At 41.0% G+C, this 144,179-nt stretch overlaps 2 protein-coding genes across 2 annotated transcripts; one reads left to right on the plus strand and one right to left on the minus strand.

Annotated features, from left to right (window-relative positions):
• Nucleotides 1-7,790: 7,790 nt before the first annotated feature.
• CDPF1 (cysteine rich DPF motif domain containing 1) lies at nucleotides 7,791-15,611 on the plus strand (the record flags this gene model as incomplete). Its single annotated transcript, XM_084205472.1, has 3 exons — nucleotides 7,791-7,903; nucleotides 10,017-10,128; nucleotides 15,459-15,611. The coding sequence occupies 3 exons, from the start codon at nucleotides 7,791-7,793 to the stop codon at nucleotides 15,609-15,611; spliced, it is 378 nt and encodes a 125-aa protein (XP_084061598.1).
• A 2,891-nt stretch (nucleotides 15,612-18,502) lies between these two features.
• On the minus strand, nucleotides 18,503-51,770 carry PPARA (peroxisome proliferator activated receptor alpha). The gene is made up of 8 exons (XM_084206901.1): nucleotides 51,502-51,770; nucleotides 49,075-49,197; nucleotides 34,925-35,169; nucleotides 32,921-33,081; nucleotides 31,839-31,977; nucleotides 29,195-29,397; nucleotides 25,936-26,383; nucleotides 18,503-25,757 (listed from the first exon to the last, which is right to left on the minus strand). The coding sequence occupies exons 3-8, from the start codon at nucleotides 35,130-35,132 to the stop codon at nucleotides 25,510-25,512; spliced, it is 1,407 nt and encodes a 468-aa protein (XP_084063027.1). The 5' UTR covers nucleotides 35,133-35,169; nucleotides 49,075-49,197; nucleotides 51,502-51,770; the 3' UTR covers nucleotides 18,503-25,509.
• Nucleotides 51,771-144,179: the final 92,409 nt, after the last annotated feature.

Consider the following 144,179-nt stretch of genomic DNA (forward strand, 5'->3'; position numbering starts at 1 on the left):
CTCATTAACTGTGCTTGCAGCCATGTGTATGTGCAGAAGGGAAGCACACATTTAAATCTGGCATGAAACATCACAGTGTTTTTAGGCCTTATCTATCTAGACCTATAGCCAGTTCTTTGAAAAACTTTGAAAAACATGGGCAACATACAATTTCTGTCAAGACCCCATCAGCTTTGCTGCTTAATCAGCTCTACTTTGAGCCCACAGTTTCTTTTTGGACCTCAGTGAAATCTTAGACTTGTCTGTGTGTACTGGACAGATGGAGATCTAAAGCCAAATAAAAGTTTACTAAATATCTGTGACATGTTGAGGATGCTGCCAATTCTTAGTGGATTTTGAGCTGCTTGGGTAAAAAGTCAGAACTGTGAAAATTTTATGTGTCTGCCTTCCTAGCATGTGACCCAGGAGGAGCAGTCCGCTCTGGTTATAGTGAATTCTAGGATCCACACATCTCCAGCCATGATTACATTTGTCATATGAGAAAAAGCCCTTTTTCTTCTGTTTTACCTGTGATGAACAGAGAAGTAAATTTGTCCAAGAGAACTTCTGGAAGGAAAGAACATAAGTATAGACCCTCTGGAGAACAGACTGTGCAGGGTACAGAGCATGCACAAAAGGAATAGCCTGGCAGTCAGTGAAGACCTATAAAATAGGTCTTCAGCTGTCTAAGAACGCATATTTCTCTGTGTCCTACAGAAAATTGTGGAAGTGATTCTTGTATATGTGCCTTGATACCTGTTTGATGCATCAGGTGGTGAAAGAAGTGCAGTCTCAGTACCTGCATATTTTTTAGGCACAGTAATCCAAGTAGTAGTCGGGAAGCCAAGGCTTTCTGACAGGGGTGAAGAGAGTAACCTCAAAACATTGCTAAAAATTCAGGAAGTCTTGTGCCTGCCTGAATTTACCTTGTTCCATATTGCTACTTGGCTAGAAGACAGGAATTTGACATAGGTGTATGTCAGGAGGTTTGGAAGCTGCTAACCCCTGACTAAAAGACTTAATAATCTCCACTGTAAACTGTAACCAATGAAGTGACCTTGGTATGAAGGTGTGAAACAAGGAAATGTGCAAATGTTTGTGACAATTCCCAGCAAGTGCCCTGGAAAAGAACTTTTTAAGGGTTAGGTGACAGTGGGCTTTGCTCCATCAGATGCGCTGCCAGAGGATCTCTCTGCTGCTTTTCTGTGCTTACTGTTCACACCAGATGGGATAGCAAACCTCCAGGAGCATGTCCCAGAGGAAATGAGCGTGGCTGCAGAAGGTGTGCTGGGCAATGTACATGCAGAAGTTTTAGGCAGGAACACGCCTGTCTTTATTCCCAGGCTTTCTTGAAGCTGGCACTCTTCACCCCATACCCCTCACCCCTCTGGTAGTTTTCTGGTAGTTTTGTTTGCTTTTCCTTCTGGTTAGTTTTTTTTACTTCATTCTGCAGTCTCCAACTTGAGCTCAGTCCTAACAAACTGAGAGCTGCAGTCACGCTTTATTGGAAGAAATTCCATTTCCCAGGTATGTTAATGTTCAACATCTTCCTGGTCACAGGAGAAAGTGGGCACCCACTCCACAGCATGGACACTATCACATGCAACCCCTTGTCATGGGGCTGAGTCTTTCTTAGTCTTTCCTTATAGTCTCAGCTTTGCTTTCTGTAGGGAGATTATTCACTGGAACTGTATTTCTTCCTTTCAGGATTATGTCAAATGGCAGTGTCTTATTTCCTGAAATACTGTGTTAGCCTCTCCTCCTGTATTTCCACAGCATCTTGGTGTTCCTATTTTTAGACTCTGTTGGAAAGTATTGCACTAAGTTTAGGTTGTGCTTAACCAAGCTGATACTTTCAGTGGTACATGTGTGGCCCTGCACTTAACTTTTTTAAGGACAACTTAAAAAGCAATGGTCATCACTTATATATTAATAGAGCAACTTGCTCTTCCCCACTATGGCTGTTAGTGTAACAAATTTCTAATAGGGAGCTGCAGTGTGGAAGGGAGACAAAATGAGTTTAGAACAGAGGGTTACTATTGCTGTAGGTTGATTTTTTTATTGTGGTTGAACCAGAAGGAGATTGAATGAAATCTGACCTCAGGTCTGGGTTTTCCATTTTGGCAAAGAATAACAGGTCTGTGATCCAGAATTGATGATCACTTCAGCAACACTTCAGTGTTTGGATCTCTTATGTTATGGGTAGCTGATGCCTTGTGCAGCCTTCCTGTGTGAACCTTTACCTTCCCACCTAATTTAGGATTCTTACTAAATGCTGCCTAATTTAGAGCAGGCATCTCTGAGTAAGGAGCACTTGGGCTTAGTTTTTGTCGAGTGTTGGCTTCTCAGCTTTGTGAAATCATGGATATTAGGTATAGATGACTTTTTGAGATTCATCATGTGTTTGGGAAGCCTTTTTACCTAAGGAAGGGGTTTGTATTGCCTGTGTGTGTTACTCCTCTGTCCCTACAACTGTTCAGAAAACACTGGCTTTCACATCTGTGACCACCTAGACTTTATCCTGCTGCTGCCATGGGGAATCCATGGAAGCTGTTGTTCAGGAGCGGGGCTTGGGCCCTGCTCTGTGACCTGTGGCTAGAAGGGAGCCTGCAGGGATCTCTGTTCCTTCCAAGCAGAGAAAGCCAGCACAAACCCCCAGCCTGGGGGAAAAGGGTGCTGCAACAAATCAAGGTTTAATTAAATCAAGTAATCTTTGGGAGAGTGAGTAAGGATGAATGTTCTGATTGTTCATGCCTTGTGAAATTGCAGTCCTGGGCTAAGTCAAGCTGAACCCAAGGAAAGTCACCTCAAAGGAAGAGCAGGGAGGCAGCCACAGGTGACTTAAACATGCCTTCAGGGCTGTAGCATGAAGGAACAGGAGGAAGAAAGTTGTTCACCTGGGGATTAACTAGCAAGTCAGAAGGTTCTGCTGTTTTATCTACTGCTTGATTAATTAGGTAGCAGATTGCTTTTCTGAAGAAGGCAAGTTGCTGGTGCTGAAGTGTGTTTAAATATCTGTCACACCAAACACTGGCACATGCCAGGGTATGAACTGCCCTTCTACTAGAGAGCACTCCTACCTGTAGAAAAACGAGTTGTGGATAGTTTAATAGATTATTGTCATCAACAGTGAATACTCCAGGAAAATCCTGGTAGGTAAAAGAAACAAGGGTTTTGTAGGAGAGGATTAAGGGTGTGTCAATGTTGGTTTTATCTGACAGCCTTTCAAATCAAAGTCTGCATCTGTTTATAGGTACTTTGTTTCTGGTATGGTTTCTCTAGTTTATCAGTGACTCAGAAATACAGGAGTCTCCTGTGGAGTATTAAGAGGGGCTTAACCTATGCATTGTAAATACTTGTGCTAATGAGGTTTGAAGCAAAGAAAATCAGATTACTTATCTGTGCTACTACTTTGCCACTGACCCTGACAATTTAAGGGTGATTTATGATTTCTGGCATGCCTTCCAGGCCTCTTAGCAGAGTGTTCCAATCAGAATTGCCCTTAAGTCTTTAGGAGTCTCCAGAGAACTGGACTGAGAGCCATTTCCCCATGTCTGTATCAGGTATCAGTTGCAGACAGCGCAGAGAAACACTCTTTCTACCTGACCTGTGCCTTTCTTTTACTGCAGTTATTTCCTTGCTATGGCACTGAAATCTGTGTGCTTCACCTTTTGCCAGGATAAGTGAGCTAACCTCACACACGTCCTGCAGCACTCTAGGCTTGATCTAGCAGGCTTCTGTCTAGCGTGTTAGTTCAGTGGTTACCCAAGCATGTGGATATCTGTGTTCTTTCCAGAAGAGCTGGGCATGTGTGACAAGTAAAGATGTGTTAAAATACCTTGTGGCTTTCAGTCAGAGTGGAAAATGCTCAGGCAGAATTCAGTTCTTGTCAAAGACCTGTTCAGCATGTGTCAGCCAGACAGACATGTGATGTGTTACTGGGAAATGGTGCTGTTTCAAAATATTCCAAGGTAAAAAAAAAAAATAAAATAGTGGTAGCACCTGGTGATGATTTGGGCAGCTTGTGGCCACAAGTTTGTCTGTCATTATTAAGAAGGGATCAGTGTCCTAGACATTCTCCTCAAGAGGTCCTTTATCCTGCTGCTGGTTTGTTAGAGAGAAATGAATTCTCACTCTGCTGCTTCATGTGTCTGGAGGGCAGAGAAACACTGTCACATCCTGCTAAGATGGCGTGTAGTGCCAAACCAATGAGCTGACCAATGTGATAACCTTTGCTGGCTCAGCTGGGTTTATGGCATAAAGCCATGCTTATTCAAAGCAAATGGACTTTTTGGCAGCCACTCTTTGTGAAAAGTGCATCTCAGGACTTGTCTGCTTGGCAGTTTAGACTAAAGGTGTGAAGCACATGCATAAACTTGACATTAAATATCTTTCTTCAGAAGGAAATGGCTTTACTTTGTTCTACAGCAAACTCTACTTCTGAATGGGAGCATTCACTCTGAAATCTGTGCATTCATTGACCTTACACCTTTAGTCAGGAACCTTAACTTTCCCAAGTGCTGATGTGTAGACAAGCTCTGAGGACAAATGATGTTCCCAGTGAAATAAAACTTGGTACAGCTGCTACCAGTGACTTGTAAGCTGGGAGTAAGATGGAAACATCATAAATTCATCTGTGCCTTGCAGGCAGGATCATATGCTTTTCAACTGGCATAGCCAAAAATGTGTTTGTACATAGATATCATTCCTTCCCAGTGGTAGGCATTGAACAGATTCTGTTCTACATGCCATGGTCTGTGAGAGAGCAGGTGTTTCTATATCTAATGTACTTCAGCTCTGAACCCAGGGCTGTTATTTTAACTTGGGATCAAGACATATTCATTCCAAAGTCTATGACCCTCACTGCCATAAATACTTCTTTTTTGTTGTTGTGGTTCTTGGTGTTTTGCACTATTTTAAAAAAAAAGTCAGCATTAGTCTTCTCGATTTGATTCAAGTGACTTTCCATACTCTACTTCTTTGGGTTTAATGATTTCTCCTTTTTAAGGAAGACAGATTACAAAAAGTTGCATACAAGTGTTGATCTGAATCTCATTCAGTCAAGTGGGTGTGTTGGTATTGCTGCTGGGTACCTGCAGAAAAAGTAAAGTTAGGTATGTCAGGGAGACCTAGCTGGCAATCCTAAATGCAGGGTTCAAAAAGTAGACTTCTTAGCTGAGTTAGCTCATAGTGTGAAGAATCTGAATTACAATATACAGGGAAAAAGGGTTAGCATGAACATGCCATACAACTAACTGACAAATCTGAAAGCGCTTGAGTTAATTAAATGCTCTCAATCATCCCTGTGAGATAGGGAAAACACATAATAGCCAAGGGTCATATAATTTGTGAAAAAATAGCTTCCTATGGTGTTCTCAAGGTGAATTTATTTATAAATCCAGTGTCCAGCCCCATTTGTGTTACATCTGAAGAACTCTGTGCTACTGAAATGCCAGGAATGGCTGTGCAAAGGCTGGTGGTAAAGGAGTGATGAGGTAAGGGAGATTATTTCCAAAATTAGGTTTCAGGGCTTAGTAGGCTAGGACTTTCTGAATTGGATGTCTGTCATAAAACCTCTGTAGCCTCTGAGGACCTCCCTGTTCTTCTGGAACATTAGATGACAAGTAGTGGTAGCTCTGCTTCACCTTGCCCCTAGTTCACCTTGTCAGCAGATGTCTCTGAGGATTCAGTTTCACCCTGTCGGGCAAGCAGAAATAGCAGCTTTCTGTCACCAAAGGAGGGATGTGCAGGTCCCTCATCTCAGCCCTGCCTTTCTGCTGGTGCTGCAGTTCTGCCTCTTACCTTGTGCTGCTCTTAGCAGCTGTTGGATTCCTCTGAAAGCCAATTTAGTTCATTAAAAGCAATAAGGAAAAAATATTGGAAGAAGAAAGTTGAGGAAGTTGAAAAGTTTGGGGTTTTTTTGTTTGTGGGGTTTTTTTTTTGTTGGTGGTTTTTTTTTTTTTTTTTTTTTTTTTGTTTTGTTTTGTTTTTTTTTTTTGTTACTCCATTAGTAACTAGTGTGATTTAGTAAAACAGAAACCATGGACCAAGGTGTTGAGTGTTGGATACCAGCTGCCCATTCTCTGTATTCTGGGATGTTTACATCACCTCTGGTGCCAGCCTGTAGGTGCATGGCCACCAGCTGGGCATTCAGGTTGGAGTGTGTTAGGTGCTTCTGGATGCGCTTCTGGAGCACAACTTTTGGATTATTTTTTCTGAAACCCTCTGGTCTGTGTGCCATGAGACTGCTCTGTGGTGCAAACCTGTGTGATAAGGAGGGACATGTCAGGTAATTTGTTCCCAAAGAAAACCCCTGAGCTGAATCATAATTAGGGACAGGCTTTAGTGAACTGAATCAACTCTGCAGGGAAAGGGTCTGGCTGCAGAGCTGGAAGACTGGGAATGCCCTGCTGTCCTTTGGCAGGCTGTAGATGGTGTCAGCTGGGAGCACATCCACACAACCTGCCTGCTGAGATACCACCCAAACCCAGGTTCCTGGCGCTCACCTCTTCTGACACCAGCCCTGCTTCTCTTCCAAAAGCTGACTGGTTTGCAGCAGAACACTTGACCATGAAAAGCATGAGGGTTTTTAGCTAAAAGCTGTAGTTTATAATTGCAAGGTGAATTGTCTGTACAAAAAAAAAAATGGGGCAGGTGAGCAAAGATACCCAGTTTGCAAACAAGCAACCACATTTCTTTCATGGATTGGTGCAATTTTTGGGCATGCACATGGTTAGCTGTGCTTGATAGGATTGTTGATACAGACTAAAACTAATCCTAAAAGCCTATTTGCCACACCATACTTTTGGAAAAGCTGAGGGTGTGACTCTCACCTAGTATTAGTGGTGTCAGTGAAGAGTGAGCTCCCAAAATGTAAATCAATGGCCAGGATTTTAAACAAGTAATCTGTTAGCACCAAAGCTGATGCAACATGACTTCCTATGTGTTGTATCTTGGCACTCATGACCATTCTTTGTAGTGAGGCCTGAAGTCTGTCAGAAGGATGGACAATAACTTTCCTATGTGCAGATTCTCCTATTTATAGAAATATATGGGTATTGTCCATGAGGATAAAGCAGAGTCTTTCCCTTCTGCCTACTTTCATCAAAGTTATAGTATCTAAACTTTTTTAAAGGTGTCTGCTCCTTTGTCCCATGTGTCTGGAATGGGCCAACACTTTATCAAGGTATAGGATGGTTCCATTGGCCTCATTTCCATAGAAAGCCAGATGGGAACAGGGAGTCAGGGGTAAGCTTCCAAAACTCTATTCCAAGGTGAACCAGAAGCAAAGAAAAAGACACAGTCCTTACTTTGCAAACACCTTCCTGGTACCTGCATCCTGAGTGAGGTCCCAAACCCTTCCATGGTTCCGGTTTAGGGAGGAGATGAGCATTGCAGAACTGGGTTGGAATTCTGCGTAGCAGCAGATAGGGAACAGTGTCCTGGGAAGCACTCAGGGAGTACAGGCCTCAGCTGAGCAGAGGGTTTTTGAGATCACAGCCATGTGCTTTGTCACCTGAGTTATTTCATGGATCTTCCAAATTAATAGGTGAACTTTATAGTTAGGCTCCCAGTCTGCAGTTTATAGACCTGTCTAAGGAATTTGAAAATTTACCTGGGACATGGGAAACGAACTTGATTTGGGAGAAAATATTTACTTATCAAGGTCTGCAATTGTCAGTTTTCCTTTGGATTTTAATTTGCAAAGCCACATATCTCAGGTGACTTTAATCTTCTGCAGATATGTTCCCAGCATTGCATTTTGAAGCTAAAAGATTTTTTTGTGTGTGTTTCTTGCAGGTAGCTTAGAAATGGATGCTCCCGAAGAAGTTCAGACACCAGGAGAGTTCAGATGTGAGCTGTGTGAGTTATCAGCCCCGTACACGTATTATGGGCAGATGTCAACAAACTCATACTCAATTGTGTAAGTGCCCTCTGAGATCACAGACTTCATTTCTGCTGTGAGCATTAGAATCCTTGCAGTGTGCACTGCATGAGCCCAATAATGTTCTCTACTGACCCTGAACATGAGGCTTGGTGCTTAAAGTGATCTCCTTTTTTCCAAGGGGAAGGAATGTTAAAAATTGTCAGTGCTGGTAGGAAAAACAACAATAAGTTTTTGTGCCCTGCTTCAATACCATGCAAAAATCTGTATTTAACCTATTTCCTAGCCCCACTGACTACTCTTCTGTGCCAATATTTTCTTGCTAGAATACTGCTGACTGCCAGCCTGGTATTTTTGGGAATAGCCCTTCCCTCACTGTAGCCTCCCTCAGCTGGGCAACACATACACACAGCATGAATGAAATATATATGGCAAAACCACTTCTTAAGAGCTCTCTGACATGATGTGGAGTTTTGAACAGCAGTGCTTTTTTGTGTGGGATGGACAATCCTTTGTCAGACTGTGCAACATCAGGGTGTGTGGATGCTCATTATATTTTAGGGACCAAAGCCTTTTCTCTCTCTGTTAAGTAGGGATAGTTTGACCAGAAATTATGCAGTTACAGCTTTGTCTGCAGACATTAAACTCCCCATAAAATAAAGCACTTTGCTTTAAATGCAAGAATAGCTTGGTGGAGGCCATCATGGTCAACAAATTCATCAGGCAGACTTGTTCAGGAACTCACTGGAGCTGGAAGTCAGGCATGTACTCAGCATTTCACCCCAATAAGACTGCTCAGTTTCTTAAAGAATGGAAACAGCTGTTAATCACCACCTGCTGGGGCTGTTGTCCTTGGGCAGCTGTCATTTTATCATTCCAAACACCACAGTACTACTGGTTTTCCCTCTTCCACTCAGCAGAGCAATGGCTCACCTTTGATCAGGTCCATTCCTGAAGAGTCTGAATGTGAATCTTAATTTAGGTTATCCAATCTCAGAGTTAACACCCCAGCTTCATTTGGATTGCTCAGGTGCCAAAAGCAAAAGAATAATGCTGAAGCATCACACTTTTATAGATGCTTTTAAGAAACAGCTTCACACCCCATCTTTCTTGGCTTGTTCACATCCCAAATGCAGTGCTGCAGGAAATGTGCTGGACAGGGGCCCTTGTCAAATGGCTCTGCACTGATGAGGGCTGGGAATCCTGCAAGGGGAGCTTTGCAAACACAGTCCTGTCTTTGTATCCCGGGGACTTGTTGACAGGGTGATCTGCCATAAGATTCCTGATCTTTCCCAACAGTGGAAGGCTCTGGCCAAATAATTTTCTGTTTGAGTGGACAGAAAAAGGAAGGAAGAACACAGTGCTGAACACACTCCTGTACACACTTTTGTGTGTGTGGAGGCTAGGAGAAGGCAGTAAAAGTTGACAGAATACCTTTCATCCATATTATTCCCATAATCCAAGTTTTACTTAAGCCCAGGAGTAAGCCAGGTGCCCTTGCTGCATGCCCTATGCAGACAGATGCTCAGCTGGCTTCTGTATTATTTTGCCTGAAGCTCCCAGAAAAAAGAAATCTTTATTTTTTCCCAAGCAGGTTGCCAAAGTATCATTAAATGCACTCCCTCGACACCCTGTAGCAAGCAGTACAGTCTGTGACAGAAAGTAAGCACACTGGAGGTAACTGCAAGGCTCTCTGCTGGTAGCTCCTGCTTTCAGGAGCCGGGGACCTCAGCTTTACAGCAGCAACATAACCAAGAGCAGTAAAACCTTTGTATTTCATACTCACATGCACACAGCTTTGGAAGAGAACCTCTGATTAAAAGCTGTGCAATTGCAATGGTCACTTGACAAGGTACTGAAGGTACTGAAGTTGGCCATGGTAAAGAATGCCTGTTATAAAAAATGGAAGATAGTTAAGGTAGAGCATTGAGAAAAACTTAGTAAAATGACACTGAGAGACTCACCAGTTGCTCTACTTTTGGAAGAGAGATAGGAAGTACAGTATAGGACTGAAGGCAGCTGCAGAGTTGAAGGTTTTGAAGAGAAAAGGAGCTGCAGAGATGCTGCATTGCTTCATGTACAACAGCAAGAGGAGCAAATCAAGTGCAAGTGTGAAGTATACACTTAAAGGCCTGAAATTATTCTTTTGCAGGCTTTTGGAAGAAGCCTGTGTCATGAAGGATCCTTTCACCCCTGACAAGGACAAGTTCCTCATCATTAGGTCTCATTGCAGTTTGTGTAGCAGAGCAGTGTGTGTTGGTACAGTAAGTAACAAGCAAAACAAGCTGCTTCAATAATTTCTTTTTGTTCCAGTCCTGGTGATCTGATCAAGCAGCAAAATCCCAAACAATCCATTTTTAAGGCAAACATTCCCCCTTGTCCTACCACTACATGTATGTTAATTGTACATAATTGTATGTTGTGGATTCCACCAGATAAAGCTCTCAGTATTATATTAATATGATCAGCAACTGTGAATGTTCTACTCACAGATAAGCACAGTCCAGCCTCTCAAGCACAAGGAGTACTCTTTTCTACTTTCTTAGCACCAGGAAATGCAAGGACAGTATAGATCACACACAATAGTAGATTGAGTTTTTTTTCCATAATGGGAATATAAGTGTCCATGGATTGTTAGGTTTGCATTCACAGCACAGGGCTGTCATCTTATTTGCAAAAGTTTATGTTTAAAGTGAGCAGGGAAGAGAGTTGTGCCATGCCATGCTTGCTCTCTGAGGAAGAATGAATTTAAGTAGCAGCTGGAAGGAAACCTTAAACTATGAAATCTGAGTGCAGTCCAGAAAGGTGGTGTAAAATTACTTGTCTTAATGCCTACTTCTCAGTGCAGAACTGGCCCCTTTGTTTGCTGTGAGTCTCAGATTTTGGGAGTTGGGCAGACACAGCCAGAAGGATACTGGCACACTTGGCTCAGTTTAGTTGCTATTCTGACTTGTGGCAGTCAGCGCCAAGGATGGGCTAAGAGGAGCATGCAGTAATGCCTTTCTCCTGATTGGGTTTATATCCTTGTTAAAGAAACTTCTTACCCAGTTTGTCAGGTCCAATTTCAGGAAAAAAGCTTTAATAATTTAATTATGCAGCAGCAGGCACAGCTCAGGCTGCTTCCTCTGGGAGGGGCCCCAAACAAAGGAACCTCATGGCTTTTGTACCCCTACAGTCTGTGCACCCATTCCCATGGAGAATTTTGGGTCTGGGGTCTTTCTGCTGTTCACTGGCTCCTGCAGAGTCTCAGGGTGACCAGTTCTCTCCCAAACTGTGATGCAGGGCCCTGAGCCCTTTGTTAGGGAAAGAATCTGTGCCCATTCCTGGCTTGTTGCTGGGGGCTCCAGTTGTTTCCTACCATCCGTGGCACAATGTGCATGTGGCATGGGAGCTTGCACATCCAGCTACCTGCACTGGGAGTATTTCTCAGCAGCCTATCTCTGAAGTCTCTTCTGACATTTAAATGACCGAAAGTCACCAAAAGTGATTGCAGCTCAGAGGGTTTGGTTTGTTTTTTTCCATTCTGAAGCTACAAGTAGGCTCTGACTAGGTGAAGTGCCAGCACTTTCTGGTTGTGGCTGTGGTGGCTGGGCTCAAGTTTCCAGAGCCAGGTTGCTCAGGGCAGTTGTGTGGAGGCAAAGCTGACATGAGCAGGATCTTCCCTGCTATCCCTGCTGTGGCAGGGGCTGACTCCCTCCCACTCAGCCCAACGAGGAGCCAAGAGCAGCTACTCAGAGAGTTTGGGCTTAGGGGCTTGATTCCTGCCCTGACACGCCAGGTTTATCTTCCTTTTTAACAGCAGATTGGCAACACAGACACATTTGGGACAAACTTGAGCACACTTAACTATTTTCATTCCCAAATCAAGTGTCTTGAATTTAGGAAGGATTCAGCAGATATTTCCAAGTGTGGTAGTTTGAGCTGTCAGAAATAGAGCATTTCAGCCTCTTGGGGTCTTTGCACACACTCTGCTTTTCTGAATGAAGGTGGGGATTTTTCTTTGAAAAGATGTGTTTGTTTCAGTTAACCTAGGCCTTGGCAATGAATAGAAGATACTTGCAGTGAGCTAATGGAAGCTTCTAATCTTTTTGAAAGTCATGCTTATTTTGCCTGTTGTGGAAATTTGTCAGTCATTTACTGCTTGTTATCTGAGTTTTCAAGATTCCCCTGATGGTATCACTCAAAGTAAAACATTGATTGTAAATAATTGAGAATGAATTTCTTACCAAACTGGCCCAGCCAGATAGTGAATCACACATATGACTATGGTTTCAAAATGAATTTAGCAATACTGCTTAGGTAACATTGAAAGAGATCTGCAGAAATGATAATTAGTGCTTTAAACACCCACACCATAAAGTAAGTAAACACATATATTCCTCTTCATATAGAGAAAATTAAAAGTCCAGAGAAATAAAAACTTATCCAAGGCAATGACCCAAGTACATCAATTCACTCCTGAGCTGAGTTAAATGTTAAAAACACAGGAATTGAAGCTGAAGAAAATCATACTTTCTTGAGCCTCTTTGTAAAGAAGCTGGTCCAATTGGAAAGGTTTTAGTGACAGGTTGCTTTTTAAATTGTGGTAATTCAGAATAGTATTAGGCTAATGTGTGGCAAAATTAAGACTTTTCTGACCTTGGATTTGGCAAAGGGATTTTAGCTAGCTTTTGCACCTAAGGGGACTTGAGAGACAGATCAGATTTTAGGGTTTTCATGAGACAACCCATGCTAGCTGAAGTGTATTTTCTTTTATTGTGCCAGTAAAAGTCAAGACTTAAAACTGTTCTGTATAGTGTTCATAAACTTAAATATCTCCAAATACCCTCTGAAGTTTCACTCAGTTAATTTACTTCAATCATTCTGTAGCCTGTATCACCCTGCTCAAGTCTTTTATCTGAGTGCCTTGGAAAGTGCCATTAGTTCTGATCCAACTGGGCATAATTCCAATGATTATCTGTAATGTCTTAAAACATGTCAAAACCACACAAAAAGGAAGATAATATAAATGCTTTTAAAAGTCTTTGGGCAGGTTGAGTGCCCTTCTTCCTATTACCCTTTCAGAAAAGGGGAGAGGAAATTAAATAATCTGGCCTTATGACTAATTTAAAATATAGTTACTTCTGTTTTATTGCAATGCTTTCTAAAGACATGGAAAAGAGGTGGCTTTTGGAGAAGAAAGGAGGAAAGGGAGCAAGTTTCATCCCTTATTGCTCACCTCAGCAGAAGGTGACTGAGCACATGGTTGTAGGCATTAAGTGATAAATGTAATACTACAGCTGCTTCCCACTCAACTTCCAGTCATGTGGGGTCAGTCCTGGATAGGGACAGGCAGAGCCTTTCCTTTACGTATTGTGGTAAAGATACCATCCCTATATATATATTACTTTCAGCCATGATTCATGTCAAAACAGAAATAAACCATGGCAGCATGCTTTGGCAGCTGTTTTACCTGAATTGGACTATTTGGAATTGAAATAGCCCCCTCCTGCATTGGTCATGGAAAGGAGAAAACACATTAAAGAATCATCTGATTAAACACGGAACTGTATCAGGATAAGGGTTTAAAAGAAGGGCTCAACTCTACATGGTAAGTTTAATTCATAGGGCATTGAAAGAAGAGTGAGGCTGAAAATCCCAGGACTGAGAGAGCAGGACTATGGTTACATGCTCAGGGCTACAGTGGTTCATAGTCATGATTTCCCCAGTTCCTGTTGGCCAAAATCTGCACTAGTTGGCAACTTGTTTCAGCCAAAAGAATGCAAGTTGAGCACCTGTTTTACTTGTGAGGAGCTGCACCTTGACATTAGGGATCCCACCTGCAAGAACAGCCTCTCCCCTCCTTTGCCATGGCCCAGTGGCCACCTTTGGGAGCACTGAGCCCTGGAGCCAGGGGACTGTGTGCCATTTGGCAATGCAAGCAACAATAGCCAGGCCAACTGAAACTCTAATCTCCCCTTTTAAACTGGCAGCTTAACGTATTAAGGATACTAAGAGACAAAAAACAATAGGCTCTGGAGGTTGTGCAACTGAAATCCACTTTCAGGGCTTTTCAGAGACTAAGGCCTCACACTCTTCCTGAGTATGAAGGGGCCTGGCAGTCAACGCAAAGGACAATAGATGAAGACAAGTTGTTCCCCAAGCTTCCAAGTCACATGGAAGCAGGGTGATTGTGAGTTTGATAGAATTATCATTTGAATCTGCTGCTAAAGCCCAGATAGTGGCATAAGAAACAAAAACAAGGAGAGGAACACAGGAATAGCCAAGCCTAGCTCCCAGAGAAAGGCCAGCTGCAAATGACAATGGCAGGGGGAAAACTTTACTATTTAGGTAAGACCCAGGGAATCCATTTGTCCAGTTCTATCTAAACTGATGTCTTTATTCATTCTTAAATCCCCAAGAATAATCCATCAGCAACACCAATTCCAGCTTACCCATGAAATCCTATTTGGAATTTGGGGATCAACACCTCAAGAGAACCAGGGATGACAAGTCTCGCCGCAGAGCAAAGGAATAATACCTTAATTAGTTTCTCTTCCAGTTGTTCAAACTCTATATTGCAAATGCATTAAAATGTTCCATCAGTTTTGCTTCTTTCTATTCAATTACTAACATCTGGTTACAGTTCCTGGGGAAAAAAAAAATGGGTCTGTATGAGCTGTGAACAGAACAGGGATAGCAAAAATACCTTCTTTGTGCACAATAGCTTTTATACTTTGCCACCAAGAGTTCAGAGGAGAGCCATTAGGTCAAGCTTTAGTACCAAGTGTGGTTCTAGGTTTTAACCAGTGAGTACATTTATTGAGGTTCAAGGATGAAATCTCATTTGAATTGTCTCTAATGAATGGAGTTCATTAACTACTCCAGTTATTGGACACCTCTGTGATATTGATTTAATAGTGATACTTTTTAGTAGTCTCCTAGGACAATACAAGTGCATGGATTAATGGAAGTAAGAATAGTTTTTTTGGGAGTTATGGAAAAGTGTTGTGAGAGCCTCCAGTACTTGGTACTTGTGTGGGCCTTAAGGCCATTTTTGTGGAGATTGGTGAGGAAGAGTGTGCTGAGGCTCCAAGTCTCACATGCCATTGCAGGAATTTGGAAGATCCTCCCAGGAGGTAGAAATCTTCATCAAGCAAGACTTAGAGGAAAACTTTGCTGTTTCAGTAAAACCCATGGAATCTCTTACACCTTTGTTCACTCTCCAGGTATAATCCATCAGCAACACCAGCTGCAGCTTACCCATGAAATCCTATTTGGAATTCAGTGAGCAGGCCAAGGAACCCATGCATGGTGCTGGAAGGAGAAGGCAGCTGAAGGAAGGGTGTTGCTATTCCACGTAGCAGTGAGCTGGTGAAGGTCACTTTAACAGGAGAAGTGGGACAGTGATTTGGGGGTTTTATTTTTCACCCAGTTGGCTCTAACCAGATGTTAGAATTATTAAGTAAGAAAAAGTCAAATTGCTGGAATATTTCAGCCTAGAAGAAGAATAATTCATTTTAGAAGAATTCTAAAGATAAATGTAGTTTAATGAGACTGGAATGCAAGCATTTCCATTTTGTGTATCCTGCTAGTAATGTTATTTTCTTTACAGAACTGTAGTCTGTTCTACTCCAAAAGTTTCTGCCTCCCCTGTGTGAAGGAAAACCTAAAGGCCTTTCCTTTGGAAATACAAGAAGACATGGATAAAAGGAAGCCCCAGCAGAAATCCTGCAAAAAAAAAACGGATACAAAGCATAAATCTTGAAGGTCCAAGACTGACAGTTCTTTGGCTGGGGTTTCTCCTCTCTCTGCTTGGAGACTATCATGTTGCTCCTTTTAAAGAAGTGACCTTCATCAGCTCACTACTACCGGAGAGAGCAGCACATTTCCTTGCCCTTGGCTGGGGTTCAGACATCCCCGTGCAGCGCCCGCCGTGCCAGGGAGCGGCTCTGAGCTGCTGAGGAGCCAGAAGAGAAGGCAGATGAGCCTGCTGTCACCATGTGGAATGCTTGCAGTAAGAAACCAAACAGCACAGAGCATAGGAACCGTGTCCAGATTTCCACATTTGCTATTTTAGTGCCTTGTGTTATTCTTGACACTCCCTACAGCGTTACGAAATTCCGAAACAGATTGATCTGGCTTAACTCAGCATATACCCAAGAAAGTCAGTGCACACCAGTTGTTAATCTGGCAGTGCTGTTCTGTAAGATTACATAAGGCAGGGAATTTAAAGCTTTATTTTTAAGTCTAAAATGAAAGTGCTGTGAGAAAATGTCCTAAATATAATGCCTACGTTTCTCAATATGGTAATCTTAACGCTAGCACAGCATTGAGACTTGAGACTTTGAGGGTTGGTGCTTCTGCAATCAATAAAAGTATCTACAAGTCCCTTGCACTTGCAGTCACTTTTCACTTAACTTTCCAGTCCATATCAGCATAGCAGCTGGAGAGGACCCTGAATACATTTGGCTTATGCTTTATAATAAAGGTGACTTCTTTTTCACTTTTAAAGCAGTTAATCTGGAAATAGAAAAGTTCCATTAATACACTCAATTCTTTCCTGAACCAGACAAATAAACTGCAGCTGTAATAGGGATGTCAGAAACACAATTTCAGGTAAAAAAGGTTAAAAGTTCAATGGAAACAGCAGTTTGTTTAGCTCAAAAATTAGCTTCTTTAATTACCTGTTTTGTCTCTCTTAAGATTTAGGTGGCTTTTATGTAAAACCCAAGTCACGTGCCTTAAGGATACATCTAGAATGCTCCCTAATCACAAAATCACCTTTTTTTACTCAAGTTACTGCTGGTCATTGCTTCAGAATCTGTTAATGCTTTGGTGAACATCTCTTTTTTCCAACACTTCCATCCATATAATTTGTAATAGGACAACATCAAAAATCAATCATTTTAGTAGAATGAATCTGTGTTTGTTAAAAGAAATCAACATTATTTCAATGAGTTGTTTAAGACATTGAAGTATCCTAAAATCTTTCTTTTTTCTGGAACTTACTATATTGGTGCCCTCTGTTTAGGACTGAAATTTCTTGCAGTGACTGGAGGAGCAATAATGGACCTATTAGTAGCCTTTTCAAGCCCTAAGTGCTTTAATAAATAAAATATATGTATGTCTCTAAATGAAGAAAAAAAGATCCACGTTAGGAGGCAACATTTCAGATTCCTTTTTGCAGTTACAAAAGACTGCATTTTCAGGGAAAGTGATACTAAACTTATGTAAGATGGGTGGTATTACATTTCAGTTTCACATTAGGAACATTGTTTAAAAGCTGTGGTGTGTCTGTGTCTGTTCTGTATAAACACCAGAGGCATGTCCTGTGCTAAACCCACAACTGAAGAGAGCACTTTCCCACCTTGGAATTGTAGTCTTATAATCAAGCTGCCAAAGCACCATGGTTATGTGAGATCACAGGATATGTTTACACCAGCAAACATACCTTGAAATATGTTTTTTCCTGGGTTTCCCATTGCTCGTGACAGACTGTACTCTTAAAAGCAGGTTTTAAAAGCCTGCCTAGTGCAGTTCTGATGTCAGTGAGATTGGGATCTCATCTCTCTGGCCTGTTTTCCCTCCTGCTCAGCTTCCTTTGTGCCCTTTTAAGACAAAAGCAGTTATCTCATTTATTCATAACCATTATATTTGCCTTTACAGTATTACTGAGGAGTCATTTAAAATCCTCAGAAATTTACATGCCTTTAAGTACTTGTTATGTTGAACTGAAGGGAGAAAAGATTCAGTGTTAAAAGGGAGCAGAACCTCAGAGCAAAACTGCATAATATTTAATTTGCCTCAGTACAGCTCAGTTATTTATTGTGCAGCAGGAAAAACCAAGTCAGGGATGCCTACCTGGCTGTGAAGACCTTGTAGATGCAGAAAAGCCAGCAGGTACCACAGAGACAGCAGATGTGTTCTGGCATCTCTGGTTTATGCTTTAGGGAAAGGAGACTGCCCTACATGCCACTTGGTATTTCCTGGAATGACAGTGGATTATAATCTGTGCCCAGCTGTTAGAATTTAGTTATTCCACATTATTTTGGTGTATATGTGATTTCACAGCTTGAATGATGCCATGGCCAGCCTTTCCTGCTCTTCATGGATGCACAGCCTTTACAGGTTGTTTTCATTGGGGTCTTCAAGTACTTTCTGCTGCTCAACATCAGGTCTTCGTGCTCCTGAGCACAGCTGATGAAGAAACCAGAGTCTTTTTCCTCTGCTGTAATTTTCAATTCAGCATTCTGTTTCTAGCTTAAAATATCCCCAGATTCTGGAAGGAAAACAGCTACCTGTGACATACTTCCCTGATTTAAATGAAGATGTGCTCATTGAATTAGTCAGTGCTGCATTTCACACAGAAGTGCACTCGTTGAATTCCATGGATGTCTCAAACCAGCCATACAACCCATGAGAATATGAAAGATCACAGCTGGATGGTGGGTCAGCACCAAACTTAGGTAATATATATAAATAAATGTATATGCAATGTCTCTGGGTATGTTACACACCTACTCCTGCTTCAAAAGGCATCTAAGAGTACACAGGGAAGCATCAGTACTTGAAGATGCTTCAAATAGGCTGCCTTTTGAATGTCACATTGCAGTGAGCTCCTTTCCTGGAGATAAAAGATCATCACATGTCATTAAATTCACTTTAAAAAAATTTTTATTTTTTTAAACCATTAAGGCAAAACTGTGTTTCAAATTAAGTTGGTTTACATTCAGTCTGAAAGGATTAAAGCACATAGGTTCCTACAGTCTCTATACAAACACTGTGAATTCAACCTCTTGTTTTTAAAGAAGGCAGAAAAAATCAGAATGTAAAAAAAAAAAAAAAGTTTAGTTCAAGTTTTTTCATCCTAGATCAGTAGGCTGGTAACGTTTGAGAATGCATCATCATGTGTAGCTAGATGTGACTTTAACATTCACAAGTGCAAGATATGTTGTCCTTCCTAAAAATCCCTGTGAGACCAGGGCATCCATTCATCCTTGGAATTGTCATTTGCATTGTTCTAACAGAAAGAAACTTGGGAACTTGGCTTGAATTAGTGGTTTTTACTGGGAAACAAGCATTCCATGAGAATTAGGCTTGACTACTCCTTGCAAGAAATGTGCTCGTTCTAGGTTCTGTATTTACTGAAGTAAAATGTACCCAAAACAGCTGACTGGAAACAATAAGCTATTTTGTTTTCTCTTTAATATTGATATCTTGATTTAACGAAACACTTGCTGGCTCTATTGATAGGGGTTTGGCAACATTAACAACACTGTGCTTTTTTTGTGTCCTACCAGATAACAGACCATTTAAGACATGGGGGAGGGCTTCAGCATCGCGGGGCACTTAAGCTGTGGTGCTGCATTCGTAGAGAAAATTCTGAGCAACTGTTTGTAAGAGCTGTGGAACAGCAGGAGCTGCTCAGGAGGCAGGTCCCCCGAGAAGCTGCTCAGCCAGACTTTGTCAAACCACTCAGAGGGGGTTCTGGAGCACACCAATAGCACTGAAACATTGGTTAGGTTCGTTACTACTAAAAAAGGAACTGAACCATGCAGGTTTCTGCTCTGCCAAAAGGCCAAGGCACTGTGATTCCATGGAGAGAGCTGCTGTGGGTGTGGGGATGAGCCATGTGAGCCCTGCATGGGCCCGGGTGAGCAGGGGTGGCTGTGAGTCACCCGCAGGAGGGCGGTGACCTGCTCCCAGCTCTGCAGCACGTCCCACTCAGGCTGCCTGGTGACACTGCACTCCCACACACCTGGAGTACAACTCAGGACTGGTGTGCCACCGGGATTTCAGTGGCTCAGGACTTCCCCATCCTGCCAATCTTTTTTCTTTCAAGTGGAAAGAATGTCATGAAACTCCTGGCATTGAGCATAAGGCTGGTGTCTTTACCACAACAGGGATTACCTGCATACCTAACATGAGAAAATTCACCAAAATATTGATACTACTTCAAGTAGTGAATCTACTTCAAGTACCTCATGCTTGATCTTGCAGTCCTTATTTAAGGTCCAGCCTGTAATCAGATCAGTCTCTTGTGCACGCTGCCTATCCCCTGGCAGAGGCAGCTCATCTGAAATTGAGGTCCTTGCAACAGGAATTCTGTTTCAAAACATCCTCAGCAATGGAATCTGACAAGACAGACGCAATAAAGGAGCTCAAGAAAAAAGACACCCCAGCTTCAGAAGCAGAAAAAGATTTAAAAAACCTGTGAGCACAATAGAAAAAAGAAAGGAGGAAACAGCCTTCCTTAGGGTGGGCTCAGTTACACAGTGGATTTGTGTCAAATGAAGTGACAGGGTAAAGGAAGTGGCTGCAGGTCAGCACAGGGAAGTCCAGCAGAGCTTTTGCAAACATGACACAAACACCTTAGGAGACAACATACCTGTCGGGTGACATTGATAAAGTGAAAATGCCAAGTTGCAGCAATTTGAGGAAATAAAGTGTTATATGTTACAAATAAAAAGCAGTAAGTACAAATGATAGCTAGAACATTTGTAATAGATTGTGCTTGTGATACCTACTGTGTTTGGTGACTCACACAGCAAAATAAAAGGTAGATACCTTTGAAAGGTACCTTTTTTCCTATATCAGATTTCCTTAGAAGGATGCTGTAGGCACAGACTGTCACACCTGCACGCACCAGACACAGAATCCCCACAAGCAGACTGAATTCTATTTCAAATCCATCCTGCAGGGAAGCCAATAATGCCATTTCAACGTTTTGTCTTGTGCTGCCAAATCATGTCTGAAATACATGTATAAAAGCAGCAGGTTGCCCTCAGGGCAGATGGCAGGGAATAATCCTGAGTACATGTTGTTATTCCCAGTGAGCCACAAGTCAGCTCAACAGAAAACACCAGCACTGGTGCATGAACCAAATGCAGCTTCTTGTTAGCTCTTTTCAAAGGAAAATGAGCTACCATACTGCTAAACAAAGATGAACTCGGTTCTACACACAATTTTTCCTATTGGCCAACTTGAGTTAAAAACTCAGTTTTGGGATTGCAGCTATTCCTCAACTAGACTTGCTTTTATTAAACTTGAATAAAAGGAAGTCTGTGTTCTATGTGAAAATATATTTTAAAGTTTTGTTATCATGGTCAACACCAAACACTGATAACTTTGAAGAATTTGTGATCGTTCTTCACAAATTATACAGCAATAAAGACCAGACAGGAATAAATAGCAAATTGTCTTTGACATCAGCCCCTTCATCCTTAGCCCATAAAAGTAAATACTTCCTCACTGTACAAAGGGTTCACAAGATAAAGTATGTAACAAATATTTAAATTAAATAATTTACACATTTTTCTTTAAGCACCTCTGTAATTAATTTAGTGAAAGTTTATACCTTGCATTTATATTCTTGTATTTCATAAATTGAAACATGAAGAAATGGTATTACATTAAATTAAAAAAATCCCACGACACATAACAATATCAATAATCTTAGATCAAACCCACATATTATTTAAATCTCCAGTAAAAGAAGGATAATAAAGCTGATTAAACCTAAATACAAAAATTATAGGCAACTGATTATCAAGAAAGCACTTGGGACATAAGCAAGCACAGATACCACGCTCCACCTTATGTTCCAACACTTCCTAAAGGACGAGGGGTTTCTGAGAGGGACCATTATTTGCAGACTTTATGCTTAAACAGTACCATGACAGCTGCAAATGCATTTGTCAAATGCAGTTGCAGATTTTCAGTGAAGTCACAGGGAGCTTTTTAGGAGAGACTGAAACTGTTCCTCTGCAGCCACAGCAGGATATCCCCCAGCTGCTCTGCCTCAGAAGGGGCCCAAGTTTGTCCAGGCTTTCCGTCAGAATTGAGGAAATTCAAACTCAATCGTATGTGACCCAGCTCTCGTGATGAATAAATCTCCCCAGGTTTCAGCAGTTTGAATAAACAAACAAATGTTTAGATGCTTATTATAAGCTCTTTGATGTGCAGCCTTGTGCCAGCTCTCTCATGAGAACAGGCTTAGTGCAACTGCTGGTATTTCCGAGATCTGCGCAGGGCAGGAACAATGCAAAACTCTGCTGGCTGGCAGCACTTCAGCTCTGCAGCAGCTGCTGGAACCAAAGCACAAAAGCACATGGAAATGGCAGTTAACACAAAATGTGGTTTCTTTAAATGCAATGGAAGGTGTAGTTTCTCCAAGTGGAAACTTTCCTATCAGGTGTCAGTTTGTGTTTAAAGCAAAAGTGGGATAGGAAATTTTGAAAGGTATAAAGTAACTGATTTTTTTTTTTAAACAGCATCTTTAAAGGAAATATATAAGGAGGAGAGAAGAATGAACCTCAGATTTCCCTAATACTTGGCACAAACCCTTCCTTTTCTTCCCCCCTTCCCCTTTGACAAAAAGTACCTAGGGCACCAGAATAAATAAATAAATATTTTTCCCCCAAACAATGCTCAATAATGAGTAATTTGTAGGTTTGCTGAACACTTAACTCACATCATTGTTTCCCAGGATATTTCTCTATCCATCTGCTGTCTCTTGCCTTAAGCTGTTTGTGGGGTCTTGTTGCTAACCAGAGTTCTTCCATCTGCTATGACAGTAAAATGAGTTATGTTGGCAAGAATCAGATCCAAACTGTACCTGATGAGCCAGTAAATCTTTAATGCCATTTTAATCCTAAAATCTGATCACTTTGCTTCCCTCCATAGAAGGGGTATTTTAAAGTATTAGTTTATCTGCACATAGAGGAGATGCTGAAGTAATTGATCAAAAATAGATCTGAGACTAGATTGCATTCCAAATTTTAAAAAAAAAGGACTGAGTACTTTAAAATCTCCTAGGCTAAAATCTGCTGTAGTCATCTCCTGAAGGAGCAAATGTAATTCCTTAAAAGTGTAATGTAGAAATGAGAAATTCTTTTGCCCATTAATTCTTGGGAAGGGAATTGTCTGCCCTGTGCCACTCTTTGAAGTGACTGTGGGAATGTGCACAGGACAGCACTGTGGGCAGTGGAATCCATCCAGAATTTTAGGCTGTGTTAACATCTTGTTCATATTTCTGTAATTCAGAGATGTGTTCTCTTTTTAAATTTTTTCCCCTTTTCTTATTTTAATTAAGGGTCTGCAATTTAATTTAAAACAGAATGTCCAAGGAAATAGTTAAGAATTTCTCACTGGTTTTCAAATAACAAAAAAATTATTCACTTTTCTCATACTAATAACAGGATCTTGTTACAAGCAGCTGCTGAAACAGCTAAATATTATATCTTTCACTGAGTTACTCTATTTGCCATTCTTTATAACTTTGCTGAGAATTTAAGAATTTATTATTAATTTTCCATGTTTTAAAGTGTTACTAAAGTGTTTTAGCCACTTTTGAGAACAAGAGCTGGGAAAATAGTTATGCACACTGACTGTGTCTGATTTTTCCTGAGAACCTACAGTACACCAAGACTATGGAATACAACTTTGAAATTTGCCCTTTGCAAAACATCTGACCTTTGGGGGGAAAATATTTCAAGTTATCCTTTTTTTTAGAGGATAAACTTACAGTTGGCTCCTACAGTTTCAGAACAGCATCCCAGAATGGCTGATATATTGACAACTTCTTGCATCAGCAATATCTCAGATCAATTATTTCCATGGCCCAAACCCCACAGCTCCTCAGTGAAACAGGGTTGGCTGGAAGAATAAAGCAGCAGCATTCCTAAAATCCTCTGTTTCTGAGGGCACACTGTGTGCTGCTCTGGAACACAAAAGGCAGCCCATTTCTCATCTGAGGGTTCCTGGCAAGACCAACATTCCTCTCTGAGTGTTTGAGTGTTCCTCCTGCTGGCAACAGGGAAGGGGAGGAAGTTTTGTGCACACGCAGTTACCATTTCTCTCCTGCCCTAGATGCTCACCAAATCTGAGGCCTGTGATTCAATATTCTACACTAAATATATCTATAGTTATCTGTAACTTCTGCCACAGTCATTGTGCAGATAAACCCTAAGTTGCCTTAAAACCTGAATTTTTTTCAGTGTCCAGCAGTGCTTGTGGGACTGGACAGAAGCAAGCATTGCTACTGAAATAGGAATGACAATGTGATGCTCTCACTTCATCACTCAATCCTTGCAGTGAAGATTCTGGTGCCTTCAAATGTGCTACAATAAAACAAGTACAAAGTGTCCTCCTGTGCCACTGAAAGCTTAACTGTAGTGAAAATGCTGGCATTGCTCCTGACACCTCGTTGTTGTGAAACAGAAAGTAAAGTTATGTGGTAATAATGTGAAGTTACCATATCAAAGAAATGAAAGAGAAACAGCAGAGTGCCTTGCATGCAGCTGGCACTTGTGGGCACTCTGAGAAAAGAGCCCATGAAGTGGCAAAGTCAGGAAGCCATTTCATTGTGGCTTCTTTTGCAGCAGGAGTACAGCAAAAAAATCAGTTTACTCCTAGGAACAAGATAAACTTACTCTCAGCTGTGCTGCCTTCCATTCTATGACACAGTCTGACACCTACAAACACCACACTTGGTATTACTGTCACCTTATCCACAAGGACAAGATCTGGTGAAAACAAGTACCAAATACTTCTGTCCATGAGGCTGAAGAAGGAATAGAAATATATCCAAGTGGGTAAAAAATGAAGCAGTGTATTCATCAGAAAAGCAAACAGGTCCAAACAACCATACTGCCAAGACATTTAGAGGAAGTCGGTGCCTTTCCTATCCAATCATTCCTTTGGAGTCATCTATCACTGCAGTAGAGTGCAGAGCCATTGCTGAAAAGTTAAAATCCGTTTTTTTTTTTCCAGGATAGGATCAGATTTTTCAGTCTCTCCAAAACTCTTGCTAATTCAAAATAGTATTTTTATGTCAAAACTGCATCCTGAGCTATTTATTACAAGTTCTACAAAAATACAGGGTATACCATCTCTTGTTCATGAGAGATATTTTCACATTTCCTTAACAGACTTTTGAAACAAAAAGGTCCCATCTGTTTATCATGTTTACTCTTCAAGACACACCTGTTGGAGCATCTCTGCTGTCTTTTAGAAAACTCTTTGGATTTTGTTTAATTTCATAAGAGAACTGCCTTTTAAACCTGCTAACCCTAAGTATGCCAACTTAACACTAGATGAAGCTGTACATAATTTCATGGAATTAAAGCAACAATGGATGAAAGATCTTTCCAGATTTTTAGAAGTGTATGGACAGTAATATCCAACCATTTGCTACACCTAGACTGAATGCTTTAAGAAAAAGTGTTAGCTGGTTCTCAGTAGTTACCATTAGGCAAAAGTGCATTGTCTTTCTGATTGTGCAGATACCTAGAAGGAAGGTGCTGAATTTGTGATATTAACACTAAAATGACTAAGCCAAGAGGAAATACAATTTTGTTCATATCTGTTACTTAACATTCTGATTTATTATACAAACATGTATTCCTTACCAATCTTCAAATTTCCAAATAAAAGAACCATTGTAAGACACTTAATTGAGCACTCTGACCAGTATTTTTCTGCAGCACTTTTTCAAAAGAAGACAAAAGATCCTAAACCAAAAGAAGTGTAACACTCAAGTTCCCCAGTTTTAGATTTTTCCTGCTCTGGGCTGAGTGAACAGCCCATAACTGTACAAGTAGTTTTGCTCCCATCTGTATTTCTCTGTCTTTAAATATTGTGGAAAAAAATACTAAAAGTCCTTAATACATATCCCTGTAGATTTCCTGTAGTAAAGGGTGTAAATGTGCATCAGATTCAGTCTTCTTGATTATCTGAACAAGCTGAGCATGCTCTGTGACCAGCTGTCGGAGGTCAGCCATTTTTTGGAGAAGTTTTGGGAAGAGGAAGGTGTCATCAGGATGGTTGTTTTGCAAGTGAAGTTTCAGTACATGCACAATGCTCTCCTGCATTTTTTCAATGTGTCCTACATTTACAAGACCAGGACGATCTGTTCTCAAAACAAGCAAAAGAATACATGTCATAATTTTATAATGATTCCTCAAAGTGTAGTTAGTGGTAGAACTGAATCTTCCAGAGGACAGAAGCTTTTCCATTAAAATTTTTAATTCAAGAGAGGGAAGTATTAAAAAATTTACTACCTTAGAGAACAAATGGGTCATGCTTACCTCCACAGCAAATAATGGCAGCAACAAAAAGGGATATATCACTATCATCCAAATCCAGTGCATTGAATTTCATTGCAAAATCAAATTTTGGCTCCATTATATCACAGAATGGCTTCCTCAGGCTTTTCAGGAACTCCCGGGTTATAAATCCATTCCCATAAGCCACCAGCATCCCATCCTTGTTCATCACAGAGGCCAACATGGCAAATATGGCTTCATACACCCCATACTTCAACAGCGTCACCTGATCGTTCAAGTCCAGGTTGGAGAAGCCAGGGATGGATTTGGCAAATTCCGTGAGTTCTGTGACAGTCTCCACAGACGTGCACTGGCAGCAGTGGAAGATTCGAACCTCTGCTTCCTTGTTCTGAATCCCATTGGCCACCAGTTTTGCCACCAGGGTCTTCTCTGCCATACATAAGGTATCCATATCATGTATAACAAATGGCTACAGAGAAAAAAACCCACTAGCTCAGTCACTAAATAATGGTTATTAATCATTCTCCTCCTAAAAAAGAAGAATTTTGCTAAACTTTAACTTCCATGCTAAGCAGTCCTCAACTATCAATAAGCCCTGAGTTCTTTTATACTTGTCATCAAGACAAACAGTGTACAACAAACTGCAATGCCTAACAAGTCTGCTCTGCAAACAGCAATGCAAACAGTCAAATGTAAAGATGTATGGCATATCTTTGATTTACTTTTATCTAATAGTTACAGTGAAGCTCCAGCACTTCTGTGCTTGGGATGCACAAATCCATCTCAGAGCCAGTCCCAGAGGGTTCACATAAGACTTGTATTACCTTCTCCAGAAGTCCAGGTTATTCTGCCTACATTCCTATTGATTCCTAAACTAACTATACTTGATGCACATCATGATGCTTTCCTGAAGTACCCTAGGGGGAATACAGACAGTAATTTCAATACAGGGCAGCATATTTGCATAAGAATGTGAACCCTGCACTTCTCTTGTGTTTTATTATCAGATTCTCATAGACAATGTCCCAATTGTCCCAACTTTCTAGCTGCAGTTGGTGCTGAGTCATCTCTAAACAGAGAATCCCACTAGAATGCCAAGCACAAAATCCCATAATCCCATTTGTTTTGAAAGGTACATGCTTTACAAACAGATGAGCCACTCTCTTAAAACATCATTATCAAAAGCAGCATTCAGACTTTCTTATGAACAATCAGAATTCAAAACTATTTTAATACATATCTGCAGGGCAACAACCAAAATGAAGTACAATCCTCTAAAGAAAAACAACAAACCCCAGTGCTTCCCAGCCTAGCAAACTCACAGCAACTGACTTTGGACACAAACTTAGTTCCATGCACACCAAGCACCTTCCCTGTGCTGCTTTGCTCAGCTCAGATTAAACAGCATGGGGAACACACAGTGTTCTGTCAGGAATTCATAGAATTCACTTGTTTCCTTCAGAAGACTGTCCAACAGGTCAGGTTCCTATGGTTTTCCATTTTAAAATGTTTATGGCTACTGCACATTCCATCTCACTCCAGCACAGTTACACACAGCAGAACTTTCCATGGGAAGGTGGATATGAGTGGAAAGTGGTAAAGCAAGAAACACAACACATCTCTAAACCTTTAAAAGATGCACACTATCTTATACACTTTAAAAAAAAAAATTAACACCATTTCAGGATGCAGAAAAGAGGTATGGCTAAGGACTTGGGAGCTAAATTAAAAAATGACGCCCTGCCATCATGAAAAATGCTCATTCATTCTGAAATTAATTGTAGTGGTGCCAAAAATTGGGATTCACTGAAATTAGCTGTTAATACACAGTTCTGAAACAGGTGGGTTGCTAATTACAATCAAAAATCCCCTTCTTTTAAAATTTTCTTTTTTGCTGAGAAGTTAAAATAAAATAAAAACTTTTGTTTTCTTAAGAGATTAAGAAATAGTCTAAAACCCCTTTGCTCTTCCCTGCATATGGAAAAAAATTGATAGCAGCCTGTTTGCAACATCCTAGGGCTGATTCTCCATTAATTTTTCTGTGCATATTCACACACGTGCTGGTCACTGTTGGCTCGTCAGTCCTCTGGCTGTGGGACACATTCAGATCCAGGAACTGGGATGAAGTGCTCTAGGATCCATCCCTGCACCTGAGGTTTATGGTTCTGACACAGGGCAGCAAGTACAAAATTGACTTTCTGCAGAACCCCACTCACTGAGAAGCTAAAGGTGGTATTTACTGTAGGCTCATGTCAGCCTGTACCCCTAAAATGTTTAAGCCTGTGCCTCATTTTCCACACCTCTTAGTGCAATGACAAAGACTGGGATAATTCATGTGTCTCTCTTCTAATGCAGAAAGCTGTAGGCTAGACTAGACCATTATATGCCAAATTCCATAATGCAGAAGACAGCTTGCTTACCATTTTGTTAACACACTCATCCCCACGCTTACATGGTTTTCATTATGGCATATGTAAAGTTTCTTCCCTGCAAATTTTTACTGAAACTGAAGTTGCTGATAAAATAAGATACTTATCTTTTACATAAAAGTAACCAAAATCACAGCAGAGCTTAAATAAATATGCATAAAGTGAAACAAGCGAGTCCTTACATCAATTATACTCTCCCATGTGCTAATAAAAAAAAAGCAGTTGATCAAATTAGGTAGACCTTGGCTAGATTACCCTGAAAGAAAAACAACTTCTACAGCAAATGTGTCTTCACAACCTTGCTTGCTTCTGCCTTTCAAAGGAACCATACAGAAAAGACCAGGAAGGCTGGGTGAGGAAATGGCCAGCACTGTAAACAAAAAATTACAAACTCAAGTTTTCTTTCCCCTCCTGCTATAAATATTATTCTGATTAAAGGAAAAGTCATGCAGAGCACCTGTACACCCTACAAACTAATAGTACTTAGCCTGGCATTTGTGACAGAAAAATGCATTTTTTTCACTGTCATAATAGGAAAATAATTTTGAACTGTTCTCCCCATATCAAGAGGTATTCACATTCAGATATCATTTCATTTTTGATTAAGAACAATAATTTAGGGTTATGAGTTTCTATTTACAAGGTAATCACCTGATTTTCCTAAAGCTTCTTACTATTCTGATAGTGGTTAAAAGCAATCATATTTACTACAGATATTTGCTTTGAATATTTCATGTTTGTATTACCATGATATTTATTTTCTAAAAGATTTGCTAAAGCATCTACCAAATTATTACAATCACCTTACATACCTGTCAGTTTTATTTTAAAGTAACAGAAAAAGAACTTACTGGATTGTTATTGGTTTTCCCTGCAAGGATGATTCTGGCTTTAACCTTGTTCATATTGAAGTTTTTCAGGTAGGCATCATGAATTCTTTTGGCAAGTGATTTGAGATCTGCCATTTCTGAATCTTCTACATAATTTTCACCTGTTAGAATTTCTGCTTTGAGCTTGGCCTTCTCAGACCTCGGCATTCGTCCAAAACGTATTGCTGATGGGAAGACATAATTGTAAAACAAACACAAATTATACAAGAACTTAAGCCTTTTATCATTGCTGATCAGAGCAGTAGGATTTTTCTGTCTAGAAGAACTAAGGTAGAGGTGAAGACATTGCCCCCTTCCCAACACAGTCAGTGACTAATATGCTAAACTGAAGGAAAACAGGTGTTTCAGAACACAAAGTGCTATCTGCAGTGGGCTAGAACACATTCCTTTTCCCTTCTGCATTACCTAAATATACTTGAATTTTGTTTTCTCCTTACTCTGTTCTGCAGATCCCAATGTGAAACTCAAAGTCCACCTTGGGAGTTCTTAAAACACTAAATAAACTCGTGACAGGAATTTGGCAGAAAGTACACACACGAGCTGGAGAGCTGCAACGGAGTCAGGCCTGAATCCCACTGCTGGCTCAGAACCCGCAGGGGCATCCAGTTCTTCATTCAACACATCTGTGCTGCCAGTGGGAACCCCAAAGACCTGCATTTACAGTTCAAAGGCTACAGGCAACAAAGTCTCCTCTACCCCCAACACTCCATACTGCTTTCTCAACAGACTAGCCCTTCAGGACTGGAGAGGAGAACAGTCTGAATACCCAGTCGAGTCATTGGGATATTCTTCCTAGAGGCAGAAGATGCAAGTCTGAAACACCTCTGGGTATGGAGGTCTCCTGGTTTTTGGGCAAGTGGTCTTGCCATTCATGGGCACACCCACATCCTTTTTCAGTTTCAGTTTCAAGCTAAACCAGACCCATTTTACCCTTGGGAGGTGTGCAAGGGTTTGAGATGGCTCATACAGTGAGTTGCTTGTAGTGCATTTCAGCACCCAACCAGTGAGGACAGGACCTCACTGCCTACACTGAGCAGTTCAAGGCATGAACACCATCAGCCCTTCAATGTGCCCAGGGGATCTTCTCATGACATAAGGAGGTGACTCTAGGCATGATCTGAAATACAGCTGTGGACCTCAGTGGAAGTCCAATAAGGAAAGCCTGTCTAGAATCTGGCTTAGGTGCTTCCTTCCCCTTAGGGGTGGGTGGTTTCAACACCCCTTAGGGTGTTGAAAAATGGAAGAATACCTGCTCTAAACTAAAACTTACAGTTTTAAGATCATGGGTGTATATTCAGTTGTAGAACTTTTCCTGAGAAGTGTTGCCAGGAAGTTAGCAGTCATCCCTTTCCCCTCCTGCCTCCCACATGTTTGCTGCAATAAAACTGTGGCTATTCCCTTCAACTGGAGCACAGGTGGCCACAGTGTTTTTAGTAGGATGAAACAGCTTTACATGGATGGCAGTTCCTGCCAACCAGCACAGCTCCCTGCTCAGCTCCCAACTTGGGATGTCACTTTGTTGTCCAGCACACTTTTTGAGGATGGTTGTCCCCAGTCTTGCAGAGACTACCAATCCTCTCCCAAAGCACCTCAATCGCAGTCAAGGCTCACTGCAGGAGAGCAGGCATCTGCAGAGCCAGAAGGTAAACTCTCAGGATGCCCCTGCTGGGACTATAGATTACAATGTCACAAGCAGCTTCCCCAGTCACGTTCCCATCCCACCTATTCCAACTGCATAGTTTCCTTAGGAAATTTGTCTCCTAACCCACAGCTTTTCACCTACCCCAGCATTTAACCTACTCTCACATTGCACCTGCCCTCAGGTTCAGCCTGGACAATATCAGAGCCAAGCAGGGAAAGCTACTGTCATCTGGCCAGGGGAGATGTGCTTTCGCATGGCTCGGCCTCTCCCTCTTCACTGGTGCTGCTCAGCAAGCTACGTCCTGCACAGAGAACTGCCTTGTGGGCTGAAATTAGTCTGTAAGCCACAAACTTGCCACCCTTATCTTAAATCACTAGCACAAACAACAACATAACTTTTAAACTGGATATCTAAATTCTCTGAATTTTAAACCATTCCGTTTAACAAACAACCTACCAGATTCCTGTTGCACAGTCAGCACAGACCTTTGCCCTCCCTCCCCACTTTCTGAATCATCTGCCCAAGAGCTGTTGCACTGTAACCTGAAAAATAATGAAGGCTGCCTTCCTACAGATTTCTATCCTACATCACTCCCCCTCACAATGAAAGCAGTTGTTCTCCTCCTACTCTTCTACAAAACCCTTGATCAGAATTCTTCCAGTATTGAAATTTGTTTCAATGGTAGTACTGGTGCCAAAGTTCTGGGGTGAAGAAAGCAAATATATGAACATTCATATGCAAAACTGAGACGTAGCACAACTGTGTAAAGCTCATAGCAGCACATTTGGCAGCTCTGTATTAACCACATGAACCCACCAGGGAAATTGGCATCCCCCATGGCAACCTATCCCGTAAAATATCTGAGGTTCAATTCATGTATGTGAGTAAAAATGCTATCCAAGTGCCTGCCTCCAGCAGCAGACTCTGGGTAGGAGCAAACAAATTAAGGGCACTCTTACCTACCATTATGTGACATTCCAACTGAAAGGCACTTTTGAAAACGGCAGTATTGGCACTTATTACGATTTTTTTTCTGAATTTTGCAGTTGCGATCACATTTATCATAGATGAGTTTTAAACGAATTGTTCTTCTAAAAAAGCCCTATAAAAAGTTTGAAAAAAACAATATTTAATGTTAATGAATGTTGACTACTAAGCTTCAATCATACAGGTGCATTTTTTTTTCTTTTACCATTTATTGTAGAACAGCCTCTACCTCAACTGCTCTTTCCAGGATGTCTCCAGGCTGCAATGCAAGGTTGCTCACACACTGCCCAACCACAAGGACAGCAAATACAGAGCCATCTCAACATTTTGTGTCACATGACAGAGCAACATGTCATTTAGGCTGTGGGACACACCTGGCTAGGAACTGGTTCCCCATCGCTAATAGATATTCTGCATTATTCCCTAAGATTTACATTCAAATGATCATACTGACATGATGCATGAAAGAAAGCTGTACACTGTTATTTCTCTCCTGTTACCTTCTAATATAGAAAAAAGATAGAAATCTAAAACATTAAAGGAAAAAGAAAAGAATCTTATAGTTCATGGGTTATATCATCTCAAGAATTATGCATTAATGAAAAGAGTAATTTGTGCTAGAGACATGCTCTGGCCCCAAAACTACAAGGGATTCAGGCAGCATGTGGTAGAGGTGAAAAATTCAGGATTTGTTGCTGTTATAACAGGAATGTGACATAGTCCCCCTAGCCATACTCTCAACACAAATAAAATGCTAGTGGAGCAAGAAGGTTTTGATTTTTTTTTTTTTTTGGTCACTGTTTAGTGTTTTGTTTTAGTATTTCATTAACTACACACAGAAAAGCAGTATTAACAGTATCACTGTGAATTGCTCCTGCTTGATGAAGGACTGAGTTATGGTATCTGGATGACTTACTTCAGAAAAAAGACCACAGATAGGAATTGTAATGACTAGAGCTATAGTAATGAAACATTTATATACCATATGTTTATCTTCATATTACCCCATAAATAAAGTAACATGATTTAGGTTCTTAAGAAGAAAGTTATGACTGTACCTTACAACCTTCACAAGCATGTACTCCGTAATGGTAGCCTGAGGCTTTATCCCCACAAATTCTACATTCAATGTTTAGTGCTCCACTGGGTGATTCATCTATGCTACCAGGAGCTGTGGCAAAATTAATGGATGAAGGACTGGATGCTGGTGAAAGGGTATCTAAAAAAAAAAGGAACAGTTCATAAATACTATCCTAGCAAGATTGATACAGTTTCTATATTAACAACCGCACAAAAAATGAGCTTATTCTAAAAAATAATCTTGTGTTAATAGTCATTAAGTGAACTAACAGTTTGACCATAATTCTTTGAAAAATAATTCAAATTTCCAGTGCAAACACACACAAAATACAGGGTGTATCTGCTAATTTTGATGTGACATGGGATGTCAAGAAGGAAAAGGCCTTACTGAAGTGACTCTGGCAACAAGAACTATTTGGGTGATAATGGACCCAATAAATACACACCACACCACTGTTCTTGGCAGAAAGGCTGTGAGCAGCTCATCTTGTCTTTGCATCTTCCATCTCTTGTGCTGCAGGGATGAGCAGGGCATCTCTTGTTGCAGTACCACAAGAGACACATTCTTATCTCACACAGATACCCTTCAGATACACATAAAGACCCCTGACCTTTGAAAAGCTACTCATAATTTTAAATGACAATCTAAACTGAGGGCTGAAAAGCAGATGGATGAGTCCTGCACATTGGTAGAAAGGCTGAACAGATGTTAAAAGGAAGGTAACACAAATGCCTGCTTCTAAAATAGTCTGACTCAGATATTTTGTGTTTTTCTTCTAACGGGCAAAGCCTTTCTGAATCGTACAATGAAATAAACTCACCAGACGTGCCACCAGTGGATGAACACAATAAAAAACTAACACGTTCCAACCTTAATTATTTCAATTAATATTTCCACCTTGTTTGAGGAAAATATTTTCTGAGGCCAGAATTTCTTTTATCTTCCATCTTGCAACTTGCACCACAAGACTTCAGCAAATTAATGGGTGTGTTATTTTAACAGACAGATTAGGAAACACTCATGAATGTAGGTCAGCAAGTATTATGTTGGAAAAAAAAACCTTGGCACGGAACTCAGAGTCTCCATTGCCAGTGCTGCCAAGCCCACAGGCATCAGAGTCATCAAGAACAGCCTAAATCCCAGGATTTTTTAAAAGTGCTATTTCATTTTACTTGCCTTACGGAATTTGAGCCTTGCAAGTTTACATTTTGCATGTTCTCTGACCACAAAACCAGTACATTTTGCAGTGAGCACTGAATACTCCATGAGAAGATGACAGTAGAAGCTGATCTAAATTATTGTAGGCCTTGTACACACCTATACTTAAATAATTGTAAAGCCTCCTGCCTCTCAAGAACAAATACACACATACATAAAGCACATCATAACTTTTCCTGTACAAGGCATCTCTCTCATGAGAAGGTCTGCAACAAAAGGGGACAAAATCATAGTTCTAGAAACATCCCTCAGTCCATAATGCCAGAAGGCAGCTCTCCCCATTCCCTTCAAACCCACACTGTTCATTTCAACTCCCTCAGTTCTATTATTCCAAGGTGAAATAGGGTTCACAAGCTGGGAATTGATCTAAAGGACCCCCCAAAACAAAGCATAATGCAAATCAACCAAAAGGTTAACAGTAAACTACTTCAAATGGCTCTCCTGCTAAAAGACTTGCAAACACCCAGATTCAACAGGAAAACCTTACTGAGAACTCCACTCTGTCCCACAGCACTGCAGTGATTCCCATTCTGATCTCCCAAAGCCTCTGACTAAAGGCTATGTAACTTTGTATTACAGTCATTCTTCAGTGATATTTGTCTAATATATTTACTTTAGCCTTAAGTATTTTAAGACCATGCCATAATCAGCTTATATATTTCTAGTGTCACTTCATCATAAACAATAATTATTGCATTAAAGTAGTTGTTAATTTCTACCATTCTATTTATAAAAGAAAGTTTATGTTAAACCAAACTCTTACCTGTTATAACTGATCCATCAGATCCTGGACCATTTCCCAGTGACTGGAATTCTGTTAAACTTAAAGCTCCAGAACTATCATCACCTAGAGACTGGGACAGGTCTTGAATGTTTTCCATATCTTGTAGGAATTCTCCCGATAAAGGGCTGTCTATATCCTCCTCCTCCAAGGGAGTAAGGGGATAGAGCTGGTTTTCAGTGTCCACCATTTTGATCAAGTAGAGCAGTCACTTAAGCTTCTTTATACTGGTGAAAGAAAAATTTTTAAAAAATTAGATATTAAAAAAAAAATATTTGAACCAGTTGCAGCACACTGAATACAGGATTTCTAATCCAAAAGTGAAATATTATACAACATTCTATTGCTCTGGAAACTTTATGCAACATGAATCATCAAGAGCACCGGGTGGGGAAAATTTTCCCCAAAAGACTTCAAGATGAATGAAAGTTATGACAAGGTCAATCTGTAGATGGCTGTTTTCTCTCCATTGCTGAGAAAAGTGTTTCTACAAAAGGCATTATGCACTTCCCACCAAAACTTACAAGAAACATCAATATTCTACTCACTCCTGAGCAGGAGAAATAAGGGTGATGCTGTCACTATTACCAAGTTGCCATCTCATTCTACAAATACCATTAGTACAGATATATTTGGCCAATTTCTCTGAAACAGGATAGTTTTATACAGTGAAACAGGATAGTTTTACCCAGAAAAGGAAAATAATTTCTATGTCACATAGTGCAGCAAGCAGGAATATGTAGGAGAGTAAGTATTTGAATTTATCCATGATTTCCAGTTACAGACAACAGGGATGTTACTGTACCCACTGTGCTGGTGGGTGAGAGCTGGACACACAGCAGAGATAAGCCCAGTAGCACCTGGAGCTGTTTGCTCTTAGTTATCTACTCACATCCCTGACATAACCAGAACATACTCAGACTCAGAAAAGAGAAATCCCTAGTATGTAATTTGTGAAAATAAAGTTAAATTACTATCTGTGTGACATATCTATTTGGTGATGGGGGAAAAGTATAGAGAAGCCTCCAGCAACCCAAAGAAGACTACCAAATTTGTATCCCTAAGGAGCCATTAGCAAAAGAAGAGAGGGATGGCAGAGCATAAGATTGGCACTGCTCCTCCAGTGTGCTCTCCATGAAGCTCTCCTGGGCTAAACCAGCTGTTCACAGCCCAAAAGGATTGTATTCCTCTGCAGACATGCAGCCCAGGATAGCTGGGGAGGTTCCAGTAGACACCGAGCTTCTTGTACCCAGACTTCCCTGCTGAATCACATATACACCTCTCCAAGTACCACTTCTTCATCCAGCACACGTATGTTTAAAAGATTAAGTGAATACTGAAGTCTACCCTCAACCAAAGCAGGAAAGGAAAGCTGTCAGGAAAGCAAAGGAAAGGCTTGAGAGCTGACCTCTGAACATGGCAAGAGCTGCCTGGTATCCCCCAAACCACACCATACCTTTCCACGTTTACAATCAATATGTAAAATTCAGCAGCCTTTTTAGCTAAATTTCTGTAAAAACAGCCTAATAGCTAGTGAAACATAAATGGAGTGCTTCTTGCTTTAACTATTAAATTACATACCCTTTTGTACTTTCAAACACTACAATTAAATTACAGCTGCTTAATGATTAGCGCTCCTGTCAATGATTAACTGGTACTTAAGCAAGCATGGCAACAACATAACTATTTCTGAAGACTCAAAATATACTAATATTCACAATACTGACAATTAATTTTTTTTATAAGGACAGAAAATCTATAAGTAATATGCCTAGTATTTATGCAGTAAACTGACTTCTGGCTTCTCGTGTTCAGTGCACGCTTGCACATGCATACGCTTTCACTGGCAGGTTTCATATAAAATATGCATTGATCCTTGCTTGAATGAAAAAAAGTTCCTAAAATAAAAAGAGTAATGAGTATGAAGCTCATTTAATATTCACTGAGAGAATTTTGCTTTACAAAAAGCACTGTACATGTTACAACAGCAGATGCAGCATGATGATGTAGTAGATGCAGCATGATGATTCCACTCAAAGATCTGTGTCTTCTAAGTATTGATAAAAATTCTGTGCCACAAAGACATTGGCAGAGGATTTTCTCAGTTTCCCATACAATACCTCAGTCTCCATAACCCCTTTCTTATCCCCAAGTACCAACACACACAAACCGAAAACAAGAGAATAGAACACAGAAAATAAAGACCCCATTTCACGTAATTATGATTTTAAGGTCAAACCGGCTTTACTCTCTCACATCCTGTTATCTCTGAAATATGTCTATTTTCACAAGAAGTGTTTTCCCACCACCTCACTGTGAATACCCACTGAGTAACTTACCTATAAACTTGAAATCAGTCCCAAAGAAATCAGTCAGATTATTAAAGAAAAACACCTCAAAATGCAGCTATCAGTTACTTGCTTCAATTTTGGCAAGGGATGGAGGGATACTAAACCTCCAGCACTTCACATTTAATACTTGGCACATCAGGGATAATCTCTGTAAGGAAACAGGTCGCTGAGATACAAAGGTCTCTGGGAAGCAGTAACAAAGTCTGATCTTTCTGCATAAACAAATTGATCGTGTAAACGGCTTGCTTGCAAATACCAGGGTTAAAGTTGAAACAGTCATTACCTCTAGGTCATTTTGAGAATGCTGGGGTTGAGAACAGCACACATAAACTTGTGATTGCAATAGATATTTTTAGAAAACATCACTGGATAGGAAGAGGCTTGAATATGTAAGCTGTAGAATATTTCCAATATGCTGATTCAACACAAAAAAGAATGGAAAACAGGATTTGGTACCTACAGTGTGACACCCAGATTTCCACCTGCAAAGGATGCATATTTTCTAATTTATCACGTCACAATTGAATCAGTTTTCATAGTTTGTAACTTTAAATACTCGTACTATTTTTTATTTTAAAAAGTATTAATAACATAAGTCACAGAACATTTTTTATGCATGTGATGAAAAATTTTTGTAAGCTACCCCTTCATCAAGACTGCCAGTTGCGCACTCCCTCTCCAAAAAAACTCACCCAGAAAAATGTTATAATTCTTCCCTTTACTCAGCTGTACTCCAAGATACCACATGGAACTTATAGGTATCGTTGCCTTTAAAAGAAATCAAAATTCATATACTCTAATTTTGAAAATTGACAGCAAAGCTGTAAAGTCAGGATCTTGAAAGTCACATAAGGAAAAATTCTTATGCATTGATTTGAATTCTCTCCCCAGCCCTATGGCAGGTGAGTGAGCAAGTGGGGCTTGGCTGCCTCCTGGGGTTAAGCCCAGACAAAATGACAAAAACAACATGGAAATGTTTTTTTTTTGGTTTATATTGCTCAGCCAAACTCAAGGAGAACTTACTGAGCTAGGAAGCTGTGTTTCTTTGGACCCAGGATTTTCTGTCCCAGTGGATTTGAAATTTCATTCAAATGTCATTTCAAATTACATTCAAATGTAATTTCAAATTGAGTGGTCCTGTTCAGAGATACTGATCTGTAACATAGACTAAAGTGTATGCTACAGATCAGTGTCTCTGAACAGGACCACTCAAACCCTCCTTTCCAATGTGGCTGACCTTCCCTCTTTAAACAATTCAGCTGCTTTCTATACCTTCAAGACTATTTATCCACTATTTCCCCCAATGCTTTTTCACTTATGTAACACATTTATTATACACTAAATAGTTTTAAAAATTTGTTTTGCCAAGATTACTGTTTAAGAAGTAACTAATAACAGGGCAGCAACAAAATTATTCAGGAGCTAATGAAACTATTTCTTTCAAATATCATACCCTCTCACTTTCACACAACAGATGCAGTTACTAATGGAGAAAAAACTACAAAGAGGAAATTAATTTTCAGCAAACAGAAATAAGAGAGGTAATTCATCTCACCTAACGTCAAACAGCTCACTTAACATGTTTGGGTTGAGTGGAGCTCAATGGAATTTCCAGAGCCATGACTGATCTTCGAGACCATGATTACACACTAAAAACGTGGTACTTTTCAATCCAACCACTTCCCTGATCCAGTTCACTGCAAAGCCTTACAAATATTAGTGCTGGCTCAATGGAGAGAGTAGAAATAAGCAGCCTGGAAGAGGGATACACGTGCTGCATGGCTAAAATATAACTGCATGTGGAGCCTGAACCTCCTCTGCGGGATCCAGTGACTGTGTGGACAGGCTGGGTCTGCAAACCAGCCACTTGCACTGCCTGAGGTGAAGAAGCCAATGCCTCTTTGGTCTCCTGTGGGAGGTGAAAACTGCTTTACAGATCAGACAGCACCTCTATTAGATTAAGGGGTATTACCATCTTTTGGCAGGGCTGTGGAACAGTCATGCAGGCTGCTATGTGCACATCCTACAGATACTCACCTTCCAGCAGTAAAATTGCCACTGAAATTCAGTAATGCCTGAAGATCCAGGCATTTACTCTGAGGTGACACAACATGCTCCAAAAAATAAATAACAAAAATGAAATTTAAGTTCCAATGCTGGAAACTCAAGCTGAGAGTAGAATCTAGCTCAAAGAAAGACTTCAGCTGCTTGTAAAGAATAAAGCAACATCCTAGCATCAAGTGGCTTTCTAAAGGAGAATTTTAAATTCCACAAACCCCTCAAGATCCTGGTAACTAGGATCAGTGTTCAGAACACTTTATATTTACATTGAATTCATGTTAGACAAGAAAAGAGATTTCACCATATTTCATCCACACCACTAGACCAGTCAGCCTGTGTCAGACAGCTCAGCTGCAGACCGCAGCTCCCGGGTATGGGCGCAGTAAGATCTGAAGCCTGTGTTTAAAGGAGCCCCTGCAATCCCTTTGGCAGCAGGAGCCAGATTTGGTTTCATCAGCAACAGGACAGGAAGGTTTTGCAACCTTTGCCTCCAGGTTCCAAAGACAAGACTTACAGGTCTATCACCTCAAGTTTACACCTATCAGCAATCATGCTTGCTTTCTTCCACACAAATGGATGTATCAAACATGGCATTAATCAAATTTGCATCAAGGCCCTTCTGATAAAAGGAAAATCCCATATTGTAAAGAGTGGAGATTGAGGTGCTGTTTGAACAGCCTTCAAGCTCAAATAGGTTCAAGTCTGCATATAATGCCAGCATGACTGAGATTTTTTGGTTGTTTGGTTTGTTTTTTTCTCCTCTAAATGTGAGTTTTCATATCCAAAAAGTAAATGCTTTGGAGGTTTCTGTAACTGGGAATAGGAAGACTTGATTTTTCTGTCTAGTAAATGCTGAATTGAAACTGAAGTCAGGAATAGCTATGTCAAAGTAAAGCTTTCAAATCTCTTTTAAATCTGTGTCTGCTGAATCCTTTAAAGAGCTGTCTACTCAGGACTTCAGAATAAGTAAAGAGTAATATAAATTAACAAACTATATAATACGATACTCAGGGTTATTGAAAAACCTGTGATGTTTTCCTTCAATTTACTGTTTTCTTGAAGAAGTGGTTTTGGAGGGGTCTTTGTTCTTTGGGTTTTTTGTTTGTTTGTGGGGCTTTGGGGATTATTTTTGTTGGTTGCTTTGCAAATTTTGAGTTCCTAGGTTTTTGTATTTTTTAACTACATTATAATCCAGCCTGAAATTTAGACAGCACCAAGCCCAAGCAAGCACTGCCAAAGACTCAAGTGAAAAACTTTGTGTTACAAATGTCTTTCGTCTTGCTTCAACTTTTATAGTCCAGATACATGGAAGGCCTAAAAACTTCTCAGTTTGTAATGGTGTCTGTTTCCATTTTTATAATCAAACTATCAGCCTAATCTATAGAATGAACATACTACTGTTAATATGGTTTTAAAAAAATCAGCCTGTAAAGCAGTATGAGGGAAGATTATTCAGTTTATTACTTTGGTTAATGCACTTAAAGCAAATATTCATATTGCAGTTCATAATACCCAGTATTTTTGAGGCATAACCACTGAAGAAAGTATATTTTATTAACAAGAGATTCAAAAGGACAATAAGAATTTATTTTCTGCAAGAAACTAAGCCATGGCATCATCTTAGTAACCTCTATGTTATAGAGTAGTCTGTGTTCTCTGCCATGTGCTGCCTCTCATATTCACTACAGTTCCACTAATACTGCTCACAGCTCACCAGAACTTCTAAGGAAAACTCCACTCCACTGTTATATTTACAACTTTGCACTTGCAACACACTCCCCCTTCTCCTTTCCTCTCCCAAATGAATCCCCTCGTTTTGCTCTTTATCCAATACATTTCAAAGTCAGTTTCTCTTCAAGTCACTGCTATATTCCAGTCAAATTATTCCATGCTTGAGGAAGATTCAAAAGATTACATGTGCTAATCACAACAGTTTGTGCTTCAAAGTTCTACAGATTCTAAAGCCTCTATGACAACACCTGGCAGGCCATGAAGCTGACAGAACACAGTGACACACATGCTGCATGTGTGTGCTGAACACTGACATGTGGAGACCACAACTACTGAGAAATGGAGATCTGGTGCATCATCTAAGAGGCTGCTCCTGCTGCATGTACATCAAAAGCTGGGGTTTGATTTATGATTGATATTTGAACCAAGGAGAGGTCACATTCAGCCAAACATGACATATATCTATTTGCTATTTGATCCAAGAGCCAAGGTCACGTTCACACAAATGTGTCATCTGACTATTTGCTTTATTTTTATTACCCCGTTGATGAACTTAAAGTTATTTTACTTTCCTCACGTGTCCCAAAAACTCCTTACCCATTTATTTGGTGTGTCCCAAAAACTCCTTGCCCATCTACTTGGAAGTTGCCAGGTTTTTCTAAGTTTTGCAATACTGTATAAATGTCTGATGAGCTAATTACATAAGCCAAGCTTTTGAATTGATTAACAGTTAGGGACACCTTAATTTCAGAGATCAGAGCTCAGATTGAGGCAAAATCTGGTTGCATGGTATGCCTGGAAGTAAGGGAATTAAGAAAAAGGAACGAACCAAAAATCCAAAAAAAATGCATTTTATGAACTGCAGGCATAGATTAGATGCCCTAAGCCATAGTCAGGTGTTTTTTTTCTAAAATTAATACATAACAGTAAATTTGAGTGGTGAAGTCAAAGTTGATTACAACATGTACAGCATTTACAAAGAGCCCACGCATTTGTCCCAACATGCTGCTCACTGGGAACCAGATCCTTAAGACTAAATTGGAATGCTGCAATTGTTTCCTTATACATGTGATTACTGCATCTCAGATTATGAAAAGCGTGTGCTCGACAATTTTCTAACTATACCCTGATATTCCACAGAGACCTCATTTGTTGAAGGACACAGACATCAGAGGGTAACAGGCAAACAGAAATTGCATTTTAGAGTGGTGCCTAAATGATTATCTCCAATATAATCAATTCCTGAATAAATAAAATGTAAGCCCCTTGCTAAATCTCTTGCAGAATACATTTTCACTACATATGGTAAAAATAAACTTCATAAGGTAACAAATTAAAGACATCTGTGCAACTGAAATTGTCAATTAAAATTATAATCTAATACACACAGATGCAGTGCAAGGCAAAATTTTTGGCATATTGATGGTGCTGCTACATAAACCTCTCATTCAGAATATTTACTTCCTCACATGCTTGATAAAAACACCCCAAACCAAATAAACCCACAAAAACATAACACATTACTGTTTTGTCAAGGAAAACATCATAACTTTTACAAGCATAACTGTCTAGTAACTCTTCCTTGCAAATGTGAAAATTCAGACATACAATATTTAGGAAAAGAAAAAGCCAATTACCACTAACTTAAAGTCAAACACTTGGATGCACTTTCTGAAACTGATGGTATTTCAACAAGATTTAAGGTTCATGTGTAAGTACAGATAACTTCAAATGTGTTCTTACAAAACAGGATATAGGAATCCCTTTTGGTTTTTATCTGCAGACCTTTATGTGTGATAGCAAGTGGTATATATTCTTGATAATAACATATTCTTTAGTATGTTATCATAATATATATATAATATATACATTATAACATAACATATAGCAGTAACATACTCTTTAGAAATTAGAATGCTTGCTGTGTTATAAATAAAAATACTTGTCTTTAGCTGAAATGTCATAAAAGAATGAGAAGAAATAATTACATAATCTTTTGTTTTCTGAGCATATTTAACCTTCCTGTATTATTTCAACCCTGCTTATTCTTCAAGAGAAGAGCAAAGGATTGCTCCTATGACATAAATACTTCAACTGCATACAACCCCATTCAAGGCCATACATTATATATGACAGATGCCAATTAATTTTGAGTTTATTGACTGGCAATAAAATTTTTGCAGCTGCATATGGTTTTGTGAGTTTAAACAGCATGATAAAAGTTTGGGAGCACTGAGGTGGTACCCAGATTTGAGAACTACCATTCATACAGGTGTTTACTATTGCCCCCTGCCCACATGGCACCCCCAAAGCATCACAAACATACTCTGGCTGCTTCAGCCTGAGCACACTTGTCCTCCTGTGCTGGCTGGAAACTGACAGGCCAAACAGAACAGCTGAATTCTATTGCATCACTTCCTCAGCAGTGTGTTTTCCTTTCCTCTTCCCAGTCACCAACTTCCATGAAAATGACAGAACTTTAATGCCTTTGCAGCCATTACTGCTCTCTCTAATTTGAGAAGGTTTGCAGGCTCAGAATTATTAGGCTGGGGGCACAGGACAGCAGACCACATTGCATAACCTGACAGGTAACTAGACCAGAAGAGGTGAGAAAACAATCCTGAAAATTGCTCTCAGTTTTGGAGCAAAACTCCGTTCCAAGACTGATCTGGACCTTTGCCTGCACTACCCCCTGATTCTTGCAGACATCTTAATGGCAACATTCTTCCTGAATAAAGAGCTATTGTTTTGGAGCAAAACCATCAACTAAAAGGAGAGGAAAATAAGAAAAAGATAAATTGAAATTACTTAATGCAAAAATTTGAAAGGTGTGTTTAGCATATTGATTTAAGATTGTGAAAAGTTACATTTGAGGTTTACCTGCCATTTAATGATTAGGCCTTGCAACCTCTCATTTTTAGTGGGACTAAATTTTGACTGGATTTTGACTCAGATACAGCTTCTTCATCTGACAAAGTCCTAAATTTTGCCACACTGATCTCATTACACGTCCTGCTCAGAAAAATAGAAATTAAAAAAAGCCCACATCTTTGCATCTGTACCTTTTCCTACAAAAGCTCTCCTACTTAAGCTAGTATTCCTTCAAAAGAGACATGAAGTCTCTTAGTTTTCTCTTTTCATTTATAGCTTAAACTTCTAGCTTGGGCTCCTTATCATTTTGGCTCAGGACTAAATTCCAGTTGCTTTGGTATCTGATACTGCAATTTTTGCTTCCAAGATCAATAACAACAAAAAAATATGTTTCTTCCTCAAGAATACCTCCTTTCAGTCACCAACTCACTCCACATCCCAAATCTCAGGTTACAGTCCTTTTCAATATTTTTTCAGCTGTCTTATCCCTCTCCTCTATCAACCATATCAACCCATCCCCAAATCACCTCCTTCACCCCCTTGGTGCTCCAGTCTCCTCTCTCAGCTCCTCCAGCATCTGCACAGCTGCACCCGCCTCACCATCTGCATCTCCTCGCATGATTCATCACCAAACATAACAGACCAGGATTATTCAGTGTTTGAAAAGCTACAGTGGAATTTACATCTGTTTCTGGAAGACATTCAAGAAGCCTGAATTCGCCTTCTTAGCAGAGAACGCCACCACTGTGTATTTTCAGTGGTTTTATTTCAGTGATAAACTTTATTCCCTTGTGCAGACATAATAACATGACTTATTTGATAAATTAAATTCAGCTTAACAGAGGGATTTATATCCTTTAAAAATAATGACTCTCAGACAAATTATTACAGATTTAGGCCTCTTCTGCTTGTAAGTGTCTTTTTGAAAATCGAGTCATTCCAATGGGCCAAATTTTATACTCTTCTTCCTGCACATAAAAATCCAATGTCTTCTGTAACTAGCACCTGAAGTTGTGTAGTTTACTTATTCTTGATTGTGCTAAAATTTTACCCATTCATTAGAAATACTTTTACTCTTGTTGCTCAGCTATTACGTTTAAGTAAATAAACAAATGAAACCTGCTAAAAATAAACTAACTTCAATTTAATGTCATGCCACAACTCAGAGTGGAATGCAAAACAAAATTCTTTCACTTTTTCTTGCTGGATTTTTTTGTTGGTTTTTTTTTTTTTTTTTTTTTTTTTTTTTTTTTTTTTTTTTTTGCTAAGAAAAAGGCCTTCAGTTTTATTCTGACAATTCAGACATGCCTACCTTTAAATGTTTTTATTTGTGATAAATGTATCACACAAAAACAAAGCTTACACTGAGTTAGTGTTACTGACAGGAGCCTTGGCAACAGGTATGAATGCAATTAATCTACATTTTTTGGCAAATGGACATCAAGTACTTGTACTTGCAAGCTCCTGACGTGTCAGATAGAGGATATACTTGGGACACATGACTTCACAGCTCTAAATCAGGTCACTCACTACAGTATACAGATCACAAGCCTCACACTCCTGCGTGATCAAAAAGTGGCAAACTATAAACAATTATTTTCCTGCCATGTTTTCCCTGCTCATCCTCCATGACGTGAAGGGTATCTGGTGCCCAGTTTAACAGCAACACCAGCACTGCTGTACATCTGCCACCCCACTCCTAACCAAGCAAGCATATGAACTGCAGAAAGGTGAAGGAAGAATATGAGTCCAGTGAAACAACTAGGAAAAGAAAACCTCTTAAAAAAAAAAAGTATGTATTTTCATATTCCAGTTTTACTTCACTTTCTAAGGCATTTCAGCTGCCTTGAATAAGACGTTGAAAGAGCAGTTATGGGGGACATAGCACACAGTCCCTCTCTGAAGCAGAGTTACTGGCTGCAGAATAAGGTTACCTTAAGGGTACCCAGCCAAGTCAGCTTAAGTAACATACAGCAAAAGGATGGTCCTTCAGGAGCTCCCTAGCACTGCCGGCCCCCCACCTTCCCTCTCCCTCTGTCCTTCCAGCCACGCTGCTCCCCGGTGCCTGCGCTGGCTCTGGGGCTGCCGGATCCCGCTGGCCACCTCTGGCACCGTGAATGACCCGGGCCAGAGCTGCCCCGGAGCCTGCCCGACGCTCCTCTGGCCTGGAGCAGCCTGACGGGCCCCCAGGAGAGCGCCCAGCCCAGGGCACTGCACGCTGCTCTGCCTGCCGGCGATCCCGACACTCCGAGCCAGCTCCCGGGAACAGTCCCTGGTCAGTTTTATTCCCCAGCATAGACACAGTTCCATTCACTGAATCGGTAACACAGGAAAACCACGGACAGCTACAGAGAGCTGAGCAGACCCACTGAGGGGCAGCAAACAGGACGGAGAGAGGCATATGGATGATGGGAGAGGGAAAGAAGGAGCCTAGATCAGATCCAGCCATACTGTGTAGCCACACTTCTTGCTGTAGCCCGTCTTTGCAGGGCTGTCAGGAACTACTGACAGGGGACATCCCATTCTTTTTTGCATTTATGTGTTCATTCATACACACACCCCACCCTTTGCCATGTAAAAGAGAAATAAAATGAATGATAGCTGTAAATAGAACAATTCTATGTTCATAGAGGATAATCACTATTACATTTCCATGGGATTTATCACAGGATTTATAATCTTGAGAAAATGCAACTCCTTGTAAATTTGGTTAAAATGACAGCAGCTCAGAATGCTGAAAATCAGGTGCCCAGAATGTATATTTATCCTGAAAATTTGACAGCTGTTTGAAAATACTGGCCTGTTTATGCACAGTATCATTTGTACATTTCCAGCACAGAACAACAGGTACAGCTGCTGCTTTGTTCAGAGACAGTAACCCTGTGCTGCTTGTCTCCTACTTACAAAGCTGCTACCTGATTTGATCACACTGACCTGTTTAACTGCACACAGCATGTCCTTTATCCTGAGGTGGGCATGAATATATAAACTTCATTTGTTTTATATATATATAAAACAAGTAATAAAAACTATTTTGTAATCTTCCGCTGAAAACTGCCAACGAGCCAACAGTACTCACTATGACCTGTGGGCTGCAATTAATTGTATTTTAACATCAGAGTGTAGGAATTAATTGACAGCTGTACTGGAGGATTCCTCTGCTCTGTTGGACAGAATGCCACCAGCACTATTAAACAAGAGCCTCCAAAGCAGTCTCCTGACACAACATCCACCTTCTCCTTTCTCCTCCCCTGCAGATCCAATTGGTTCCACATTATATTCTTCAGCCTTACTACTCCAGGGAACATTTTCCATATATGTTGAATAAAGATGCCAGAGAGTTTGGTTTGGTTTTGTTTGGTTTTGCTTAATGGGAACCTGCCCCATCACTCCAGTGTCAGATACTTTGTACCATTCTTCCTGAAGCAGTAACACTGACAGCAGGTTAGCAAACATCAGTAATTCAAATCTTCACTTTCAAGTAAGGTTTTGCCAATAAGACATGAGCTGTTCTTACCCTCTGAACATTTATGTTCAGTGGTTTATTCTGTGATTTGTTATACCAATCATTTCCTGTAAATAATTTTTAAAACAAAACAGGCAGGTAGCACTTATTTGTGTAACAAAACTAAGCCAAGAATGGCAATACAAGCCTATATTCAGGTAATAGAACTTACTCAGCATAAGAGTGCTGCATGCATGGATATACACAACAAAACAGTAAGACCTGCCTCCAGATCTTAATCACAGGATGTAGAATAGTTTCAAATGAACCACTTTTATGATTTTTTAATTGTTGTTAAATGTAAACAATATTAAATCATTGCAGTATTATTTTTCCATTTAAAAGATATCAAACTGTAAACCATTCACCATGCTAAGTTCTCTCAGCGCTAGGATGTTATACACTCAAAAATGAGTAAGTGCTCAACCAGCACTCCAAACAGCAGCTCTGGTTTCCGTCCACATACTTCTCAACAAAATGAAAACAAACGAATGAGATACAAAAATATGAACTATGAAAATATTGGACTAACTTGCTTTCACATGTATTTCATCTGCCTGGAAACATGCTAAAGAGCTGTACTACCTCAGTACAACTTCAGCTCACTGCTCTGAGTTTCTCAAGGCAGACACATTTTGAAACAAGTTTCTTTTACTATTTGGAAAGATTTAGTGAGTAATTTCTCAGTTTATACATCTTTTAAAAACCATGACAGTGTATCAGCAGTTTTAGAAAGGGATAGATAGTATGCCAAATGCTTGCCAATCTCTCCTACTCTTAGAGTTTCCACAGGCATGAGACAATTTGAACTTAATAAATTTAGATGAATACAGCACCACAGAACAAACTATGCCTCTTTGGTAGCTTACATCTTTCCAAAGTATAAAAAATTTTAACACCATACACACATTTTAAGACTTAGCAAAGTCTTAAACACAAACCAGTCACACAACAACTCAAGCCTCAGTCAGGATTAGAGTGCCAGGGAGTTGTGGTTTACAATTTATAGTAATCTGTGCACAAGAATTCCTTCACTGGACACAGAAATTACACTTCTTAGATATTTAAAGACACATGCAATGCACTTATAAATAAATATTGTTTCATAAGCAGAAACTATGAGAAGTGGTATGAGGAAGTGGAGTCAGATTTGGCAACATCTCAATGCCACATGCAATCTGGTCACACAACAGTCTCATATTACTTGAATATCTTTACAACATGTCAAATATCACACTCTTGGAGAGATTTTAGTTTTGAGAATTGTGATGATTAAGAGCCTAATCTTACCAGGCTTTCTACTTCAGTGAAAAATTCAGCCTTCTACTTCATAAAATGTCATTCAATATTTAATTTAACAGACCTGGTCTTTTGAAATGCTGAGCACTCTACTTCTAAAATATTAAGAAATCAGAATTCTACTGACAAGCACCTAAGACAGCAGTAGATATCAGACTATAAGGAAGTTTGACTTTGTTCTCCTGATTGTGCTACTATGTTCTGTTTATCAGTTATTTATTGCCACTATATGCTCAGATTTCTTTCCTTGTCATTTGACTATACATTAATCACTCTTTACAGAGATTCTATGCCCAGTCCATGAATGTACTTACCCCTTCAAGCAGCATCTTGCAAGGCTGAAACAGAAGTTGTTTTCCAGAATCTTTTCCCCTTCCATTTCATGTGCAGATTGGTGATAACAAGCAGTTATTCATCAATAAAAAGCTGCTGACATTCTTAAAAAAAAAAAAAGTGTCAATAAAATTTCCCAGGGCTTATAATACTGATTTTACATAACAATGATGCAATATAACTTAAGAAAAATATTTCTTTATGCTTCTTCTGAAAAAAAAAAAAGCTTTCATTTCACTTGGGCTAAGATAATTTTTAAATTACTAAGGTTTTTAATATGTCCCTAGTTTTACAGCAGGACCACACTGACATCTAGCTAACTAGGGAATATAATTGGTATATGCCAGTATAATTCAGATATTTTTTCCTTCATACTATAAGAATTCAAAACCACTCAACTGAGAACACTATAGTGACAGCCCTGTGCTATTTTAACTATCTGTTACAGAGTAAAATACTTTTATTCCTAAAGAGCATTCTCACAAAGCCTTTCTGTGGACACCTTTAGAGCAGTTATAGTTTCCAAGGTGCATACACAGCCCCATGAGATGTCTTTGCAATTGACCTTTATTATGAGGATTTACAACTCAAAGGTAGAGATTTTGGTTTTATATCCTTTATAAGGTCTATATATATAAAAAAGCATACATAACTAAAAATAACAAACAAATTACAGATGCAGAGAGATTTTGAAAAAGTGGATTTAAAAAAAAGGTTAAATTCCAAAATTATGTAAGAAAATATGCTTGTACATTTAATAAATATAAATTCAATTTCATTTATTTTCCAAGATAAGTATGGTGTCTTCTGTTTTTCCCCCTTGCAAAAATATGACATGTGCAATATAAGCAGAAGTCAGAACCCAAATCTCATCAGGAAAGCTACAGAAAAGTAAGGACAGGAAAAGAGCTGTTTGCAATTTTGCAGTACAAGCTGCTTCTGAAAAAATAATAAGAAAAGTTATGTTTCCTTGCCCGCTTTGGGACAACAGTGAGCATTATAACCCATTTTTTAGAACAAGATTAGTATCTTAGGCCATATATCCTATTCTCCTGTAGGACATTATTGTCCCTTATATTTTTATAACACTCTGCACATAAAATATTAAAAGCATAACAACATAAAATCCCAACTGAAGTGTAACCCTTTCTCCATGGTTTAAAATTCATGATACCCTTTATGCAGACTACAGTACTAACAGAAAATGAGGACACTAAAGAACTACTTGAAAAGCAAGTGACAAACCCACAAGGTGTTTCCAATAGGTAGCCAAAACTCCCTATGCACCTGACTGTAGAGGATGACAGCCAATATAAAGCACCAACAGCTTGATAAGAACGCTTTTTTGGACCATGCTAAGAGTTCCTTCCAAACATGGGAAAAGACAGCAAGCATGAAGTCTGGGGAGTTCCACAAACCTCTGATAAGGTCTGCATACTCTCATCCTTCCCATACACTACATTGTATTACTTGAAATTCCCAAAGTTGCCACACAAAATCACTAGGAGCCGATGGGCGCTCAGTAGGTCATGCCAGCCAACAGAAGTTATGGTGCTGGTTTAGGTTTAGCAGACGTGTGACCACATCACATGAACCACAAGTGCCTCAGTTCCAGCACGAGACCAGGTAGCAGCCTCAGTGCTAAGTCACTGATTCAGGATTTACAAAGGAAATAGTTTTTACAGCTGATCCATTTTGCTGCCTGCAAAGCAAATTTTAAATAGGTGAGCAGTGCCAGGTGCCAATGAGAAAGTCTGTGCATGTTCTGTAATACAAGGAGTTTGACCATGATTTTCCTTCACAATAAAACTTATGCAACACCTTTATTAGTGCAGTACTACTAAGACACCCAATGTCAAAAGTGCCAAACATTATCATTCCAGATAATCCTGTGTGACGAATCCTGTGCTCATACTACTTCCATCAGAGAGCTTAGGAACAGCTTCCCGTGTCATTGAGTGAGACTGGGCCAATTTTAGTATGAATACAAGGGAACACCTTTTCGCACTCCTTTCCTTTGTTACTTCTGGAATGCTTTTTGAAAAGCAAGTATCCAGCCCCACGGGGACAACCAAGAACGTGGCAAACCACAGAAGCAAGCCCCGGAGGCGTTCCCAGTGACCTGCTCCTCGCTCTCAGGACAGAGGACCCTCCTCTGACCAGCCGGCCGGGAACAGCACAACCCGCCTGACTGAGCCAAGCCAACAGCGGGAACCTCCAAGCACGCACTTTCTGCCTCGTGCCCGAGTTCATTCCAGGTTAAGGGCAATCCAGATGCTCCATTTGGGAGACATGACAGTTGCCAACCAGCCCCTCGTGTGACAGCCCCTCGCGTTAGCCCTTTTTCCGTTCCCACCCTCAGCGCCCTGAAATCCCGCTCCCCCGGGGCTTCCCGGGCGGCTCTTTACCTGCGCCGGGCCGTCTCTGCCCGTCCCGCAGCCCCTCGGCCCCGTTCCCGCAGCCGGGGACGGGCGCAGCTCCGAGCGAGCAGCGGGAGCCGCTACAGCATCTCCCCGGGCCGGCTACCTCCTCCTGCTGTCCGCCGCCGCTCCGCCGAGGGCTTCACACCGCGGGGCCGGAGAGATAAGTAACAGCGAATGGCAAGGGAGGGGAGGAGAAGAAAGGACAGGTCATTAGCAAAGCCGCCGCCGCGCTAGCGAGCCGGGGGCGTCACCCAACCCCGGGCGGGCGCTCCCGCCTCCTGCCGGCGCCCCGGCCGGGATACGGGCACCGCGCGGGCAGAGGCCGCCCCTAAGGCAGTACCGTGCATCACTGCCACGGGCTGCGCAGGGCGGGGCCCGGCCGAGCCGTGTCCCCGGCTGTCGGAGGGGAAGGAGCGGGAGCGGGGAAGGAGCGGGAGGGAACGGGAACGGGAGCGGGGCGGGAGCGGCCGGTGACAGGTCCCGGAAGTGAGGTCGGCACACACCTCCCGCCGCGGCCGCGCGCCATTGGCGGGGCGGGGGCGGCCCCGCTCCCCTCACACCCCTCACTGCCCTCACACCCCCCACACTCCTCATTTCCTTCGCATTCTTCATTGCCTTCACTCCGTTCACTGCCGTCACACTCCTCACTGCCCTCACACTCCTCACTGCCCTCACACCCGTCACTGCCCTCGCACTCCTCATTGCCTTCACTCCGTCCACTGCCCTCAACACCCCTCACTGCCCTCACACTCACTGCTCTCACACTCCTCACTGCCCTCACACTCACTGCCCTCACACCCCTCACTGCCCTCGCAGTCCTCACTGCCCTCACACCCCTCACTGCCCTCGCAGTCCTCACTGCCCTCGCAGTCCTCACTGCCCTCACACTCCTCACTGTCCTCGCAGTCCTCACTGCCCTCGCAGTCCTCACTGCCCTCACACTCACTGCCCTCACACCCCTCACTGCCCTCGCAGTCCTCACTGCCCTCACACCCCTCACTGCCCTTGCAGTCTTCACTGCCCTCGCAGTCCTCACTGCCCTCACACTCACTGCCCTCACACCCCTCACTGCCCTCACACCCCTCACTGCCCTCACACCCCTCACTGCCCTCGCACTCCTCATTGCCTTCACTCCGTTCACTGCCCTCACATTCCTCATTGCCTCCACTCCCTTCACACCCCTACCACCCCTCATTGCCTACATTGCCCTCACATCCCTCTACTGCCCTTAAACTCCTCAGTGCCCTCACTCCGTTCACGCTTCAGACCCCTCACTGCCCTCACATCTCTCGCTCCCCTCAGACCCCTCACTCCCATCACAACCCCCCGGGCCCGGTTCCCTCCGTGCCCCTCCGGGCTGAGGGGTTCGAGCTTAGACCCCGGGAGGTTCGGTGAGGGGCACACAGAGCCCCGCCGGCCGGAGGGGCGGCCCGGCTGCTGCGGGCGCGGTGAGCGCCGTCTGCCTGAGGGCCGGCGAGGAGGGGCCGTGGCTGTGCCCATCCATCGCTCTGCGAAACACTTCTCAAAATCATATAAATGCGTGCTTGCTTTCACGTTTGCATTCCATGTGGGGAAAAAAAAATCCCAACCAACCAACCAACGAAAACCAATATTTAATCAGGAACCCCACTTAATTAGTGAGCTGAGTAGTCAATGGCACAGTACTGGGATGATAAAACAAGACACTTCAGATGCTTCCAATGGGAAGTTAAATGAGGCCTAGAAAGGGAAGAGAGCACTGTTTTGGGGGTTTGGTCCACATCGCACTGAGCACTACACTTAATTCTATAAATTTATCAGAAATTTGGGTTTAGCACATGGCCCTGGACACCAGAGCACTCGGTGCAGAAACAACAGTAACAGCAGAGGCTGAAAAGCCCCCAAAGGCATAGCTCAGGACCAGCCAGCAAAAGGCAATATTGACCATGCAAAACAGAAGCTAACTAAAAGCCTTATATTGATTTGAAGCATTTCAGACTGTTTCAAACTGGCTCTGGTCACAGTTTGACTTCTCAACCACTAGACTGTTCCAGATCTGTCCCAAGCTGGGCCAACACCCAATGCCACAAGAATCAGTTGATTTAGCAGGTTAATTCCCAGGTTTAACACCTACATATTTCACCACAGGTGAGGTGACATGATGCAAGTGCTGCAGTACAATTTTCTAGAGTAAGATGTTGGAATGGATGCAGGCTTTTGCCTGGGGAATATGCACATTTTGAGGGACTTGCCATAGCTGCCAATGAGCATGCCAGGCTGACTCAGCTTTTTATCCACACCTCATCTTGCCCTGACTCATGCACAAGCGCTGTCCCAAAGGCAGTAAAACACAAAATATTTATTGGAATTCAAAATGAGTTGTGGGTTGTTTCCTGTTTATGAGCCATGGGCTCCTCAGCCCACACCAAACATGTAGCAAGCTCCGTCTGCAGCAAGGAGGGCTGTGTTACTCCAGGCACGGAGGAGAGCTCTCTTAACCCCTGTTCTGGTAGTGATTCTTCTTAAGAACTTGGAAACATTTTGTCCATGAAAATGACTGGTGTTGCAGAAAGTAAAGGAGGAGAATCTATTCCATGCTTAAAATATTTGCACAGGAGACAAAAATTCCTTTTGTACTGAAAGAGCTTTTAAAGTGTAGCTACTGACTGGATTGTGTAAATTTGTATCGCAGTTCAAATCTTAATCGCATACTAAATATAAAAGTCCATTGGCTATTTAAATGTGCAAGCTTTTAGAAATCAGAAGTTAGATTATTTACTAGGTTTTTACCTGGAATAACTTTCAATTAGTGTTTTATTCTATTAATATGCAATAACCTTATTACAATTGACTAACAGCTTGGCAGTTGTGGAAGAAGCAGCCAGATTTGTGCAGTTGTTGATTTTCCAACTTTCCAGTAGCCAGCTGACTTTGTCAAAGGCCTGCACAGCCATGCACAGCATTTCTATCACAAAACATTTTCATTTGCAAAAGAGAAATGCCTTTTCATTTATTTAAAGGCCAGATATAGAGTCTCTCTTAACAATTCTGTGGGAGCAGATGAGCAGCTCCAAGTCAGCACAGACTCATTCACAAGTCTGGGAGGACAGACCATACCAGGGAAAATTGGCAGCGCCTTCGCCACCTCCTCCAGCTACGGGTAGAATGCAGGAAGTGGGCTGACCCTGCGCTCAAATATTTGCTGTGGTTTCTCTTGCTGATTTGATGGTAGAGATTTTAACAGACAATGGGCCTTGTTTTTGCTGGGTCATCATGAAATACTTCCACTAGAAAGTCGATAGAGCCATAGAGCCTTCCAATTTGAGTATTTATTTGAAGTGGGAACTGCAGAGACCCGGTATCATAGCCAGCACTTTATCAGCTGATAAAGTATACATAGGGTTCTGTTTCTCTGTGAGTGCCTACTGAAGCCTTACAGAACTAACATGCACTAATGGAAAATTAATTACATTAATCTTTGAATCATTCTTATTAAAAGAATAGAAGAGGCTGGACAATCACAAAGCAGCAAGTTTCATAAGCAGAGGTCACTAGCAGAAGTCTAGAAAACTGTCAGAGTGTAATTTGATTCTTTTTCTGTATAATTTTGTGCATGCTGGATCCTGTCCCTTTGTGCCTGGTCAAAATATGTCAAAGCCAAAAGCACCATGTGATAATGAACAGGAGAGGATTAAATCTGATATCTAATATACACAATATGCAAATCATTGTTAGAAGCACAATTTTCTCTCATTAAATCAAACCCCTTAAAGACCCCCAAACAACAGCCAAGAAAACTGGTGGAGCGCAGGGACAGTGAGATGTATCCACTCTGAGCTTTCTTTATGAAGCTCTCTCTCAGCATAGCAGTCTGGATACAAAAATATCTTTGCTTTGTTTTGCTGTTGGTTTTAGGTCAGGCTGGATTTGAGGACTGGTTGTTTTTAGGTGCATGTCTCTCTCCTGGATTAGAACAAAGCTCTAAGGCTAAAGGTGATAAATGAAAACATTTAGATAAGTCACATGAAACTCATCTGCCTCATTTTACTATGACAGGTTTTGGATGGAAGCAGAATGCAACTTACAGGTTTACACAAGCCTACTCTTCCACAAAACTATTTAGACATTCAATTAAAAAAAATCTAGGATGAGATTATATTTCCCAACAAAATAAGCAATGAATCTGTTACTTACATTTAATTTCTGTTAGAGATGTTTACCATGCCATCCCATCTATATAAGGTACAACCTTGGTCATTCAGATAATTTCTTTTCATGTTTGAAAGTTACTTTGCTCATTACTCTTCTCTTACTGAAACAATTCATAACTTGTCAGAGCGTCAAGATCAAACATTGCAGGTGTCCATACATCTCTTCCTGTGTCAAAAAGACTTCAGAACAGTTGCATGTAAATCATGGTGTTTTAAATTTATTAACCCTTCTTAAGCCAAAGTGTTTAGAATTCCTCTCATTACTCTTTATGCTGGTGCTGGCATTGTCACTATGGGTTTTCACTACACGATTGCCAGCCAGGTTGAGAACTGGTGAATTAATTTTTTTTTTAGTGTTTACCCCCTCATCATTATTACAGCCAATGTGTTTCATTTCTTTGTTTTAATAAAAAAAGTTCTTTAAAGAAAACTATTAGCAGAGCAAGCACTTTTCTTACAGTAAAGCAGGATATCCCAAATCTTTATTCTGAGGGGGAGCCCATGCTGGATGGGGAGGAAGCAGAGGGAAAATTACTGACTTGAAAACACCTTATGGCAATAAGCAATTACTTGTAAAACTCAGCCGTGGCTATTCTTTTTCAAATTTGCCCTACCTTCTCATCTGAATAATTTCTTTCTCCAGTGTAATATTCCTTTTCTATGCATTTCTTTTTTGTGCTGGACACTGCATTACCAGATTCAGCAGGATTTAGCAGATTTATTTCTGCATTTTGTTTTTGGTCATGAGAACTGCTAAAAATCAGTTAAGCTTAATACAATAAATGTATACATTTTTAGAAAACAAATCACTGCTTGGTATCTTGAACTGGGGAGAAGTTTTGTAATTCTCTTTCTGGGGCGGATTGCTCCTTCCTTTCTTTGATGAATGTGGTACTTGCCATAGCGTGACTGAGGGAAAAAGTTTCCTCCTTTTTTGGCAGATTTTCCCCTATTATCCTTGGAAATAAATGTACTCTTAATTTAATTGTTTAATGCATTTTAATTTATTTATTCCTGTATTTCCAGTCCTTTGAACTGAATACTATTTGAATGTTTTCTGTTTCAAAGAAAGAGTTTCTTTCTGATCCAGGTTTCCCACTTGTTCCTTCTTTTGTTTTGTTGGCTCAGTGAAGCCTTTGTTGCCCCCTTTTTACCAATCTCAGTTTCCCAGTTGGTGTTTTATCCATGCTACTGAGATTCTCTTCCTGGGTGATATACTTCAAATCTGTCCCTGTTGTCCCCCCCATAACTGTGATTCAAACCTTACTCACAAGTGGCTATTGCAACACATCTTTTGGCCCTCGTTCTCCCCTGTCTCCAGCTGCAGCTAACTTTCACTGTCCCCTCTCAAGTCTCTTTTCTATTTACGTCAACTCTGTACCCCCTTTGATGTCTGCTTCCAATTCCCACCTCTTCTTTCCTGTAACCTCCGCTGGACTCTCTACTGTCCATTACCAATGCTGCAGGAAACCTGCTCCTTCCCTGCACAGCCTGTACATGAGCATGACACGGCACAAAAAGAAGCAAGACAGAATGTTCGATGGATTGTGTTTCCTACAATTATTAGCAATTGCTACTTGGTTTTCCTTTTAATGTGTCCTCCTATGCATCTCTGCATTATTCCCTTCCATGCCTCCATCAGTTTATGCTGTCACTGGTCAATTTTGCCAGCATCAGTGCTTATCTATCCTTGTCTAGCTTTAGTTGTAGCCTTAATGTAAGTTGCAGAAGTTTCTGGGCTTTCACTCATGTTTTATGCAGATTTCAAGAAGGAATTGCTGTGAAAATATCAGCTTGCCCTAAATAATATTGCTTTGTAAATAATTCAGTCCAAGTGCAGAAATTAAAACTGAAGTTGCAGCTTCTGTTTGCCTCCATACCCTGGACACCTCATGCACCAGAGGAGTAAGCACAACTTTAGCAAGGAGATGCAGTGGTTGCATAGGTTGTACTGCTGCCAGAGCACCCAAGGAGGAGCAGTGGTTGTGCACACATTGTGCGACTTCCAGAGCACCTGAGGAGATGCAGCGTCAATCCTGCATGTGTGCTTGTTTTGGTGCAAAGTCCGGTGGCTCCTGAAGGGGAGCTCAAAGCTAAGCTGATTTGGGTTTGTTTGGTTTTAGCTGAGGCAATTAAAGGGAAAGTACAGGCTGCTGCCGTTTCCGGAGTTGGCAGCATGTGGCACAAAGGATATTTCCCGGGTGGGTAGTGGTGCTGTGTGTCCACATCCGTGCGTTTCCCAGAGCTCATCTGATCACAGATTTGCAGTTCTCCAGGGTCCTTAATGCAAGCAGTTTCTTTCCCTTGTACTGCTTGTACTTGTCTCCACCGGAGGAAGGGGAAGTATTTCTACTGCGCTGTCAAATAAAAATGTTGAGTTTGGGTGTTTTGGGTGTGTAAATGTGAGACTTAGTCAAAGCAATTAGCTGAGTAACCACTGAGCTTAAATTGTTTTCCTACCCTGTTTTCAGGCCGCGATTAACACCCGCTGTGATACACACCCAGCCTTTTCCAGCACTCACAACTGATACACCGAGCCTCAGCCACAGCTGCCCTAGGATGAGCAATCACACAGCTCATTTCGGGACTCTCTGCTCAATCATTGCACATCTAAAAGTCAGACTTCAAAACAAAAGCATACATAATGAGGCTGCTGCTTCGTAGGCACCAGTTTTTCCTTTAAGGTTTGACTGTGCACGTTTTTGTTCAAGTATTTCTCATTGCTCTTCACACTGACCAGCTTTGCTGTGTGAATAGGAGCTGCTCGTAACTAAGTCCTAGACAGGTTTTTTTAAAGCAATACTGTACTTCAAAAATTGATTTAAAGTGTTTGATAAAATAATTTGTAAACAAAATGTTAAAAAAACATAGAAGAGTGAGGTCAGAGGAGACTTGAAAACACATTGTTATAAAACAGATGAACAAGCTCATTATTGGCTAGAAGCTGAGGTTTACCCCAGGCCAGCAAAAGAAAGGTCACAGTTTTCTGATCCTACGGCCTCAGAAACATCCCAACATTCAGTACCACCTTATTTGTCCTCATGCCATGCTGCATCACTCCTCAATGTCCCCAATTCCAGCTTTTTGCAGGGCTATGCTGTGAACCAGATCAGGGAACTTGTTCCACTGAAAAAGAATAGAAAATAGCAATAGAAAATAAGAATAATTTCATTATCTAGTTCATGGCATGTGCCTCACATCTAGGAGGAGCACTGGCTGAATTCCTGCCCTCTGCACTACCCTGGAAATCAGCCTGGCATCAAACCCTGGTCCAGCCTCACCAAAGACATGGAAAAGGTGACTGTGGCAGGGAACCTGAGGGATAAGGAAATAGAAGGAAGAGCTTCTTTCAGTGACTACAGGGAATCCTGGGAAAGGAGGTGATTTTCAGCTGGATCACGAGGAGCCAAGCCAGAGGATATCTGTTGGAGTGTGGGCAAGTCTGGCTTGTTTGGACATAAGGAATGTAAACAGCAGCAGGAGCCTTCGTGGGGAAGGACGTCATTGCAGCAACACGAAAGCATCAACTGCTAACACTGTATTTATCCAAACCGTAAAGAACAATTTTAAATAAGAAGAGGTTTCAAAGCTGTGTTTAGCTGGAAGATCTGTGTGGGAGAGGGGTGGATACCTTTGGACTTTGTTAATAATTAAGTGGAGGAGTGTGTTAAAGCCTATGGAATGGACAGCATGGCAGTAAAAATACCATGACTCATTGAAGCTGGAGGTTAGCAAACAGTCCCAAGTAAACAAAATTGCACATGACAGATCCTTGTGTAGCAAGACCCATCTCTCTTTAGTGAAACCAAGCCTGAAATGCTCCATTTGCTTCGGAAAACCTCATGACCTTGTGGAAACGATTTGATGCTGAATCTGCAAGAAATAGAAATTGTGTTCAGAACTAGATGAAAATCCAGCATGTTTTCTAAGCTATATATTCACAATATTCAGCATATTTTCCAAAGAGGTTTTTTTCTCATAATAATCCCTGAGCTAATGTCTTTCCAGTTAAAAAAACCAAAAATGTGAAGAAACTGTCTTTTCCCTTATCATTTCATTCACTTCAAATGCAGCAAGAGCCAGAAGAAAAATTTGGATATATGGTTTAAAAGAGGCAAAAACAAGAACTTGTCTAAGGAACAGCCAGTAAAGTCTGCCTTTCTGTGTACTAGTGTTATCAGATATTTTGTTTTTAACTGAATAATGTCACAGGTCTTCCCCCATTAAAAAAAAAAAAATTGTTACTATCTTTTCCGTATCTTAATATAATTCTCTCCCTTTCGGCCTTTTTACCTCATGTTTATGTCTTGAGGTACATTTGGCTCTAGAAACTGGCAGACAAAATCCATAAGGTTTGAATGTAGAGCAGCAAATACACCAAAGCTGGTCTCCTGCCAGCTGCCTGCCTCTCAGAGTACACGCACACTGGTTATCTGGCTTTGCCCTTTCTACAGCCATAGCTGGAGACCCCAGAAATTCCCAAGCCACTGGAAAATGCTGAAAACAAGAGAGGCAGATGATCACTCATGCCATTCTGGGAGTCTCCGAGAACAGGAACATCCAAGAGTGGTTAATTAGAAATGTATCATAGACTTTTGCACCCATTTTGACTTGCTATCTGACAGCAGTTGCTCTGATTACCTAATTCATCTGCGTGCAACTCTGCAAATATTTGTTAGAGAACACAGAATATTTGCTGTTTATCCTGGGGTTCAGCATTACAAATGTTTGGTTAACGTCCAGGCTGGGATTTTCAAATGTTTCTGATATCTCAGTATACCTCCAATTTATTTCTATTTAATCTGGAAAGAAAAAAGATCTTGTCAATATACCTGCCCTGTGCCTCTCACTCACGTTTGCATTCTGGGAGTTTGCCTTTTGGAGCTGTGCAGAAGGTGAAGTGCCCTGTCACTGTCCCACAGGTCACCAGGTTTGTCACTGCACGCGGACACGCGCAGAAAGCCTCAGATGCCCCGCAGAGTGCGAGGGACGCGTGGCACTGCGAAGGGGAAGGCAAGGCACTGTTCTGTTATCTCAGGGTAAGTGAGGTTACACGAACCAGGGTGTGAGTGTGCTGACATCACCTGATTACTTGGCTGTGCAATTACAGGAGCTGTGTCTCCACTCAGATTTTACAGTTAGATTAGCTATTACCTATGACTGTGCTCCAGCACGAGCTGTAAGTAAAAACAAACACAAGCCTCCTTTTTATTTTTTTTTTTGACCCAGAAAAACTCTAATTACAACACAGAGTGAAAAAGTGAATTTTTCTTATCAAGGGCAATGCCATAGGCTAGTGTTCAGATTGGAAACTGGTCAGGAAGAAATCCTGAAAGCCACTTGTCACACAACTGCACTTCATGGTGTTCTAGCAGCAGAGGAGCCTTCTGGGGTAATATTAATGTAGCATTTCTGCAAATGGCAAACCACATTCCCTTCTACCCCTTTTTTCAGGCACAGGCTCCACAATTTACCCTCTGTGGGCTTTAGTATTTGTGGCATTTTTCAACCCCTCCAAAAGACTGGCTAGTTGTCTGTAGGTTAGGGACTTGCATTGCCTCAGCTGGGAGTCACGGAACACCAGAGCAGGCTCAAGGGTGAGGAGAAGACACTGGGAAAGGACAGAAGGAAGAGAGATCTTCCCCCTTGCAGCTATAAGGTGTTACATCAGTTCACTTGTTTGTTAAACCATAGCTTAGAAGAAGGTGGTAAAGACCATATCCACTTTCTCTGGATATTAAAAAACAGCTCAAAGAGTGGTTGAAATCCCTGGTGGGTTGTTTGGTTTCCCATTGCGCCACTATTAGTTTTATTCCTCTTTTCTTTCCCCCACCTTCAAACCCCTTGATTGGGTCAATGCCCCTCTTCACAGGCACACACCGTCATTGCCTGCTCTCTTTGTATCAGTCCTTCAAGACCTATTTCTTTTGCAAACTTTGTTTTTTCCATTGGCCAACTCTTCATTGACTACTTCTAACATAATTACACTAAATTCTTGCTCCTGTTTACCTGACTATTCAGTTCTTTGGGGCTAAATCTTACCATTTCTCTCAATCTTGTAAAGTGCTGTTTGCCTATACATAGCTAAAGATCATAAGACATTTTTTCAACTTTGATTTGCTCTTAGAGGAAAGACTCAAGTCAGTCATTACTCCACTATCAATCCCATGAACTATATGCAGAAAAATACGATATAGTACCCAAATAGAGATGAACTAGACATTCAAAAATCAGACTGGAATACTGGTATCAAAATGTACTTAATCCAGGCCCAGTGAATCTCTGATTAAAAATAAAATACAATGATTATTTTTTTTCTTCTAAACTCTGTAAATCCTTGGAGAGTCCAAGTGGAACAACCTACCATTTTTTGTTGTTTTTTCTCTATCTAGCTCTTATGTTGGTTTTTCACTCCAGAAATAAAAACTTTACAGCTGGTATGTATATTACACTAATGATGCTTTGATTTAGAAATACAACTAACAGATGTTAAATTAATCTAGCCAGATTTGAGTTACCTTTGAGATCTGGCTACAGTGTTTGCTTCTGGAAGGTATGCACATTTTATTTGTACCCATGGTTCATGAAAGGCTGTCTTTGGATAAATGATGATTTCATGTTTTTCTCAGCTATCCACTCATGTCCATAAATTTGAAAGATGTGTATTGTGCTATCAGAGAATGTACTTTGAAGTCAGTTTTAGATTTGGTTGCTAATCTGGCAGCCCTGCTTTTCTCTTCTGTAAACAGTGATAAATAGTTTCCAGTGGGCCTGAATGCAGCAAGGCTTTTCACTAAATAGCCTCTAGGTAGAGTTACTTCGGAGTGAAGGGACAAACCCTACATTAAAAGAAAAGGTTAATAATACAAATGTATGAAAATACCTAATGCTTCCTGCAATATGTGCAGTTTTCTGAATTTGCAGACCCGATCTGCCTTCATCTGCTCCAGCAGAACAGCAGGTTGTACCCAGTGCAGTCTGTACCTGACACAAGGTTTCTGATAAGCTCCTGGATATCAAAAAGATTATTGAATGAATATGTTTGATATAGTAGGCTACTGTTTTATACCGTTTTTCCATTCCTTATCACAAGACGTGATAGCACTAGTAGAAATTAGGCTATTCAATTCTAAGGCTTTGCTGCTCCAAGAGAATAAAATTGTACTTTTAAAAAATATTCATGTGCCTCAGGAAAAAAACCCACCTTTATTCCCTGGATTAATCACTTGGAGCAATGTGCTAAGTATACTGAGCCGTTCTTTTTGTGGAACACGAGGATCAAGCCTTTGTTCTTGGCAGCCACATCCTTCATGCCGTGCATACTGGAACCCACTGCTGTTATTTTTTGTTCCTCACGGAGAGCAGAGTGCTCTGCAGCAAAAAAAGGGGCAGCTCCTCCCAGAGGGGCTTGTGCTACAGCGACAGCAAACTGCCAGGGAGAGCCTGAGGACACACGGGTCACAATAAAGGTCACAATGAAAGCCTGATGTGGCATTCTGTAAATGCCACGCTGGACTTGGCACCTTCATCAATTTTTATGGGTGGTATTCAGATTGAGGCTCAGGAGTGGGAAACTGGTATTAAAAAAAGGAAAATAGTGGACTGGTGAGACATACCAAATGCAGAGACATTGAGAAGGAAAGAAACAGCGGACTTTTAATTGTACTTTATGGACAGTGAAGAACTCTGAGAGGAGCTGGGAGGCCGGATGGCTACTGACGTTTCCACCCTTTTGTCTCTATCAGTAGCCTGCACCCTGTCTACCCCAAACCTTGTGAGCACATTTTTACCTATTTTTGGGCGGTGCTGTGAGAGAATAATATGGTTATTTTTGCCCTGCTAGATTCACTGGTGTAGAAGAGAGACACAGGCAGAAAGTTATTTTATAAAACCCTAACAAACAGCAAAATTGCATTCTTGCTTTCCTCTTGTATCGCTACAAAAAGTATAAGTGGTCAACACAGCAAGACTGCAGCTGATAGGAGGTCAGTTCTCCTGCACTCCATATATACCAGTCACTTTATCCCTTTGTCAGGAGTAGAGGCATGCACATATTCCTTGTATATATTCACCTTTGACTGATGTGTCTCCAAACACCTGAGCCAGAACTTACAGAGAGATGGAGGCAGCAGCAGAGAACACCTTGCTGCATGTTAACTCTTCCAGCATTAAATGGGTTTTAAAATCACTGCTTTTCAGAAAAGAAAGGCCTCATAACTACCTGCAATGGCTTAGCTTTACAAAGTGCAGTCACTCAGTGCTAACAAAGTTGTTCTTTCTATTTGTCAGCAGGCACAGAAACCTCACAGGACTGCACCCAGAACTGTGCAGGCCCTGTAGAGTCATCAGATTTGATAAGAATTCAGTCCTGCAGAAAACAGCTGTAATCATCAGTGCAGATCTTTTGCCCTCAAACTAGTGAAAGTTTAATACAACAGGTGATCTTTTAGATTGACCTTTTAACACTCAAGGTATATACACAACTTCTCTGCAAAATGAGGATGAATGACTACTTATTGAATTTATTTTCACATTTGCTTGATAGAACCATTCCTCTCTCATTTAAAAACATTTCTCCTTGCATTTGTCTTATGGCATTACAAGAACACAAATAAGTGATTTCCCATAAACTTTTTTAAAATCCTTATAAAACTTTGTATCTACAAATAACAAAGAATATCCCCCTGGAAATTACTTAAGCCTAAAAATTAAATATTTGCTGTTGAAATTTCTCTTTGGTTGAAAAGAAAAGCTGTAGTCCCTCTTCTGAGCAGACAAAGCACAAGGCACAGCAGGATCTGAGCAATGTACTCATCAAAGCCACGAAACAAACCCTAAATGCAGTTTTAGCAAACCATACAGTAGCAGTTTCAAGTACTCTGGGAGTAGTTTCATATTACCAGCAGCTGGTTTAAAATAGTAACATGGCCATTGTGCCATCCTCTAAAATAACATTTCTGTCACAACAAAAATATTTGCATGCAGTAAACGGACATTGAGTAACTGTGGACTTGTGCACCAGTGATTGCACTGTGTAAAAACAAGGTGGAGAGAATAGAGAACACCTGAGACAAAACTACTTGTTCCCTTTCCATATTGCTGCTTAGAACAGTAGCCACTCACCCTTTGAACAAAGATAAAAAAACTTCTACCAAAAAACCCCAAAGCCTGCCCTCCCAAACCTAAATAAACATAGTTCTTCCTTATTCCTAATGTGTATGACTGATGCCTCAGCCTTTTTACTCTTTGATTATTTTGTTTTTCCAGTTGTTGATAAAGTTAAAACTCTCCAAAAATTTGGAATTGATGTGCTTTGAGTTTTTCGACGATGAAATTTTATACCACCTCTCACCCTATCACAGTTCTAAGACATTGCACTGAAGGTCCCCTGCAATTTGGTATGGAGGGACAGATTAAATAACAAATTCAAATTAGTTATTTCAAACACACCTAGAAAATATTTTGAAAACATAGTGATGCCAATGAATAAAAGACTGTGCTCTGGGACATATTTAATGATTGTTGTTACCATCAGAGAAATCTCTGTACAAGAATTTGCTGCACTCTGAAAGAGGCAGCGAAGGAAAGAACAGGCTTTGAAGATCATCTCAGTGTGGTTTACACAAGACATTCTATATGTCAGGTGAACTACATTTTAAAGTGAAGTTGGATACTCTCCAAGTTTCTCTGTGGAGATGTCTCAAGTGAAAAGCTTACAAAACCAGAAGTTTCAAGTTCTGGAATGGCAGTGATGCTTGGGGCTGATCAGGGCTGCATCCACATAGCCTAGAGCTCTTTCTTTGTTACTGAATGGTTTCTGGCAGAAGACTGAATCCAACTCTTTTATTGAACAAAGGAAGGATAGCAGATGACTTTTTATCTCATCCACAGAAAGAAAAATCCCTGCTCTTGTTTGGATCTGTGGAACAGGGACATGTCATGGGAACACCTTTGTGAAAGAGAAGGATAAGGGGGAAGTTTCCTTCCTTGTGCTGGGCTGGGTTTGGGCCTTTCAGAAGCACCATAAATGAGTTGGAGTGTCTGGAGCTGTATTTTCAGGAGACTGCAACTCCTGCTTGCTAAATACCCTTGCACATGCCTTTGGCTTGTGGATCCATCCCCATAAATTCATTTAATGCATCTCCCTATGGAGATGTAGAGTTGGGAGGCAATAGTTTCAGTGGGGTTCTCTGATGTCACCACTTTGTACTGGCTTAGTTAATTTAAATAACATCTCATTTTAAGCAATTAAATTATTATTTTCTCTCAGGCTCTTGTTTCTTAGGCTCTTGCTCAGAAAATCATCACGATCCTCCATAAAATACATAAGTATTGATGAAATGAGCCTACATTTGCACCTGGAATGATTGCTCTACCTGTGTTAGTTTCTATGACTATTCACTGCATTCACTGGGAAAGACCCAATAAAATTTTACATTTGTATTTTTGCACAAGGCAGCAATATTGACTGTGTAGTTACTAAAGAGCTTGAGAGCAATTTGGAAAAGTTAATAGAACTATTCCTAGCCATACACACATTGCATGTGTGCCAGGAAACAAGCAAAACCTGATTTCCCAAGCATTTTGTGTGATGGGAACTTCAGCTGGCCACATCCTCTCTCCCAGTTCCTCTAGCCCCATGTCCCCAGCTTGTGCTGCCTGTCCAGCTGGCACTCACTTTTGCAGAGACCAAAAAATTGGTCAGGCAAACACTAATTGTGTGAGAAGAATAATCATTACTGGTAAAAATCACAGCAGAACCTGCCCAATACCATTCCAAACCTACATGTACTGTACCTAACCATTATTTTCATCACCATTACTGATAGCTTCTCTATTGGTTTTGCTGCAGCACCTGAATCAATAAATGCTTTCTTTGCCTGTTGGGAAATCCCATCTTTGTGTTGCAGATTTATCACATGAAACTAGATTTTAACTAGATTTTAAATGTTGTGATTTGTGAAGAACACGTAAGAGTGGTGTAAATTCACAGTTCCTTCTTGCTCTGATTTCTAGTTTGTCTTCAGGCAGGCTCGTTTCTAACCAAGCAGCACGAGAGGTGATTGATAGCAGCGAGGAGAGCGATAAACACCTGACCTCTAGTGGCAGCTCTCCGGGCTCGATGGGAAGGGAGAGAGCTGGAAATGTGAGGGAAAAAGGGATTATGGAGTAAGCTGGAACTATGAAGTAGAGCCTGAACTTCCAAGAGTTGCTTTGTCAGTTTTTGTTTAATTTTTTTTTCTACTGAAATCTCGGTTCAGAATCCAGGGCATTTCTCTTTCTGAACGTTTTCTTCATGTTTATCACTGTTTAAGAAGTGTGTGCATAGTCTTCCAAAAGAATTACAGCAATATCCTAACAGGTTTTACATCTTCATATAGAAGGCTTTTGGTAAGTTTGTCACTTTGGTTGTTTCCCCCCCATGCACACACAATTATTCAAGAAGCCCATTTGAGTCCTCATTAGACTTCATTCCTGCTCCTCACTGACACAGAACATTTCCCCAGTGAAAATACATACTTCACTATCAGCACTCTGGACATCAAAGCTTTCCTTCCCATTGGGCTAAAAATACAGCAGCTATTCCATAAACAAAGGTCATAACCTTGCTAATCAACTGCTTAACCCAAATATTAAATTCCCTCATGGAGAAAAAACACTCTTGTTTTTAACCCCTGTAGGATTAAATTTCAAAGTGCGGGCTTACACAAAATTTCCCCTAAGCAACAAACCATTGTCTGGAAGCTGTGGTTAAACCTACTTTTCACTGCAGCTGTGTGAGGCCTTCAGACCACCAATACAGTCTGCTAATGTGACAGTGGCAAAGCTGCAGCAGGACTGGAGCAATGGCATCATTATTTTCCAGTTGGAGTTAGAGTAACTCACTCTTATTTCCTGAAGCCATGGTGAAAGTTAACCTACGTATGACTCAAAGAATTCTGTACATTAGAAACAAGTCGATATGGCCATATGAAGAGATGATTTGAGAAAAAACAAAAACAAGCTGTGCAAATACTTTAGTCCATTTAAATAATCACATTAATTGGGGCATGGTGTGGTAAATTTGGGAGTTCCTTATGGTCGACAAGTGATGACTTGAGAAGGGCATAGAAACAGTGCTATGCTGTTTAATTTTAATGTTTCTCATAAAAAACATTAAATTATCATAGTCATGTGCAAAAATCTTATTATGTTTGAGCCATTTATATGTTTTCCATTTAGTAAAAAAAATTTGCTATATCTTTCATCTTTGAGAATCTGATTTTTCTGCCCTCTGTTGAGACTAGTTCAAAATCTCCTTCTTTATCTTCAAGGTGCTCTGGCACAAGCCCAAGATACCCAATGGCTTGTCCTGCACAAGATGTCAATGTGAATTAACCAAAAAAAATGTGAATTTAAAGTGAGTACAACTCGAGCATATATAATTTCTCTATGGACACTCATTTAGGAGTCAGCTGGCCATAATTACCTTAACTTAATTCACGCTCAAAATGAATTAAACTGAAGTGAACTAATGGTTTATCAACATGGGAGAGACACTGTACAATGAGCTCGGTGTAAATTCACAATTCATCAGCTGCTGTGCTCTGACTTCCCTTGTGGAAATGCAACGTGCCCTCAAGGTGCCTTTGTATGAGGTAACTTAATTTTTTTAGGGGGAAAAAAAGACTATATATGGAAGTGTGGGCTGATTGATGGCAGGTGCAGAAGTGATTGGATTTCAATGGTACTACGCTAGAGAAAAGGTCAGCATACATCATCTGTGCAGTTGAAGTTTCTCTGCCATTTTGGGACCACAATGGCACCTTCTATGCTATGGGGTCTGTTTTGAACTGCAGAAAGGCAAACAGCAATTTTGATGTTTCTGTAGCAGGGGAACAGCCAATTAGTACCAAGTACCTGTTGTACTATCGACTCATGTTTTTGTTCACTATTCAGAAAATCACCATGGAGGAGTGCAGAGAAGCTCTAGCCATTTCTGAATGAAAACAGCCAAAAGCAGCCACATACTAAAATTTACACAGTTACCCAGCTTGGTTTAACTTTACTGAGTACCTCGGTATTAATTTCCCCCTAAATGACTTCCCACCTCTCTTTATTCATTAGATTTAACAGCATTTTCTGTTAGCATAAGCAAAGCAGTAAGAAATATGGAGAAATATCCCGACTTGCAGTACCCCTTTAAATGTAACCAGCATCGTCAGGCAGTCTGTGACATTATTATCCAGTTAGGAAAACATCCCTGGCCCCATTCATTCAGCCGTTCCTGCTCATTTTTCCAGGCACAGAACGTTTGTGCCGTAGCAGGCCTTGTCAGATTTGGAGCCCTTCCAGTACCTGATGAGCATATTAACAGTGCTCCCATTCATGGCCCAGAGCCTGCCAGTTCCATCTAATTTTAGGGAAGTTGCTATTTATAGTTGGATGGCTGTGCTTGCTCTGGTGAGAGCCTCGCCACTGCTGGGCGGGGGAAGGGGGGGGAATTTTTATTTTTTGTGCTGTTTTAGTTGGCACACACAAAGTTCATGGTTGTAATTTACCCCAGTCCAAAATACTCTGCCATCCTCCCCAAGGAGCAGCGATGCCCTGCCTGAGGATTTACACCAGGAACACTGTGGCACTGTTGGCTGCCTGGTTCTCATCCAGCCACGGGCTGGCTGTGTCCAGGCACAGGTGACCCAGAAGTCAGATGACAGCACAGAACCACAACCTTTGCTAAATTACTACATGCAGAAAGGTTGCAAGGTCCAAAGGATGGGGGAGAGGGGAGAATGTGGGCCCAAATCACTCTGTGCTGTAACTCCTGTAGTACAGGTTGACCAAAATGCATTCCTTTTGTCTTGTTCCAAAAAAGTCCATTAATAGCAGTAGTAACAATACCTGCCTCTGCACCACAGCATTTTGTCAGAATTTATTCACTAACTTTGCAGGCAGTGTTAAATGCCAAGGAAAGTTACAGGGAAGAGGTCTTCCAATGTAGACTTGCTGGTCAAATTTACTAAAATAGGCTGTTACGACTTAAGCATTTCATTAACATACCAAGAACTAACACTACACTGTGTATATATGTGCAGGTGTGTGTGTATGGAAAACTGAGAGAGCTGAGAGGAAATCAGCATTACAGTTCATTTTCTCTTGCAGAAAAACAGCCACATAAAATGTGAGAACTCCAAAACTATTTCATTTAGAAATACAGTGTTCAAATAATATATAGTCTGGTGCCATAAAGTTGTATAATGACCATTGGGAAAACATAAGTTGTACCTCTTCCTGTTCAAAAGATAATTCATTATGTGTTTTAGTAATTGCTAATTTGTTCCCAGTTTTATTGGTGTGACAGGGTGGTGGTTGAAAAACTAAATTCACTTTTTGTAAATTGAAATTGGGGTTCAGCTCATGTTAGATTTTCAAAATGAATCCTGTCTTTGGTAGAGGAAGATTTGAGTCACAGAGCTTCAGTCAGATTGTAGTGTTTTGACTTTAAAATACCCAAAGTTGATAGTGTCTACTCTTGTTTGTCTCTGGTATGGGTAATATCCATTTCCTAGATTTGTAGGAGGTGCTTGCAGGAGTTGTTAACTCTCTTTCTGATGTTGTAACTTGCTCACATAAAATACACATTTTGCTCATCCCTCATTCTTGCTGCTATAGACAGGAAGACTTAGAAGCTGGAACAGATACGGCTGTGAGAGTAAAAAAATTATCATTGTACTCATCAATCTTAATTGCATTCTGGTTCCTAGTTAATTTGTGTATCATAGCAAGAAAGGAACATTGAACCAGCAGAGATTCTGGTTCAGCTGAAATTCATATTCAGCCAGGCTGAGATTCTGCTGAGGCAGAGCTGAACTGGAACTGAACCAGAAAAACAGTTAAAGAAAGAAATAATGGCATAATTCTGTGGCTAATGTGGTTCACAGGACAAAAAGTATTATTTTCTCTATTAATTTGCAGCTGAGTGCAGCATGTGATAAAGCCCATGCCCCATAGTCCAGAGGCCATGGCCTGGCAGAGGACTGTCATTTCCCTGACCCTGAGGGCCAGAAGTGTGTTCTAGCTGCACAGTGATGTCAGTAAGTGTTCTTCTCCCACCCTCCTGTCCAGCTGAAAACAGATGTTCCAGGAAAATGGGGGGTTCAGATGTTAACTGCAGATATAAACTCCAGTCCTGCCCAATGAGAATCACAGGTAAAGCTGTAACACAGCTCTGAAAGGGCCCTGGATTAACAAATATTTATACTGGTTGGAGCACAAGTTTAAGTCAATGAGGATGAGCCCTGTGTGGTACTGGCAAGGTAACACTGAGCACTCCTTGCAGCTGCAGGAGCATTTGGGGTTTTTTAGGGGTGTACATAGAGGTGGTGTGAGTCCAGAGGGGTTTGACCTTCCTGTCACCAGCCGCCCCAAAGCCTGCAGGGTGGGTAGAGCACACACATGTGTGCCACTGAAAGACACAGCAATGATGACATCTCACCTGCACCTCAAAACGCTGCGTGGGACCAAGGGAGGCAGCCCTCGAGCCGGGTGCCCACACCACAGGTTTTCCCTTGTGCACTCAGGCCAAAGGGGCACCCCCTCACATACAAATTTCCAAATGCTTCGATTCAACCTCTTCTGAGAACCTCCTCCATGCACACTTTTAACAAAAAAACCCACCACAAGAGGAGACTCCTTATTCCTGCACAGGGTCAAATCTCCCTCCTTGCACTAAATCAGCCTTTCTGGGTTGCCTGTCTCGTGTGGCTTTATGTTGTCTGTTAAGCAGATTAATAATACTGTCCTATTGTTTGCATTTTACATATCTTTGCAGCCTTCCCAGAAAAAGCTGACCTGTTACTGCACTTCAACAAATTCAACAACTTTCTTCCACGTGCTCTGACCCATGGGGATATTGTGCTGTTTTTCATTGTTATATTCAGGCCCAATGTAGCTTCTCTCCATAAATGCTTCCAATGAAACCTAAAACATCATCACCTGTTGCTCTGCACTGCATAAGGGAGAGTAAAAAAACTGCACGTGGTGACCAACCCCAGAAGCTTCTGCCACTATGTGGTGGGCTGGGGCTGGGTTTACAAGCACAGAAACTCAGTGTCTCCATCCTTCTTCCTGGGTTTTATCTGGCACTGCTACTCCTACTCATCCCAGCCATTTTAGAGCATTGATGGGTTAAATTACAGTGACTTTGTGGAATGATGTTAACTTAATCAGCCAATATAAAATTAGTGGCTTTTCATATACCTGTGGTACTTGAAGAGTTAGCGAATTTTCCTTTATGGGGAACATCTGGCTGGTAGCAAGGCAGGGATTATAACTTCAGGGCAGGCTTTTGCTTATATGCTGAAATAAGACATTTTCCTCTACAGCTAATATTTGCCTTTTTTAGCTATTTCAAGGTAAAGCAATTGCTTCCATCTTTCCTATCCTCACTCCAACTCTTTATGTTTGAGGTGTATTGTAGTTTATTGTTCCCAAAGCAAGAGCAGCATGATCATTCTTCAGTCTCAACTGATGCTGTGCCTCTAGAAAATTTAGACTTTTCTAGTAATGGCCTTCCACTCTTTCTTATGGCATCAATTTTGGGGTCCATAAACACTGACATCTGTATCCAAAGTAAAAGAAAATTTGAAATACTGGATGGATCCTGTCAAGGAATCTTGACAGCTTTTAATTTCCTTTTGCAAGTTCCTTGCTGCTGCAGTTTCTCTCTGTTGGTATGAGCCAAAGCAGTTGAGTTTTTTTGTACTTCTTGCTGCTTAGGACATTTCTGATCAGTGGCAGCCAGCTGGCCAGTGCCTTTACCTATCCATCTCACATTTCTGAACATTACAGCTGGGCTTCCTAATTTACCCAGACATTGTATCTGCCCCAGAGATTTTATCTCCTTGAGATAAAATCCTGTAATTACTTCTTGGGAAGCCAAATGATGTTATTTTTTATAATTTAAGACAGCATCCAGCTCTTAATTAAGACTATTTTGGTCTTTTTGATTTTTGTGTGACCGTAAGAGTTCGGTTTCTTTAGCTGCAGCAGTTAATCAGCTTTTAAAATCTTGCCTATTATTTCCACTGGGGAGACTGACAAAAATACCACCTGTACTTTCCTTTTTTAGACAAGGAGAACATCAGTTCTGTAACATTTTTCCCCAATCAGACCTGTTATACATTTTTACCGTGAGCATCTCACTGTGCCTTTTAAGATTTCATGCTGTGTAATTATTTTTGAATAAACCTTTAAAGGGTTAAAATTAAACCTGAAAAGACAAAACTAAACCAAGCAGCTAAAACTGTTCACATCAAAGCCAATACAAACAAGCCTCCACTGGGGACTGAAGGAAGTAGTTTTGTAACTCAGATTTTGGGGGAAAGGAGCACAAAATTGAAACAGAACTATTTAGAAGTGCTGAAAGGGAAAGTAACTTCTATCAAAGAGCATCTTTATAGTAAATCAGTAAGACTTGCTGCAAAAGAATTGGAACTTTGTGTAAAGGAACTATTGTATATGGAATACTTGTTAAATAAGTAGGAAGGGAGGAAGGAAGATGTTAAGGCAGAATCATACTGGGGGTTTGTAAGTCACAGCTAATGTTTCAATGCTGTTCTTTATAATTTATACTGCTTCTTTAGGGACTTTCTTAAACAGAATTTTCTCATATTTTAGATGCCTCCATTTCTGCCTTTTCCAGGGAGCTTCACATGCATCTCCCAGATTCCCAGACAAGTCTAGTAGCTGAAGCTCTACCCCACATTCCCAAAGTCAGAATGCTGAAGTGTTTGTTTTGTAATTGGGATGCATCTGTAGATATAACACTTATCCATCCATCCATCCATCCATCCATCCATCCATCCATCCATCCATCCATCCATCCATCCATCCCTGCTGTGATTCTGGATCATTCTCCAGCTTCTCTTTAGATCCAGATCAAGTTTATTTCAATTTGATGGGTTATATTAATCTAGTATTTAGTTTTTCATTCTTGCCATCTTTAACAGACACACTGACAGTCCTGGCAGTGCTGAAACATGATCTTCTGAGCAGCTTCCCCTTGTTTCTCCCAAGCCCTCTCTGCTAGTTCCCCTGTGCCTCCAGCTCCTGTGGATGTTGACACCTGCAATTTCAGTAACTGTGTTTCTGAAACCTCTTTTCCCCTGACTGTTTTCCATGACTGCCTCTTTCACATGAGGAAATGAAAAGCGTTGACAGCTGCTGAATGTTGAATTGCAGGAGATCCTTCTGCTTGGTTTGCAGAATCTCACACTCTCAAGAGTTCAGATACTGCTTGAGACAAACTCTCACTTTGAAAACCAATTCAAGTGCAGTTATTTTAAGCCAATATATACTCTGTTAACTTGAAGATGTCCCCCTGATCAGGAGGAATTTTGATTTTGAAAAAATCAAATCAGATTGATCAGGCTCAGCTTCAGTCTCTCTCTAGCATGAGATTTTTATCTCCTGAGTGACTAAGCCAACTTCTTCCACTAAAGGTTCACTTTGCTTCCAGCTCAACTAATTATTTTTCCAACATGATCATGTTGCACATATGCAATCTCAGTTGAATTTCCATCACCTGTTGAATCATTCCCTGTGTCCTTCCTTCCTTCTGCTTCTAATTTTCTATTCTCAGGATTCCCTTCTCTTTTAAGAGAGAATGGACAAGTACCATCATAAAAGTTTCATTCTTAGCTTGACTGGCAGCACCTTTAGCCTACTAAAAATCTTTAGAATTTTAGTACTAAAAAGCTTTTACTAAAAAGCTTTAGAATCAGGCTGGACACAGTTCAGCATTCAAGGCATTAATTACCAACACCAACTCATTAGTGCACATCCAGGCCTCACCCTGCCTCCAGGATCTCCTGTACATTAAGCAATGCAAACTTAAAATAGATAAATAAATAAATACTTTAGCACATTGACTCTATCATTCAACCGGCAGGAATGTAAGAAGAGATAGGTAGAATTTTCTCCTCAGAATGTCCATTAAATTTTGTCTTTTACAGAATTTTACTATGCTTTGAATATTGGAATTTCACTTAAACATGTGCAGTAGGGTCAGTGCTTCCCAGAGATACTGGTTTTGATGTCATGATAAACAGCACATACAGAAATTCAGTAATCAGTTCAAAAACAGAGAGCTGGAGAACATGAGGATCCCAAGGTCAGTGGGAGGCCACACAACTCCCCTTCTGGCAAAGTGACATCACTCACCTTTCAGGGGATGCCCTTTTGGAGGAGACCAGGACTCTCAGGAGAACACCCATAGCTGAGAGCTTCTCAGGCAAAGCCCAGGCTCTGAGGAACTGCACATGGGAAAGAAATGGCAACTGCAATGGGTGACTGACAAAGCAACAAACCTCTTGCAAATTATTTCCAGCAACTAGTTTCTTTCTTTTAACCATATTCTGTGTTGAAAACTAAAGGGGTGTTGCTTACTTTATAAATGTGAGTCACCTGTGAAATTGGCTAACAGGAGGCACTTTTGTGGTAACTGTCAGTGCTGAGGTTGGCCTTACATCTCACAAGAGTCCAAGCTTCTAAAAACAAGGTGCTTCAGATGTGGACTCCTGGCCTGTGAAATTCCCAAGGAACATCTGGGGACCAGCCTGGTTCAAGTCCTGTTGCTCTAGAAAGGGCATACAGTGTCAGCAGCAACAAGCAGCTGGAGAACGGGAGAGGATGTTGCCCCGGAAGCTTAGAAGAGCAGGTGAACTATTGTGCAAACTGTTGTGTGCCTTCCAAAAAGAAACAGACCACCAGCATCCTCCCTGAATACACCCAACAGAACCCCCACACCATGGGAACCTTGCTGCAGCCCTAGGCTAGAAGAGAGATAAATTCCTTTCCTCACATGGAGAAATAATGATAATAAATCTGAATGAAAGGGAGCACACCAGACCTTGTTCTACTAATGGAGAGAATGAAACTGTAGCTGGAGGGGATTACAGCCCTCATCCCAGAGAGAAGAGGCTTCTGTTCTTCACTTCTGGTTCAAGACTAGGCTCTCAGTAGCAGTCTCTGGCTCAGGAGTCAGTTGTTGGCTGTAATTACAGCCTCTCTCCCCCTTGCCAGCTGTTTCACTTTGCAGTTTGAGGCAGTGTTTAAGGCAGGCCACAGTCCTGCAGGTGATTCCCTGCAGCTCTACCCTTGTGCTTGAGACACCTTGCACCTGCTGCAGGTCTCACATTGTCCATCTGCAGACTAAGGGCAAGGCCTTTTTTTCTTACATGCTACAGTTTAGGAATAATTGATGAATATCTGTAAATAAAGCTATAAAGTAGAGCTGCTTACAGCATTATTTTCCTTGTCCCACAGTCTTAGCATGGAATTGGGCACAGCTTTTGCTCCATGTCTTCATGAAGGACTCTCCCAAATGATTCTCCTCCAGCACTGAAAACAGAGGAGCTCTGCAGGACACCACTGACCTGGCAAACACTCAGCTGCTGCCACAGCAAGAAATGTCAGGAGACAGAAAACCTGCCCACTTGAACATGGGGTTCCTACCTACCCTGATGCTGTGTCTTTCTGGCACTCTGTGCCTGAAACTCATTTAATTCACCAGCAGCATTTTGGGATTTCCTACATTTCCTAAATCATAAGGAAAGACATCCGCTGATGGCAAAGTCTCTGGGCTCAGAGGATTACTTGGGGCAGGGCTGCCTGAGACAGCCCAAATCCACTTTAGACTGAAAAGGTGTGAGCAGTAAATAAAAGGAAATCCTGGATCACCATGTAGTGTTCAGCTCCCACACTTTGACCTCCTTTGGTCCCTTCTATATTTTGTTAAGATCATATTTCTTTATGTGCTGCCTGGCTTGAAAGCCGTCATAAATCTGTGCAGTGCAGCAAGAATAACAGGGAAGGCACCGTGTAATCCAAGGCGCCCTAATTCCATCCCAGGCACTCACAGGGAGCCATAAATCACTTTGGAGAGGCCTCAGATGGGAGAACTGGGGGGAAGGCTGGGAAGGCAGCCACAGTCTGGCCCCTGCCACTGGAGCCCATCTGCCCTCAGGCTGAGGTGAGCACAACTGCCTCCAAAATAGTGACTGGTGTCTCCAGACTTGAACTGTGATCAAATCCTTCAAATGCTCTTTGGGGAGAAGTGCACCTACCTGCCTCTGGTGGGAATGCCCTGTGAGATGTGCCACACACTGCAGGGGGGAGCAGGGCCCAGCTGCTGCTCACGTCCTGAGTGTCCAGGTTTGCCTCCACCTGGCATCACCGGGGGCAACCAAACACCTCACCTGGCTGGGCTCACCTGGGGCCAAGCCACTCTCGAGTCCCAGCTGCAGACACAGTTCTGGGGCAGGGAAAGCTCCACCAACATTGTGGGCCTTCTGCAGCTCCAGGTGAGCGATGGATGGTTCAGGGTGTGTGCCACACCTGTCACTGTCATATTTTCTGAGAAATTTATTTACCCAGGATTCTTCTCCTGGGAAGCTGAGAAGCCTCAGAGAAAAATGAAAACAGTAATTATCTGATTTGCTTCTCCTGTGTTTTGCTGCTTTGGAATGAGGTTTGGCCATTGTTTACCAACAGGTGGTTGTTTGATTGGTATCATGTGAATTGTTTTAACTTAATGACCAATCACGGTCATGCTGTGTCAGACTCTGGAGGAGAGAGGAGTTTTTCTTTAGTATCTTTTAGTCTTCTGTCTGTATCCTTTCTCTATTCTTTAGTATACTTTTATTATAACATTCTTGTATATAATATAGATCATAAAATAATAAATTAGCCTTCTAAGAACATAGAGTCAGATTCATTCATTCCTCCCTTTGACAGGGGATGCAAAAAATACCACACGCTCCCTCACCCAAACCAATGGAGATGTAGCTCCTCCACTGGAAATTTGGGAAGAGGTGGAGCTAGGGATATGCTACCATATTCTAGACAGTAAAATCTTTTCCTTTGCTCTAGTGGGAAAATTTTGAAGTGTGGAAGTTTTCTGAGGGAGACTTTCCTAATAATAATTTTGCTCAAGTTCTAAAAAAAATTGTGAATAAATTTTTTTCGGTCAGCTAGTGTAATATGATGGATGTAATATTTTTATAAAGTTTCTTTGTGCTATGGTTAAAACCTATTAAATTTTGGAAAAGATGAATGCAAAGGGGAATGAAATGAGAACATATTTGTCCATTTGAACTTCCAAAGTCAGACTCTTAAGTTTTGCTAAGATGCAGGAATAAAAAGTAGATCATTCAATCCTGGACAATCAAGAATTTTATTCTACCCATGGTAAAAAGGAAAAAGAGGGGAGGAAAAGAAAATACAAGCAAAGTGGTGGCCATATTGCAACTTTGAAGGAAAAATTTGAATAAAAATGAGGAAAAAGGTATGTTGCAACCATGAGTATCCTATGCCAAACCTCAGCGGAGGTCACTGGAATAAGCCAGCAAGCCAAGCCTAAATAAAAATAGGACCTGTGGGATTCCCCATCTGATTTTCAAATAGTCACTGCTACACTACCATTTGTCAAGTTTTCAGGGTAGTTTTTTACCAGATGTGAGAAACACAGCACCAAATCGGGGCTGAAGCCAGAGAGAAGAGTGTATCCTTGCACACGGGAATAATCTGCTCAGGAAGGACTGGAAAGTCTGAGACTGGACTGAAACCTCCCAGATCTCCGAGTGCTGTGAAATGTGTTTTCATAATTTCACCACAAGTGAGACCTTTTTGTCACCAAAAGCAAGATGTTCAAAGGACCTGTCTTACTGTGTAAAGGAAGGGTTAAACTGCTTTTTTTTTCAGAAAAGGGAAATGCCAAATGCCAAATCAGGAACAATTTTATTTTCAGTTTAGATGTCTGCATTAAGAACCATCTATGAGTAGTATTTCTGTAATATTCAAAGTGCATCAAATGTTTCTCACTCTCTTCCAAGTGTTAATTAACACCAGATATTAATGTGTAAACTGCTGCTCACTTTCAGCTGATTGAGAAACCTTTTAACACACTTTGTTTGCTTTATAAAATCTCACTTGGGCTCCTTGAGGATGGAAATATTATTGTTTACATTTGTATAAGCAAGCTGGACAGGGAAAACCCAGAGCAAGAACCTCTGGAACATGAACGTAACACACATCAGGGAACTCATTTGCAATTGTCTCTAACCTGCTTTCTTGTTGGGTTTTGATTTGTGTTGGAGACTAGGCATGAACACTATCCCACAACCAAACAAATCTTTATACCATCAAGTGCTTAGCATGACTGGTGATCATTACTTTTAATTGTAGAACAATTGAAAGTGTCCATTTGACTTAGGAACACAGATTTATTTGAAACCAGTGGATATTTTGGCCTAGGTTTTTGATACCTTTGTCTTGCTTTGTTAAGCAGTGCTGGTGCTGATTTTTTGGTGAAATCTGAGCATGAAAATCACTGAATCCCAGATCCTCACAGACATCTTCCCAGGCTCTCATCTCCCAGATTTTGTAATTGAAGTTCATACCTGGATGCCTTCATGGAAAGCCATCCACGAGTCACATGGATCAGAGCAATGCCAATATAGCTTTAAAATGTTCCTGTTGTTCAAGATTAGCGTGCTGCTCTTAGGGCTGGGCAGTTTTGGCCACCACAATAAGAAAAACCTAAAGCTCTTCCAGAGCATCCAAAGGAAGGGCACAAGGATGGTGAAGGATCTGGAGGGGACATATGGAGTGGCTGAGGGCACTTGGTCAGTTCAGCTGCAGAAAAGGGGGTTAGGGGGGACCTCATGGCAGTCTGCAGCTTCCTCCTGAAGGGCAACCCTGATGTCTGCTCTGGAACCAGGGATAGGAGCTGAGGGAACGGCTGGAGCTGGGTCAGGGGAGGGTCAGGCTGGATAGCAGGGAAAGGTTCTTCCCCCAGAGGGTGTCGGGCACTGCCCAGGCTCCCCAGGGAATGGGCACGGCCCCAAGGCTGCCAGAGCTGCGGGAGCGTTTGGACACCGCTCTCAGGGATGCACAGGGTGGGATTGCCGGGGTGTCTGTGCAGGGATTGCCGGGGTGTCTGTGCAGGCATTGCTGGGGTGTCTGTGCAGGGATTGCTGGGGTGTCTGAGCGGGCATTGCTGGGGTGTCTGTGCGGGCATTGCTGGGGTGTCTGTGCAGGGATTGTTGGGGTGTCTGTGCAGGGATTGCTGGGGTGTCTGTGCAGGCATTGCTGGGGTGTTTGTGCAGGCATTGCTGGGGTGTCTGTGCGGGCATTGCTGGGGTGTCTGTGCAGGCATTGCTGGGGTGTCTGTGCGGGCATTGCTGGGGTGTCTGTGCGGGCATTGCTGGGGTGTCTGTGCAGGGATTGCTGGGGTGTCTGTGCAGGGCCAGAGATTGGACTGGATGATCCTTGTGGGTCCCTCCCAGGTCAGGATATGCCCCAATTCCATGAGTCTACTGTTTACCTCCCAGTAAGAGCCCAGTGCTGGGAGCAGGCCCCGTGTGGGAACCCTTTCTGAATTTCCCAATGAGCGCCAGCTCTCTCCCTGCAAGCACAACTGCCCCTCCCGTTCAGCAAGATAGGGTGTGCCATGTCAACCTGTACCAGCACAGACTGGCACACCAGTCACAGTCTTACTGGGCTTTTGGATACTCCTGCAGTAAAAACACCCCTCTGCAATTTGCCCTTTCAGCAGAGTGCCCAAGAACCGCAGCAGCTGCACTCCAGGGGCAGCTCACACGTCGGGGCAAGGCTGCATGTTCACAGGTGGGGCTGGCAGCACATGTCATTAGGGTTCATGTGCAAATGTCTACCTTTGCTTTAGAGTTTTGCTAAATGTAGTAAACATTTTTAATCGGGTAACTGGTTTCAGGAATAAGAAGTTTGCTCATGTTTAAAAACCCAACAAAATTGAAAGGGCCTTGAAAAGGTAGAAGAGGCAGAACACTTCACACATCCACACAGTGGAGATCCAAAGTTCAATGGTGGCTTCAATGTCAGAGAGCTGCTTAATGTCTTCTCTGTGCCTTCTCCCAAAACACCAAGCACTTTCTCCAGGGCACAGAAGGGAAGCTAATAACTGAAATCCTAGCCTCAGAAAAAATCCCATACCCACCAATTTTTACCTGGCCTGTTATAAGCAAATATACAAGCTTTGTTCTAGCAAGATGTACTAAGCTTCTGCTTGTCAATGAATATTTACTGGGTCACTAAACTGAAGAGAGATGTTGAAGTGGACACACACTGTATAGAAGTGCATGCCATGATACCCATTTCTCACGTTATGTGCACTCATGATTAAGCTCTTTCCTCACACCTCACATGTGCAACAGCTGGATACCTCAAGAAGTAGTAATGCTGACTGGAGTTTTAAAAATCCCAGCTGTTCTTCCCTTGTGATTCCAGCAGGCCAAGCTGCTTGCTTGCATTTGGACACAAACATTTTCAGTCTGCAGTTCTGGGAAATACTCAGTGCCCCTGAGTTGTGCTTTCATGTTTCTAGTGGAGTGTCATTAGCTGTAATGCCAGCCACTAAGGACAGCCCTGATTATCTGCAGGCTCACAAGCTGCCAAGTACAGGCACATGGTTTTGCATTTAGAGTTGATCCTAGAGAGGAGAACACTATGGATATTTTTGGCCCTTTATTTTAATGGCATTGCCAGAACAACTTGAATCTGAAAACTCACAGCTCATTACCAAGAGCAAAATGCTGACCCAGGCAGAGCCAGAAGATTTGAAAACTACTTCAGAGTTGAGATCTAACAGGCTGCTGTAGAACGTGGACAGGGTTTTTCCTCTGTTAACCCCACTGTTCCAGAGAGAATATTCCCTCTGTATTTACAGAATGCAAGACTGTGCTCTCCAGCCTGTTCTGCACCCTGGAGAGCAGTAGGATGCTTTAGGCTTCACACAAAGCAATCACTCCCCCACCTCGTCTTGTGTTCAAGCTGCAGCCCTGAGGCTGCAAGGAAGAGCTCAGGACCTCCAGGGCTGCATTAAGAGATGCACAGCCAGAGAAACGGAAAAGATGAAAACCAGCTACAGTATTGCCTGTTCTCCTATGGGTGTTTCAGACATGTACCAACTTTTCCTCCTGTACCAACAGCCTTTATCTGCCTCTATGAACCCAAGTCAAAAAGCCTTCCAAACCCCTGGTAAAGGTATGAACAAAAGACCCTGTTTTGAGGTGTTGGATGACCTCAAATACCACCTGAATCCAGATAATGTATGGCATTTTTGGGCCAGAGAGGCAATAAAATACCCACTTTAGCTTCTGATTGTACCATGAGTTATTCCATTTGCTTTCACTGTGCATGTCACAGCACTCCCAGCTTCAGAGATGAGGGAGAAGCTTCTCAGGGAAGGTGGGCTTGCCTTTGTTGTAGCACAGCAGACACAAACACAGGATTACACCTACCTTCAATTTTGACTCCAGTCTACAGTAACAAGCTGCTGTATAAACAAAATATGTACTAATGGTTATACAAAACTAGTCTGATACCTCTGGTCTCAAGGTAACTTTAAGGTTTACAGGACACCTATTTTTAGGTGTATTCTGCATGTGGGCGAATGATTTCTATGGCTACAACAAAACTCAGCACCTTGTTGTTATATTCCCTTTCTTTCACTGATTTTTCTCATAAGACTCTAGAGTTCATATTCTCAAAACATCTTTAATGACCAAACATTTTTTTGTGCACAGTTTTTCAGATGCAATTTGTACTTTTTAGATAGCAAAGAATTCTTTTGGGACACTAAACATCATTAAATGAGCCTGTTATGAGAAACTGAGGGAATAAACAGATGTCTGGTTTTGGTTTTTTAATTCTCACTCTTGATATTCATTGTTACAGCTCTTCCCTTGCAATGTAAACCTTACCTGCTGAAGAATGTTGTGTGATTTAACCCAGAACTCTTTGTAAAACACTGGAAGTTTCCTGAGGGAGAGGTATGGTTGAACTAAACCAGGGTATTGTGAGTAAAATTTGTTGCACTCAAACTTAGATGTCAAGGAAATACAAACTTCCTCAATGCAAGTTCTCAGCATTTTTGGAACAATCTCCCCCAGTAACTTCATCCCACTCAAATGAACCAAAAATGAAACAGATCAAGAGCAGGCAAACTTTGAAATAAATAAAACTTCTTTAATTCAATTTTTCATGAAAAAGACTTTAAAAAGGGTAATTATTTTGCAGACAGTTATCAAAAATCTACACTTAAAATCTAAATTTAGAGCTATTAGGACAAGATAGCAGCAATTGTATCTAGACTTACTTTGCTGGTCTCAGAAGTACATCTCAGGAGTGTATTTTAGCTCTTGTTTCTCTGTGAATTAAGACACTGAGGTTGTTATGCTGCCTATCAGGGAAGGCAGTAGGTTGTATAGTTATCTCCTGATTGGGGCAAAATCACTACCCTGAAACCACACAACCTACTACCTCATCCTGTTAGAGCATCACGTGCATCTTCTGAAGGAAACATTTCACCATTTGTAAGTAAATTACCTTATCACTCTCCAGCCCACACATTTCTTAGCCTTAGAAAGGCCATGTGTGAGCTCAGGCCTTCCCCACAGCTCGACCTGCGAGTCAGAACTGGTGGAGGGACTGCAGACACAGGAGACCTGCAGTGGCAAACACTGTCCCTCTCAAACTAGCAATATGTAATAAAAAGGTGAGCTAAATCAGTGCCCAAAACTGACTGAAGAGACCTCTTACTTAAGGTTCAAGAATTTACCATTTCCAGGGCAGAACACGACCGACTGGGAAGACATCCTCTCAAGGTTTTGTCCAGCTCATCCCTTTGGAGTTTCTCAAACAGCCTACACACCAAGTGGATTTAAACAACTGCTGAATCAAAAGTAGCATTTATGTTTAATACGAACACAGATGCCAGAAAACAAGGGAGAAATGGATCAGCTGTTTCCAAGTGGCCACTCCCATGGCAGTCCCACACAGCTGGGCGTGAGCAACTCCACTACAGGCAGGGCTGTACCTCTGTGTCCTGCACTCACACCCCACCTGCTCTCCAAAAATGCCAGAAGGAAATGGCTTTTGAGCCTGAATGGGAAATACAGGAATCTAAACACTCTGAGGACATTTGAGTACAAGAACCAAACACGTAGACAGAGCCAGAGAATGGTACAGTTGAAAAATATTTGTGTTGTATTTTGGAGACATCCAGCGCTGACATCACAGCCACTTCAGGAAAGACAGTAGATTGTATAGTTATCTGACAGGCAGGGCATAGCCCTAAAACTATACAACCTACTACCTCACCCCAAAGGACAGTCACATTCTGATCACAGGAAGCACAGGCTGTATTCCAGACAGCTGGATTGCTTAGTGACAACCTATAAGACAAAAAACTCGGGAGACAAATGTTAACAGTCTTGAATTTGAAACAGTTTGCTATATACCAGTCAATGTTCTGCTTAATGAGCTCTAGTTCCATGTTTGAAATGTTTAATAGATTTGCAACTTGTGAAGTCATGTCAGTGACAAGATACACAAAGGAAACAGGATACAGCATTCATTTTTAATAACTGCACTTGTGTACTTCCAGCTCCTACATGACTGTACCTTACCAAACCAGTTTGTCACTTTGGGAAAGGCATCACTATGACTTAGAATGGATGCTGACTTAGAGGGAATGTTTAACATGCTTCCAGATACTTCTCCGTTATCCTAATGGGGAAGAGCTGAGTTTCTCTAAGTGAATTTCCCAAGTTCTGCACAAGTAAACCCCAAAGACTGAGCAATGAATTTGTCAAGACTGTGAGGAATTGTTGCCTACTCAGCAATACTCCTAACTGAGCAGTAACCCAGCTCTGAATTGATGACCAAATTAAACACACCCCACTGTACCACACAGATCTTGGTTAGGGGGATTAGCAGAACTGCCACTACAGCATCAGCTTCTGTAGCTTCAAACTTATGTTTGAGTTTGAGGGGGTTGTTATTCCCTGCCACCTGGTTTGATAGACAACAACACTTCCTATTCAGGACAGATACAAAGAAGTGGGAATAACTGAGATATCTGTATTCTAATATAAACACTGCTTTAATAAAGAAGCAAAATTTTAAAACAAACACCCTACCTTAACCGGTGAACTAACCTTTTGCTAGTTAATTAAAGAGCACAATAAATGCTGCATCCATCAGCCCCACAGGGATCAAGGAGAGTTGTTTCACTCAGCAAGTCCCATCCTGAGGTCACTTGGTCACACGGCAGGGGGACAGAAGCCATCTGCCCAGGCTTTCAGCATCACTGCTGTGGGGATCTGAAAAGAGAGGAGCAAGACAAAACACGCAAATCTCAATTGCATTTCACTGCACACTGAAACAATTACAAGGTGGGTGAGAGCATGTGCAAAGCAGAGAGCAGCTTCTTTCTCCAGGAGAACCATGCACAGCACCAGCTGTCCCATTCACCTGGTACTAGCACAAATACACCATGGCCTGTGGGGACCCTGACTCAGGAGACAGGCAAGAGAAAAGTATAGTGAAAAGAGAATAATTTTTTAGAATAATTTTTTATTAGATTGACTTGAATACTAGAGCATTGCAGAGACAGACAGAAAGAGGTATCAGGTACTTCACCTTCAAGTAACAAACACTTTTAAATAAAGCAGACAAGGAAGAAGAATGCAGATATCTAATCAAATTGGGTATCAATGTGTTAATGTATAAAGGACAATGTTATGCCATCATTGTCAAAGATCATTTCACTGTAGTGGGCTGAGACCACGTAGAAAGAGGTCACTGGCTGCTGTTAGCTGCACATGGTGCCATTTGTTGGACAAAACAGGATAGGTGCAACTCTGACCATGCTTAGATCACTGCAAGGAAGGGAACACTGTCAACCCCTGCACTTCACTTCTTGGAACCTCGAAGCCCCTGCAGGCCAAAAAGGGTGATGTTCTTTCAATACCACACTGAAGGAATACCTTGAGAGATTTCAACATTTCATCAATGTAAACCCCTGCAAACTGGTACCAGAAGCCACTCTTAACCTCTATAAAGAACCCCTTTGGAAAACTCTCCAGCAGAAAGCCTGATAGTCTTCTCTATGTACTTAAGGGTTTTAAATCTCAGAATTTTCTGAGTACCAGCTTTTTATTATGGTCAATTACTCTCCCAATAATCCTCTGAAAAAAAACCCTATCCTGTACCTCTGTTTTTTAGATAAGACATTTTAAAAGAAACAAGTTCTTTATGTGTGCAATCAGAGATCTCAGTATTTTTCCACAGAGCTGAGAATGTGGAGTGGAGCTAAACTTCTGTGCAGTTTCAGCAAGGCTGGAAGTGTTGCACAGTCACCTCTCAGAAAGTGTTTTCTGTGTAAAATAAACCCTGTGCTTATATCAACAGAACAGCATTACATAATATAATTGGAGGAAAGCTGAGTATTGTGTGACTTCAAAGTGTGACTTTTTGTAAGCATCTGTTTCATAGTGGAAGGATAAAAACAACGCAGCCTTTCAGAACGGCAACTCTTTATGCTGGATGGTCCAGTGAAGCCAGTTCAAAGGAACAGTCTGCTCTAAAAGGACACATTCACAGCAGTGAAAAGCCCAAACTATCCCACAGACCCATCCAACTCCAATGACAGAGAATTTTGGATGAAGTACCTTTACTTACAGCTGATCTCAGTGACTCTAAGACATAGAACTATAGACTGAAAAAAATGCAACATTCTGGAGTATGTTCTAGGGATTTACACTGCCTGTCTTGAATATATCTGGACTTCACTTACACTTTTGGGGGCAATACTGGGTGGGATACTGGAAAATGTTCATCCCTGTTGAAAAAAGGGTGAACTTGAACCATTTCTAAAGGATGCTCTTATTTTCTATGATAATGATATTATTCTTTTCTCTAGGTGCTGTGCTGATATAATGTTGCCTTAATGTATATTTCCCCACAAAAGTAGTAGTTTTTTAATTCATAATGATATTGAGATAATTACTTGTAAACTACCATAAACTCTATGTAACACTATTTTCTGTAAGATCTGTTATTATGGATATTAGTAATACTCATTAACAAACAAAAATGGAAAAGAATGTGCTTTATCCAACACCTAAAATTAGTCTTCTGCTCCCACAAGTTGCCCATAAACTTATTTTAATTGACTAGATCACCAAACAAGGATGAACTTTAAAATACTTAATGAAAGAAAAATACATGTTCATTTTCCTTCTATGAAGACAGGCACAAGAAAGAGCTATCTGGCAAGAGTCATGTTTCTAGTTTAACAATTGTTTAATACTAGGAAAAATATGACATTTCCATATTCCAACTCTCACTGAAAAACATCTTGGAACTGATGTTAATAAGTACCTCAGCAGTCACTTTTCAAAAGGCAGGGGGCCAAGTCTGCTATTTCTGTGATGTTACAGGAAAGCAGACAGTTTAAAGCAGGCTTGTTATATCACTAAAAGCCTTACTAATGAACAGACTGGGACAGCACAGAACAAACATTCTGTGATTTCAAGGTACCTTCCCCCCAAAACCTTGTGAGGATTTACAAAGGCCAAGCTTCCCTGGCTCCCAGGAAGAAGGAGATGCCGTGGCTGGGCACTCTTGGAGTGCACTGTGATTACCAGGGAGGAAGAGGGCTTGGAGGCCTTCTGAAGCAGGGACCTTCCCCAGCATGGCCTGGGGTCTGGATGCAGGCCAGACCAGCAGTTTCCAATCTCTCTGCATGCAGTGATGATATTCTGGCTTCTCAAGTGAAGCACAGTCCCCACTCTGCTCCTACAGACTGTTTATTTATTCATTATTAGAAAAGTCACCTGTCAGATTGACTGGGGGGCTGTTTGTGTCCAATCTGGCCAGCTCTGAACCTACACTCTTACACAGGACAAAAGTAAAACACTGGAGGCACTCTTCTCCAGGGGGAAAGGGGAGAATGGGACAAACCATGTGATCACTGCTAATTACCAAACACCCAGTGCAAAAACAACAAATAAACTATTTAGTGCAATACAACAGTCACCAATGTGTTAGGGAAGAGCATTGTGGGGAAAATGGCTGAGGATATGTCAAGGTGGACACTCCTGACCAAACTCAGCAGGGCTTGGATCAGGCAGAACTGCCACACCCTTCTTCTGGGGCAGGATTGTGGCAAAGCAGTATTGTGGCAGGTAACCTTCCTAGAGATTTCAGGTAGAGATTACTTAGAGGATGGAAGGATTCAGTTTCCTTGGATTTATGTATGATAAACTCCACACAGTGCATTTTAAAATATATTTTAAACTAAATATAATGAAAATGACAAACTCCCTTCATATAGCATGCAAATTTCAAGAAGAAAAAGCATTCTACAAACACAGATGTTGTGACTCCTGTGAAATACAACATGTATACAATCATTACTTAAATAGAGTTGCCTCTAAAATGGCAAACAACTGCTCTTTTCCCAGTTGTGAAACTTTCCTGGAATTTAATAATACAGGACAGATTCTGCCAGAACTTCAGGCAGGTACAATGGGAAAAACTCCCAGGAGCAGACAGCCTCCTCCATTCAGAGGAGATGCACAGGATTTTCTAAGGTTCAATTCAGGAGGGCTCCTCCTCTGCACAAGTGTCTGTCTGTCTGTCTGTCTGTCAGAGCATTAGCTGTGTCCAGCAGCTTGCTCACATCTTCACTGGGCATTACTGAGGCCAGGCTGTAACTAGAAGAGCAAATGTATCGCTCTGTCCGTGGTGATAAGGCACAAAAGGGGGCTGAAGGTTTGCTCCCCCATGGGTTCCTTGGTGCTGGAGCACTCAGGGTGCTGTCCTGCTTTGTGCAAACCACAGGCACAGTTTTGCAGGGAAGCATTTCCCTCAGATTCATCAGGGAGACTTTTAAGAAGGGAAGTGTTCACACACTATTGAGATCCCCAGTACAACCTCACCTGGCCTCAGGGGCTTTGAAGGATTATCCAATATAGCACAAATTATGAGACACAGAAGTTCAAAATGACACTTTAGGATGTGTAGCAAGCTTACACATCAAAAAGAATTTAGGGGCCAATAACTATTTTCATTATCTGTTAAAATCAGTTATATAAATTTTGTTCCCCCTTTCTTTATTACACAGAACATCAGAGGCAGTGCAACATGGCTCTTTATTATAAACAGTTTTATGTATTCAGTGAAGCCATTGTCATTACTGAACTGTTTGCAAGTATTTGAGAAAAAGGAGCAGCTGTGAAATGAGGCAGAACTCTCTGGCTAAATGTCTCTGAGCTCTGCAGTAATTTTTGTATGTTTCTGAAGTCTGAGCATTTCATGTTTGGGGGAAAAAAAAAGGCATCTTAAATAACTCCATCTCCCATACTGTAGCCTGACTACCAGCCAGACCTGCACAGGAACTTCCTCACTCTTGTGTAGAATCATGTTAAAGTCAAGGAAATTCCTCCACAGAAATGATCTTCCAGAAAAGTTTTACAATGGCTATCAGAAAATGGGAAGTGCCTAATGTCAGCTGCTCTAACTCCTTGAGTGGCTGTAGGGAGGTCTGACCAGCAGCAGATCCTAGAGCTGGGGCTGGGTGTGCACCAAAGGTGTTCTGCATCACCACAGACATGTTCTACAGGTGTTATGTTAGCAATTCATACACCTTGTGTTCTGTGAAATGCCTGGAGTGTTAAACATGCATTAGGGGAAACACCATTTTCCATCAAAATACACCTCCTTTTTCTTGGAGGTGGGATCATGTCTCCTGCTTAGGAAAACTGCAGTACCTACACTGACAAAATAGGAGTTTTTCTATTGCATTTACCTCTGTGTTTTGCTTATGTACTAGTCTGAATGCTAAAAAAGCCACAAAAGCTGCTATTCCAGAGAATGATGAAACACTTGATGCCTCAAAGCCTCCACAAATACAGAAATTAATCAAGGGCTAAACACTGGCAGCTCTGTATGTTGCACTTGGGATCTTACACAAATAAACATTTAAGGAGATCTATTTTCTGAAAAATAAGCTGTGAAAGACAGAACTGAACTCAGTGTATTCCCAGCTATTAATTTTGTAGGACTTAAAGATCTATCTCCTGTTTTCCTGGCATAATCTTTCCATCTCCTGGCCTCCCAGCTGAGCTGCTGTGCTTGCCCCCCCTGTATCCCTGAGCTCTCCATGGCAGAGATGAGGACCCCCAGATCCTAAAGCCCAGAAATCAGGGCAAGTCCAGAGTCCAGGGGAGGTGAAACCTGTGTGGAAATGGCAAATCCATCAGGTGAGATACACCTTATGAAAAACAAATTTTACAGGTACTCTAGCTACCTTACCATGTGTAAAAGCAAAAGTGCAAGGGCTGAAATTATGTGGGAAATAAACCCAGCAAGGGGAGATGAAGCAGTGACAAATTAGGGATTGGTTTTTATTAGGGAAAGAACAAAGAGAAAGTGTCAGGTTTATTTTCTCTTGTCAGATGGAGATAGCAAGAGCAAAAGGGGCATAGAACACCTCCCTTATAGTACTTCCTAAACATTGCTCAGTTATCTCCACACTCCTGGGAGGACTGTATTCATGCAGATCACATAAAAATGAAATGTTAATGACTACCCCCACAAATATTCACTCATTTTAGGATGTTGAGCAATGGATCACATATTTTAAAGAGCTGAGCTCACTAAACTCAGCTGACACCACCTGGATTTGCCTTAACATCTCTGAACACGAAACTGGACACTTAAACTGATCACCCTCATCTTTGACTTGATATGTGATGTCCACCTCTCCAAAATTGCACCTGTCCCACTCCCCCTGAAGCCCTGTGAAAATAAAAACTGGGCACAGTCAGTGATGCAGACAACAGTCAGAACCACAGTCTTCTGTCTCTCCAGCTAAATACTCAGCCATCTCACCAGCAATTATTTGAGTGATATTTTAAATTCTTTTTGGATTGAAAACACCTTTACTGCACAGAAAATCTTAAATAAGCCATCTGAATTTTAAGTCAAGTGGATTTGGCTTTTTAGTATGTGCAATTCATACAGTTTCACACCTAACCTATGTCACACCACTGAGAAAGTGCTATTTTTTTCAGTTCCTTATAGAAGCTAGGAAAAATGGAATAGAGTCACATCTTCTTTAAAAAATGCCATTCCCAATCTCAATCCACTAATTCCTTTCTGGGAAAACTGATTTTCACTCTGAAATTGATTCATGTCCTTGAAAATTGTTTTTCTTTAAAAAGACATGCAATAAACGAGTATATACAAATCCTAACTTAATTAAGCACCAAGAGGGAATGTCTGTCAGGTTAAGCCTCAACAAGAAACTAAAATTCATTTTGCAGAATGCAGCCATGCCAATAATTATAGTTGGTAGAAAAATGGCTTCTGGCCTTTTTCCCATAAGGCTTTCATTTTAAATTTTAGCCCTTAGTGAGATGAAGCAGCTGACAAGTAGGAGTGAATGAATTAGTGGTCTGGGAGCCAGGAGTAGGTCAAAGTTCCAAATAAACTAGTGGTAGTGGATTTAGACTAAAATTCTGTATTTACATCAATGCACCCTTACATTCACCATCACCACAAAAAGGATAAAGTTACTTGAGTGCTCTTGAAGAAAGAGCTTTATATAATGGCAGACAAGCAAAATCCATCCTTTACAGACTGTTCCATTTGTGATGATCACTTCAGAGCCTGCAGCTTTTGAAATTGAGGATAACATTGTATGGAAAGCTGGCATGAAATCACCGTTCTGTATAGCATGTTTGTTTTACAATATTGTTAAAAGCCTAAAATTCATTTCTATTGCAGAACAATGTTCTGGAGTCTGGACTGCATTTGGGCTTGAGCCAGTGGGCTTGGTTCAACCTGACAGTAAGCCAGCAGAGGCCTGGAAGTCCACATGCAGTAACACAGAGAAAGCATTTGTACAGGCATTGCAAACCAAGCTGCAGTTTGTTTCTGGTTACTTTTGGGACTTGGGGAGGGTGTGAGGCTATAGACAAGATCAGACAAGCCTACTTGCAAGAGCAAGGGCTGCCCCTAATCCTGTTAAGCATTTTTGTGTCCCGGTCCGGGGACCTCCAGGACTTTGCCACTAGCGAAACTGCCACTTATGGAGCTCCCTTTTAGTGACTGTTTTCCTTTGGTCACCAGCACAGATCCCTGTGCACTGCAACAGCTTTGTTATCACCCTGGGATGGGATGGTGTCTCAAGCTGTGGTATGATTTCAGAAGCACACACTTGTGCTCTGTTACGATGTCTTTGCCTCTGCTCTGAGCAGTTATTTTCCATTCGGAGCATTCCAGCGACACTGCCAAGAGCCTTACGCACACACTCGCCCTGCCCAGCTTTACATGAGTCTCTCAAAAGCAAGGGGAAGCACTGAAAACTTCCATTTGCACACAAGGGCCCTTGTGCCCACCTGTGCCTGCATGCTGAGGGGTGAAGGCTTTGGGAGCGTTGGGGTGAGTGGGCAGTGACGCTGACATGGCACTCGCGGGCACAAGAGAATTCCTGGTGAGCTCCAGGATTGGGGCTCACACAGCACTGCCTGTGCTCAGCTCCACACAGGTTTCTCCTTTCTCAGGTGACTGAGGCTCTCCCTAGATGGACACCAGTGTAAGTTTGTGTACCTGGGACTAGAGCTTTCACTGCTTAAACATTCATGAGTGGGCTGAAGGGGTAGAGAGCGAGCAGATCTTTGCCAGAGCTCCTCGCTGTGCTCGGCTCTCCGTGTCCATTATTCATGATGCTGCTGCTACAGGCCCTAATTTTACCCAAACAGAACTCACAAGAGAACTGTTACAAGGAGCAACCAGGAAAAGCACAGGGAAAGAGTGCCTTGTCAGTTGGCATTAAAAACACAGTTCAGTATTACATTTTCTGGTTGTGAAGCCTCTTGGGAGTCAAAATATGCAACACATTTTCTCTGAAGAGTAACAAGCTGAAACCTAAAATCTTGTAGATGGTCTTTAGAATCAATTTCTTCATGTCCTGTGCACAACTCCATTCCAATTCCCCACATATGAAAAATACATAACTTAGCTCCAAATTCATCTACCTTACAGTTCTTTTCAGCTCCTGTTGAAAATCTACCAAATTCTACCTTGGCTATCATGTAAGCTATTGTTCTGTGCCTGCTCAGGGATGACAGACTCCAGAATTTAGGATCTGTGGTGCCAGAAGCAGATTAAACCTCCTCTGAAGGCAGAAACATGCACATTACTAGTAGCAACTGAGAAATACAGCAAGCAGACTTGGTGCAACTGAAATAATTGATTCCCTTCCCCTTATCAACACAAAAGATAAGAGCCATATAAAAATACCTGTTTTTCTATCTCACAGCATTTGTAGCAAATACAGTGGACAGTATTTCAATATTTTCCTGATGCAGAAATAAGCTTTAGGCACAGAATCCATGACATGTAAATGAAGATATACTTCACAAGACATATCTTAGTTGTGAAAGTAGGTCATGCATTTAAGGCATTTCTAGACTCTTGATGTAAATATTCTGAAAATATTTTTGTGTGTATAGAATAATATTTTCATTATTTATCAGACTTCATTCTCTAGAATGAAGAACACTAAAGTAACAGATATTTCTGGGAGTCCTTACAGAGAAATAAGTACTGCTTGCAACCTTTTACTACTTAATGTAGTGCACATTTTGTTCTTAATGGAACTGCATGCTTGAAGCACACCTCAAAAAAAGTTAATAGAGTAGAAAAAGTTATTGTGTGAAGATCCCAGACTGCACAGGGAGCCTGACTAAACAATAGCATGACATTTTCAAACATTTACTACCTTGTATTATTTTGGGACTCTTGGAATTTCCTCAAGACTGGTGTTGGGTACTTGTTCACCTGCCTATGAGCAAGTTATTCCATAAGCAGAGTTAAAGAGGAAAAAAAAAAAAAGAGAAGAAAGCTAGAAAACAATGTCTATGTGAATTGAGTTTCCAGGCCAGAACTTTTATCAGGAGAATAAAAAAACCAGAGCCAATTTAAATCAGCACCACTATCAATTTATCCACTAGGTGTCACAAAATAATCATGCAACCAGACGAAAAGCAATTATATGTAAAACGTGTCAGTGTACTACATCAATGAAGTGCTGCTTTGAAACAAAATCTGTGATAAGAGCAGATGCAGGAAAATGTCATGGATCTCATGAATATGCATAAACTGTCAGGAGTGTATGGGAACCTGAGCCATGACACACAAAAGCTGTTGCTAACCATGGTGTACGTCATGTAATGGATTCACATACAAGCATGTAAGTGTTCCATTAAAAAAAAACTCTTCCCAAGTCCTAAAAGCAGTATTACCACTCCTCAGAACTGCAAGATTTATGCTTTTTAATGCTCCAGCTACTGGACAAATGCATTGTATCATATTCTCTACATATATGTAAAAATCCCTCATGACTACAGGGAAAAAAATGCCAAGAAAACAAGTTCTGAAGGCATGTGAGAGACACTCCTTAGATCCAGACTGTTCTTTTGGAAGGGCAGGGTAGAAAATTACCAAATGGTTCTGTAGCCATTATTTTCTAGAAATCAACCTCTACTGCATAGGCAGTATTTTTGCTCTTAAATATTCGTGGACCATTTCAAATTTGTACTTACACACAGACCTGCACTAATCCAAAACACTGAGTCCATGAAAGGATTAAGGCTGGGCTCTTGATACAGGCACCTTGGTTTCCAAAATGGTTCTTTAATAACAGGAACTTTTCCTCAGAGTTGCATAAAATTTTTATGGGTCAAGTAGACTCCAGTGTGCATTTATCATTATCTGTACTCACATATAATCCAGACAATTAAAAATGCTGTAGTCACTAGCATTTACAACATTATGAAGTAGAACAGGCTGGTTAGATAAGAAGAGGAAAGGTATCCTGGACATTTTTTATCATCCAAACATAACACTACCAGGGCTCTCTATGCTCTGCTGCCAAGTGCCATTGCATGAAGCCAGCCTAAGCAATGTCAAAACCCTTTCCCCCCTGTGAGAAATGCAGTAAAGGAACATATGCCCTACCAGGGCTCTGTATGTTTATACTGTAGTTTGTATGTTTTATCCTGGCTGTAAAAACCAGGCTATTTCAGGGTGTAAGCAAGCTCATATGATAAAGTTCAGATTTTTTACATAGTCTTTCTCTGTAAGATGAGCTGTCTAAATGTCAGAGCTGGCCAACATTTTCCAAAGCTTGGAAACACTTTCTTACTTGGTGGTCATAGGGAAGCTTTTCTTCCGTGCAATTTTCCCTCTTTTTTTTCACCACTCAGTTAAATACTTATCCTGCCAGGAACACAGGTACAAAGTTGAGAGAAATACCTTTTGTTTGTTTGTTTGTTTGTTTCCAAAACTAGCACAATTTAATGTCCATATGCTAAAGGAGTCTGATGTTGTGAAATACACTTTCAGAAAAACTCAGAACTATTCTCTGAGGTTTTCTCCACATTAAAACCATTACCTGACTGCAAAGAACCCTCCAGTGATGCCCATTCATGCTGGCAGAATTCAGAGCCTCCTGAAATCAGTAAGAATTTTGTTATAATGTAATGTATAATGTTATAATTTGTGATTTCCCTTTAGGCAGAGCCATATAGAAAAATGCTGAGGTTACTATTCATTACATAAACCCCTGACTCTGATCTCAGAAGGTGAATGGGCAGATGTACAGCATTATTAATTCCACCTAAGGAACTTCAGTTGCTCCTTTTTGGTCTTTCAGTGGTCCAAGTCTGCAACATTGTTTTTTAGTCCTTGTATTGAAAGAATCAAAGAATGACAGAATAATCCAGGTTGGAAGGGGTCCCTGAAAGCATCCAGTCCAACCTCCTGTTCAAAGCAGGTCTAATTAATCAGGTTGCTGAGGTACACACCCAATTGAATCTTGGACATCTCTAAGGATGGAGAACCCACAGCCTCTCTGGGCACCCCTTCCAGCCTTTGACCACTCTTTGGTTAGAAGATTTTCCTTGTATCTGACTGGAACTTCCTTTGCTCCAACTTGTGGCTTTCAGCCCTTGTTCTATTGCTGTGCAGCTCCAAGAGGAGCCAGGCTCCAGCCTCCCACCGTGTGGTCAGGCAGCTGCAGGCAGCACTGCAGCTCTCCCAGCTCTCTGTGCCCTTCCCTGCCTGCACAGACCCAGCTCTCCCAGCTCTCTGCCTGCACAGACCCAGCTCTCCAAGCTCTCTGCACCCTCCCTGCCTGCACAGACCCAGCTGTCCCCTCTGTGCCCTCCCTGCCTGCACAGACCCAGCTCTCCCAGCTCTCTGTGCTCAGCACTGGCCCAGCTCTGAGGAGCCTGGTGGCACTGCCTGGCTCAGTGCAGCGAGCTCTGACAGTGCTGGTGCCTCTCTTGCACAAGAGTGCTCCCAAACTGGACACAGCATCGATCAGAGGGATGGAGCAGCTCTGCTCTGGAGAAAGGCTGAGAGAACTGGGAGTGTCCAGCCTGGAGAAGAGAAGTTTAGGGATGACCTCATTGTCCCAGTACCTGAAGGGAGCCCTTCAAGTACCGGGAGGAAGGAAAGACAGGGAAAGGCTACTTGTAATGACCTGAAGTGACAGGACAAGGGGGAATGGCTTCAAAGTGAGAGGGCAGGGTTAGATGGGATATTAAGAAGAAATTGTTCCCTGTGAGGGTGGTGAGGCCCTGGCACAGGTTACCCAAAGAGGCTGCCCCACCCCTGTAAGTGCCCAAGGCCAGGTTGGACAGGACTTGGAGCAACCTGGGAGAGTGGAAGGTGTCCCTGCCACGGAAGGGGGTTGGAACTGGATGAGCTTTAAGGTCGCTCCCGACCCAAACCATTCTGTGATTCTAAGGCAGTGCTGTGAAGAGGGAAGATTACTGCTCTGAGCTCTGTTTTGCTCATGCAGTCCCAGATGCAGCTGGCACATGGCTGGGGGGATGTCAACCTGTGCATCAGGACCCCCAGCTCCTTTTCTGCAGAGCTGCTTCCTACACAGCTGCCCCAGCCTCTTTCATTAGGATCTCATCCATGACAGTATTTACACCAGTTCTCAAATTATTGATATTAAAAGGTTTTATCTTTTCTTTTTTTTTTTTAAATTTCATTTATCCTAGGCCTCACTTGGCCTTAAAGTGCCACGAGTAGAACAGCTTAAGAATGTGAATGTACAGCAAATGTGCTTCCCATTAGCTCTTAATGCCATAAATCTAAAATCCTTGATACTACTGTTAGAGCAGTGCTTCCACTCAAATCTTAAAAGAAGCTTTAGACAGGACAGTAAGACTAAGCAGCCACACAAGACACTTACTGCTGCCTAGGACAGGCTTGCAAATGCACGTGGATCAGAGGTCCTGCCCTTGTGCATCACTATTTCACTTACAATGGAATCATTTAAAATCACATTAAGAACTAGAATCATATTCTAGTGCCATTTACTTTTTCATACCCTTTGCCACCAGAAATATGCTTAAAGATATCCATCCAGCTCCAAGTGCACTATTCTGGGAAAGCTTCCATTTAGATGAGAACATTTATGCTCATAAATACATATTTTTTAAGCTTAATTCAGTATGAATAACTGGTTCAACTTGGTGTCTGCTCATGAGTGAGCAGTTGGAAGGAACTGGTTAATCATTGTTTGCCATCTGCTTTGGAGAATCAGCACTGTACAGAACCTTTTCTGCAGCAAATAAAACCACAATGCACGAAGAGCACTAAAGGAAAATACTGTTTTCAGCTATGGGGTGTTTCATCAGATTTCTTGGCCAAAAATGAAGGCAGCCTCTTTCAGGTATTTGTTGTTCTCTCAGAAAGGCTCTGAATTTTCTAATCTCTCCAGTGTGTTTTATTAAAACCAACTCTAAGTTCTTCTGAACAGAAAAGCTAGGACTTCAAACACTATATTGAGTCAAAAAGCACATTTGCCTCCTCACAGAAAAACATCAACATGAAAAAATGAAATTGTTTGACTATCTATGCTGCTTTCTTGGCTCATCTTCCCCATCTGGTAGGACTGACAAACGTTGTGTTATACTTAGAGAGGGAATAAAATTTCCATTTTTAGATTTTGGAATCCAGGAGTTCCTAAAAAAAAATAATTTGCTACAAAATGAGGGAAAAAAAAAAGTGAATGATGTAAAAAGGTTCCACTTAAACACAGAAAAATTCCTGGGAAAAGGCACTTTCTAAACTGAGGTTTTCTTAAAACATACATTCCTAACAGGTGGCAAAAAATATCAGAAGAAATGCTGAGCATGAGAAAATCAGTACTGCTAGGCTCACTCAGATATCGAAGATCTAGCACTGGGGGCCATAATTCAGGTTATTAAGGTTCTTTTTCAAGACTGATTAAAGTTCAGTTTAGAAACATCAACAGGAAACCCAGGCTCCAATGCTCTTAATATTGAGAGGGCCAAAGACTGCAGTCTTCCATCAGAAAATCAGAATGTGTTCCTCCAGGCCTTGCAAATACTGAGCTTTGAGTGTATTCAGTCATTCAAAAGACCTGCCAGTGAAAAATATTTTACCTTTAAAAAACTTATTAAAACAAACAATTGGAAATGGTTCCTCTGACTTCTTGCTCCAGCCATAAACTTCAGTTCTCATCCTCTTCTTTGCAGATTTCCTGGGGTATTGAATCATGAAATCACAGAATGATTTGGGTTGGAAGGGACCTCAAAGATCATCCAGTTCCAGCCTCTGCCATTGACAGGAACACCTTCCACTATCCCAGGTCACTTCAAGTCCTGTCCAACCTGGCCTTGGGCACTTCCAGGGATGGGACATCCACAGCTTTTCTGGGCACCCTGTGCCAGGGCCTCACCACCCTCACAGGGAAGAATTTCTTCCTAATGTTCAATCCAAACCTACCCTCTGGCAGTGGGAAGCCATTCCCCATTGTCCTGTCACTCCAGGCCCTGATCCAAAGTCCCTCTCCACCTCTTTTGGAGGCCCTTTGGCACTGGAAGGGGCTCTGAGGTCTCCCCAGAGCCTTCTCTTCAAGTTGTTTTACTGGGGAGACCTGCTGTTGCAGATTCCTGAGACTTGACAGTGGTTTGCTATTTAAAATAACTGGTACCAACAGAGGTCTTAAAAAGAGATTATCCAGTAAGCCTTTGGAGACTTTAGGGTTCCAGACTCAGTATGGTCTAATGAGCACAACAGGACTCTCTGACAGTCCTATTGGGATTTTCCCTCTGTTACAGCTGGCAGTAAGAGAAAGAAAGATTTAATTAGCACAGAAGATTTCCAAGTACTCAGCAAAAAAATCTCTGAGAAGTGAGCAAGGTGGGAGAGAGGAAGGTCCTTTGAGTATGCAGAAATTTAAGTGAGCTGGATTAATTTACCAACTGGACCACATATTTCTTTCACGATCATGAGCAAATACTTGGGTCAAGTTTTCAGAAAATTAAGTTCAGTCCTTCTGGCTTCTTTGGATGCTGAAATAACTGATCAGACTTTTCAAAGGCAAATTGCAACTAGGCTGTCAGTCTCCTGGAAACGTTACAAGCTGACCCACACTGAAGACTTCAAAAGATCTACCCCTATCTGTTGAGGTTATGTATCTTAAAGTATTCACAGGTGTGCTTCACTTCCTCACCTGTAAAATACTGTGTTCCTCCTCTCTGTTCTGAGGAGAACAAGTTTGTAATGCCCATGAACCAGCTTTGGGAAGCTTCAGTGCTAAGATCATTTAAGTACCTGGACTTGCACAGGGCACATGTGTCACAGGGACCATCTCCTACTTCTGGCTTTGACAGGAAGGGAACTGGGATCCTACAAACCCCAAAGCCATGAACACAAGACGCCAGAGATTCCAGGGTAGGTTGCTCTAAACTCAGTGAGGGGTCTAGCTGTTAGTCATGGGAATGAGGAGGGCACTTCTCACTCTTTTTAACAGGGACTAGTGCCCCTTCTGGCATGTGTCTGTATTGAGTTCAACTGTTGGCTGTGAAGACATTGTCTCTTTATAAAAAGCAGAGATGTTTAGCTCAAGACCTGACTTTCCTTTCTAGATTCAGCACTATTCTTTGACAGCCACAGGATACTTAACCAAACAATTCAGATGCTGGTTTTGAGAGATGAAAACTATGTCAGTACAGACATCTAGCGTATCTTCAGAGTCCTAAATGTGTCTTAAAGTTACCAGACCCTGCAATTACCATAAAGGTCTCTAGCTTGCTTAAAATTTAACTAAAACATTGGACTTGGATGCAGTAGGAATAATGGGCCCACTCAAGACCAAGCTCCTGGCATTCCAGATCACCCTTGTAGCATTCCCTTAGAAGGAGCACAAGTGTTTCTTGAACTTATTATTCCAGAATAATTTGCTTCTCATTAAGGTGAGATTAGTACAGGTGAAGACATGAAATACCTGCAAAAGTCCTCTCTTTGATCACTCAGCTGGATCTAGCAGAAGTCGAGGGTCAAAGGTCTGGCCAACAGGAATTTCACACAACTGATTCCACATTCTGCAGCAGTTTCTTCTGAAAGACCTGTCAGGAATGTATAAACAGTTTTTTCTGCAGGCATGAAAGAGTAGGGAAAGCAGATTAATAATGCTAGAGTATCACCCTTAAGCTGGGCAGGAATCAGTATCACCCTTAAGCTGGGCACAGTAAAACATCTCATGTGGGCAAGTACTTTCAGCCTGTGCCAAGACACAGCTATACAGGGCTGTGTTCTTGCAGAAAAAAGCCAAGACAGAAAGAAGTCTATTCTCTGATTCTTGCCTATGGATATCTCCACAGGAACATCTCTGGCTGAGGATCATGTATTTTTTATATATATATTTTCCATAAAAATCAACAGCCTTTCTCTAGTACTCAACTCATTATCAACACTCCCCACTTCGCCACATCAACATTTTATTTAAGGTATCAGTCATAGCATCCCATCAAAATTTAATAACCACTTTCTATAATTAAAGCATATTAACTCTTGGTTTCACCTATGCTAAGGTTTATCTTTCTTCTTCTTTTAAAATTCTAATGATATTAAAAATACAACACCTTTCCAGCATGACTCAGAGTTGCATAATATTTCTTTCTTCAGCTCATGGGAAAGGAAAAGAGATACAAACAAAGGCAGAAGAATTCTCTAACCAAGTCTATAGCTTTATACTGAATCCTGACTGTCAAACCAATAGGGCTTTTAAGAAAAATGTCAACAACTGTAACAGTTACATAAGACATAGTTAGAAAAATACTTTGCAAGGAAAAATGACAGTATCTGTCACTTGAGAAGATGATTTATACTTCAGCTTTAGAATGCAAGCATGTGACCTGGCATTTACTAAAGAAATCAAAGAAATGTTGAGCAAGATTACAAAAGGCAAAGCACTGATTGCCCTCTACCAGCAGCTCCTCTCTGTACTACAGAAAGATCTGCATAGTCTTCCTCTCAACATTATGCAAAAAAATAGAAAGGGAGGTCACAACAGCAGCTCTCCCTGTTGTCACTTTGTGCTGACTTGCTCCAGTTATGAAGGCCATCTGGTGCTGTTTGTGCTGCCTTTGTGCCTTGTGTCTGATGTTGTTTTTTATGGACAAGAAGGATTCACAGGTCGCGTCAGCTGTGTTTAAAGTTTCTTTGCAACAGAATTTGATGATTGAAATTGTGCATAAAGAGTGTATAGCTGCTGATAACAGAACATGGTGAAAAGGACACCAGGTGCAGGGGTGTCCAAGTAGGAAGGACAGCAGGTCAGGTGAGCTGGGCTTCCTTACTGGTTCTATTATACACTTCCTGTAGGGCTTGAAGTGGTTACCCTTGGGGCTCAGTTTTATCACTTGTTACATGGAGATCATAATTCCCTATCTCACAGTGATGCTGTGAGGCTTATTCATTAATGGGTTCAACTCAATGCTGGGCAGATGGTCAATACAAATTTTATGCATCATTGAAGTAACATTTAACCTCAGGACTTAAGTGGCAGATAGCCTTGTGCTGGTCTCTGAGCAGTCACTGGATAAATATTAAGCATTCACTTTACAGAAAATATTTGAGAGGCACGAGTTGTTAGTAGTGCTGATTTTGCATCCCTTAAGTTACAAATTTCAGGATGACAAATGTAAAAGGACACATCCTTCAAATGGAGTGCAGAACAGGTTCTAAGTGCATCTCCTTGTGATAGTAATAAATGAGGAAGAAAAAATGGCAACACTGCTGAACCAAGCATACAGTGATTTAAATGAGTCCATGAAACAAGCACTTTAAATCTCAAGAATGACCATTGATAGTATCCGGAGGAATTTCAATTTTACTGTTGGGAGAAGAGTTGTTTTTACTGGCCTCAGCCAAAAAACCAATTCATTGAATGTGATTGCCATTTACCTGCAGAAACACAGCTACAATTCAGCATAGTAATGAGTTTAAAGGTGCATCTCAAAGATATTTATAACCAAATAAATATTTGCTTTGCTCAGTGTGGGAAGCACACAGAAGAAGTTCTTTTCAAACATCTTTTCCAACGTTTCTGAGGACTATTTTTAAACTTTATTGCCACAAGTAATGTACCATAAAGACCTAAGCACCAGCAAGAAATGAATCTCCAGTGTGATTGCTATGCATACCTTGTAATTACCTCTGCAGAGATGACCAATCTTCGCTTCTTTTTAACTTGGTGCCCCAGTAAGTCATTCTTTCTGTTTCTAAAGAGAGAGAAAGAAGAAAAAAAAAAGTGTTATCCTTATGATGGAAAAAGTGAGGAACAGACGTACAGATATTAAATACAGCCTTCCAAAGTCTTTTCTGCAGGTGAGGATTCTGGTTCAGAAGAAGGCCAGTGTCCCAAAACTTATTTTGGAAGCCTTAATTGAGGGTAAGTAGGGCATGAATGGCACTTTGTGGAGGGATGACTTTACCCTCAGGGAAGCACTATGACAAGTTCCTGAGACCAGTCAATTTAATAGCTGCAAGCCTTGAAAGCTTTGAGTAAAAAAAGTTTCTTCTACTTTCATAGCCAAGTGAGTTTAAAGAAAAGTTACCAGATAAAAATATTTCAACCTTTACCCTAAAATATCATCCTTGTTTTCAGATCTTTAAAATTACTATACCAATCACCAGCAGGAAGATTATTTGTGGTCAGATTAATTGACCAGTCATGGGCATCAATACATCAGGTGTAAATCACTCCTAAAATGTAGCATTCAGCACTTTAGTCTCAGTAGCCAGGGACACTAACATTTTTGATAATGCATTTGTCCCAGTTATATCTTCACATACGCTTTGTAATCACAGTCAAGTACAGAAATTACTATCTCATATAAAAATACATACAGTATGGTGAAAAAAAACTTCCTGGTTTCTTGCATTGTGATGGTGATAGAACTATGGGGAACCTAAAAAAAACCCCACTCCTTCATGTCCTCACTATGAGAAGGGGAGAGGAGCTGAGATTCACAGATCACCTCAGAGTGGATTAGGGTGCGATAACACTCAGAGTCCATAATAACACTCAAAGTCCATAATAAGCAACTCTAATGGCACAAATATAAAATGGTGACCCTGTCACAACTGTATCCACATAAGCTATGCAGAAACACCAAATTTAGTGGAACAAGTATTCAGTAAACATTAGCCCTCTCAACAATTATATCCACTGTGCAGGAACACCACCTGTAATGGAACAAATATTCAGTGAATGTTAACCCTCTCACAAATGAGACTGACCCTCAAGTGGGCTCAGGGCATGGTACTGATAACACCAAGGTTGTGGGTTCCACCCCTGTCCCACCTCTGGAACTCTCCCTTAGGGTGCTGGCTGATCTCACAGTGCAGTTACCTGGGCCTCATCCCCTGCACACTGCACATAAATTACTCTGGGTCACTCCAAAGAAGTGACGCTGTGATTGTTCTTTCTCACATCACATCACATCACATCACATCACATCACATCACATCACATCACATCACATCACATGCTAAATCTATTTACTTCTTACTGCTTCTACTTTTTTTTTTCCCCAGCTAATTCTGCTGCTGCTTTATGAAGAAAGGCTACTTTTCTCCACAAAGGCCTCAAAATTTGTATACATTTAACAGTCCATTCCAAGCCAAACTTCTTGGAATACTGCTTTCTTTCCTCCAATAAAAGACACCTCCTGTTTTGGCATTTCTCAGTCTTTGACCACCATAATATCCACGTGCTTCACAACTCCTTTTGAATGTTATCCCCCAACCTCACAGGAGAAAAAATGCTGCCTTTGTTTACAGAACAGAAAGGCAGAGACAGAGAGAGGATGCAGCTCACTTCTACTGTCTCAGTTAAGGTGATAGGATCATACAGAATGTTCAGATACAGACAGGATCCTTCAGAGAGAAATCTGCAGTACATCTCTAACATACATACCCTGAACCAACCCTTTAGGAGCCTCTTTTTTCTCTCTCCATAGCAGCAGCTTAGGAATAACAATTACCTACACATGCACCTAAATTAGATGTAAATGCAAGTGAATATTCTCTTCACTGCCAAGCCTGAGAGCAAAGTCCTATAAAGACTTAAGCATCCTAAAAATTAGGATTGGGTTACTCACTGTGAGATGAAACCTGGCTTTGGAATGAAAGGCAGTAAGACATCAGAGTTCCCCACACAATCTACAAGGAGAGGTAACAGTCTGGTTTATCTTTCTTAAAGCCACCACTTTGGCACTGCTTTGTTTTGCTTCGGTGGTCAGAGACCACCTCCTCTTCCTCAGCTCTGTAGGTGATGTAATGCTGTGCTCTCTATTTAACTCACTCTGAAATGTGCCAGTACATCTGTGTACCATTCTGAACAGCTGAAAGAATTTATTTAAAATTGTCACTTGGTTTATTAATAAAGAAGAAAAATGCATGTGTATATTTTTCCTTAAAATAGAATATAGGTACTGTACAAAAATGTACACGAAAATAATCTTTAGTCTCAGTCAGACATCTGGCCAATGGGAATCTACAGGCAGAAAAAAGTCCAGACACAAGATGGGATAGAAATGGTACAGATAAAGAAACTCTTCAAACTTGACAGCCTTAAGTCTGTATAAAGAGCATGTGTTGGTACAGTGCCACACTGAGATTTTATAGACATGGTTTTCAGACTATTCCATTATTACAGTAGGCTACAGCCCTGCAGATGTTTAGACATGAAGGAGTTTATTCAGTCAAGTCAGTGTTTTCATGACTGGGTCTTATTAAATTTTTTCTCCAGAGAGTTAATAAGAAAGCCCTCTCTCTTAGATTGGCTATAGAAGAGCAACAGTTGCCAGATATATTTCTGTTGAAACATGAGAATGCACAACAAGAAACATCATATTAAACTTTCATCCTGAAATGCACAATGCCTGTGCTCCAGGGCCTTCAAGGGCTTGCTGAAATATGGAACTCAAATCAAATATATGTTTATGTATTAGTCTGAAAGGGGGCATTACTGAACATCAGGGATATTGTTCCCAAACAACAAACATGATCTTCCTTAGCAAGAATTGTATTTTTATGTTGTGAGTAAAAGCAGAAAGAGGTGAATAGCAGGAAGACGTTAACTATGGTCTTCGAGGCAGCCAAGTGACCCAGTCTGAGAGTCAGAGAACTAATGATAATGCTGGTCTAGAAACAAGGGTGGAATTTCCTTTGTACTTGATATCTACACACCAAGACAGTTAAGCTCAACTCTACATCTAGTTTTGGCCCAGAACCACCAGAGCTGGTGGTTCCTCACTAGTGCAGTGCACTAAAAAAGGGCACTAATGATAACCTCAGCCACTAATGGCTGACACTGGAAATCAAATGTTGGTTCAGCTTAAGCTGGGTATGAACTTTTGAAGGCCAATGGCATAAGCCACCCTTTACCATGGCAGGTTGCAATAGAACAGGACTGCTGCTTTAACTCATGATTATTGAAACAATACTCTTACACATCATGACGGTAGTGCAGTATTGAGCACCACATGTAGAACTGACACTTGGTGTCTGCTAAAATGGAAAACCTCCAGTTTACTGCAGAGCAATGCAAGATGTTTCCTTTGTGGGAAGAAAGGAGAAATTATCCTTCTGATTGATTAACTTCCCATCCCAACAACATGACTGACTGGAACCCCATTGAAGTAGGATCTCCATGAAATAGCACCACTGGTCCCATTTTAGGAAAGGGTTGGCTATTAACCTTTTCTGGAATACTTAATCTTTGCAAAAGACATTCAAGGTGTAATAACTACATTTATTTCCTGTCCCCATTAGCTCTACAGCCTGACTGCAATTTTACTAAAACACTTTTGTGCAAAATGCAAATTTTTGTGACATGATACCACTTCAACTAACAACAGAAAATAACTTCTATAATCCAAGTCCTCAAAACACAGAATCACATAATATGCTGAGTTAGAAGGGACCCACGAGGATCATCGAATCCAAAACCTACAAAGGCTAAAGAAATGGGGTTTATGTTGAAATAATATAAAAAGAACCCAGGTAAATCAAATCTATCATGGAAAGAAGCAGGTTACTAAAGTTATTAAGAGTAAGTTAGAAATTAATTGCATTTGAACATTCTTGTACTTTCTGTCACTGAAGATGAATGCCCTTACAAAAAGATTATTTGCCAATGTCTGGAACCCCTGGGCTTAGTCCCAGACGTGTCTGGTGTTTTTGCTGTGGCTGGTCCCTATGCCCAATATGTGACTGTGGATCCAACCATACAAATCCAGGCTTTTGCCTAAGAATTCTCTGACCTGATGCACCTACAGTCCAGGGGGATTTTCCACATGAGTTCATCAACCACAACACTACTGCCTATTTATTCCATATACTTAGCAATTGTATTTTTTCCATAAGCACAGACTACTCATCACTGTTAGAAACAACACAGTAGGTCCCTTCTTTGTTCCAGAAGTCTTATGTTCTTAGGATTTTTAACTGAAGAGACTGTTTCTTTCAAAGTTTTGTTTAACATACGTGCATATTGAAATGGCCACATGCTTCTCAGGCTACAATTCACAATCAAATGCTGCAACAGGGTATGGGCAGGAAGTACATCACTGCAGACAGAGAAGAGCTGAAACTGAAGCAGAGCTAACGAAGCTCCTTCAGAGTCTCTGATTTACTGCAGCTCACTGCCACTGGAACTGCAGCCTCTTCTTAGCCATCAGTACCTGGTGCTAGGAATCATACCTTACCAGAAATTTCCATGGAAAACTAAGAACAAAACCAAAATGCAGGCATTATCAATGAGGCCCTGTGAGAACAATTATGAAAATTGTGAATGCACCAGCAGGTGTGCCTGCTTGCAGATATTTCAGTGCACTCATAGTGCAACAGGAGCTACACAACTAAGGGGAGGGTGGTCCCTGGAAACCAGCTGTGTGCAAGTAGGAGCACCTGAAGCTCCTCAGGACCAGCTTGGGGGAACAGTATACTTTCCTTAAGACCTTACTGCTCCTTTACACAAAATATGGCATGGGCTAAAAGTACTGGCAGGCAGTTCCCAATGTGTTTGTCTGGAAAACCAAGTGAGGTGCCAGAAAATATATGGCTTACTGGATATGTGAAGTTTTTGTGCCTCTGCAGAATCAGCAGTGGTGTCTGATAATGATTCTGATCCTTTCTTTTTTGTCTTTAACAAGGAAGACGTATAACTCTTGACATAAACCATACTGCAGAATGTGCTGAACAAATATTTCATCAAAGGGGAGGAGTTTATCTTAGAGTCATTTTGCTGCCAAATGATTTATTAGAACTCAGAGCCAAAACAGGTAAAAGCCCTAAGGAAGTGCTGTATCTTTCTAATAATTCAACTCTAAGAAGAGTTAAACTCTGCTTACAGGAGGGCTGGGGTTTACTAGGAAGCAAAACAAATAAAGATTTCCTACACATGTGTCAATGCAATTCTCTGCATCATACCTGAAAAAGGAGCAGGCATTAAAGAAATGCACACTTAAAGCCATGACTAATGAGGATACTTCTGTATCACAAAGTCTGGATTAGCCAGTGAATCTTTCAGACAATCTAAGTTGAAAGCCAGCATTTGGCAAGGTCCACTGACATCTGCCAGCACTTTCTTTAGCCTCCTGCATTCCCCGAAGGTACCGCCTGGGAGCTGCCCTGCAGTTCCACAGCACAGCAACTGCAGACAGCAGGGAATGCAGACAGCCATGCAAAGTGTTTAAAATAGGAAACACAGGCTCTGTGCTGGGGGCTGCTACAACAGGTGGATACATATATTGGGAGCTCATATTAATGAGGCTTCTGTTACACATGTTGGGGGTGGCCGGGAGCCTTTTCAGAAGTAGATGGGTATTTTGGTTAAAGTCAGACAGAGTAACCTCGTAGTAACCTCCAGGCTGGCTCACAGCCACAGGGAGGACTCTGAAGGACTGTCCCTTGATGCTGCATTGATTAGATTTCTTCCCATAATACACCCAGTGTTTTTGCTCAGTAAACCTTACTAACAACTGAATCAAGAATAAAGAATGAGAGGGAAATAAAAGCCGATCTCCATGTGAAAATGGGCCATAAAATTAACAAGGTTCTCAGCATCAAGTAATTCTGTCTGCTCTGGCCAGAAAGTCAGAGCCTGTACAATACATATGCAAGCAAGTACAAGAAGGAAAAAACCCTACCCACCCAGCCAACCAAACCAAAGCAAAACCAAAATCAACTCCCCCCCTCTCCAAAAAATCCACAACTCCCCCCCTCAAAACCTGAAACAAATAAAACCTCCCCAAACCCAAAACAATCCCAAAGAAACACCCCCCAAATTTATACAGCAAGTCAAATATTGAAAGATATAACACTTAAATCTAAAAGCTTAACTCCCCCCCTACATTTAATTATTACCGTGTCTTTTAAATATTTTCTTTGTATTTCTATATATTATACATGCATAAATTTTGGATACACAGTTCCCCCAATCTTTTATTGTGCTGTGGAAGTGCTGATATACAAGTCTCCTAATTTCTAATTTCTTGCAGCATCAACAGTGCATAGAAAGCACCTTTTCAAAAGCAAACAAAAAAAGCCACACACTCTCAAACAAAATGTGGATGATAAGGTGGGACATACCAAGTCTACAGGGTATTAATTTATCCTCTAAGGACATATGGGGGGTATGATAATCCCAGAACACTTTGTAATCTAGATATTTGATATGGAGAGTGCCCTGTTGTGGATCACCAATATTTTTTGCTAGAATGATCCTTAGTTGCTGAAAAGAAAACCAAACCCCAAATAATTTTCATCAGAAAGACAACTGTAATACTGAACATTCCAAATGAACAGCCCTTTCCTTTAAGAAAGGAACACCACTTTCTATCAATAATGAATCATCTAGGCTCTGAATAACAACTACAACATTCATGTACTTGGTAATTCATGTGAGAAAACTATGATCTTTCTAACATAAACATAACCTACTACCAAGTATTAGAACTGAAAGGATGAACAGGATTGTCATGACCAGCTATCCACGCTGCATGGTAAGTGATGAAGTAAGTAGACTAAGTATTTTGCAGCATCTAGAGTAAGACAGTAACATAATACCTAGGGCTGCTTTAATAAGGCATGTGGGAATACACAAATAACTCATTTCTATCTTCTCTCATAACACATACTCTCAGGAAGGGCTGACCCCCAAAACCATCAATCCAGCTATGAAGACAAGTATGGTGTGCAACATAATTTTTAAAGGCCTATAGCTGTAGCAGGATACCAGACTAAATCTTGAGTAGATCTATTCATGTTTTCACAATTGCGACCTAATAAATTAGAAGCTAAAAAGCCCTTCTTGCTAGATGAAAACAGGCATCTAATATCAAAGAGAAACTATGATAAGGACCTGAAAATACTGTCATTTGCTTGGGTTTTCTCCCTGAGATCTTTTAAATGAATGACTGGTAAAGTAATGTCAAGAAGCAATAATCAGACACAAAATAGCCAAGGAAAAAGTCAGAACTACAAGAAGCCTAAGAGAGCTGATGCTGAATGTTAGCAAGCCTTTTTGCTTCTAGAAACATGGGCACTGCAAGTTTACAATTCTGTTTAAAAAGCTGATATGACAACTTCTGAACCTTTGCTGTTAACTATGGTAAAGGAATGAAAGCTGTCACTCATCTGGAACTGGCTTGTATTCCTACTGCCTTGGGGATATCCAAGCACTGGGCAAACTAAGTGCTTGTGAACTACTTCATGTTCAGAGTAAAAAAGGTCTTACTTCAAAATAATAAAATAAATTCAATTAGAAAAAAGAATCTCAAGAGCTTACTGAAGAAATATGAGATTTTTCATGGAGGTTGTTAATGTGTTTTATATGTGGTATATTTTGCACAAATGGTGCTTCAAATGTTGAAATACAACTGAAGTTTTTTTCAGTGCCATGCCCTTCCTATATCCAACATCTCCTTTTCAGAAAAGGGTGAGAAGAGAATGAGACATTTGTTAATTCCCTGCTGAGGCACTCTGTCCTCAACCACTCAAGCAATGCATGGAACAGCAGGATGAATTCAACAAGCACTAACCACAAACCCTGCAAGAGGATCTATCATTTGTGCCATAGAAGCATAGTGAACTAAACCCATACATAATTAGAAATATATCTGACATAAAAATGTGCAATAATTTACAAAAGCATATGTATCAACATCAAAATGAAACACATAATGGGAGGAGACCTATTGGTCAGACAAACACAAAACAAAAGCCCTTTCTACTGCTACTTCAAAAAAAATCCTTTCAGATACTGCCTAAGATATCAAGGCAAATGATTAAAAGAAGTTTTGGCTCAAATATCCTGACTGCTGGGACAACTGTCCCTAGGAAGGATGCACTCACATCTGCAAATCGCAAATTACAGTATTGCTGCTATGAATGCATTAGGTTAGGAAGGACTATCATAAGCTGCCTTGTATTTTCAAGGCAGTTATTTTGAATTATTAGAAAAACACTTATTAATCCCCTAAGGAAGCCAGATTTCAGACACCACATTAAAAAAACTCTTCTGGAAGAGGAAAGCAAACCTTATTAACTCCTAGTTACACCTTCAGAGAATTGAATAGAAATCCAGATGTCTTAACTCTGTAACGTATGATGTGTGTCCAGATCATCTGTGCTTTTGGCTCCAATTTTACCTCTACTAAACTTGCTTTCATTGAGTTATTTTTTGTTATATAAATACCTATTTATGCAGGCTACTGTTCAACTGAAACCAAAAATCTCGTTCAAAACTCCCCCCTTTATTTATCTTGGGGCAACAAGAATGGTTGAAATTAATTTTTAACTTCTTGGTCCAATGTAGTGGTCCTACCAGTTTCATGACTGAAAACACTGTTTCTTGCTGATCCTATATAAAAAAGCAAAGCCTTTGATCAATACAAGACTGAGGGTCAGTCTCAGAAAGTAAGTGGCCCATGGAAAAACTCACCCTTGAGAAAACCCATGTGGGAGGGAAAACAGAGGTGATGTAAAGGTATGCTCTCACTGTAGCTGGTTATTTGCTGGAATATGGTGCTGATACTTTTATATTCAAGTTGTGTTAAAAATTCTCTCAGTTAATATGCTGTTAACATGTCTGAGTTATGTATTTCACATTTTTATCACCAACAACAGTAACAGATATATTTGAAGCACACTGGAAGAACTTCAAAGTCATTTATAAGCACTAATGATAAGGAAGCATTAATCCTTATTTTGCAGATGAGGAACAGATGTACAAGATTCTCTTGTGTGAATCACTGCAGCAGAGGCAGAAACTGAACTTGATTTACCTACAACCTCAATCACCTCTACATGAACAGTTTTCTGTAAAAGCATGGTAGACATGGGACACCTTCCTGAGAAATAAATAGAAAGGAGTAATTTTCATTGTAATCCTCTTAAAAGGCAGTACACAACTCCCACCTCAGAAGTCAAAACCAAACCCCAAGAACAAACCAGCACATGCTGTATTTTTAGAGAGACCTTTCATCAGGTGGGGGAGTTTGTCTGTCCCTCCTTGCTCAGCTCATGATGGCAATCCCTGCCTGCTAATCAGTCTTGTTTGGAGGATTTACTCCTTCTTATGTAATTCCAGATATTCCTTGCAGCATTGAGCTTTTACTGTACTTGGATAAGAAAAAAGGGAAGAATGACTCTGCAGAAGGGGTTTCAGATGCTTTATTTTTACTGCCATGGACATAATTTTCTGAGGTGTTTAGAACTAAGGCTGCAATGCATTAAAATCATTGATTGATTGCATTTTAGAAATAGAAGCACTGTTCTGATACTGGGATCAACTATTACCATTAAGATATTGCAGAATTCTAAACAGCTTTGAATTTGCACCCTCCTGTGAATGTAAAGTGCCCTTCCCCATCCCCCTTGCCCATGTTACACACACAAACCAGAGCATTTCATAGAGAAACAGAGTAAATGCACTAACTTTGCTCCTCACACAGCTAGTACTGCATCCCTAGGATGACAGGAACAACTCCACAACTCCACAATTCCTGTCACATATTTTTAGTTTGATTTTGGCATATTTGTAGTCTACCCTGCTGCCTTTTTTCCCCTGAACAACGTTATGTGCTGCTCTCTGGGAGAAGCTTAATTACAGCTATTTTGAAGGTTCTTATTTTTAAATATCCTATATTTTCTCAATCAAATTTTGATTATTGAAGGGGCTGCAAGTAATATTTGGAATAAATGGCTGTGCTGGATTTGGCTGGGGTAGAGTTAAATTTCTTCCAAGTAGCTGGTAGTGGCTGTGTTTTACATTTGTGCTGGAACAGTGCTGATAACACAGGGATGTTTCAGTTATTATTTAGTTTAGGCATGCACAGAGCCAAGGCCTTTTCTGCTCCTCTCCCACCCCACCAGTGATGGGACTGGGGGGGCACAAGGCCTTGGGAGGATACACAGCCAGGAGAGCTGACCCCAGCTGGCCACAGGGACATCCCAGACCATAAGGTGTCACTCCTGTATACAAAGCTGGGGAAAGGAGGGAGGGAAGAGACATTTGGAGTGATGGTGTTTGTTTTCCCAAGAGACTGTGACCTGTGATGGAGCCCAGCTTTCCTGGGATGGCTGAGCACCTGCCTGTCCAAGGGAAGAGGGGAATGAATGCCTTCTTTTGCCTTGTTTGTGCACACACTTCTGCTTTATCTTTTAATCTTTATTTCATGCCATGAGTTTTCTCACTTTTACCCTTCTGATTCTCTGCCCATGGCAGGGGAGGGAGCAGGGCTGAGCTGCCACCTGGGGTTAAACCACGACAGTGCCATAATTTGGTGACCCAGTACAGTGTGAGCAGGTTCTAACTCAGGGCTGGGTGAGAGACTGCAGCTACAGGGAGACCCTGCCAGCAGCACATTCATGCCAATAGAAAAGAACAGTTGATGGCACCTACCCAAGGTCAGCTCCTCAAATTTGGGAGCGTGTTTTCTTCCAGACACTGTAAAGTCACTTGTTTAAACACTGCCAGTCGGCAGCAATTAAACATCTAAACAAAACATGCAGATTTGGTGCTCCTTTTGAAATCTTCCCCATGCCATGCTGTTTATTTTCCACTTCTCACAGTCTTAATTATCCAACAATCGGGCTACAAAATGGCGATGGGAGTGAGGCAGACATTTTGTAACTTTCACTGAACAGGACAATGGGAATGTGCTGAGGGAAAGGCAGTGACCCAGGGGGATGAAAGGAGCACGCAGCTCTATGATGGCCCAGCTTTTAAACCATTTATCTTATTTTATAGCAGTTAAAGCCAAGCAGCACCGAGGAGCCACCTGACAGCATCTGGCCACTGAGCAGGCAAAAATATAGTCCAAGGCAGCTCTTTCCCATCTGTTTGACTGTGGTGAGTGCAGCTCATCACCCATCTGAGCAGACACTCTTTTCTGGGAGCCACATGGACTCAGGACCACCCATTGACACTGCCTCAGTCACTGTAATCTTAACCACACTCTTCCCTTGAAAGTCAAGACACCAATGTTTTCTATTACAGCCCCAGGAACTTCACAGTCTTCTGCACAGCTCTGAAAGCACTTGCAACATAACCAGCAAAAGAAAACTCAAAGAATGGAGCCTACACTTCCCTCTCTGCAAGTGACTTTTAATTCAAATTTCACTGTCTTGTGTGTAATAAGCCAGGGACAGCTAGAGCTGAACAATAACACCAGAGCTGATAAAAGCAAAAAGCACCAAGAATTAATAAGCACATATTTTCTTCAAGTGTGTGTCCACCAGCCTCCTTGTGAAAGTATTAGCACCTGATAGATCCTAAGAAACAAATATGCAAATCTTCAGGAAAAACTGCAAAACACATGCTACTCATTAAAAATTTAGGTACTTGCCTAATTACCAGTTTAGAGATTTAGAGATTTCACACTGTTTCCTGAGAGGAGAAGAAAACACAAACCACCTAAAAAACAAAAACCAAAACCTACAACTTTCTAACACAGAAAACCTATGGTATAAAGAAAAAAAAATGGCTGAGGGGATTTTGCTTACTTTTTTTTAATGACACAGAATAAACAAAGCAGCTGAGCTAGTGGTCTGCTTGGAAAGGCTGATATTTGTAAAAACCCCCAACACCCTGGAATTATGCAATGCAAAAAAATCATCATTATTAATTTTTATGCAGCTCTGATTTTGAGGGACTTGTAATGTAGAAATGAAACCAACAAAAAAGGTAAGAGAGGTACATTCCTACACAAAGGCACACTGAACACACAGGATAACACAGGTACACAGAGACTAGAAGAGTTTAGGCCAAAGCATTTCTGATCCCTTTATCCCATTTGTTCTCCAGTGTGATGCTGCTACTTGATATTCAAAGGACCAGGAAGAGCTGACTGAAGGGGCAGGGCTGGCCCTCAAAAGCCAAGGATAGGTGACCCCTTCAGAGTGCAGGGGCAGAGTGAACCAGCTACCTGGAAAAGCAGTTGGAAAAACAGTATTTTGAAACTTTATCTCTTGGAAAAAATGGCAGAAAGCCTGACCATGTTACAAGAAAAATTCTCTGAGCCCCCAGGGACAGCAGGGTAAAATATTCTCAGAAAAGGGAAGAATTAAGCCTGTAGTTGACATACGTTTTCCAGTAACCCATCTCTAAAGTCACAGATTTAAAATCAACCTGGATTACAGCTGTCCTTTGCTTTTGTTACAAACCCCCAAAATTGTGGAAACAATTCTGAGTTTTGTTACAAACTTGAAATCAGGTCAAAGTTTAAGAAGAAGTTGCCTATAAATTGTGATCCTTCAGAGTTATCTCTAATCTGAGCTGGGAGAAAACAGCTCTGAATTAACACAAGGCTTTACACTGGAAGTGTGGGAATCTTTTGGCTTGACAAAACTTCCCTGGAAACCCAGGTGAAGTTCAGTGGGTTCTGTGATATTTCACAAAGACTGTCTGGATGCCTTTGAACTTGAAACTCAAAGTGGAATCCAGCAGCTGCAAACTTAAACACAGCAAGACAAAGATTAGGAAAAAAATGTTTGCATGTGCTCCTGGGAAGAATATACTAAGTTTCACCTGCAGACATTGGAAAGCAGAAGTCTACACACCCTCCAGTTCCACTTCAATTTCAATAAAGACAGTAGGGAGGGGTGGCAGAGGCACATTTGTTACATTTTTGACGTACCTAAGAGAGCAGCATAAAAGAAGCAAAAGAAAAGTAAAGGACTGTAAGCAGAAAAAGAGAAAGGTAAAGTGAGATGATTACAGACAGATGAGAATAAGGATTAAAAACCTACCCACAAATATTGGGAAAAAGGTTTAGAAACCATACTGAAAATCAGGGAATAGGAATAAAAAGACTAAGTGTGTTACTTATGGTACATTTCTTTGACATGCTTTTTTTCTTAAGTGTAGAAAAATTTTTGAGCAGTAAAGAATTTTGATTCTACTATTAAATCCCTAGAGAAAGAGAAAAAACATCCTAAATTTTGTCAGTACACTTTTCTTCTCTGGGGTTCCATTTCTTTGGTGAATTACTCCTTAGCCACTTGGAAATGCTAGAAATTACATATGCTGATTCTAGAGTAATATCCCCTGCCTCCCCAAGTCTCCAATTATCCTTTAGCTAAACAAAGCTGTAAAAAAAGTAACTATTTGTACAAAATGGTCAGGCAGATCACCACAGGGGCACAGCACCATTCCCATTCACAGCACCATTCTCACTATGATGCCATTTCTGCCTATATGACTGAGGGAAGTTTGGGAAAGCAGGAGCAGAAAAATATTTTGGGAAAAATCACAAAGTATCACATCTGGGTTTTTTTACTATATAGCTCTCTCTGTGTTTTTCACTAATAGATATCCTAATGGAGGAACTTAGTAATTACACAGACAAGAGAAACTGGGATTGATACAGCTGTGAACATACAAGGGCTGCAGTGCTTGATTGCAAACCTGGAGAATACTGAAATAAAAAACCACCTGGATAAAATGAACTACAGCAACAAACCCCAGAATGCTTCCTTGTTAGTTTAAGCAAAACTGTATTCACCATAATGACCTAATGTGTCTCTTTAGATACATTCCTTCTTTCTTCATCATTTATGGAAGACCAATTGCTGTGACAACTGAAAGAATTGCTTTAATAAAGCAATGCCCCCCTATATTTTAAATACTGCTGGTTCCTGAGACAAAGAAATCCACCCCACAACTCCAAAGACACAAAATACTACAACACAGAAGAAGCCAAAGGCAAAAAAAGAGAATCCTGCACACCAAAGGAATTTTGTGGGGAAGGTGGTATTTCTGGTTCACAACTCCAAGCACAAGCTTGCTGCCTTTTACAAGCATTATTACCAATACCTCCTACACCTCTAACTTCATTCTGGGTCCCCATGGCAAACCAATCCAAACCTGGGTCTCCTGACTGGGCTCCAATAAAAGCACAATGATGCAGAATGTAAGTGTTGCAAGGATACAGCACTAAGTGTTGAGAGCTCTACACCCACTGAGACACCTGAGATCAGGTGAAATGTGCTGTGAGAGAGGCTCACAAAGGACCCTCTGCACATCTCAGCAAACAGCCTCCAAGGAGGGATGTCTCTTGAGGATCAGGTGAGTAACAATCCTAAAGTTCTCTCTTGGTTACAGAGACATGGAGATGTATTGGCTGCAGATATAACCAGAGCCTGGTGGGAAATTCTAGGAAGGAAATTGTGAACATCTTGTTTCACTGCAGTGGAATGCTAACTCTGCTGTCCCTGCACACTGGCATTCTTCAGACAGGGACTACACTACTGTGTACTCTGTGCTGGCCTGGAGGGACTTCTGCCTATACCAAAACATCACCCAGACCACTAAGAGTTAACAGAAGATGTACAAAAGAGAACAATTGCACATTGTCATGGGAGATGAAATTAAATATCCCAGCAGACATTCCTGTTCATATGACATTCTGGCCAACAGCCTCCTCAGATACTACAGTGATAACAATGCAACTACTTTCATTACTAATGCTAATTCAACGGGAATTTAACGGAGTAAGTCATTTAAATTAGCATTTTCTTTTAGGAATTCTGGGCTGGCAGTAGGAACATCTGTCTCTCTGAAGTGATAACAGAGAGCTTAAGCTTCAGGTCTGGCTGTTCTGCAACATGATGCATTGCATTACTAACCCAGAGCTAGGTAATCATTCTCCTGCCAGCATTAATGAGTTTCTAGCTACCTAAGAGTCCTTCAAACTAATGAGCACAGGTAGCACGGGTGGCAGGGCAGGAGCCTGGGCCCCAGACCTGATCCCTTGTGCTGCCACCTCCAGGCAGTGCCCTGGGCCCCACTCTGGGTACATTCTAAAGTGCAGTTCTGGCACAGACCTCAATCTAGTTCTTATTGGTGTGACAGTGACTGCCCCCAAACCCAGCCCTGGGCTCCCAGGGTAATTGATAGTGGCACAGCCTGGCTGGATCAGCAGCTGCTGTGCTGCACCAACTCCAGTTTCTTTATTGCTTTGCCCATTTTGGGAGCACTTGTCCTTCAAAACAGGCTCCCAGAGGGCTTGCTGACTGCCAGGGAAAGCATGCTCCACAAAAGGAGAGCTTTCTGTGAGAGGATGAAGCTAAAGTCCCAGGAACCCCTGGGTTGGCTCTGTAGTTAACACTTCATGCTCTCTTTTTTTCCCCCAGAAAGTATTTATTTTCTGAAATCCTTTAAGAACTGTGTCATTAACACTCTATTTCTGATTTTACACAGAAGCTGCTTTTCAAAGATATTTTGCAGCATAAATTCTGCACAGCATATTCCATAAATGTTTTTTCCTTTTAAAAGCATCCCTCTCAGCCACACTATGTATTTTTGGGTAGGAATTACCTATTTTAGAATAGATTACAGTTTGATGTAACTGTCAAACTTTTTATTCCTTTGCAACTGTGAAAGAGTTAATCTCACATCGTAATGGGAGCTTGCCCTTAATAAGAAAGCATTAAAATAAGCCAAGAATAATAAGCTAAATGAAGGCCATTCTTTTACTTTCTGTCAATATTTTCATAGTGACAAACTGATCAAACACAAGATATTTTTTAAGGCTTCCCCCTCACCCCCCCTTGAAAATCATAAATGCTTTGGTATATTTGATTTCAAAATGAGTTCCCTGTGGATCAGGCTAACACAACAGATTAAGAAAACCTTCCCAAACCCTGCTGCATCTTAGATGGAAAAGTACAAAAAAAATGTTCTTTTGAGGTTTCCCCCTGCTCCTTTTTCAACTGTTCCTCTTTCCCCTACACTAAAGGAACCAAGCTGTCACTGCTACTCAAAAGTTCTTAGTCCTCTTCTGAGGCTTCAAAACACTGTAATACATATTTTTTCTAAATAAATGAAGGCTTTTAGACTATATTCAGAGGGAAATATTCAAGTGACTACATATTTGCTACACCACACAGATATAGCTGGTATATTCAGAGACAGAAAGAGCCCCTCTGCAAGATGAAAAGTAAAGGGAATCCCTGTGTTTTGAGACAGCCTGCACAAGTTGACTGTTTGTGAGAGACCCCATGGACTGTTACTCTTGCATCTGTACCAGTTTTAAACCCTCCAAAGCAAGGTAAGGAGACAATTCTGCCCAGGGAGAGGTGTTTGTGAGACCTGACCAACTTTTCCATGCAAAGGCATTGGCCAGACTCTGAAAATACTCATTTCCAATACTTGCTTGTCCTAAGGGATTGAATTTGCGGACTTGAATGTCCTTTCTCCTGTCTTTCTGTCCTTACTGGTTACACAATACCAAGGGCTCCTCAGTGAAATGTAGAGCACAGCTGTTCACAGCTGCTTTAACACATGGACACCAGCCTTGTTACTGAACAGGTTGGGGCTTGGTTTACTGCCCCACTAAATCTGTCTGATGCCAAGTCCTATTCCTGGAAAATGCTTCTGTAGGAACTGCAAGCTCTGGTCCAGCTGTGGGCAGATGTGAAGGCAGCAGAAGCAGGGGTGGCAGGAGAGCCCTATGGATGTGGCTGTGCTACAGCCCCAGTGCAGAAGGGTCCTGCCTCCCTCCTCCTGCAGCTGGACCAGAGAATGGAGGCCTACAGCTAGAAGCAAAAGTGACAAAACTGGCTCTCTGCTCGAAAAATCACCAATTCTTCCAGCTGTAATGTCCCGCCCATCAGGATGCCATGGAAGCAACCTGGGATCACCACTTCCATAGGTGCTGGGTGCCACACCTGGCCCTCATCCAAACAGAAAGTGTCCCCTCTAAACATTTTGCAGGAGTGGTAAAGGTAGGGACAAATTACTTACAAATGGCACTGCAAGATTTACCAATGTCTTTGGAGACAGAGGCCAGCCTGCAGCCTGAACACGAAGGCTCAGGGAAACAAAAGGCCCAGTGCAGCTTTAAAAGACTCTGAATTTCAGCTTTAGCATGGACATGGTTTTGGTTACTTACCACATATTTGAAACAATTGAAGTAGGTTTCTTCTGTGTTTACTTTGGAGCAAGCTATTTTTAAGGTCACAGTCCCTGCTAAAGGAGGAAACTGTGCCTCTGAGGTACTGGGAATTAAACAGAGGAAAGAAACAGGCACAGAGTAAGTAGCTGCCTTACAGAGAGAACTCAAATACTTTGTTTCCTTCCTTGTGCAGTCTGTAGTCAAAAGAGAACTTTACAGTAAACACTAACTCATGGTTTTTTTTTAAAATGAATGTGATTCGAATTCACAGGAATTTTTTTTTTAACTCCTGGAATCCCTTTCTGATAAACTGTAATACAAAGGGACATTCCCACTTGCAGATTTCCACTCGGCTTTTAGAGTCTCAGAGCACATGCTGACCACTCCCCTGTCTGTGGTTACACATGATGGCACCTATATCCAGTCAAGTGTTTTCTGCAGGCAGTTTTCAGACCTGAAGATACAGATGAGTAGGTGGAGGGGAGGCAGCAAATGTATTGGGAGCCTTGGAAAAGCCCATCAAGACAGAAATCAGACATTGCAGAGGGCACATATTTTGCTGTGACCACAGACTTTTGTGGCAGGAACCAGAAGAATCCAGTGCCAAAGGGATTGTGCAGGAAAGGACAGGAGTGAGAGGACAGAGAAGCTGCAAAGACAAGCAAGGAATTCCAGCCCAGGGAAGAGCAGGGCCTGCTGTTACCAGCCTGCAGCCTGCCCTGTCCCTGGTCCAGGAGGTCACACAACACTCTAGCACAGCAGAGCTACACTCTGTGTCTGACACCAGGAATTAACTCTGGAGCCTTAGGTCTTAAATAATGCAGAGAAGGATCAAAGCTAGCAGCTATATGAAAAGAGGCTTCTTTCATAACTTAATTGCTCATTTGCAAATACCATATTTATTTAAGTATGACCTATGACCTCTTTGGATGCACTTCTAATGTAAATGCTCATGTGTGGTTGTCAGAAGAAAATCATGATAATAAAATACTAATACCTTAGATCAGGAGTTGCCCAATCAACTTTGCTGGGATAGCATTCCTATAGAAAAGGATCTGCACTGTACCTCTTTGAGGCAGGGGTTACAGCTGTTTCCAATTCTGTCCCAGGCTCTGCACTTGCAGAAGACAAATGCATTTGGAGCCATTTTGCAGATGCTTTTTTTCTCATGCAAGTACCATGAGAAATACATCAAGATTTTGGAAATCCCTCCTTCAGCTGGCCTCTGCTGTTTCTGTCAAATCCCAGATTATGGTGGATGCCTGTTCCTCCAGCTGTAGTGCCAAGAGGTATTTTTCTGAGGTGCAGAAGATGACTTCCATGGCTCTAATTAAACAGATCAAACATGTACAGGCAGGGAAGAGCATGTGCATACCAGTCCAGAGGACATATAATGTCAACTAGAATTGGAACAACATCAGGAAGGCCAGAAAGTGAAGGATGACTCTTCCATGCCTTGACAGTGGTGCAACACTGGACATCATCTGTTCCTATGTAGATGTCAGCAGCAAGATGCAATGATTAAGGGAATATCATTAGTATTTACTTATTGCTTGGGCCAAACTGGGATACAGAACAGCAGTTCTTGAATAGAAGATGATAAACTCTGGGGAGAAAAATGGGGATGGGAGGTATATACAAGAGTTCTGTGAGTGGAAAAAGAAGAATTTATATGAGTTACTCCTTCAATGAGTTACTCTGTCTCACACCCAGGTATTAAAGTAAGGATACAGCTTCTGTTTCTGTTGTTTCTCCAATCTGAGACATTAATAAAAATGGGACAGGAGCCCAGGACAATACAAGATAATTTTCTCTTCAGAAATTGTATTTAGATTCATATGCAATTTACCTTTGGGTGACATCTCCACGTTCATATGGAGCCTCACCTGAGTAGGGTACACACCTGTACTTTCCTTTCTTTCACTTTACAGGGACACCAAAGGCTATGCAGTCTTTTTTTTTTTTTAACCACCTGCACAGATACTCTGCAACACATATGTGTTTATGTAAGAATGCAAAAATACACATCAGAGCTGACTGCTACTGGTGGGAAGGGAAAATGTGTGACTTACTTCTCAACCCCAAGTAAACACATTAGTAGGCTTTAATAAAGTCAAGCAGTATTGTTAGCTGCATTAGCAGCACTAAAGAGTCCTCTAGGTATAAAAGAACTATGCATGCAGAATGATAGCACCAGTACATTTAAGAACTTATAGTATTACAGGCATATCATTACCACCTTAAAAACCAAGCTTTCAAGGGTTCAAGAAAGAGATTAAAACCCTGTAAATCATATTTACATAGTGAATACACAAGAGCTATATTTTGTTTTGGGACTTGTTTTATTTAAATTCTGCTGCAATCAATATGTATTTTGGAAAGCAATGCAAAACTCCTCAAGCAGATGATATTCTTCAGTTTTGTTTGAACTTCAGAACATTCCTCTTGACATGCTGAGGTAATGCAGGCTTACCAAGAAAGATGTTCTAACTGAAACAGGTGAATTAATAACTCTGAAAGAAGGTGGAAGTTGCACAAAGAGGAAGAGTACTGTGCTATACTTGAGCAAAACCAGTGTGCCTCACTGAAGCACTGTGGAGTTTTCCACAAGTTTAGGCTGTAGCAGGATGTACTAGGCCTTCCCTGTATGGAGGTTTGGTCTCCTAGGCCTCTGAAGGGAGAACCATTTTCCAAAATGTGAATAGTTTACTGTGCTTTTTAGCACTGTTTCTTGAAAGTACTTCTTAGGCACAAAGAGCAGAAAAAATATCTGCTATTAGGAATTTCTCAACCACTTAATGCATGTTATGTGACTTACCAAAATACTTCTGGTTTTCAGTCATACTACATCAAGTCTCCCTTGCTGGCTTTGACATCATATCTGGAACAACCAATGGTGAGCAGATTTGCATGCCATCAGTGAAACTGAAATAAAGAACAGAATTTTGTTCAGAATTACTTTTATTCTCCATGCCTCAAGGAACACAAGCACCTGTTAAACTTCAGCACTGGCGTATTTGAAAATCCCAGTGAGCTGTTAAAGACAACATCCTGCTCATCAGAAGCCAGTACCAAATGATTCCACACATGACCTAAGTGAAGGCAATTTTAAAATAAGGTCTCATCTATGAAATCTTCTACCTGGTAACACTTACTGTTTAGCTGATGTCCGAGGCTCTAAGTCTGGAGCCTGTTTTTAGCAGAATGCTGTTCAAAATATGATCACTGCCTAAAAATTGTAGAAAATTTTCTATTTATGATTCTCAAGATTTTCACTGTGACCATTTAAAAACTTATGAAAGAATGCCACACTTATATTTATGAACAGCCTTGCTCATGCACCTTCATACTGACTGCAATATCCTATTAAAAGCAAAAACCTTCAGCTTGTTGCAGCTGAACCTTGTCAGAATGCAATGTAGCAACCCAAAGTACCCATCTCATTTAGCTTCATGGCTTTGATTTACACATTAATATTCTGATCACTATTTTTTCTGAAATCCAAACAGAGTCCATATGAGCTGATATTGGGATAATGGATCTCAGTCACTGCATGGCAATGTCAGAGACAGAGAATACAATATTCTGGTGGGCTCTGCAACAGTTGTGTAACTTACACCTTGGGGCTTTCAACACTGACTGTATCCTCAGCTGCCTTAAGGTCCAACAAATTTTGTGATGCAAAAAAGTCCTTTTGCATCGAATGCAAGAGACTAACTGGTGGGAGAAAATCATCTACCTGTTGCACTATGCTTTGTAATCTGGGAATAATCCCAAATTGCCCCTCAGGACTGTTCAAAGGTTGTACCAGAGTTTTTCGGAGCATTTGAGATTGCATAATTTAGCTGTAAAATCCCATTTTGGATGCAATAATGCTTGCTCTATCTGGAATTACTGCAAGCACCCTGGTAACAAAAGTAAGAACACACCATCTTCCTCTGCTAGAAAGTTGCTGAGAAGGTGGTTTTACCTTCAAGAAACCATGACCACTCTTATTAAGCAGGACACATTGTAATCATGGTCTTTTCTGTCATCAGGTCTTGCATCCCAAGTCTCCAACCTGAAAATTGTCAATAGCAAAATAACCTTTAATTCAGAATTTAATTCAGAAGGAAAGCACATCCATAATGGAATCTGAATTGTGCTTTACTGCTTCTGAAACTTCCCAATGTACTGATTCCAAGAAGAGATGGGCCTCCATTTTGGTAAGCAAGAACCAGCTTTTTAACTTATTGTCAGCTTGTAGCAGCTGCTGCATTATTCACATGTTCTTTCACCTTACCCAGGGTGAAGCTCATTATTCTTTAAGGATTAGAGGAGTTTTTATGGGGCTTGCAGTAGCCAAGTGGGGGTCGGTGTCTTCTCTCAAGTAACAAGCAACAGGTCAAGAAGAAACAGCATCAAGTTGCACCAGGGGAGGTTTAGGATGGAAAACAGGTAAAATTTCTTCATGGAAAGGACTGTCAAGCATTGGAACATGCTGCTTGGGGTAGTGGTGGAGTCACCATTCCTGGAGGGATTATAAAGGTGTGCAGATGGGGACATGTTTTAGTGGTTGCCTTGGCAGTGTTCAGTTAATGGTTGCACTTAATATGAGAGGTCTTTTCCAGCCTAAAGGATTCTGTCATTGTGTAACACTATGGCAAAAAATTAAAATTTTTCTTAGATCCCTGAATTTTTAATGACATAAAGTGGTATTAATAAAATAGTCTTAGTGCAAGCTAGGGCAAGTGCTCACCAAAACAGCAGAAAAAAATATGTTCTGACGCAGCTTAAAATATATTAAAATAATTCAGAATTCACCTGATTTTATCCTCCAAGTCAAAGGGAGCAAACCAGGAGGAAAGGTTCTCAGGTATAATTCATGATGCAGCTTTCAGGGAGCACCTGTGACCACAGACACTGATCAGGCACAGCCCTTGTTACTCCCCAAAGCGCTGCACAGATGAATGCAAGGATCATCCCCACAATGTCTGAGTGCCTAAGGAGACTTGCCCCGTGCACAGGGACATGAGGAGAACCCCTGCCTGGGCTGTGGCAGGTGTGGTAACACTCACAGTCTGGTTATGAAGAGCAAAACTCTCCACAGGGTGCTTTACTGTGATTTCATCTTTAAGGGAGGAGTAGTATTTCATCTTGCTAATGACATTTCCTATGAACTGCTTCAGAGACATTCTTTCATGTGAGAGACTGAAATGCTAAGGGTTAAGGACTCAAACCATGGGCCATTTGCCAGAGCAGCAGGTGCCTTGCTGAGCCCCCCTGCCAGAGCAGAGGAGAGCTTTTGGCTGTGTGCTGGGGAAACCTCTGCTCTGCAGAAGGAGGGGAGCACCCACCACCTTTGTTTAGCAACAAGCTGAATTTGAGCCAGACAAGGGAAGAGGTTGATAAGAAGCAGATCCTGCGAGGTGGAACGGTGTTTTTGATCATGGCAATGCCCTCCCTTACACAAGTGACTCCACCTGACCCTGAGGAAGACAATCACACGGAGGCCTCAGAGTTTTCATCCCTTCTGACAGGGGAATGAACCGGCTCAACTGCACTGACCTGAGAGGCAGGGTCTTAGAGAGTGTCAGAAACCATCAAAGATCCCTTCAATGCCCCCAGACTCATTTCAGGGCCTTCCACCAGAGAGCTGTTTGTGACCCACAGTGCTGTATCAGACCCTGTGACACTTCCCATGCCCCCAGGGGAGGCACCTGGGCATTCCCACCTCAACCCTGAACCCACCGTGCTTCAGTTTCATGGGTCAACACTGAAACCATCACCTCAACCAACAGACACTGAAATTGTAACAATCAACTCTTGTCACTGGATCCATGGGTGGTGATATCTTTCCTCTCCTCCATCTACTCTTATCCTTTCTTCTTCTTTCTTTGTCCTCCTTGCATGTTTTCTTAAGTGATATCTTTATACTTTTGTATTGCTGTTTTTCTGTTGATACTAACCAAAGCAGCTACAAACCTCCTTGCTATTGCAACCAAGTGGTTCTAAAATAAACCTGTTGTCTATATCCCTAAAAACACATTTCACTCTAAGCCACTCCAAGGGATCTATCAACAAGAACCTCAGTTACTCGGCCTTCAGAGGTGGGTCATAACATTTCCCACACCAAAATTATTTTTATTGTCATCAGTACAAATTAGGCTTCCAAGTCTTCTTACACACACAATGTCAAACTGGACTGATCTAAATCTTTTCTTTGCTTCATAGATTTTTCTTCTACAATGGATATATATGTATGTGTGTAAATCTGTATTCTAAACCTTACTCTATTATTTTAAATAATAACTAGTAATTTTGAAGTGAAGGTAAAAGAAAATATAACAAATTATAACAATTTCTTAAATTATAAATAATAAATTAAAAAGAAAACCAATATTCAGCTTCTACCGTCAAACCTACCACTTCAAACTACTCTGCTTCTATAAGGAAATTAAAGTTTTATGTCCCCTGTACTGGGAATCCAATAGGAGCCTGATCCTTTGCACATGAAATGCCTTCCTCTGCCTCAAATCTCAAAGCCAGCTCTGTTCTGGTTCTCTCCTTCCCATTCTACCTGAGCACTAAGATTCCTTTCCACTTTCCTTGGCCCATTATAACTGATATACATTTAACTATGCACACACATATCCATAAAATAAATAACATGTTCTTTGTTTTTATCCTCTGAAATATGAATTAAAGAATTGTCTTTGGTGACAGTCTGCTCTTTTGTCTGTGCATTACCAGCAAAAGAATAACAATGCTCAATGGATTTCAATCAAGAATTAACAAGAGGAATGAAAAATATTTTATGCAGTTTCTTTTCTTCATATGCAGAACTAAACCAAGCATGTCTTCTCATATTCATGCAGACAGGCACAGTTTTCATAGGATTACAAATAATCACTGAGAGTATCAGCACAGTAAAAAGTTAGTGGGGAACAAACACATAAAAAAATCTTTCTGTTTTTTTTTATTTATCACTATTTCACAGCACTTTTTCCTATAGCAAGTCAACCAGTTTGACATTGCTGAAAGAACCCTTGTCCAACAACAGCAGGATGAAAAAAAGAAGCCTTGGAATAATTTAATTTTTTAAATAATTTATTATTTTTCAATAAACTAAAAGCAAACCAAAATAGGGCTCAATATTTACATGACATTTGAAATTTTACTTCCCAGATTTTACTGAGGGAAAAAAGGGTAAGCTAAGCACTCCTCTTTGGCTCTCACATTTTGGTAATTCCTCACTAGTGTATGTACCTACAAAAGACTTCATCTGAATTCCAGTTTAATCTCTCCCTTGGCTATCCTGGAGACATTCTGTTTAAACATGTTCTCATTTTCTTCAAGTCATGTAATGTGTTTCTTCCCTGAAGTGCAGTGTGTTGTCCTGAGAGGGTAATACAGGTAACATTTAATGCCTAATTGTACAATAATAGTAGCATTTATCAACCCTCAGTTCCACTGGTACTACTAATTCTCACAACATATACCCACATAACTGAGGCCACAAGCTCTGGCACTCTAAAATCCATTTTTAGGTCCAGCAGCAGGGAAGGATGGAAAGAGAAGTCCATTTGCATGGAGACCAGAGACAAAACCAAAACTTTGTCCTAGTTCTGACAGTTGCCCTTAGGATTTTCTCTCACTCTCCCTAAAATACAGTGTTTGTGCAATCACAAGGAAGCAAGAAAAACAAAGGATCCATGAAACACATCTGAATTTCCCTTTTAAGGGCAGCTCATTTTTCACTTGTAGTTTTGCAGTGAGGATTCATTATTTCAACAAAAAAACAGTGGATGATCCACAAAGTCTATGGGGAAACATTTAATTTCAGTTTCCTTTGTGTAACTGTTGATAAAAATATCCTCAGAGTAGACACTTACTAGACACAAACAGCTCTGCATCTGGCTACAAGGATGTAGGTGGAATATGTAAACTAAACAATATACAAACTAATACATAGCACTAATGCAGGTGTAACCTCAAAAATCACAACCTCTTCTAAAATACATAGAATTTCATTACACAAAATGATCAGCACCTTTGCTAGTGGAATATACACTGCTTTCCCCTGAAATACTGTTGCATTTTTGAGACCCCTGGAATCAAGTGGCTGCTTTGTCACATGCATACTAACAAATACTGTTTCAGCAAGTGTCACGGGAGAAGCCCTCATGTTAAACAGCTTACTGGAGGTCTGACACCCAAAAAAAGACCTAAGAAAGCCTTCCTGTAGTTGAACACATATTTGCTTCAAATACTAATATGAAGCACCAGAACAGTGCAACATTTAAGAACATCTGAAAACGTTCTGGCCACGTGGAAACACTATGCCAAAACTCTACACTTTGAAATTTTATTTTGCTCTTAATTTTAATTATCAAAGCAGATAGAAGTTTAAATATTGAAGGATATATGCATAAATTCATTAAAATTGTAAGTTGATTTATGTAAGTAGAGAAAAACAGGAAAGTAAAAACAACTGCAAAATATTTTCAGTAATTGAAGTAAAGTAACTGACATTAAGTAGGGAAAGAAAATCTGTATTTTGTTTTAATATGCAATTTTAATATAACATCTACTTAGGGTGGCATTTGAGAGCTAACATAAATATTTTAGCATTCTAAATTGCATCTTTACTGAACTGAACATAATCGCATTTATTATTGCAATTTTCACTGAAACAGAAACCTGGTAAACATACATTTAATCTCAGTACCTTAAAGCAGTAACAGAGCTGTACCTTTGCCTGCACTCTGTGTCCATCTTCACTGTGCCCAGGACTATTTCCAAGTGGAAATGACTCCTTAAGCTATAAATGCACAGGAAGATCCATAACTGCCTGCATGACTGAAATGGCTTCCGGAAGGAGGAGGCAAAATCTAAACTGTCACCTCCAACTCTGTTTCTCAGTGACACGGAGGCAGACTCCCACAAATAGCTGAAAGTTATATTAAGAGGTTCTGTGATGTCCTGCCAGGGTCTTTACTAGGCTTCTAGAGTACAAAGGTCATATATTGTTTATTTATAGATAAGGAGGATACTGCACAAACCACGAGGCTTAGGGAAGCTTGTGCTTCTAAGCTAAATAATTCTGTGAAATAATGCAATATACACATTTTGAGAAATTAATTAAAAGGTGTCCCCATGAACTAACATAGAGTTTTGATTTGAGAAGAAAAGACACATGTCTAAATATTGCTCAGCTGGGGCAGAGCTTACCTTAACTTCCTATTAAAAATAAATTTACAGGAGATTCTTCCTTGTTTAGATAGACTGAGCAGTGTTGCGATGAGGAGTCCTCTTACTGTGTATTTGTAGAGCATTTAGCCCAGCTGTATCTTTTGTCTCCACACACAAAACTTACTTTCTCCTCTGCATTTGATGGTTGGACTTGACAATCCCAGAGGTCTTTTCCAACCGAAACAACGCCATGATTTTTGTAGCAACTGTAGATGTTGTAAGTACAATGCTATGTGCTCACCCTCGGCTGCAGGGCTTGGTTAAGGTTTGATTCTCATCCCACTCCTGCCAATCACTTGGTCAAATCACTCCTGCCTCGCCTCTGCTCCCCTGGGACCAGGTAGTAGAGTGCTAATGTTTGCCAGACAGCTGTTGGGTGCCTTAATTATCTCCACAAAGGGAAACACAATTACTGCAAATTCTCATCCAAGGACGTTAAATGCACGCAGTGTCTGTCAGTAACATCAGCAAATCAGTCAGTATTTTGAGTGCATACAAACACAGGCTGTTCTCTAACAAATAAACATTTTTTTCCTCTTTTCAGTTAAAGAAAGGACTAAAGTAGCCCCCAGTCCTGTAGTGAACCCTGCTTTACCTCCCACTCCTCACTTATTAACAGGCTGGAAAAAGAAAGCAAATTGTGCCTCTCTCTCCAGACACTGCCTTTATTTGAAAATCTCTGATTTTCAGACCTGACAGAGCCTTTCATAAGATGTAATAGGAAAGCTGAATGTCAGTCCCAAGAGTCAGAAAAACACTCCATTTTAACTTGTCTGAAATGCAGCAAACAGCTTCAAGAAAGAAAACGAACAGACAGAATTAGTTCAGTATTCTGTATTAAGACATTTCTACTGTATCAGTCCGAAAAATGGGTGTACATTTGACATATATTGCCTCTGGAAAATGTATAAAGTCACTGATTTTAGAAGCCTATATTCAGGCTTTTTGCTTAGGCTGCATTCAGTTTGATTTAAAACAGTATTTTCCCAATTCAATTCAGATATTAACTGACATCCTGGGTTGACTTTATGATGCTTGTATCCCCATTGATCTGTTTAGCTCAGAAATAAGTTTTGCACCTTTAAGACGGTTCTGAGAGTGAAGGTGGGAGAGAAGAGGCGTGGAGTTTGTTTTCAGAAACTGCACTTGCTCCTTCCTGCTCCTGGGCTGTGCTGTCTGCAGCACCGACAGACAGCAGGACAGGGCTCTCCTTTGCTTTTAGCCAGTTTTTAGCTAGCTGAGGCAGAGAAGTTCCCTGGACTGTGGTTTTTCTTTTTCTTGGACCTGTTTAACCCTGCTCTGGACGGAACACCCAGCAGAGCACCGGCAGCTCCACCTGTGGCCACCGGACCGGGCCTGGGCCGGGGCATTTCCAGCACTGAGGGACTGATCAGGACTGGGTGAGCTGAGCTACAGCCACCAAAGGACTTGCTGAGTTTGTCATCTCTTCAGACTGGCAAGAGCTTTTATTGTTTAATATTGTTCTTCTTTTTTTTTTTTTTTTTTTGTGCTGGTGAATACTTTGCTGTTAAATAAATAGTTTTTTCCATTTTTTTTTCTCCAAAGAAATATTTTCCCAAACCAGGTGGGGGAGTGGCCACTTGAATTTGCTTTCTGGAAGAACCTCTTTGGAAGTTTTCTCCCAAATTTTCCCCAAACCAGGAAAACTTATTTCTTACCTTATTTGAAAAGTACAGCTAATGGAGATGCTCCTAAGGCAGAGAAGCTGGTCACTGCAGGTCACTCCTGTCCCACAGTGATAAGGTTCATGGCTTCCTGCAATGATGGGCACGACCATTTTCTCAATCTATTAACCCTCACAGGTTCCTTCCAATTTCTGCTCAACAGCAACACCTGTGGGAAAAATAATTCCCATTTTTTACTGCTTCCACCTCAAGCTACTTTTGACATGGCTTTTGATGGGTTGCATCTTTTACTGCCATCAGTGTACTGTCCATGGCATTTTCTTCTGACACATGCTATTCCTGCTGCCCTCATTCCTCTCCGTCCTAATGAAGACTTTTCAGTCATTCTGTTTCCTTCCCCTTTACTCTCTGTCTATCAAGAATACTTACAAAAACCCAGAAAGATGTTTTGCTTAGACACTGGGTTAAATGTCAGCATCCATGTTTATCTCCTGCAGTGAAACAGATTTTCAAAACAGCTTCTCTATTTTCCACTGCTAGTGACACCACTGGTGACAGGTTTTCAAGTGAGCACAGCATCAACCTGTTTCTGCTCCAATTCTTATGATGGGATATTTGGAATAGCTCAGGGCAAATACACCTAAGCATTTTTCAAAGTCTAGTCTTCTCTCCTGCAGTCTAAATAGGACTTCAGAATTTTTGACATTGTGACCCTAATCTTTCAGTGCTCCATTATGTCATATAAAAAAATAAGGTATTTTGCCTTCTTCCAAGCTTAATCTTTTTATAAGGACTTTAGGATATAAATAGATCAAATATTTTATTATACACAGCTTATCTTGAATTTTAACCTGGAACTCTACTCATTTAGAAATACCACTGTTATGTTATGTAATGTAATGCAATGTCATGTCATGCATTGTATTTATTATATTTTGCCATAAGAGAAGTATTGACTTTTAAGACAGTGCAGTTTCAGCAGACTAAGATTTGCAAAGTCCATTTGCATTAAGAAACCTTCTCAAAATGAAATCTAGTAAGGATAAATTCCCACAGACAGCAAGACCCTACTGCAATTTAGTTAAAATCAGTCTCTCCATTATTATGACTTTGTTAATTTGTTTGGCTGGTCATTTGGTTTTGCAGGAATAATCTTATTAGTCTACAAAACCTGGTGAGCAAATTGTAATTTTGATAATTTTCTCTTTCCAGTGTTTTCCATTTGAAGCTCTTACTGTGTTCTTATTTCATAGAAGGTGCTATGAAGGGAACCATGTCTGTAGACACAGTGGCTCAGGCAGCTGAAGTTACTGAAGCATTTATTAGCCCACCCCAAGGAGATTTTGTGTCTCAGTGTGTAAGAGGCTGATGATCCATGTTTTTCCTATCTTCAGATATCAGGGTTCCTCATGCACCTTTACCTCTCTCTTCCCATTACTTCTCTCTCCCATTCACCCCTCTTATCACTGGCAAGCAGAAACAGCCCAGAACACGATCTCAATTAGCTCCCAATTAGAATCAGGGCTCTACACAAAATGATCACTATCCAACACAGGACAGCAAAGTCAAAAGCACATGGTGTTTATCCAGCAAACAAAAAAAACAAAACCCACCATAAGTGTTACAACAGAATTAAATTTCACAAAGGGAGAGACACCTCCTGAGTAACACCCAGACTCAGTACCCCAGCACAACTCAGTCTGAAATGTGCAAAGGAGTTAAATGCATGCTCAAATGATTCATTAACTGGAATCCATCAGGAGTTTTCCTGCCATTACCAAAAATGCCCATGCTTAAAACTGATATGGCTGCTAAGACTTAAATTCTTTTGAAGAACAGACCCTCTAGGTTATACTTATTTCACTCACAAGGCAACCTTGTCCTGGATTACTTAACTGTGCAATATCCACCACACTAACCTAATGCCTAAACACAAATCACATTTCAAAAATACAATCTTAAAATACTTTTCTAGTTTCACTGTCAGATTCTATAAGGTATCCTTTAATATCTAACTAGGATGAGGTAGTTTGAAAACAAACAAAAACCAAGTGGCTCTTCACAACAGGTGTGTTATGCTCTAGGACTCCTTGCAAGGGAGGCTGCAAGGCTCAGAGGGAGGTCGGGCAAGTTTACAGAACAGAAATCACTTCAGTTGCTAATGAGAAATAAACTATGCCTGGCTGCATGTTTCTCTGGGGTGGGGGAGCACCAAGAGATCGCTTAGCTGAAATATGATCTACAACTTCCTTGTCCTTACACACTTCCTTAGGCATTTGGGTTCAGACAGGGCTGAGGACAGGTGCCAGTCTGAGCAGCTGGACAGTCCTCCTGCTGCAGGATGAGTCCCAGCACTAAGCTCAGATGTTCCAGCCCTTCCTGAAGGGAACTCTGACTCCATGCACACTGCTGTGGAGTGAATGATCAGCAATAATTAAAATAATGCACAGTATTACACACACTGAGCCTTAACCAAATCCTGTTTCTGCCCACTGGCTCAAATTGAGCAAAAAAGTTTCATAATTTTTTAACTTTACTTTTTAAGGAAAAAGTGAACATTTTTTTCAGTTCCACCCAAAACTAAATAGCTCCAGATAGAGTTAAAGAATAACAGAGGTTTTGTGAATTTTTAATGCAGTTCACTTTTATATTCCAAACGGAATTTCACACTTCAGCCAAATCAGAACTGCTCTACTGATCCATTACCAAGCTTAATAACTTTTAATTCAACCTTTCCACATGCACAGATGAGTCCTTAGTAAATCATGGAGCAAAAATGATTGAATCTGTGACAAACACACATTTGTCTCTTCCCCACTCCTCTCAGAATCAGATGTAAAAAGAAATTCCACCAGGAAAGTTTTTTTTCAAGAGGCAGCCAACTGATTCTACAGATTCAGCTACAGGGCAGAATTCAGTACATTTCTCCAAACAGATTCTCCTCATCTCTCTGCAGAGGATACAAGAACAAAATCAGAAAAGGGGCAGGGGTCATGGCTACAGTAGCACAGCAACTCCACAGATTTGTACAGGCCTTTGTGAGCAGCCAAGGTCTTATTTTCATTTCTTAGGTGAGAACTTTAGGATGCCGAATCTTGAAATGGATTATAATTTGGCCAATTGAAAGTTCACCCAAACACACTTGGCAATCAATTCCACCAATTATAATCCAAACACAGTGCCTTGGCTGCAGCTTAGCATGAAGGACATAGTTACTTAGAAACAGGCTTTCAGTTTCAGGGATGAAAAGCAAATCTTAATTAAGAAAACTGTTGAATTGTTTAGACTGAAGGTGAAAATTCTGCCTCTTGTCTTTATTTTAAGCAATCCAGCAGTTTTGCTAAACTGCTGAAAAGAGCCCTGCATTGGTAACACTGAAAAGGGGCCAACATGATTTAACCAGGTGAGACTACCCTCGGAGTGCGTGCTCTGCACGTACTGCTGCAGGCTCAGAGTTATCCTAACTGTTGTGTCTTTGTTTTTCTAAGTGTAAGGAGAGAAAAATCTAGCCCCTCCGAGGTTTGGGATCTAACCCATCTTTGTATCATTTCTAACACTGATTTTCCTGTGGCTTAAATCAATCCTCCCACTACGCACAGGAGGCTACTGGGATGTGTCCTGCGAACCCCCTCCTTTTCCCCTAGCAGACTTCTGCCTGATGATCTCATTCTCCACTCATATCTTCTCATCCCATCTGTAGGCCAATAAGTCATAAATCTGTCCCTTCTTTCATGGCTTGTCTCATTTAATCTCATCCTGTCTCACATCTCTTCTTGGGTGTTTTGTTGTCAGTTATGAGTCACTATAACTCAGACTTAATTCATATCTGAAACTCTCTTCCCTCCCCACATTACTGTTCAATAAATGCTTCTTAAGTCCAATGAATGCCCTGCCTTCAGAAAAAAAAAATAAAAAGAGAAAAAAACCCTAAACTAATTCATGTTTTGAACATTAACAAGGAAACCAAACGTACAAACCACAATTTTGGGAACTTTAAAAATTTGAGAGTTTTGAAAAGTTTTATAATTAGGAAAAGTTCCTTTTAAAGAGACATCATCTAGAAATACTGACTGTGACAAAATACTGATTGCAAGTTTCTCTGGTCCCAAAATTACACAAAATTTGTGAAATAGAAGCCCTCCTTCTGTGAAAACAGAAGCAAATTAAAAGCTGTATCTCTCAAACACAGCAACACTTTTAAGTAGCTTTGCTATACCTGTAACTGTTTGCAAAAAGCATTAAGTACATTTTTTCCCCAAAGAAGGAAAAAAAATCCTTTCTAAAATAGCTTGTTACTCATAGCTACCCAAATCATATACAGTCAGAAATTTCTTAGAGGAAGATCCAACTTTTAGAGTTTTCTTATTTTTAGGAATGATCACAGTCTGAAATTCAAAGTTTATTTTCCCCATAATGATGAGTTTTCAGAACATTAAGGAAGGTTAGTAATTCTCATCTAAAATACTGGATATTTGATTTGCCCACCACCTTTGGGTACAAAATGAGTCCATAATTTCAGCTTACAGAATGTTCTCAGGTACTATTCTTCCCATCTACTGTCAATAAAATTGGTGTAAGGCTCGTTTCTCCTGCCTTTAAGTTCTCTTTGGAATGAACTGCATAACTGAGCAGTTATTTTTTAATCTCAAGTGTACTTTTTTTTAAAAGGGTTAAAAATTTAAATTATTTAGACACAATAATCTTCTTATAAGAAAACAGTATCAACTCTCAAAGCTGAATAGAAACCTTTCCTAAGTCAACATTAGGAGATTCTGACAAGAGTTTCCTGTTCTTACAGAGAAAACTGTAGTTCTGAAGTGAGACAGTGAATGTTTCTGAAGGCTAATGAGCTGGCTCAAAGTTCTAAAACACTTGGTAGAAAACCAAGAATTTTCACCATTGACTTTACTTTTTTGGGACACCATGGAGAGCAACTACTTGCATTGGAGGTGCAATGCTGAAAAAAAAAGTTAAAAAAAAAAAGACAAAATACTGAAAGGAAAAGGACTAATAATACTAAATACTTAAATACTATACCATCATTCACTGATCCCATGTGTTACATCTGCATTATGTGCAGCAAAACCTGATACTCTGGGATTTACTATCAATTTTCTATATAACTTATCTGAAGTTCTCTCAAATGAAGCAAACTGCATGAAGTCCCAGAAGCAGTTTGGTAGCAGAATCTGAAAGAGTACAGCAGTGTCTATGAAAACACTGCCAAGACCATGGGAATGAACACATAAAAAATACCAATGTGAATAAATATCTGGAAGCTGATATCAGGAATTACAATAATACCCATAGTAACTTTGCTGTTTACTTGCATCTGCTTTTCAGAGAGTCACACATGATATAACATTCAACAAGAGTGATTTTTCACAAATCAGTGATATAACCATTAAATATATACCCTTAGGAGATACCTCTGCTTTTGTGGGTTTGTTTAAAATACTTCATTATGAACAACAGTTAATTATAATAGCTTAGTCATTGCAATGAGATAACATAAGACTGCGATGACTGTACAAATAAAATGTTTTCTCTGAATGCCCCTTGGTATTGGTGCCCTCGGCAAGCACAACTCTTACCTTTACTCCCATTAACTCTTACCTTTACTCCCATTACCTTTACTCCCATTAGCAGCTCATTTGCTTCCCCCAATTAATCAGCTACAAAACTGTGTAGAGCAAACCTCTGCATTTACACCATCATACAAACACACATGTAATTACTTGCTGCCATTAAGTTGTCACTTTGCACATCCATACCATGTATGTCATCACCTGCTCACACAGAGCATGGAGAAGGAGTCACACAAGAATTCTCCCTGCCTCAGAGACATGGAACATAGACTCAAGAGAGCTGTGCTACTTTCCCCTGTATGTATCCATAAAACAAAAATCTGTTTTCCTATTATCTAGAAAATTACAACATTTCTCTCGATTGCTCTTGTTTTCCAACTAGAAAGTCTCTTTCTGTACTGAGAACTGTAAAAGCCTTATTTTCTTTCAGCTGTATACAGGATATATATACCTAAAACTCACAAAAATCCTTGAGGCCTGGCAACTGACACAGGACCTCTGGCATCTCTGGGATCCAAAATTAATTTCTTCCTCACTTAGGCCTAGCCCAGGACCTAATTCCTGAGGTCAGCAGGAGTGTCATAGTGCATTAGCCCAACAGCAGAGGAGGGGCTGTTCACTCTGCTCCAGTGGAATTCAGAGAAGGATCCTCTTTCTCTACCACTTCTCAAATGGCCATCAGTGCACTGGGCAGCAACAGACTGTAAAATCTGACCTGGCTAACAGATGTGATGGGCAGCAGCATCAATGCGTGTTGAATATGGAGCTGCAACTCTACCTTTACACACCTGGCTCCATCTTTAAGCTGAATGGGGGCATTCTGACTAAACAACCTTCATCTTTCACATGACTTTTTGTTTATTTAGATAATAAAGGCAGCCACTTTGTGTGAGTTAACAAGCACAAGAACTGCAGAGCATACCATGTGTGTGCACCAATTACTGTGTAGGATATGAAAGTGCAAATACCTGAATACCTTGCAGATTAGTCTCCAGTGGTTCCTCTCTGTGTGTTCTGAGTTCATTTTGCCAGATTACTGCTTTTTCTTTTTAGGGACAGCCTGAGACACATATGCTGGAACAAAAGAAGAAAAAGCCATCTGAGTATGAATTTAGTCAGAAAACACAGAATAAACACAGCAAAAGTCAAAACATCATTATTAAAGTACTGTTACCCCCTACAGTCTATTTGACTGATAAATGCAACATACCATGCAGAACAGGCAAACAAGCAACAGCAAACAAACCATGTCATTTCACAGGAAAGGATGGAAAATATTTGCACTGCTCCTTTAGCAATTGTTTTGAACCTCCTGAACTGAACCACCCTCAAGACTACTGCAGTGCTTGAAGCTTTGCTGGATTTAGTGGCTACTTTGCCAACCCTTCTCTGCTCACCTTCTTCAGCTGAACCAGAAACCTGTTTTAGCTGGGGTAAAATATCTGCATACACAGATACCTCACTGCCTTAGGCCAACTCACCTGGAGTGTGTACATTATAGGAAAGTTACAATCCAAACCTAACAAAAACTTTCCACCCCTTGGTTACTCAGGAACTGGAGACAAATGATTTGTCATCAAGGCCATATCACCTGCCACAAAAACTGGCAAAAGCTTACATTGAGTTAAGTGATGCTGCACCATTAAATACAAGCAGAGAATTTGGGAAAATGCCCTGTGAAATTCTTCTAAATTCATCAGAATGAACAGCAGAGAATTGTTTTTTCTTGAGGCCAGTAAGAAAATGCATGTTCTATCTTTGTGGAAGAGTTGGTTAACTGACTTTAACATGAAGATAAATCAACATAAGTACACATATATTGCAACTTCACCTAGAGCTGGGTGAGAACAGAAATGTCACAGAGTGCCCAGAGTGTACTTCATTTCTCCTTCTTTGGTATTTTCCTTCATTCTGCTCATCTTTCAAAACTCCAGGCAGCCCCACCAACCAGACACTGCCATGGGCCATATCAGGCACAAGTCCAAGTCTCCTCTAAGCCCTGGTTCTCCCAGTCTCTGCCTCTCCTTACCATTCTGTCCTGATGACTGCATGGCAGATTGATGTATCACCTCATCACAGGTCAGACAGCAGCACAGAGGTCTCATTAAAATCCAGATCCAGTAGCAAAAGACCCACACGCTTGTTCCGAGTTTCAAACATTCTGTTTGCTAAGTTTTTGTCTTTCTCTGAACATAAGGCTCTACACATCCATTTCAAGCAGGTTCTAAAAAGCATTTACTGTGCATGTAAAGTACTTTCCAGAAAGGTATTCTTCCATTAAATATTGCTGAGCTTGGGTCTCTTATGAATATTGATGCAAGCCTGAGATTTTTGAAACTCGGGGCAATGTGATTTTAGAAGATATTATCTTCCCTAACAGCAATTTCTAAAGAGTTTGGGTCCCTCTGAATACTGCTGAACCCCAAATCACCCATTGTTTTAAAACATTAAGGCAAGGTATATTGTGAAAAGGGACAGAGCGGCCACTATTTGGATGAGATGAAATGATTTACACATCAGTAACATCCCATGGAGCTCAAAACCACGTCCTTTCCTGGGAGGCAAATTCTGCCACTAGCTGCAAGTATATAATCTCCCTATAGTAAACTGTAAGGCTAGAGTGGAAAATTATAGATAAAGTAAATTCTGTGCCCTGAGAAACTGCAGGGAGTCTAAAGTTTAAGATCTAATAATTAAGTCTTACTTCTATCAAGGTACAACAAGAATAAGCATTTCCTTGTCAGCAAGAATGCCTGACAAGGCCCCAGGCTCTCCACAGCTGCAGATTCACCTCATTGTTCTGGAGAATTTTAAGGCTGATCTCATGTGGAGGGAACATGAGACATTTCTTTTTGCTGCCATGCTGCTGAGGCAGGTGTCTGGAAGGTACATTTACCCATACACTCCCCTTCACACACAGTCCAGGGCTGCCTTCCCCTTTTCAGGGCTGCTCAGGCACAGTGAGCACCAGGTGCACAGGGAACAGATCTGAAGCAGCCAAACTTCTGCTGGCCTGTGGCAGGGAAAGCCCAGGGGAAAACTCTCTTTACAAAAAGAGATGCCTTCCTTGAGTTCTTCCATTTCAAGCTCTGCTTTGAACAAGCAACTATTCTAGATTTATGATTTACTGGTGATTATTACACACTCAAACAGCAGCTGACACCTCACCCTGCGGACTGAAGGGAACACCCAGGACAAGAAGGTGGTCACTCCTTCCCCATGCTCTAACACACACTCAGACAAAACACTACCAGGCTGGAGGGCAGTTGCAAACCTCTTCCTCTGGATTTCCCTGGATGTGGGAGTGCCTGAGTAACAAGTTTATGGGACTCTTCCTCCAAACCCAAGACAGCTTCTCTCTGAAATGTGCAAATGATATGGCACCAAGTTCTTTCATTTTACATTTACACGCTACTATGGACTCTCAGCTTTTTCCTGCTCTGACAAAAACTGCATCATGGGTTGCTTACAAATTCCCACTGAAAGCAAGTGGAATGTTCTCACTGGCCTCAAGGAGAGCCAGAATAGCTTTTGTGTTATTTTAAAGTATAGCAAATGATATCCATGTCCTTGAGCAGCATAAAATGCTGCACTTGGTACATAAAAACTGTTTGACTAAGAAAAAGGACCCAAAATGCCTCTTTTTAGTGCTTCAAGCCTTTTCAATGCCTATGGCCCTCCAGGCAGCTGCAGTACTTTAACAGAGCAGTGGAGGAAGAAAAACTGGAAGAAACATAACTGAAATATGAGTAAACGACCTAATCTGCAACACAGATCTGTAGCAAGCCTGGTTTCACTGCCAGTGAAGTCCAAGATAAGTTTCATCTTCACAGCAAGCAGCAGAACATTTTTACTCAGTAAAAATTTTTTTACTCATTTTTACTCATGAAAAAGCATGAGCACTTTACAAGTTCATATATTTAAAACATGTTGCCCGTAATTGGGTCAAGTGAACATTTACACCACATGATTTTTCCTCCCCAGCTTCCTAAAGCTCTCACAACGTCCAGAGCCTTCTTTTTGCATTTTCTGAGAGACACAAAACAGTATGAGAATTCTGGGTTGCCCTACACCTTCCTTTCTCAAGCAGAAGACAAATGTGTCATTCTTATTTCAAGATTAAGTTTTATTACCTGGGATATTGTTGTGCTTTCAAGTCTAAATTTAATTCACCCCAACATCAACTGACAAAGCAAAATCTGACTTTTCCTTACACAGCCTGCAAAAAAGTATCCCTGGCAGGCTGAAGCACGCAGACAGGAACAAATACCTTTATCTGTTCCAGGGTTTGCACACACACACACACTCTTTGCAGCCTACAGTGCCCACCTGGCAATTCTGAAAATCTAAGCCCTGCACGGTATCACTGCTATATGTACCACAATATTTGCTATTTGACTGGGGGATGAGATCCACAAAGAATACCACTTAAAAAGAAATTCTGACCCATAAAGTCACTGTCATACTCCATAGGTGTTTTCTCTGCCAAATGCAACTGGTCCAAGTCTGTCATCATGTGTCCCATCTGCCTTTCCAATGACCCCGTACTGGTAAATCCTACGCAGGTAAATCCCCGAGGAGCTTGTTCCAGGAAGGGCCTCTAATGCTGCATGTGGAGAGGGCAGATGGGATTTGCAGCAAGCCACAGCTTGATCATCCTGAGAAAATGCCACTCCTTAGCCAGCCCCTCTCCTTTAACACATGTATGGGGGGCCCAAAAAGCCCCTATAGCAAAGGAACAGCCCTGCTTGGCCTCACAGGGGTTTTAAAGGCTGTGAAAAAATCAAACGCTACATGAATAACATCCAAGAGTCACAGGCACAGCCTTTGTTAGTGATGAATGCAATGATGATGATGATTTGAAAAAGCCAAACTTTACATCAAGAATCTGACTGAAGGGATTTGGACCTGACTGGTGGGTTTAAGCTAGGAGATGTTCCTTACAGTAACCCAATCGTGCTCAATGAGACTGTCTATATCAAATCCATATTTTTATTTTTATATTCACAGTGGAACTGAACTACCAAACATATTGACTTGAGCTGGCCACAAAGGAAAGTGCTGTCAAAAAAGATTCTGAAATAATTTTAGTTACATAAAATGCCTGTGCTGCTCTGGTATGTTCCATCAAAAAACAGTTCACAATGCTCTGTCTTAAGTTTACACTTATTACTTACATGTACAGAAACCAGCACTTAGGATGAGCCATCTGTGTTTTAAATACAGGGGACTGAGGCATGGAAAAAGAATAATCTCCATCCTCTCCTAAGAAATAGAGAAAAATACCATCCAAAGTAAATACATGATTTGTGAATTATTACACATTGGATTTTATTTTCAGTTAGATGTTTCTCTCCTAATCCTTTTAGGACTAGAATATCATTAGTCTAATTGAAGACTACGTGCCTTTATTTCCTCCTTTTCCTCGGAGCAAGGCCACACCAATCAGCGTGTGTTCATCCTGCAAATCAGTCTCTGGGAGCAGTGTGCCTTCCTCAGCAGCTGGATGCTGGCTTCATCACTGAGCTCCACTCAGCTGCTCTGCTACTTGCCACTAAAATGCAGCACGTCAATCACTTGCACTGCTCACGAGAATTAGCACAACACAAGTCTAATTAGAAACTAAACACTGTGTTATCTGCAACCATTTGGAGATGGAGTAAGCTGATCTGTGTTTTAGGAACCTTTCTTGCCACACAGTAGTTCGTGATAACACCCACCTCACAGCCCATTAGCGAATCCAAATATTATACTGTATAAATACTACTTTGCTCTTTTCCTTTTTACAGAAGCCCCAGGTCTCAGAAGCCTCCATTACTGAGCACATGTGCCTTGGTTATATTGGAACATTGTAGGAAATGGAAAGCAGCCCTGACTGTCCAAAAACAGCAAAATGAAAGCCAGTATACTGTATACTTTGGTCCTGTCTCTAGAGAAGCAGCCCCAACTAGCCTCCAGACATTTTACACTGCAATACCTACTGGCAGAACCAAAGAAACTCTACCCTGCATGACACTGCACGGACTGTGAGTCTGTCTGCACTGGGCTGATCCCTTTCTCTCCCTCTTTCCTGGAGAAAACAATGTAACCCACTATAAATCCAGACAACAGTACTTCAAGCTTCAACCTGGAATCCAAACATGAGCAGGGGGAAACCTGGCAAAGAGCTGAAGCCAGAGATGTACATGTTTAACAGCAAGGAAGGACGTGAAGGGATATGCAGCTGTTTCACTGACAGGGTTTCTCCAAGGGGAATTGGAGAGCACAGATGTAGACCACGTTCTCACTTCTAGCTGAGATAAACATTTACAAGCCATTCATTTTAAACAGGAAGGCATAACATTAGGACACGACCTTTACTTCAGTGTGAAGGCAAGCCACCCCAGCTCACTGCACTGCAGACATCCAGGAGAGATCCATACTGTTCCACTGCTCTGTTATTACAGGTGGGCTGGATTTTAGACTCAATGAGGAAGGTGCAATTTTATGGCTCTGTGGAAAAATCTCTGAAATGCTGGCGGCTGGATGTCTAATGATGCCAGACTGGCGCTGCAAAACATCACACGCAGATAAAGCGCTGAAAAAAAGTCTGTGTGCCAATGAACAAGCATGTAGGCAAATAATTCTAAACTGCACATGCAGATTTGGTGTCATTACACTACTATTACAGATGCCTACCCTGCTTTTCTTCTTTTAAAAGGGTGCAATTCTGATGCTTTATCATCAGCTTTCTAGTTGGAAGCCGATAGAACTTGAAAGACAGCAACAAAAGACACTGGAAGATTAATTTACAGAGAAAATCTGCAGATTTTGAAAAGCCACAATCTAATTGTAGCTTGAAAGATGAAACAGTTCTTGTTTGTTTCACATCCATGCCTCCCATATGGATATAGGTGTGCAGACAAATTTTTACTGTGGGAAACTACCAGATATTGCTTTGTATTAATTGGCAAGTAGATATTTACAGTAATTTCTTATAAAAATTGAAGTAGGTCAAAGACTAAGAGGTGGTAAGTTTGGGCTTTTGTATCCCAGCCTGAGACACTTTATAGGTGGATCTCCTGCACAAAGCTGAATGCTTTGAAACCTTTGAAAGGGCTATCAGACAGTTTTCTAGATTAGCTCTTAAACACTGTCATTCCCAGAATGACCAGTGATTTTTAAACGTTGGCTCACAATCTAAAAAAAAAATAATATCCATACAAGCCATGATAGAATCTGGTAACTCTGCAGGAGGAAACAAAATCCAAACAAAACTGTACAAATGTATTAAATGTAAAATTCTTTCCTATTGTGGAACTAGCATCACTAAAGGCCTTATGTGGACCCTCAGCCTTAGCTTACAATTCCTTTCAATCAGGAGGAGACAGAGGAGCCCCTCAAGAGGTTTAGTTCAGGCTTAGAAAACAATTAATTCCAACACCAACTGCAGAGAACCAAAGCTCTAAAAGGGGCGATTCTGAAAGCTTGAGAACACTTTTTTTGAAGAAACACCAGACACAACCTTGACTTGGAAATACAAACTGCATGCAATTGGAAAAGTCTTTTGCATTATTTAATAACCTGGAAAAATGCTAATGCTATATTTAATTTTTGAAAACTGCAAACACTCTTTAGTGAAAAGCAAGTACACTGCTTCTGGTGAGACAGATATGCTGTGCTTTGTGAGGTTCTAGCATTTTCAGATAGGCCACTCACACAAATGTGAGTTTTACTAGAAAGTTTTCTTCCATTCTGGAATACTTTTATTGCCTTTGGGTTTTCCTCAATAACAACATGTGTAAAACAAATATTTCCTGTGACTCTAGGAACTGCTTCAGACACTCTGAGACTGAAACTGCAATCCATATCCATAATACACTCCACTGATATCTTGGATCTAAAAGCAGAGATGAACTTGAAAATCAAAACTAGTGCTACTCTCTCATCAGATCAAAAGCAAATAATTAGGAACATGTTGTAGAGCGCCTGGCTGGCACCTCATTGAAAAATGGGGTACAGATTTTTAACTTCAAACTAAAGTAATTTTTGAACAATTCTAAGCAGGCACAGGAATTGTCTGGGAGCTTCTGCTGATTTTCAGTTGACTTCCAACTGAACATGCAAGAAGTGAAACAACCAGGCCTGCCATGTCCTACCCATGAACTTCTGAAGAGAGCACATTATTATACACAGTTCTAGTAAGGAAAAAACAAAAGACAAAAATCCAATTTTAAAGCAATACTCGAGTGCTGGGAACCTATTTGTAAACATTATGTCAGCAATTATATCAGTATTAACTTACGATTAAAAAATTCAGGAAAAAGTAAGATGAAAAGAAGG

Source organism: Fringilla coelebs (assembly GCF_963513975.1).
Source record: "Fringilla coelebs genome assembly, chromosome: 5".
Classification (NCBI taxonomy): Eukaryota; Metazoa; Chordata; class Aves; order Passeriformes; family Fringillidae; genus Fringilla; species Fringilla coelebs.

Bases quoted from the DNA above. Each gene is read 5' to 3' on its own strand.
- PPARA (XM_084206901.1), bottom strand. From the start codon at position 35,132: ATGGTGGACACTGAAAACCAGCTCTATCCCCTTACTCCCTTGGAGGAG. The intron at 33,082-34,924 runs GTAAGAGTTTGG...TTTTTTTTTTAG, and splicing joins TGATGGATCAGTTATAACAG to ATACCCTTTCACCAGCATCC. The intron at 29,398-31,838 runs GTAGGTAAGAGT...TCTTCCCATCAG, and splicing joins AGTTGGAATGTCACATAATG to CAATACGTTTTGGACGAATG.